General features: G+C 35.8%; 2 protein-coding genes across 9 annotated transcripts; one reads left to right on the forward strand and one right to left on the reverse strand.

Moving 5' to 3' along the window:
• Nucleotides 1-9820: 9820 nt before the first annotated feature.
• AP5M1 (adaptor related protein complex 5 subunit mu 1) lies at nt 9821-32967 on the reverse strand. Of its 8 annotated transcripts, none has more exons than XR_005031430.2 (10): nt 32624-32967; nt 27802-28447; nt 24397-24624; nt 22860-22999; nt 22031-22116; nt 21821-21939; nt 19468-19564; nt 16827-16941; nt 14904-14988; nt 12057-14788 (listed from the first exon to the last, which is right to left on the reverse strand). XR_005031430.2 is itself a non-coding variant. In XM_057488425.1 (9 exons), exons 1-8 carry the CDS (start codon nt 32695-32697, stop codon nt 16859-16861), a joined length of 1473 nt encoding a protein of 490 aa, XP_057344408.1. In that variant the 5' UTR covers nt 32698-32967; the 3' UTR covers nt 9821-10741; nt 16827-16858. The 8 variants fall into 8 exon arrangements, 4 of the variants coding, with proteins under 4 accessions (XP_057344408.1, XP_036774653.2, XP_036774631.2 ...); XR_008992483.1 differs by having other exon boundaries at nt 12057-13946; nt 14672-14788; nt 14904-16941; nt 32624-32966; XM_057488425.1 differs by lacking the exons at nt 12057-14788; nt 14904-14988 and adding an exon at nt 9821-10741.
• A 205-nt stretch (nt 32968-33172) lies between these two features.
• EXOC5 (exocyst complex component 5) lies at nt 33173-108498 on the forward strand. The gene is made up of 18 exons (XM_036918706.2): nt 33173-33374; nt 62565-62659; nt 63273-63420; nt 65290-65484; nt 68825-68889; nt 70905-70933; nt 72059-72168; nt 73436-73480; nt 73592-73732; nt 74790-74872; nt 75863-76072; nt 77294-77441; nt 85870-85978; nt 89538-89658; nt 97345-97431; nt 99969-100077; nt 100236-100451; nt 101096-108498. Exons 1-18 carry the CDS (start codon nt 33348-33350, stop codon nt 101282-101284), a joined length of 2127 nt encoding a protein of 708 aa, XP_036774601.1. The 5' UTR covers nt 33173-33347; the 3' UTR covers nt 101285-108498.
• Nucleotides 108499-144179: the final 35681 nt, after the last annotated feature.

The raw sequence follows: 144179 nt of genomic DNA on the forward strand, positions 1-144179 counted from the left end.
AGCCTCTCAAAAAGATTCATGAGGCTTAATTTATACATCTACAGAAAGGTGAAGATAAGGTCCCACTAATTTTAGTGAACAAAATAAACACCCATGATCCACAGAGGGGTCAGTCTTTGCAGTAATGAAGTCTGTATTAGGCATGGTGGGCCATCCGAGCAAGTATTCTTTCAGGTTAATCATAGTCTTTGCTTTGGAGTCATGCTCCCAGGAGGGAAGCTAATGGAATTCTCACGAGTCTGCTGCTGCCTGGGAATTACCAGAAGGCCATAAATAAACTACTGCCACGTAGGAAGGACAGTAAGATTATATATACTCCTACCACCTCCAATCACAGTAAGGGCAGGAATTATAAGGTTGTACTCCCACAGCCACCCTAGGGAGAAAATGAGAGGAAAGTGTTCCATTAGCTTAATGAAGAGAGCACAGCAGAGCTACAGTCAAATTTTCTCACTGTTAGGCCTACGGTGTGCCCCAGCGCACGAGGGAAGCTCGAGAGGCAGGGTAATAATTAAACTTGCTGGCAATTAGTCCCTACAGTGTACGTGCCCTGAGCCAGAAGGAGACATTTCAGAGCCTCATTTATGTTTTTCTCACCTCTTGCCTACAAAGTTTGAGTGAGTCATTTTGCTTATGGAAACGGAAGGAATCAGGACAAAACGTTTATTTTACAGATGACTACAAAGTATCAGGCAGGCTTTTTGGAAAGCCCACATCAACTGAATGGCACCATTTGTAAAAAGGAGAGTTAAGAAGATAAATGCAGAGGTGTTCACACCAACCTAATTAGGGAAAAGAGAGACCAGACTAGTGTGAGCAATTTAGCTTCAGTGTTACCTGTAATTGGGAGGAGACCACAAGAGGGGGGGGGCGGGGAAGATGTGAGGTCTCTCATTATGACTGTCAAATAATCAGTTTGTCTCCTGGAAGGTGTTGTATTGGAGAAGAGAGCTCCTGAGACTGGCTGCCTTGTGCTCAGATGCTGGTCCACCTTGCCAAGTCCCAATTTTTCTCCTCTTCAAAATGGAGGTATCAAACCTCCACAGGTTATTGGGTGGATTAAAAGAGAAAAATGCCTAGGGATTAAATCCGTAAATGCTTAACGAATGCTAGTTATTATTTAATCTGCATTCAGAATTAGCCTAGAACATTATGCATTTGTCTGACATCAGTAAATATATGTGTGATAATGAATACTCTCAAAGTTTCCTTCTGGAGACCAAGATTTAAACTTTACTTAGATGGTATAGAGTGAACAGTTCACTTGGTTTCATCTAATCTTAAGGAGATGTAGAGGCTATTTTTGTAGTTTAGAAATGTAGTTGAACATCTCTACAAATTATCCATAAATATATGGATAGGTAAGGGCAAATAATGGGTTCCCCCTTATTATCCAGAGCACAAGGGGCATTTGGGTGGTCAACTTCTCCACCCAAAGAAGCGGAACACCGACCTTGATCAGAACAGTCCAGTACTGCTACTGTGTCTTCTTGCCACATGGAATGGCTGTTGAAAAATGAGCACCCCACTGTCCAGCAGGCCCCCATTTGTGCTGCAGGAATGCCTCTTTGGGCAGGACAAAGCTGTTCCTGGATGAAAGGCAACTCTTCTTCCTTGGAGCAAATTGTGTGTGCCTCTCGTGATTGTGCAGCTACCAGGACTGCCTGAATCTGGGAGCTTTGTTTTAGCTTTAGAACAGAAAAATCTTGTGACTTCATAAAAAGATTTGAAAACCTGTCTTCATCAGGATAGAAGCTACCATGAGCTGATAAACTCAATCCCCCCTGCTTGCAATCCTGAGGTAATGATTTGGACTAAGCTACCTTATCAGGGTGAACACAGGAGTACAATGGGTAAGGAATGATGTGGTGTGATTTGAGAGGTATGGAGGCCCTATAACCCCAAATATGGAAGACTCCCAATGTCAGAAACTGCACCCCTGTTGTGCTAAGATTTGCTTAGTCTGCAATCCAACTTCAGAAGCAAATCCGGCGACAAGTGGAACACTCAAGGTTCCTAATACTCTAGTGGGAATACAGAAACTTTGAAGTGATCCCAGAAATCTAGGAGCACAAGAGTACTGAGATTCTAGGATTGGGGAAGGAATAGAATGGAGACTAAGAATGTGCTCAAAGACACAGCAAAAGTGCTGAGGGTCTACTGCCTACTTCAGACCTGCTCTGAGTTTTCTCTCTAGTTTAGTGGGGAGTTAAAAAAAAAAAGCCTTTATAGTATTAATGGTGGGATATGATGCAGAACTAATCATGCTGTATAATGGCCCTGGGAAGCAGTGACAGTTATTTAACAACTGTTAATTTTACTAACAGCACCCTTGGAGCTCCTCAGTAAGTGAATACTGATGAGCATGTAAAGTGAACTTTGAGACTGGTGTAGAATATTTCTGCATGTTTTCTGCAGTTGATGAGTTTGGCACAAAACAAAACATATTTTGTGGGTAGAGATGAAATGAGAGTATGCAGTGATTTGTTGAGGGCACTGTGCTCCCCTCCTGATGCAGGCAATAAGGGGATGCATTGTCTCTAGAGAAGCTAAACAATTAAACTGACCAAGAGCAGGCATGTTTTTTATTGCCATGTGCCAGCAATCGTCCTCCAAACTATCTCTTGTTAGTCTAAACAAGTACTGTGGTTATTGTTTGGTGACATAAAAGATACAAAAGTTTCAAATAAGCCCATTTTGGTAACTTTCAAAATTATCATATCAAAGTTATCATTAGCCCATTTTGATAACTTTCCTTTCATAAACATTACATCCTGCATGTTAATTTGGAGAATTCCCAGTTACACCATTGGCCCTCGTGCATGGATTCAGCTGCATTCATTCCTTTCCAGAGTGATAATATAGAATTATTAAAGCTTACTTTGAAGGCAGTTTCTATCTCCAAACTTTGTGGTATTTTATAATCCTGTGTTTAGTGTACTTCAAACTAATAATTTTGCACAGTGATTTTAAAGATGAAGGAACAGGACTTGAGTTACTTCAATTTGGTCATTCTGGGCAGTTCTTATTATGATAGTGAAACAGCATGCTAACTCTAAGGTGTAATGTTTTGTTTGAGAGGTATAAATTTTATTTCAAACATAAAATCTTTTACTAAATTTGAATATTTTATTGTTAATCATTTGTTTCAAACTAAAGAATAACTCAAGAAAATAGGTTAACATCAGTGGTATCATTTAGTCCAAATAGTGTATCTTTTGTAGATTTTTTGGTTTTATTAAGATATACTTTTAAGTTACTGTAATGTTAATTATGCATTACTGTGACAGAGCACTGTCAATATAAATTCACTTTTAAAAATAAATTAATGTAAAAGTATTAGTACATTTTATTTGTTCTGTAGTATTTCATTTTGTATTTTTTTTATTGTGAGTAAAAAAATACAAAATGTATATATATATATAGTAACAGATAATTTTCACTACCTGTACTCCCTTTCTGGCTGTCATTCTTATTCCTTCCATGATAATAACCAAAAATAATTTTGTCATATGGAGGTGATCGGTGTTAAAAACCAATCCACACCAGGTGTCAAATGCTCTAGGTATGCCAGCAATATCTACCCGGATCCTACATGAGATCTTCTACTTGGATCTCTCGTAGCTAGTTGCAGCTTTGAAAATGTGCTTTTCACTTTGGTTGATTTTTCTAGTTATAACTAACCCAACGAGCTATGTAAGAGCAATTTGAGTTCCATTTTTAACTCCATCAGAAGAATTCTTATTATTGTAATTACTTTGTCTTTACTGGTTAAATAAACATTTAGCCATTGAGGTTGCCATTTAGCATATGATATTATTTTACCTACTGTGTGTTCAAAGTAGTCTTGTCACAGTAACAGCATGCTAGCATGTAAAGCCTTATAACAAATAGGTAAATCCATGTATTTTATGAATTAAAAGGGGGTAATTATGTCAGCCTTACTGCATTTGTGGGTGAATAGCTAAAAAAAACAATTGAAGTAAAAATGTCAGGAAATATTTAACATTAAATACAAATAATCACAAGATTGTCATAAGAATGAGAATGGTCCATAAAACATAATTTTTAGTTTCTCTTGATAGAGTATCCAAATTAGAATATGAAAACACATGCACAAATACCCTTTTATTTTCCCTTCATTTTAAGCAGTCCCAGTCCTATACACTACAGGTACAATTGCTATAATTTTCCTGTCAAAATAGATCTATAAAAGGCCCTCAAATTAGTATTTTTATTTTTTAAATTTATCTTTATGCTTTATTCAAACAGAAACCAATCTTGATATTGAAAATATTTTGGTTTCCTGGAAGCATGTAGGATTGTGCTGTATGGGGTGTGCTTATTATTGAGATTCATTTAAAAACAAACACACCTGAACTTGCCACTGAGCTTCAAAGTAATCTCTTTGGTTAACTACGTACTTTTGCAATGATTCTGTCATTGCGCCAAATCTTTCTCGAATTTTTTTTTTTTGGAAGGTCTTCAAACTGTGTGGCATATTCTTTCAAATATCTGACTTCTTAAAATTGAGCTCTATGAAGAGAAGACAATTGATTAGGCAAGATAAAGTGGTTTTATTTAGAAAGAAGAGGCAATCATAAGATTTATTTTTCTTCTGTGGCTTCTAAATTAACTTTGAAGGCTTTTGTAAAGAGAAGTCCCCTAAATATTTTTAAAGCTATGACAGGTTTAGTAGAGTCATCTCTAGAGAGGAGACTAATATGAAAGACAATATATATTTGAATACATGAACTGGTAGAGTTAATGTGAGTCTCATTTTTTATAAAAAATTAGATTCTAATGACTTTTGATGGAAAGCAGTGATTGGTGGCACAACTTTGTGTTTAAGCAAGAATGAGATACTTAAAGTTAGGAGTCACCAGGGAACTATCTGACATAATCATTTCAGAATCATATTACGTTTCCTACCATCTTTTTCTCCTAAGGTTTGCCTAGAACATCACCAGTGATGCAGTAATGACAGTCTTTTTTTTGCATACATAATTATTTTTAACCTTATTTCAAAAATGATTTGAGGAAACTAACAATAAAGGATATAATAGTATGACATTAGTAAAGATCAATATAATAGGATAGTACAATAGGATACAAAAGGACAAAAATAAAACGAAGAAGGGAAAATGTAGAATAGTAAAATGAATGCAATATGAAGATAACCAAAATTGTATATGAAAAATCCCTAGAAAAGATCAGATAAAGATAGAAATCTCACCCCTTAGCTTTTGTTATTAAAGCAGAGAGGATTCTGTTACAAGAATGTGTGTGTAAGGAGAAGCAGTGGGGCTGGTTAGCTTAACTAGATAAAAACCTAACTTTGCCATTAACACAAGTTTTTAATTTCTCTGTGCTGCAGTAAATGATGGAATTTAATATTTTTCTTTTCCCTATTTGTAATGTTAACACATTACAAAAATAATTAGAATATAAATAATTGTGACTACCCATTCATAAGTCATTAATAGAAACAGTTCATCTTGTTGAGAGTCAAAGACAATGAGGAGCATTACCAATGCACCACTTGCTTTCTATGTGCTATCGTTAAATTCATACACCAGTCTTATGAAGTAAAATTCTACTTTACAAATGAGAACCCTGACCCAAGATTTCCTTAAATAGATGGCATTTGAACTGTGACTGCTTAACCCAAAGCCAGCGTATATTCTCCACTGACTACACTGCTTATCCTTAGGGCTGTACTGAAAAACTGTCTTAAGTAACATAATGTTATTCTTATTTTAGATTCCATAAATGTCGATTTTTAATTTTCAGAAAGGCCCAAAATAACTTCAGCGCATTTTCAACCTGTTAGCCATATGCCACTTGAACCGTTATTTACTCAATATTTTTCTTTGTATTTAACTTGAGGAAACTTGCATTATTAAAAATGTAAAACCAGCTGTTTGCTAGAAATTGAAAGAAACAAACAGAGAATTAACTACTAATATACATGAGTTCATGCAGCCCTTAGGAAGGCAACCTTGCCTTGCAGGACCCGGCAATTAGGAAGCTCCTCCCCTCCTGAAGGGGAGTCTTCAGCACGCATTCCCACAGTCACCACCAGGCCTCAGTGTTACCGTGTCCATCACTTCTACACTTTCAGACAGCAGAGAGGCTTGGCATCCACGTAGAGGCTCAGCCATAGGGAAGATGAAGGAATATGCCCACTGCTATTAGAAATCTGCAGCTGCAGCTTCCAGCACTTTACTCAATAGAGCCAGTTTGGGGCAAAAGGGCTGATAGAATAAAACATAACAAAATGTCCTCATTCTGTAAGATGAGAACAATTATTTTCAATTCTTTTTAGTATTACTAAGATTTGTGACCTTTACCTGAAATTTTAGATTCCAGGAAGCTAAACTTGACAATTCAAATTGTTTCATTTAATCAGTAAATCAAGCAATCTAACATTTAAAAAAATTGTGTTGTTAACTAAATCAGTATTTTTCTATTAACTTTAGAATAAAAATATCTCAAGAAAATCCAAATGATAACAGCTAGTATTTAAAGCATTTCTGTATCTTTCAGACTGTAAATTCTGGGAAAGCAAGCACTTAATCTTTACATTTTTCTCCGTAGAGCCTAGAATAGTATATTACATAAATATACTGTCAGAATACTCTGAATGTATTTATTTCCTCACCAGACATAAAACTCAAGCTTAATCAGTGGTTCATCTCAGGAAGAAATGACTTCCACAGCAATAGTTATGAATGGCATAGACTAAATCTTGGACAAAAGAAAAGACTTCCAGAAGTTAAACTCTATTAATAGTTTGGGTTATTACTGCATTTCTTCAGTGTTCCTGTGGATGACATTTATTTTCATTTAATCCCACTTTTGGTAGAATTAACTTTTTTCAAACCTAATATGAATCGTTAAATGTTAGCAAACTTTATAAAACACTTAACCCACTCAATTCTGCAACCATTAACTACAAGGATCCATTGAGGCAATAGAGTAGGCATTTCTGCAATATAATAATCAGCTGAACATTCAAAACCAAGACCAAGTGGACAATTCATATAATTTCAATAATCAATGCATAACATCTAATTATAGGCAGAGACAGTTGCATGGAAAGGCCATTCTTCATCTTTGACGCAGAAGGGAATGAACATTGCTTGAATACCTATGCACTTAGAATTTGGTATCGATCAATGCTCACAATAACCCTATGAAGCTAGGAGGAAGGTGAAGACCACAGAGGTTAAGTAATTTATCCAGGACCACCCAGCTTGTAATTGGTAGAGCTGGGGTTATACATCAGGCCTTTATGGTTTCAAAGACTGTATATTTCCTGTACACTACTCTGCCTTTAAGGTTAATGGAATGTTAAAAATAGTCACTTAGAATTCTTGAATGCAGGCCAACTTATTTCATCAATTTATGGGAATCACTGAAAGCTGTGGCTTTATGAAGCAAGGAGAGTCACAGCATTATCAGGCCATTATACTGACCAAAAACCACGACCAACCCTGGTGAATAGTGGGGAGCTCACAAGCCATTGTAGAGAGGCCTAGAAGGGAATTTCTAAGATGGGAATGCCCAGTGCTTTAAGGTTCACTGAAGCATAACTGCAAAAATGCATCCCATGATGAGCAGCAACTGCAGGCCTCAGCTGTTGCTGGTCTAAAAAGTTGAGCCAAATCTCTGCACAGCCTGTTTGAAGACATGGGCCATAATTGGTCACAAATTCTCTCAATACTGCTAGAGATGGCAATCATGGGGCAAACCACTGTTTGCACAACAAACTTTTTATACACATATGCAAAACCATAATCACTCAAAACATTATTGTTTTAGATGGGATGACAGTTTTATTTTTTATTTATATGTATGTATATATAAATTTATTAAGGTACCATTGATATCTTACGGTCTCACATGAAAAACATTGTGGTTATTACATTCCCCCACATTATCAAGTCCCCCCCCATGCCCCATTGAAGTCACTGTCCATCAGTGTCGTAGGATGCCACAGTCACTACTTGTCCTCTCTGTGCTACACTGTCTTCCCTGTGACCCTCCCCCCAACACCATGTGTACTAATCATAGTACCCCTCAATCTCCTTCTCCCTCCCCACAATCGGTTTTATTACATATTTAACATTTGCTACTTTGCTGAATCAAGACTAAGCTTTTTTATGTTTCTGGTGGCACTGGGAATACGATATGAAGATGAGTGTCATTTTCCTCAAGAAGTTCAAAATATTGGTATGGGAGATGGAAAAGATTTGCAAACCAATGAGACTAGTGCTCTACAGCTTACATTTTTCTTGTTTTATTTACACGCATGTTTGCATGGATATATATATTCAAACGAAGACTAACGATGTGTTCCAAGGTAGTTCTACTGTATGTGATCTATCCTAAAGCAACTTTAGCTTGTAATTGATTTAAGTGTAACATATATTAGCACCAAACATAATTTAAGAATTTTTCACTTATTTTCTTTATAATCCTGTTTATATATCTTATATTTTCATTGATAATTCAGAGGTAAATTCCAACTAGCATATGTGAACATGCATTCAAAATTATTGAGGAAGGCAGGCTGAAAGGGGACACAGAGTTGGGACTGTATGTTTAGTATGTAGAAGTGCTCTTCCATTTGTATGTATAGTAGGGTGGGAATTAAATACAAAAATAATTACTTTCCTTAGAAATTTATATATGTCTACATATCCAAATCTCAACCATTTGGAAGCAAAAAATATTTCCTTATATGTATATACTTACTACATCAGACGTTCAGGTTTCTGGGATTATGTTTGTTAGAGTGATAGACCTTCAGATACAATGTTGCCTCTAGGATGCCCTTCTTTCTTCTTCTTGGTGAACTACAACCATCACCTTTGGACAATTCTGTATTAACAGTATATAGAAATAATCTTCCATATTACAATGCTAGTAAGTTGGAGAAGTTATAATGTATCATTCAAAATCAGGTACCATTTGTCTTTGTGTCTAGATCTGGCAAGGCATATAAGAGGAGCACAATAAATGTTTAAAATTAATTACTAGTTTTTATTGCTTAAGTCTCCATTTCAACTAGATGTACTCAAGTTTTTAAGTCATACCTTGTATTCAATTAGGCCTTTCATAATGAATAAAATGACTGTGCTATTTTGAGAGAAATACATTTTATGGCCATGAAGGCACTGATGTCCACATTTTAAAAGTCCTCTTGCTGCTATTAACAAGCTGTAAACATTATTAAGTACTTCTCTTGGTTACTTTCTTAGCAAAAGTAGAGTTAAGAGACTTGGCATTTGCTTTATTTTAAATTAAAACATTTTCATTTTTTAGAATATGGACAAAGATTGCAGTTCCTTGGGAAAATGTTAAATATTCATTTTAAATATAAACTTCTATACAGTGACTGGTAACTTTCAAAAAGTTTTTATCAATTCTGAACTTTAAAGTAATACATATATGATGTATTAATATGTAGATGTATGTGTTATGGAAGTGATAGGTAAAAAAATACCTGGCTGAGAGGTTCTTAAGAGCCTATAGCATGGGCTAATAATCTTTGCTAACTGTAACAATAAGATTTTTAGGCTGAACTGTGGGAGACTGACAACTTGTCCTGTTGGTAAATTTAAGAAAACAGTTCTTCAAAAATTAGTCAATCCATAAGAAACCGCCAAATACTCAACTGTATTCAATAGCACCTGCTGAGATACCAAGTAAAATATGGGACTGTAATCTGTTAAATACTCCTACTTCCAAAATATAGAAGTGATTTAAATTGCTCATTTTAGACAGGTGAAAGCTAAAATTACTTCTGATTTTGTCATTACTGACTTTCCTATTATTATATTAGTACATATAGTACTTTTTTTTTTTCATATAGTACTTCTTAAATTTTGAAACATCAGACAGGCATGCCTGTTTTCAACTGCTGTCTTGTCTATATTCTCGATTTATTTTTTATGAAGTAGTTCAAGATAACTAGCTCAGAAAGCCCTCACAATTACCAAGCTATTTCTCCAATGAACATATTACACATTCAATTACACACTTACTTCAGTAATTTCACGATTTTTTCAATTTTTGATTATTTTCAGCATGTTATTCCTTCTGTACTCTAGTTTCTAGAAGGAAAGATACTTAAGCAGTTGTAAGTAATTGGAAGTAATTCAAGCACATGAATCCTTTTTTTTAATGGACATTTCCTAGAGACAAAAATCTTTAAAAGAGAAAGTATTAATCTGATAAATATTTTGAAGATAGTTCAGAAACACTTAAGTGTCATTTATTTTTCTAAAATGTACACAACTCATTTTTATTGTCACTCATGCACCATAATAGTTGGGAGAACAGCAGGTTGAAGAGGCAACAATATTCTTTGAACATTTCAATAAACACAATGTAAACATTCACTTTAATAATGTTTCCTTTGTTGCTGCAAAACTGGGTGCATTTTTTCTTTGCCCCTGGCTGAGCTATGACTAGCTGAGTAGCAACAGCGGAGTGCTGAAAGAATTTTTCAACAGCCATTTGCTTGTCCTAATTTACTTTTCAAGGTTGATGATCAGGATCATTAGGTTGCTTGCAAAAAGATCTACTTCTATTAATTTGATCCAGGCATTCTTGTTCTCACCATATTTAGCTTCCCTGGCAGTTTCAAGTGAATCAGAAGTGCCACTGGCGCTTCAGTTCTGTTGTTTTCAAAAGAACTCCTATATCCTTTAGAAACAAATCTGTATACCTGTTGAGAAAGTATGGGTACACTGAAATGAGTGACTCAGATATGAAACTGTTGCCTTTTGCTCATCAAACAGAAAGACTCTTTCTAGTTAGTAGATCTATGCAACAATACCAAAGTATTATGTTTAATCCTAATTTTGTTTACAGAAATTCTAAGAAGCCTTGTTTTTTAACTTGAACATAATTCATCAACAAGATCAAGAAATTGAACTCTTACATAACTTTTAAATTTTACATGATGCATTTTGAAAGAGGCTTATTTCAAGTATATCGTATTCTAAAATTGCAATAGGAAATAAGATATTCTCTACTAAATTTCAAAATAGCTGAATGTTTTCCCAATCTCCTTTCTGTGAGGGGCTGTATATTGGTTCCAGCATTTAAAGAGATCCAGGTTAATTGATCTGGAACTCAGTGGTATTACATGATTCCCAGTAAACACAACTACAAAACTGGCAAAGGAAAGAAACTCTTGCTTCAACCACTGGCAAATTAACAAAGTCAACAATATAAATACAATAGATCATACCCAGGCTATGCTTCTAAGAGGGAAAAATCACAGGGTTTAAAAATAAATAGTCATTATTTTTCTCTTTATAACCTGCAGAGGGCACTCCAGTCCCTTGAAAGAAAAGCAAAAATTTTAAGAGGGATAACAGTATTTTATTTTTCATTATTATTAGTAGTAGTGTGTCAATGAAACAATCATATTTTTTACAGAAACTACCACTTAAAAAGAAGACATTTAAAGAAAACAGTCTGACTTTAAATGTTTGATGGGTTATTTATATGAATCTTCATAAGAACAATTCAGCAGGTGGTTTCTATCCCAGGGCATCCATCAGTCTGTAAATGCAGTACATCATACATTAGTACCACACTGCCAACAATTACACAGATTAGCAAGGGCCGTAGAGAAATCAACCTGGGCCTCAGAGTAACCTGCTTACAATGCATTTAACTAATAATACAAATAAGGCATTGCACTGCTCCAGGCTATCTATGGACAATAATATTACTGTATCTACGAAACAACTGATGAAAAAAATTAGAGATTAGTTGTGTTAACTCATATAAGAGTTTTTAACCATTTTATCAAAGTAATCTCATGAGTCCTTTGGCAATTTTTATTTTAATGAACCTCATTACTAATAACTGTGTTTGGAAGTAAGATATTCGAATATTTGGCTTTAAATATTATTCTTCCTCTGACATGATACTCAAGCACTGCATAGGAAAACCCACCAAGTCAGACATGCTATATTACATAAATCCACACACATGCATGTTTTACATAGATTCTTTCTCCGATGGCATATTTCAAAATATAATACTTTATTAACTAAATATTTACTACATAGAGTTGTCAATTATCAAAAATAATAGTTTTTAGTAACATAGACAGGGGACCCTGCCTTCCATCTTACATACTTTTTTTGAACCTCAATTTTGCTGCAGTTAAGTAACTTACTATCAGAAGATGTTTAGAAACAGTTTGTTTTCTAAACTAGAGAGGTTGGTTTGGCACCAAAATGAGGGAAACATGCACTTCTTTGAGTTATTGTTTCAATTTAGAAACTGCATCACAAAAAGTTTGAGCCAAAAATGTTAGAGAAAACTATCAACATACACAATCTGAATTGCAAACTGCAGAATAAAGAACAGTTACAAAGCATTTTTAAGAGACTTCGTCACTAATAATAAAATTAATCACTAATAATGATCTAACATTTAAAAACAAATTTTGTTACAAATCATTGTTTCTTTTTTTAGGGTATTAAAATACACTTGAGGAATAAAATCCCCTAATTTCACATCTTGCTGGATAAAATGTTGACAAAGACATTGTTTTAAAAAGTGAATTATTTGAGAAAGCTAGCATGAGACACATCTTAAATTTTATTCTTAAAATACTGCATAAAAATCCATAGAATACTTCAAAGTTTAAAGTTATATAAGAGGGTACCCAAAGTTAGATGAGTAAAAGGCAGAAAAAGTAGGACTAATATTGTGGAAGATAGTTATCCTGAAATTTGAAACACTTTGAAGTTATTTTTGCATGGCATCCTTTACTTGATGAAAAAAAATTCTGAAAATGAATGCAATTATTCTTATGGTAACAGAACAAGCTGCTTTTCCTCAAGAAAGGACTAAGTTAACAAGTAAAGCTTTGGAATCAGAAGTCTTAAGGTGAATAATTGTGTATTACAACTTGCTTTCCCCAGTTGGATTTCTTAACTACATAGCATGACATTTTTTAATGGGGGCAGGAGGGCTGGTAGAAACCTTGCAGTTTAATAAAATGGAAGCATTTTCTCAACCTAAGTTGTAGCCACTGCAGGGCCAATAAGTATACACTCTACCACACGAAAATGGAAGACATGCTTAGAATGTAGTCTTTGTTTCCTCTTTCTTCAAAGCCTGTGTTTCCTAAAATCATTGTTAGGCAAAGCAAAAAGAAATGTTTGTTCTATTACGTAAGAAATAAACTTCATTTGGTATTCAATTGACTTTCTAACTTAGCAGACAGGACTTTACATCTTCAAATACTGAAAATAAATTGCATTCTTGGCCCTTGCTTTAAAAGGTTAGAGAGAATAACGCACACCCTGGTAGTGTTCTAGTGATCTCCCTAATCTCGGTTGCACTTTGTCAGAACGAGGTAACTGGTAGTTAAGTGAAATACCCTAGATCAAAGGGGGATTAATCACCAACTGAATCCTTGCTGAATAAACCTGTCATTCAAGAAAATTATTTCCACTGAACTTAGCAGAGGATTGAAAGTATTTGCATAACAGGGACCAACGTACTTCAGCCAGGTTAAAAGGTTCAGAATTCATCCCATGTTTAGCTTTTTGCCTCCTTTTCCTTTCAGCAGCCTGGTACAATGGTTTCTAATCTGATAATACAGCTAACTATCTAAATGATGTCAGAACAGGAAAGTATTGCAAAGTTTGGATGAGGGATGGATCAATTTCACTTTCAGTAACTCCTAAATCTGATTTGTTGGAATTTAAGATGTAATCCTAAAAAAGTCCCTTAAACCTGAGGACTGTTGATTAACAACCCTTTTCTGACCTTTGTCTTAGAAACAACCCTTCTGCTTTGGCAGCCATCCCCACAGAGGCTCTGAATGATAACTCGACCTACCTATCTCCCAGGGGCGATGCAGGAGTCTATGACTGTCTACAAAGTAGTTTGAAATACTAGAATAAAAAATAGGGGAACAATATTAGCAGTTGTTATTATGTATAAAAAATTGTGCTTTGAAATATAATGGGTGTCATACAATATATAAAACCACAATAATTTTAACTCACTAGAAATACTGAGTTGGTGTGAAAAAATTAAATTTTAAGACTAATGTTTATCAAAAAAATATTTTAAATGATCCCCTTAAGAATCCCTGATGAGGCTACTTACTTCAAATCTGACATTTGAATTGATTATTTAAAAAGTAAACAATGCATACCACTGTAAGGGGTGGGGTACTGCTTTACACTGTTAGTGTTGCTGGCTTTGAAAAGTTTCAAATATTTAAAAATATTACTTATAAAAGAAGAAAAGATGGGTTTTATCAAAATCATGAGCCATTTTTTTCTAGAGTATATTTTCAGAAATTTAACACTTTTTGTTCCTTCTGGGCCTACTGAAGGATAATTACCCATATGATAGACATCAGATTTCATAATCATATTTTGACACTAAAAGGGAATTTAGCAATTTTGCATCTAGAGTAGTCTGACACCATCCATATCTTTAACTGGAAGTAGGTGCTGATGCTCATATTCACTGCAAACGCAAAGCATCTTTCAAGTTAAGAAAGTGCAAAGAATTGTTATCAAAGAAAATGAATGAAATCCATAGTGAGATAATTTTTTAGAAAATGATTGAAGTTTTAACCCAAGAAAGGACTCTAAGAGTGTCTTACAGCTTAGAATAAGAACATGTCAATCACGATTAAGCTTCTGGAATCGGAATCCCTTTGAAATGCAGCTGTTTCTTCTTTAATTGTGGCAGCAGACTCAGAAGAAAAGAAAGGTCCAGCCTTAAAGATGAGTAAGGAATACAAAATAGCTCAGGATTAGTTGTGGAGTTCAAAGGTCGCTAATTACACTAAGGAGTTCCCAGACACAGGGAAAACATTAAAACAGGTCACCTACCAAACGGGAAACGGACTTTGTCTTCAGAAATTATCCTGAAGTGACAGGTTTGTAGACAAAATCAAAAGCATCATAGTGTGCCCAGCTGATCTCATGGGGATGAAAACAGAAGTTGGTTTTAGTTCTGTAACATTATGTTAGGACGAATGGCAACAGATGGCATCAGGTTCTCCTTCATCCCTGAACTTTTCCAGGACTCCCTAGATTTTCCTCAGGTTTCTAAGAAGTCCAAAGACTCACTGGTTTTTCTAACTGTTAATGAAGAAAGTTTCCCTAGGTGACTGTTACACTGAACCTCTGCCTACTCACTAGATAAATGCCTTTTGCCTATCTTAGTGTACCTTGCCAAACATTTAGACAATCAAGTGTCCCAATGGCTGGATTAAAATTAACATAAATTAAATGTTAAACTTTCCTTGACTTTTAAGAGAAACCAATAACTTTAAGGGAATGATTTTTTTCATTTTTTCAGAAGGGTAGTTTTTACTCCTGATTATCTATGATTAAGCTAGAATAACAAGTTAAAGTCCTGGTCAGGTAGTTTTATTCTGTTTTCTTTGTTCCTCGGGATAATTTTGGACATAGAACATTATGCCTTGCAGAAGGTGAAAACTATAATGACTACAATTGACCTTAATTAAAAAATCTATTTCAAATCCTGAATTTATATGCAATATCTCTTCAAACTATCATAGCTTTCTTGAAGAGTTAGCAGCTTTCTCTAAGGTTTTCTGAGAAACCGATAGAATTTAATTGTATATTAATCTGTAATATACATTTTTATAATGCTTCTAATTCTGTTTTATAAAAAGAAACAACATGGATTGAGCTTTGAAGAACTTGAGATTTCATCTTTGTTGAATACTCAAGTCCAATTTGACAATGAGAACTGTTTTGAACCAGAAAGAAATATAATTGTAAAGACAGGCAGAGAATAAAAAGTATGACTGGATGGTTCCTGAAGAAACCAAGAGAATGCTAATAAGGAAGTAAGAGTGACAAATTTAAAGAACATACGCTACATGAGACTGAAAAATAAGATTAAATGATACTCCCTACCCACAGAATAGCTTTTGAATTTTTACTTGAATTCATTAATAAATTTTAATATAACAAAACATGAGAAAAGCAATTATACCTAGCTTTATCTTTGAGAATTTGGCTGTAGACACTAAGTAATCACAAAACACTGCTCACCTTCTGAAGGTATCCTATCCCTCTCAGTGTGCTTACTGACATCCTAAGTAAAATATTTTTGTGGCAGATTAATAAGCTTACCTGAAAAGTAACTCTAGAACAGAGATAAACACCTTAAATAGAATTACGCAGATTCTTTATTAGTCAATATGGCAGTTCTGATTAAGAACAGGCTACTATTTAAACAAATTTCCTTCATATTAGCTATTCTTTTTAAGAGATTTTCAATTGTTTCCAATGTAGTTAGTTGGCTGGTATTCTGTAATAACATGTTGTACTAGGAGCTTAGCACTGATGTTTGGAAGAATGAAGTTTTTTTCTATTGCATGTCATCTCTAATCCATTGGGAGTAGCTGTTTGTATGTCTGCATTGAGAAGAAGCCTGAGCCCATATCCAGAAAGGCTCAGTGGTGAAAAAGGGCTATGACTGATTAGCCATGTCTGCCACAGAAGCAGGAAAGAACAAGTATGGCAGGATGAGCCAAGACTAGTCAAAAACAAGCCTACAGTCAATCAGTACTGTTTTATGCTTGGAATCATAGTCGTGTAAAATCAAAGGGTAACAAAATTGGAGACATCAGTCTTTAAAAAGTTCTTTCAAATTATGTCAGACTAAAAACATTAAAGAGCATTTTATAATTAAATTATTCAATGATTTTTTTCCCCATAGGTTATATGTATACATATTAAAAGTAAAAGACTATAATTTAATTTAAGCTATGTTACCATTGTATAAGTGCCATTTAAACATGAGGTGATTACAGTAATAAAGATCCGTATGTTACTGGAGCAGGAGCTTTGGAATTCCAGATGTAATAGTCAGAAGAAATTAGTTCCCGGCCTAAAACAAACAAAATAATAAGACTATATAAGCTTAACAAAAATTCAGTAAGAGCAAAGTCATGATATTTTTAAATTGTGATAAACAATTATTTCAAGGAAGGCAATACTTTCAAACGTTATTTTAATTTGATTTTACTAAGGCATTATTATAACTTTTACCAATTTAAAAATATGGGCTCATTAAATATTTAAATAGTCCATCTTTGAGCTTATTTATACCAATTTATGCCACTATCCTTCATTTATGACAAATCTGCCAATTTTGTCCTCACATTTTCCCTAAATTCTATTTTTATAGACCATTATTTCAACTATAAAAGTAGTTTTTAAAAATTTGTTTGCCTTTTGTTACCTCTTCACCACAGTTCTGTTTCTGATCTTGCTATTCTTTACTCAAAGTTTCAGAGACAGAAATAAACACCCCAGTTTCTAGTAATGTTTTTAAAAGTTTGTTTCAATGTTTTCTTACAGTTCTGATCAAATTTAAGCTTTCTGTTTAATAGATTTGTAGCTTTGGACAAATGACAACCTCTTTGAACTTAAGTTTTCTGGTACATAAAACTGAGATAATGCTCATTTGGAGCTAAACATATGTAAATTCTTATTATTACATGTATCTCTAAATATCCAATTGTCTTTTTACCTTTCTTCTTCATGAGGTGAAGGATACAGATAGGATATATTACCTTGTTACCTTTTCCCCTCCCCACCAGTTTGAGAATCTAGTAACATCGCAAGGCAACCTTGCATATTGGTTAAGTGGGCAGGCTCCAGAGCCAGACTGCTTGGGTTTGATTCCCAGTTCTGCCATTTACTAGCTAAGTGACCCTAATCTCTTTGTGCTGTCAGCATCCTCATCTGCAAATGGAGATAACAACACTTACACAGGGTGCTGTGAGGATTAATGAGTTAACCCACATAAAACACTTAAAACTGTGCCTGGCACAAAGTAAGCAATAAATGTTAGCTATTATTATTTAAATTAACATTATTATTAGCATTACTGAACTATTTTCAGAACTAAAAAGTTGTACATTGTGAATATAGATTTTTATTGTCAAGATGATAGCAAAATAGAAATCTTACATAGTTGCACAAAGTGGTAGTCATGTTCTGAAACCAACAGAGGAAGGAAGTAAAAGATTGCTCATAGTTATCCATTTGAAATGACCCCTTTCATTCAATAAATTTTACTGTGATGTCCCATCCTCTATTATGTTCTCTGAGAATTACTATAATGTGTTTAGTTACTATTAATAAGATACTTAAACATATTTTAGCCATTATTTAAAGAGATAACCTATTTCCCATAGGTTATCTGGTCTGTATGCATTTAGACAAAACCAGTGGTTTGTCCAAATTGACATAACTATATTATGCTTTTATTAAAAAAAAAATTATGAAGATTCTTCCATGTATATGCATTTCTCTAAAAACAACCAAAAAGTGATGTAGGAGAAAACACAGGGAAAGCACTGGGAGGACTGTGGCTTATTCTGGTTTCATTATGTAAGAATTTAGTATGGCCATTCACAAATAATTGCTTAGAATTTTGTAGTTATGAGTTCTAAATTCTTTTGAAACTTCTAAGTACAAAATTCTGTCCTATTCTACCTATTTTAGGGACCCTAATCCTTAGTTTAAGAAATACTTACTAAATATAATAGCTTTATTCTCTTTAATATATGAGGCAAAGGGTTTCTGTTTACTTTTAGTTAACTCTGCCTCATTCTAGCTACTTTTCTATTCTATGCCAGATATGTATTTGATCTGAATTAAGTAATTTTGAATTCATTTATAAGTTGCTTTTTGTGTCTCTGTATTTCCATATACTATATATGTTTATTTACAACCAACAAACTCACTGGAGGCAGGAAACCTTTCAACTGCCCTCCTATTTGTAAAATATAGAGGGTGCTAAATAATGTTCATTGACTCCAACATTTACAAAAAATATTAAAAATTTGAAATAATAATCATATCTAACATTTATTGAATCCACATTACATGGTACACGTCATGCTAAGTGCTTGGTCAATACATTTTATTTAAACTTAATAATAATCCTGAGGTAAACAATACTATTATTTCCATTTTACAGATGAGAAACTAAAACTTCAAGAAGTTCACTAACTTGCCCAAAGTTATTAGTCAATATGACAGGTTTCTAAGAAGTCCAAAGATAATAAATGGTCTGAGCCAGACTCAAACCCTGCCTGTCCAACACCAAAGCCCCTGTGAACAACCTCTGGTTATATTATAACCAGAGCAAAATGAATCCAACTTTACACTAAAGCCCAGCTCTATGCCAATCTTTGCTCACCCAGACTATTTTATAAACAGGAGAAAGCAGAGGGCACTGTAAAGTACACAAATCACTATACAGAAGAGGATCAGGCCAGAATTTTATAAATTGGGATTGCTCTCTGATTTCTTTCTGTTATATTTTAATCTTGTCTTAGGTAATAAATGCATTACACCATTTTAATTCCCACCATTTTTAGTTAGAATCTGTACAACTTACGTGAATTTATTTTTGGTTTTCCTGATGCAAAAACTTGAACTGAATGCTGATCTGCATAACACCCAGTGAGGGTGTAATCTAAGATCCTAAAATGAAGCTAGAAAAGCAGGATAAAAGAACCAAACTGAGGTGATTATTTGGTAAAAATGATAGTCACATTTTTATTCTTAACACAATTTTAGGAATTAACTTCACACAGTTCTCAAAATAAAACCCACAAGTATTAAACTTGAATATTGTGTGTGTGTGTGTTTGTGCAGATATACTCGCATATACACACTCAACTTCCCCTTTGCATTAGGCCATTTTTTTGATATGTTGCCATTATGAAGTACCTGACACACACCAGGCATGTTGCTAATATGAACTCTAATCCATACTGGAAGGTATCCCTATTTCACAAACAAGGGAACTGAGGTTCAGAGATGGGAGCAATTAGTACCCAGAATGTAAGTAGCAGAGCTGGCATCTGAATTCATACCTCACTGACTGCAAAAGCTGGTGCTCCTTCCCCTAAGTGTCTGCTGTTTTGTATACTGGTTGTGAAATATTTCAGATGCAACTTACAGCAAAACACAAGAGTACAATTACTAAAACAAATACCAGTTTATCTGGGGTTTGGAGGGAATGAGATGTTCTACTTAATTTTCCATAAAACTGAAATTAAACTTTTACAACACTGAACTTAGAAATTACCTCCTCTTTCACCTATAAAACCTTTCTAAAATGTAATCCATAGTTTCTGGATTTAATTGGTAATATGGCGTCATCAGTATAAATGCCAATTATATTGCTATAACAGAGGTACCTTCTCAGAAGGCATAGCACTGGGGTGTCCTGGGTCACAGAGGTAATCTTGTGAACTATGAAAGGTCGCTGTCTTATGGAGCTCCAGTCTCATTTGCTGTGGTTCTCATCTTTGCTGCTGAAAGCTCCTGATTTTGCAACATCCTGATACCTTTTCTATACTTTTTTCCATCAGCCTTCACTGCAAATTTCTCCCATTTCCTAACTTTCTCCTTCTGAGAAACTAATTGATCTCATGCATAGAATGTAATTTTCAGATTATCTTGGTCATTTCTTTCCTGTTGCAACTCAAATTATCTCCAATAGTAAAGTGCTATTCCTTTCTTGTTTGGTATAATTCTGGATGCTGGAAGTTATAAGGTTGATTTCTGCATAACTAGTTATTAAAAACTATATCTGTTCAGTGAACCCAAATATATATTACATGCTTCTGATGAGACTAACTGGTTAAGTGATGGAAATGAATAGAAGTCATAATTCCTACCTTTGAAAGACATATGGCACAGTTAACATACCAAATTTTTTCTGAAACGTATCTGGAAATAGGAATTTTTATAACTCTTGAAACAAAGTTTGTGAACATAGTTGAAACCAAGATAGAAGAAATGAAGATTACTAGTGTACTTTTGAATCCACTACCATTTCTCCTAATTGCTTCTATGTGGATTGCAATGCCTGTATTTAGTGATCAAGGCTTTAACTTTATTACCGCTCTTAGGAACTGTCTCTTCCTTTTTATCCCTACCTTTCTCTTTTTGTGACACTATACTTTCTCAGCATCACTAATGTTACCTTTCTTCTGGAATACAGATATAGCTAAAAAACAGGTCCTTTGTCTCTAATTTTTTTCACTCACCTTCCTCCCATTCATTCCAGATTGATCTTCATAAAACACTACTTTCTGAAAGACTACTCCCCCTACTCTAACAAAGGAAAAGAAGCTAGAAACTCTCCAGACTTACAGTCCAGGCTTAAATCACTTACCCAGCCTTCTGTATTACTGCTGTTTTCTAGCACTGGTTCTTAAGTATGCCTTATTATTTTTTGTTCCTTGCTTAGGTCATTTCTTTACCTAGCCAATCTTCAAGGCTTCATATTCATGCTTATCTAGGCCTCACTTTTGCTGAAACTCCATGTCTACTGCATAGCTTTCCTTGATCACTTTGGTCAGAAGTGCTCACTCTTTCCTTCAAACACCAAAAGCAGTCAGCACTGATCAATTATTACACGCATCAGTGAAAAATCCCTGGAGGGTAAGGACTATATCTTATATTTTTTTGCATAAAAATCTTGACTGTATAACTAAAAGCTGGGTAGAAATAGGTTAAGTTGAAGTGTTTAGGTTATACCTGTTTCACTTTAAATTTTTAAAAATTATTAGGTGGAATAAAAGTGATTAACGCTAAACAAAAAGAATCTCACAAAAACCTAAAATAGGACTTAGTACAAAAATAGATTAAAAAACACATTAAAAATAAATTAGATATATGCAATTTAGAAACAAAGGAAAGGTTTCTAATGTAATGAGCCATATAAATACATTTACCTTTAAATATGTTGTACCTCCAATGCAAATCTGATCAAATGGCTGCTTCTCATGGCTCTTGGCTCCAAAAGTTACAGTTCCAGAAAGACTAATTTCCATTGATTTTGGGAACTTCTGTCCTAAAACACAAATACACCAATCAGCTATTCTAAATTAAGTAGATTCTACAGGAAATGAGTGAGAAAAATCAATAAACAAAACCTAGCTCACCAATAATCCAGATTAGTAAGCTTTTCTCTCGAAATACTTCAAGTTGGCCAAAACTAACTTTGTATTCCACATGTGTAATTGGACCTCTTTAAAAGAGAGAAGGACAAAATAGAAAGTAAAAATGATCAGAGATAAAATGATTTTAAGAGTCAAATCTTAGTACTGTTACTTAAAAGAAAGATAGCATAAAAGCAGATCTGTATTTAAGTTTGCAGAACAGAGTAGAACATATATATATATATATATATATATATATATATATAAAACACCAGAACAAAATAAACATTTTTGTTGATGATATATTTTTCATAATTAATTCTAAAAACAGCTATAAAATCATATGGAATATATTAATACAATCACATGGATTGACATAACACTAAAACTATGATTTTACTATATATTTAGGTATCCTCTGAAAAGAACTATGCTGTAGTACAATTTAAAAGCAGAACTGATGAGAAGTAACCTTTAGATATAACTAACTAGCTTAATTTACCAAGTGGTTAACTGCTAAGCTTGACATGTATGTAGAGTACAGAGAAACTGCTAGAAATAAACCCAGGAGTGAAATAATCCCTGAGGAGCTATTGGCTTAAGTTTGTATTTACCAGCAAATTTAACTAGAACAATGAAGACACATTTAAAGGTAAAGAGATTATTTTTATGATTACATTTTGGTTCAGAATCAGCATTCATTTGAATTAAATGAAGTTTTCAGATCTTAAAAATAAGGTAAAAAACAAATGCAAATAATTTATTGTAGGGCAGTAGGAATAAATGTATTAAGGGAGACAGAAATTGTAGTATCAGGTTATTTTATTCCTACCTATTGTAAAAAGGTATGTGAACTTCACAGAATTCAAAATTATTTTTCACACTTTCATGAAGTTTTAAATTAACTGTTATTTTTAGTTGTATTTCTTCCTCTTTCATTTGATAAAAACCCAAAATTGGTGGGACAGGGACCTGGAAACAAACATAAACAAATTTTTATATAATTCTCAGGTTAATGAGTCTAAAATATCAATGATGATTGAGAAAAAAGTCTTGCAGTAGTATAGTCATTATATACAGATACACCTTTAATGACTAATGGGTCACTCTAAGTTGTTTTGAGAATAGTTGACGGAGCTACATTTGTTCTAAGGGCAAGGATTCCTATGTCTCTTTCTGTTTACAGAGATGAGAAAGATGCCTTACAAAGATATGCAATGCATTCTTTTCCTACTTTTGCTCATCCAGCTTCCCTTCCTCCAGATTCTCTGTGACCTACAACACAAGCCATGCACTAGACGTACCGACTACTGACACCTTACTCGCAATTTCCACTGGCCCTTTTGTTATCTTATGACTCCCCCACCTGCTAGCTCATCAGTAGCTTACTCAATTGATTACCAATAACTAATTGAAGGAGGAACAATCTGTAGGCTGTAGTGAGCCAATCACTTCTGGTACGTTTGGAATAAGAAACACAAAAACTCTACTTATACAGTGTAGGTCCCAAGCTGCAGGTCACATGCAAGCAGAGAAAAAACAGATGGAAAAGGAGGCTGAGTAGCAGAGATGAGACAGACAGTGTAGACCTTGAGTGCAGTGATCTTAATTTTTATTTTCTGGTTCAAGTCCCAGTATGGCCTGGCTCTACTTCTTATCCTTCACTGACAAAGAGATTGCCTCTTGCATTTTCAAAATAAATTTCCTTAACTGAAGCTAGCTTGAGTAGGTTTTTCTAAACCAGTTATTCATGATTAGGACAAGAGCAAATGGTATAGTAGAAAAAGGTTAAGTTTTAGAGTCTGGAAAATTTGGGTTCAAATCTAGCCTTTCCTACTTATCAGTTATATGATGCATATAAGTCATTTACCTTTTCTGAGACTCTCCTCATCTTTAAAATGGGGCTGATAAGACCTACATAAGGGTTTTAAAAGTACTAGAGAAAATACATGTGAAACACCCAGGACAAAGTCTGATACATAGCAGGTATTCAATAAGCAATAAATAGCTATTAAAATATTATGTATTTGTGACCACAGTTGCCTGGGATTAGAGTTATTTATGTTAATGGTTCAAACAATGAATAAATCGTACCAGGATCTATTCTATGAACATGGAGTCCTTATTAGGGAACATTAAAAAGTACATAAATCTCAGGACTTTGAAAATCATTCAGTCTTACAGATACTAGAGATAAGAAGAACTGAATCGTATTCAAAGAACTGAATCTTCACCTTCATTCATCAATTATTATGTGGTAAATAACTCATGAAAAGTTCTCATTTGGATCAAAAGTATGAATGGTTTGCTTACAACAGAATTCATAAATATGAAGATTAGCAAAGTCTCCATTTATCCAAGGTATTTACCTGGGAAGTGTAGTAGCATAAGCTGAATGAGTCTAATGGTGGAGTGAATGGAAATTTGTAAGGTCCACTAAATGCAGAATCATCCATTGCATCAATGCTACTAGAAGTCAGAATGGCAGAATCAAGAGAAGTCACGCAAGGATGAACTAGAATATCCTGAAGTGGAGATCCATTGGTTGGGAGACTCAAGCTGATGGTAACATTTGGCATGATTCCTTCTAAATCACACTGCAATACAAACGGAAACAGACATTACCAAGATTTAGAAGCACGTATCTTCTGGGTGAGGCTTTCTGAATTTATCTGTCATTTCCCATGATTTAACTCACTTTTTCCTCAAAGTATTGTTTTCCTTACTTTTGTTTTCTGGCTAATGGTTTTATTATGCTCCCAGACATTCAAGCCAGAGGTGAGGAGGGCCCTCCTAGAGCCTTCTGCTTACATCTAAAACCGTTAAAAAGCTATTTTAAATCTACTGACTTCTCTCTATTCCTGTTGCAAACACACTGATACAGGCCCTTACAATTTCTGTCACAGCTCTCTAAACATATCTAGATTTTCTTTCCTCTAATTTAACCATCCTCCAGAGTTCTCCTAATGCAACATAATTCTATTATCCATGCAAGACCTTTCAATAGTTCCCCTTCAGTTTTGTGTTACTTTTAAAGCCTTACATCGTTTGGCTCCCACCTACTTCTTTAATCATTTTCTACTCTGCAACTGTGAAGCTAATATTTTTGGAAGGTCATGAAGCCAGATATGACAGTTTCAGAGATCTTCCTCTAAGCTCCTGCTTTTAAGGCTGTGGTGGCTGGATGCAGCACTTTCATAGACCTTTCCATGAATTTCCTGCTTGGCGGTTGTAACAGAGAGGAATGGCAGTCTCTCAGACTTTTCTGTGAATTCTTGTTTCTACTACTTGTTTCTATCTACTTCCAGTATCCAAACTGAAGTCATTAGTGACTATTTCTCGAAGATTGCAACCAGAGGATCACAGACTTTGATTTTCTCAGCCAAGTAAGCTCTAATTCCCATATTAAATGCCTTTAGTCCCATAAATCTTGCAATGGCTGTTTTTTGAGTCCAACCAAATTGATACACCTTATGTATGTGTGTGTGTGGGTAGTCAGGTTCTTCCTATGTATTTCAACTCTAACTTGACATTTACCCTTATTAAAGAATCCAATTAAAACTAGCCAGTTGAGCCATAAAGGGCTTACTGATATGTTTGTTTGGCTAGACCTGAACATTTCAGTTAGTGGAATTCAGCAGGTTTAATGCTTTTAGCTCCAAATGAAAGCAGTTAGTTTCATTATCATATACACAGTCTGCATCATGCAATAACTGTCAGCCCTCTAGGTATTTGTGCCCATTTATGTCCTTCTTGAAGACTGAAGCTCTTTGAAAGCAAAAATCATTATATTTTATTTCATATTTCTAGTGCTTACATACTGCCCTGCACAAGAGATACTCAAAAAATGTTTACTGAATGAATATTATTTTCTAATTATAGACCCTACCTTTGTTTTCTATTCTAAAATGAAATGTTTCACTCTATTATGTTTTACCTACTGCCTGACATAGGTGTGAATTAAAAAACATATCTGCTATGTAAGGTAAGCACTTAGAAAAGCAGGCAGGCATTGTGAACGGTACCATGTATAATTAGTATCTTATAAGGTCTTTCTTTCAGTGACTGTTACAATGTCAATGACATCTGAAAATAAAAATGCCAAATAACCTTACTATCAAACTTCAAAATATTTTAATGTTTCGGCTTTTAAATCATCTATTACTTCACTCTCTCTATATGAACTAGCAAGAACAAAAAAGCTTTCTTTTTTGACAGATACCTATGGAGATAATAAAATGAGCAAATATTAATATTACTATAATTTTTAAATATATTCAGTTTATACTTATTAAATTAGCCTCTAGCAGTCTAACTTTCTTATGAGGATCAGAAAATTGTAACTATTATGAAGACCGCCAACAAATTATCTGCTACCTACATATTTAAAATATCAGATCACCAGCCATTTACTATAGAATGAAAATATCCATCTAAACAAAATCTGTATACTACCCTTTAAACCAATTTAGTATATGTAAATTTGGACTTTGAACTAGAAATATAAGAACAGAAGGGACTTAGGACCTTATCCAATTTTAAAAGTGAGAAAAGACCTAAAAAGTTGTTTGACTTTTCCAAAGACACACAGAGAATTGGTGGTGGACTAGGACTAGGACTTCAATCTGTTGGCTTTTGGTTCACCAGGTTTTTTTACTAAGACTAAGATAAAATGAAGATAATTATTTTCATTTACAGTAGTTATCACAGTGAAACTCCTTTAAATACTCTTCAGATATTTTTTTAAATGTTTGGCTAACAGTTATACTATTTACATTCAATAAAACAGGATGTCAGGAAAATAAAGACACCTGAGGATATTATTCATATCCACTTGTAGAAATTGTTCTTGTAGAGTTTTTATTTTTGATCATTATTCAACATGGCTCTGATCACTAGTAATGGTATTGTTATTTCTATTCTTTTCCTAACCTTAGACCAGAGAATGCTTTTAACCTACTGACTTGTTGAAATAAAACAAGAGCCTCTCAAAATAGTTTTAGCTATTAAGTCAGAGATTTGTCAATTTCACCCCTCTAGAGAAAATGGAAAACAGGTATGATGGTTTTAAAATATTTTTACATATTCTTCAACATTACTCTTTTCAAAAGGTGGAGCCTAATTCCAGAGTCCTTGAATGTGGACTGGACTTAGGGACCTGCTTCTAATGAAGAGAAAATGGTAAAAGTGATGCTATCTAACTTCTCAGCCTAGAAAATAAAAAGAACAGCTTCTACCTATGCCTTGTCTTTCTTTCTATCATTTGATCTACAAGAAGCTGGTCACCAAGTTGTTAGGACATTCCTAAGCAGCCTTTTGAGAAATCCACATGGAATGGAACTGAGGTCTCCCACCAATAACCAGCTATGTGAGTAAGCCACCTTGCAAGGAGACTTTCCAGCCCGAATCAAACTTCTGGGTTACTACAGCTTCAGCTGAAAGCTGGACCATGATCTCATGAGAGAGTCCATACTAGAAGTTTCCAGCTAAGGGGCTCCTGAAGTCCTGCCCCACAGACACCATGAGGATAATAAATGTTTTATCGTTGGAGTAAAATGGGGTAATTCATTACACAGCAATAAATAATATAATAAGTAAGAAATGCAAAGAGGTAACATCACAAAATTTCACATTAATTTAACATCTAATGACTGCTATTTATGACAGAATCAGGAACGTCATATAACAATGTAAAATGAAGTTAGAAAATTTTACTTTTCTCCTTAGATGTTATGTTAAATGCTATGAACAAACAAGTACCAGAGATATCTCACCTTGCAAGTGACAGCTCCAACGACTTGCCATGTATCTGCAATATCCTGTTTGCCATACTGCATGGATTTTACCTTTTCAGTGATAGAAATAGAAACTTGTGGTTTTCCTTTGTATATTCCAGCTCTCCAAGCTGGCTGTTTTTGTGTATGAGGCACAGAAGCAAAATTAATACCATCCAGCGAATTCTGTAAGTTGGCATCTAACAAAGTTCCAAATGGACAAGCCTGCAGAAGCAAGTCAGGCAACTGGCTCAATTTTGTATTTAGCTCAGTGTCATTTTTTTGACCTGAGTGAAGAAAATCCTGTAACCCAAAAAGAAGTTCAAAGGCTTGTGAAATTCCACTAATGCTAATTAATGGTGGTCGAGGGGATAAAGTTTGTTCAACTAGTGAAACACAGGTATATATCATGCCATTCTTCAGAAAAGCAACAACTGGCCAGAGTTCTTCACCTCCTACTGTGAGTCCATAGACGGACGTTTTATTGATGTGTGAACAGCTATCACGACTCTCCACAAAGCCCTTATCATCATCCAATAATCTAAGTTCGAAGAGTAGTGCTTTGATAAAGGGACCATCTTCAGGAATAGGCACATAACTTGCTCCATTGAAGACTCTGGCTCGTTTTTCAACGGTTGGATACCGTCTGCAACATGGAAACAAAAACATTATAAATGATTCTTCTAAGTAAAATAAAAACAGAAGAACTGGAAAACAAAAAACCCCAAACCTAAGGCAAACAGTAATAACAAAACACACAGTAATAAACATATATACACACCCACATTCACTACAACCAAAAAAGTATTATATTACATGTGAAATTCCTACTATAGTAACTGTTGCATATTTGATATACTATCTCAAATGATAAAGTATCATCTATTATTGAAAATAGTTCTATTTAGTTAATTTTTTAAATAGGTAGAACACATGGTTCTAATTCAAAATTCCAGTCTCTTGGCCACTCAGAGACTTTCATATAAAATATATAATTTTAGGTGTCTATAAGCCTTTTATTTTTCTGATTCCATCTTAGTAGAGTAAGATTAAAGGAAGTAGTTCAATTTAATCCTCCACAATTTCGGATTCACTAGTTGAGGTGATACAATTATAAAAAGGAATGCTCTGTTCTACTCAACTAATAGTGAATAATAGGTACCTTGAGTCTTGTCAACCCTACAATGACATGTAAGAGCATTTTAGTAATAATGGTTTATCTCTATGGCCCTTATTTTGAGGTAATAAGAATAAAATCTGAATAATCTTTTATAGTTTGCATGTTCTAGGTTTAATGGCATAATTCATCCTTATTTTTGATAAACAGAAGATGCTTTATTTTGCTCTTTTACAGAAATGTTAGATCACATTTTCTTAGTTCAAAGAAATGTATTTTCTCTACTCATTCTCTCTCTACCCCAAAGTCCAGAGCAAAGCCATTTATTGGCTACTAACTTCTGTGTAAATCACCTAACTTCCCTATGTCTATTTTTCTCATTTGTAAAATAAAGGGGTGGCTAAAGAACATACCAACAATTTTTATGGGATCAAGAATAAACCCAGCCAAAATACTTTTTTCATTAAAACTAGTACTAAAATATTGATGTTTATTAATAATTTTTAAAAAGAAAAATAGGAAGCATTCAAAGTTACCTGTGTATTAGTGAGCCTCACCCATTTACATTCTGATACACTTTCTTGATATACACTTTCTTGATAAAAAAGAATTAGCTAGCATTCTAATAAGGCTTAGCAGGTGAGTGCCACTTCTTTCTCTGAATCTCTGGATAACAGTTGAGAACTTTAGACTAAACTCTAGTCCATTATCTTATCCTCTAGAGGATAACTAAAAGTCTAAGTGTAAGAATCTCATGATTGAATGTAGAGATAAGAAACTAATCTGGGACTTACACAATGCCTCAATAAATAGTTTTGTTGAATGACTCTACCTGTCATTTCAGATTTACTCTAGGCCTTTTCTAAATTAGGACTCAAATCTTAAATGGCCCTACTACTATGGGGTACAATAAGTCAGACTTAAGTTGATACTATTACTATCTTTCTGGATGGTAAACCTGTAAACTAGAACCTAAAAACTAAGTTTTGCTGTGGGGAAAATGTAGCCAGAGCAGGAAAGATCACTTGTCTTTTTAAACCTTAAAGGACAGCCATTGTTCCTTTCACATGTATGTGGATAACAAATCAGTGCATATCTGTTTAGCCCTGACATCAATTCCAGCAGGTCAGAAAACTGAAAATAATAAAATTTAACTAATTCATTCAATGATACAGAATTAATGAGTGACAGATGAATTAATTTGAAACCAACTTGTTGCCTCCAAAGAGATGTTTAAAAGTCCACCCAAACATACCTGAATTTCTCTTCTGAAATATTCTAAGCACAGTAAGAAAAACATTCTGAAAACAAGCACAACTTCTTCAAGGGAACTTATTTTTGTAAACAGCAAAAAATATTCCCTCTATGAGATATTAAGATAAACAACAAAGCCACAGACACAAATAAAAAGTATGGTATTGGTACAAGAACAAAAGAATAAAGTAAAAGAACAGAGATAGAGCAATGTTTATGTGGAAAGACATAATAAACTATCAATAACCCCACAGATCGATGAAGAAAATATATACTGAAAAAGTACATTAAATATACACAGGAAAACTGGCCCACAGTATAGAGAATAACAAAAAGGATTCCTATATTTACACTACATGCAAAGACGGACTACAGATGGATTAAATACCTAAATATAATAGATAAAATGATAAGAGAAAGATATCTTTGGGAAATAAGAGCAGGGAAAAACTTCAACAAATCCCCCAAGGAACTAACTACTTTGATTGCAATAATGAAATTAGTGATTTCTGTTTAACGAAGGACAACATAAACTTGATTGACAATGATAAATTAAGAGAAAATACCTGTAATTGCTAAAAATGATGCAGCACTAATAAATAACAAGAATCCACAATGGGCCTCTGAAAATGAAGAGGAAAAAGCCAGCAACTCTCAAAGGAAAAGTGGACAAAGGATATGCACAGGCAATTCACATAAGAGAAAACCCAAAGGGCTAACAATCATTGCTATGCAGAGAAATCCAGAAGAAAATAAGAGATCCTTTACATCAATAGAGACAAAAACTGGAGTGAGTATTAGGAAAGAATTGAGATACAGGAACCCTGCTCACGGCTGGTGAGAGTGTGGACTGGTGAAAAGTATTCTGAGGAGCTAATTATTTGGCAATATTTAGTCAAAATCTGCACAGATATGCTCCATGGACCTTTTAAGGATAGTTACTGCAGCACTGTTCTGATGGCTGGGTTGTAGGCAACCTGGGATATCATCACTAGGGTAAGGGGATACATAAAATGTGGAGGATGTAAACCATGGAATACTATGCATCAAGCAGAAGCAATGGCCTAGGTTTGCATTGTTCAATATAGTAGCCACTAGCCATATGTGGCTATTTAAACTTAAATTAAAATTAAACAAAAATGAGTTTTTTGGTTACAATAGCCACATTTCAAAAGCTCAGTAGTTCCATGTGGCCAGTGACTACAATATTAAACAGCACAGATTTAGAACGTTTCCCATGTCCGTCTCTGCAGAAATTTTACTGCTCTAGTTGAACACACAGTAACATGGATGTTTCTTGAAACTAGTGTGGAGAAATCTGACAAATATGAGAAAAGGGAATGAAGTCTATAGCACACTTAATTGTGTAACCTGAACAATGCATACATAAACACACAAATAAAAGGACATATATAAACATGTAAAAGGTATCTGTGAAGGGGAGAGAATAGTAGAAATAAAGATAACCTGCAGAAGATGCAAGTAAAAGGTGGGATACCTTGGACGGACCAATAGGACTGATGAACCATAATAGAGAATATTTTTAACCTCCTTACTTGCCGTACTACAAGGAAACAACAGGTATCTTGGGGGAAAATTACAAACTCAAACCAGTGACCTCAAGTAACAAAAATTGTTTTAGACAGCAAAGGGAATTTTTCATACCCACAATGCTGACCATTTTTCATTTAAAATTACTCATCTTTATCTGCCTCAATTTCAATTCAGAGTTATGCTACTTCACTACAGAGTTTTCCTCGGGGAAGAATGAATCTGTTGGCAAAAAACAAAAACAAAAACTATCAACAGCTACTAAAAATAAAAGGTGAAACAGATTGTTCAATTGCTACCCACATTTTACAGTGAGTTATTGTACAGTTTTCTTTACAGAGTTGTTTTGATAAAATACTTCAAATTCTAAACTGGAATCAGATCATCTTACACCAACTAAGAAAAACTGACACATCCTAATTTTTTGTACTTTTTCAATTTTCAACAACTGGGAATTTTAAAGCAAACCGACAATTTCTAAGAATGAAACATAGTAAGATGAAAACAACATTTTGATACTGGTCAGCAAGGAGTTTCCAGAAGAATGAATTAAAATGTCCTCAAACGATCTTTACTAATTAAAGTAGAAATTTTTGAAACATGTTCAGTGCTCAGTAAGTTTCCTTCCTTCCTTTTCGTCATCTCCGTATCAATCTTAAACAGGTGAAAGTAATTTTAAGATACAGTAATACTAATATTAGAAAACACATAATAATACATGCCAGGCATCTACTCATTTAAATTCTCACAACACTGAGTAGTAGTATTAAAATCTCCCTATGACAGATTAAACAGGTTAAGTAACTCGCCCATGGTGGCGCAGCAGGAACACTACCTCACCAAGTACGCTACATCCATCCCTCCAATGCATCATTTCTGAGGATTCACACTTGGATTTACCTGGAGAATCTGAGGATGCCACGAAGTGGAGTTCCAGGTTCGTGGCTTAAGAGCCACACTGCCCGTTGGGCCATGATGTGCCACTAAAGCATCAGCTGCCTTCTAAGGTCCCAACGGAGAAAAGCGCAGACGGCCTTTCTCAAAGCCGAGGCTCACTCATCCTGAGCCACTTTCTGCCCTACGACACAGAGATCGGGCTCAGCAGAGAAGCTAGCTCCTTCAGGTGAAGTGACTAAAGCCTTTGAGGACCTCCTGATAAACACATGTCACAAAAAGTGCTGCGAATCCGCACCTAGAATCTCGAGAAACTTACTTATATCTACTGCTTTCTTCCTCTCAAACCCATTTCCGGGACGGTGGCCCGCAAGGATCATGGTTCCTCACTCGCCGATGGGCAAGCCTCGCTGCGGTTCGCGGGTGGCTCGCTTCTCTAGCCGGCCCCTCCCGACAGCCCAACCCTCGCGCGCAGCTCCACTTCCGGCGTACGAGGCGGTGACAATGGGAGCGGCGCGGGCGGCGCCGGGAGGCAGCTGACAGGCGTCTACGGCTTCGCTTCATGGCCGCTCTCCCGCCCCGCCTGGGCTCTGTGGGGAGTAGGGGAGCCCGCGGCAGCCCGGGGCCGGGGCTGGCGAACCGAGCGGGAACTTGTGCGCGGCGCCGCTGAGGCGCAGCATGTGAACAGGAGACGGCATCCAGTGCGAGGCGAGCCTCTCAGCCGGCCGGGATGGCTGCGACGGCCGAGCTCTTCGAGGTGGGTCCCGGCGACTCCTCAGGGAGTGGCAGGCCCGGGGTGCAGGCAGCAAGGTGGGCGGGCGGAAGAGCTGGCGTTCGGCCGCTGCCCGGGAGCAGCCCGGAGTAAAGGTGCAGAAGCTGAGGGGTTGGGTGGCGGCTCTGGCGGCCGCGCGGGCGGGGCGTGCAGTGGGGGAGGGGCGGCGGGGGACCGGGGCGGGGAGGTGCGCACGGAGCGGAGCGCGGAGGCCGTCGGGGGAGGGTTCGTTTTGTCCTAGGGCCGGAGGGGACCCTCGGAGGTTCGGGCGTTGCACGACGGGCTGGGATCCAGGGGGAAGGCTGACTAGGGCGCGGAAGGAGGAGCCCGGGAGCCCCAGGTTGGGCGAGCCCCGTCTTCCCCCTGGGCCCTCGCGTGGTATTCGGAGGGACCCACCTGACGTTGGGACAGTGGGGCTTCTCGTTGAGTAATTACCCGTCAGTAAAAGTTAGCAGTGGCGCTCGTGTGCCTGCCGCTTTACCTCCACATTCTAAAAGGCCGAAGTATTTTTTAGGACAGCGAAGGCCTACTAGAAAAGGGAGGCAAAATTAAAATTAACATTTGTGTTAGAGTCTTAAGGTATTTAAGTGTATTATAAAACCATCTAACTACTAGCTAGAGAATCGTTAATGGGTGAAAACATCGAGCTTCTAATGTGTTTCCATGACCGATTTCAGTCTTTACCATTTTAAATTTGATTGAAATCCAATGTAAGAAGCTGTGATGTCTGAGATAATGGAAGAGGAGCATTCCAATTGGACAACCACACAATGGATATAAGGGTCTCTTTTTATGAAGGAAATGAAAAAAGGTGTGAAGAAAAAAAGACCCTTTTTGTGTGTCCTTGTGCTTCATACTGAGTAACAAAAGTGTAAGTAGTGATTGAGAAGGCTGCAGTTAACAAGATATAGTTAATCGATAAGTGAAAATTGGATACCTTTTCTATTTAAGATTCAGCAGCGTTTTTTTTTCTTGGCTTAAAATTTGAAATACCACAGTTTTTATAACTAGGAATTGGGAACTTTTCATTTGTTACTGTTACTTTATTTTGGATTTCTGTCAGCTTTTGGATAAATAACGCTTTTGTTAAGAGGAATAACATGCCATTGTTATAATCAATTGCAATAAAATAGTAATCTATGAGTGAAGGATTATAACTGAAAGAATTTGGAAACATGAATTGCCTTTCCTGTGACTTATGTGTTGGAAGATATATAGCACATAACTTACGTAATTCTAATATTGTGTCTCTGTTTATTGATTGACTCGGGAGCACATGGAAGATAGTCTTAAGAGCTTTTACTGTCTGTCCCTGGGCAAGATATTAAGCAGTTCGGTGATTCCTTGTTTTATTTTTCACGTTTTATAAAGGTAGAAAACTATTTTTGAAGTTGAGATCTTTAATTTACTTAATGATATATGTGACCAGCCTGCTGTTTATAGAAAACTGTTATTTTGTCATACAGTTCATAAGCCACTAACCTGTGAGTTAACAAATCCTCCTTGACATTCTCGTTTGTGTTTTGGACCATATTACATCTATTTTGCGTTAAGTGTTTGACTGCATGACTGTCCATATGATTTATTTGAAAATGCATTTGATTTCTCTTGCTCCCACACCTTGGGGGGAAGGAGAGGCATGCGTGCGTGCACAGACACCCCTTTCTAGGGTCTTGCCACCTAGTGGATTAGTTAAACTAAATTAGGGTATAACTTTAACTTAGTGACTCCAGTTATGTGATAGCTGGTTAATACTCACAAATTATGATTGAGACAGACTAGTTCTGTGGCCAGAGGGTTCATAGAGCAACCTTAAATATGCTTATGAATCTTAACTTGTCTTTCTCTTTCCTGACCGTATGTAGCATGTTGCTTCATTAAAATGAAAAACATATTATATTAATAGTTACAGTTAAGTATTAATAGTTATAATCAAAAAATGTATTAATTTTTTCAGCCTTATAATGGATTCTATTCTTGCATATGTTTTTCTCACTAAGCAAAAAGATCTTTGCTTTAGAGGGAGGAGGAGGAAGACAAAAACCAAAACCTCTGTCATCACTGCCATTTCCTGTTGGCTCCTGCCATAGGATCCAGACTGTAGGACAAATCAGGGAGTGTCTTTCTCTTACTTCCATTTCTTAGTCACAGCTGGAGAACTGTGGGAAACAGAGGTCAGGATGTAGTCAAGGATATTTTGTTTTTATGCACTTTTAAGTTGAACTATGGTTTCATTCTTCCACATTGAGAAAGAGGTTAAATCAATACAAAATTATTCTTTTAATCCATGAAATTTGTGTTAACTCTATTTCTTTTAAAATCTTATTGATCTATGAGAACTTCCTTTTTTTTTAAACATAAACACCTTCAAAAAAATAATCAAAGTACAGGGTAATTTCTTTAGTTGACAAATGATTTAATAGATGATTCAGTTATTTTAATATTGTGTACCCTGAAGATTGACCATACTACCTTCTTAGTTTCAGCCCTTGTTGACATCTTTCTAAAAGGATCTATCTGCAGTGTTTCAAAATGTCACCTCAGGATGGACCTTCTAAACAGGAATTCCTATGTGGTTTGCGTTAATTATGTCCTCTACATGTTAAAAGTGGCTGGGGTAATAAATTATTTTTCTGTTGTCGAAAATATTCCTCTCTTCACTTACTGCATAGCTGAAGACATTGTACTTGCTTTTCACTTGCTGTTTTTCTCTCCTGTCATTTTCTCTTTTCTTTGGGCAAGGTACTTTTATGGGAGAGTTCTTTGTTAACTAAGGACAATTACCCATTCATTCAACAAATATTTGTGGAGTACCTATTAAGTTCAAGATCAGGTGCTTTCATTTATGAGGCTGCATGTCTCAAAGGCATGCTGTAGAAATATTAATCCTATGAGATACGCTGCAAAAAAACCAAATGGTACAGAGGCCAAATAAATTTTGGAAATGGTCATACTTTTCTCCACTAGAGATTTACAATATATCTTAATACATTAGAGATTCTGAAAAATTCATTTCTCAAAACTTTTGACCATGAGAACATTTTATTTTCTACTGCTTGTTAATTTTGTGAAGTAAATTCCTTGGAACATTGGAAATTGCTGAACTGTGTATAGGATCTGCCTTTATTGTTAAATAGGGGGAGAGAAATGGATAATTACCTACTCCTGAATAAAGTTATAAATGGTGTCAAAGAGGTCTAAATAAAGTGCTGTAGGAGTTGAGCAGATGGGAAGAGTATTTCTAGAAGTGGGAAAGGATTAGGAGGTGGCATTTTTTAAATATTGAAATATAGTTGATAAACAATATTACATTGTTTTAAGTACACAGGTAGTGATTCACCATTATCTGCATTATCAGATGTTCACCCCAACTAGTGTAGTTACTGTCAACATAATGAGCTATTACAGTATTATTGACTATATCCTCTATGCTGTGGGATGACCCTGTGACTAATTTATTATTATAGTTGAGATTTTTGTGTCTCTTTATCTCCTTCACATTTTTCACCTACCCACCCCAATCCCCTACTCCATGGTAACCACCAGTCGCTTCTCAGTGTCTGTGAGTCTATTTCTGTTCATTTTGTTTTTAGATTGCACATGTAAGAGAAATCATATGGTATTTATCTTTCTCCACCTGACTTCTTTCACTTAGCATAGTATCCTGTAGGTCCATTGATGTTGCAAATGGCAAGATTTCTTTTTTTTTTAAGGCTTAATAATACTCCATTGTAGATATGTACCATATCTTCTTTATCCATTTATCTGTTGATGGACACTTTGTTTGCTTCCATATAATGACTATTGTAAATAGTATGACCATAAACATGAGTGTAAATATATTTTTGAATCAGTGATGTTGTTTTCTTCTGGTAAATTCCCAGAAGTAGAATTGCTGGTTGGCATGGTATTTCTGTTTTTAGTTTTTTGAGCAACCTGCTTTCAATAGTGGCTATACCAATTTACTTTCCCGCCAGCAATGTAGGGGAGCTCCTTTTTTAGGAGGTGGCATTTAAATGATGTATGAAGGATATAAGATTGAGTTTGTGGAACTCAAAGTGGAGGGACTTTCCAATAAAGCAGAAAATAAAAGTCAATACATAGATTCAGCAAAGATCAGGATGCAAAATTAATACACAGAAATCTGTTGCATTCCTATACACTAAGGATGAACTAGCAGAAAGAGAAATCAGGAAAACAATTCCATTCACAATTGTATCAAAAAGAATAAAATACCTAGGAATAAACCTAACCAGGAAAGTGAAAGACCTATACTCTGAAAACTATAAGACACTCATGAGAGAACTTAAAGAAGATACCAATAAATGGAAACAGATCTTGTGCTCATGAAAGGAAGAATTAATATTGTCAAAATGGCCATCCTGCCTAAAGCAATCTACAGATTCAATGCAATCCCTATCAAAATACCAACAGCATTCTTCAACAAACTAGAGCAACTAGTTCTAAAATTCATATGGAACCATAAAAGACCCTGAATAGCCAAAGCAATCCTGAGAAGGAAGAACAAAGTGGGGGGGATTTTGCTCCCCTACTTCAAGCTATACTACAAAGCCACAGTCATCAAGACAATTTCGTACTGGCACAAGAACAGACCCATAGACCAATGGAACAGACTAGAGAGCCCAGATATAAACCCAAGCATATATGGTCAATTGATATATGATAAAGGAGCCATGGATATACAGTGGGGAAATGACGGCCTCTTCAACAGCTGGTGTTGGCAAAACAGGACAGCTACATGCAAGGGAATGAAACTGGATTATTGTTTAACCCCATACACAAAAGTAAACTCAAAATGGATCAAAGACCTGAATGTAAGTCATGAAATGATAAAACTCTTAGAAGAAAACATAGGCAAAAATCTCTTGAATATAAACATGAGCAACTTTTTCCTGAATGCATCTTCTTGGGCAAGGGAAACAAAATAAAAAATGAACAAATGGGACTACATCATGCTAAAAAGCTTCTGTACAGTAAAGGACACAATCAGCAGAACAAAAAGGCACCCTACAGTATGGGAGAATATATTTGTTAAATAGGGGGAGAGAAATGGATAACTACATACTCCTGAATAAAGTTATAAATGGTGTCATTTACATATTTGTCAAAATGGCCATTCTGCCTAAAGCAATCTACAGATTCAGTGCAATCCCTATCAAAATACCAACAGCATTCTTCAATGAACTAGAGCAAATAGTTCTAAAATTCATATGGAACCACCAAAGACCCCGAGTAGCCAAAGCAATCCTGAGAATGAAGAATAAAGGGGGGGGGGTATTTCGCTCCCCTACTTCAAGCTCTACTACAAAGCTACAGTAATCAAGACAATTTGTAAATGACATATCCGACAAAGGGTTAGCATCCAAAATATATAAAGAACTCACACTCCTCAACACCCAAAAAGTAAATAACCCTATTAAAAAATGGGTGGAGGAGGATATGAACAGACACTTCTCCAAAGAAGAAATTCAGATGGCCAACAAGCACATGAAAAGATGCTCCATATTGCTAATTATCAGGGAAATGCAAATTAAAACCACAATGAGCTATCACCTCACACCAGTTAGGGTGGCCAACACAGAAAAGAATAGGAACAACAAATGCTGGCTAGGATGCGGAGAAAGAGCAAACCTACACTGCTGGTGGGAATGTAAACTAGTTCAACCATTGTGGAAAACAGTATGGAGGTTACTCAAAAGCTCAAAATAGAAATATCATTTGACCCAGGAATTCCACTCCTAGGAATTTACCCTAAGAATGCAGGATCTCTATTTCAGAAAGACATATGCACCCCTATGTTTATCGCAGCACTATTTACAATAGCCAGGAAATGGAAGCAACCTAAGTGTCCATCAGTGAATGAATGGATAAAGAAGATGTGGTACATATACCCAATGGAATATTATTTAACCATAAGAAGAAAACAAATCCTACCATTTGCAATAACATGGATGGAGCTAAAGGGTATTATGCTCCATGAAGTAAGCCAGGCGGAGAAAGACAAGTACCAAATGATTTCACTCATCTGTGGAGCATAAGAACAAAGCAAAAACCGAAGAAGCAAAACAACAGCAGACTCACAGAACCCAAGAATGGACTAACAGTTGCCAAAGGGAAATGGACTGGCGGGGGTTCAGGGGGCGGGAGGGACAGAGAAGGGGAACAAGGGGCATTACTATTAGCACACATAATAGGGGGGGCACTGGGAAGGCAGTATTGCACAGAGAAGACAAATAGTGACTCTGTAGCATCTTACTACGCTGATGGACAGTGGCTGTAATGGGGTATGTGGTGGGGACTTGATAATGTGGGGGAATCTAGTAACCACAGTGTTGCTCATGTAATTGTATATTAATGATACCAAAATTAAAAAAAAAAAGCCAGGCAGAGAAAGACAAATACCACATGATTTCACTTACTTGCAGAGTATAAAAACAAAGCAAAAGAGAAGGAACAAAACAGCAGTAGATTCAGGCACTGAGAAGTAGCTAGTGGTGACCAAGGGGGAGAGATTGGGGAGGTAGGAGGGGTGGTAATGGGGCACAACAATTCACAATCACAATATACTCAGTTGCTCATGGGGACTGTTGAACCACTGCAATGAACATTTGAAACCAACATAAGATTGTATTTTAATGATACTTTAATAAAAGTAAAAATTAAAAAAAAATGTCAATACATAAAGGGAGGTAAGTGTAGACCTTGGAGGCAAGGCTAGAGTACACTTTGGCTGGAGAATAGCATGCATGAAGGAGGAATGGCATGTAAGGCAAATTGGGGTTTAAATTGTGTAGGTCCTAAATGCTAATTTTTTTCTTTCCTGTGAATGCAGGTGCCTTGATAATAGTGTTTTGAGGTCAGGTAATTTGACTGTGGTGGTAATGGCTGTTTGACTTCCAGTTTAGAATCTGAGTGGCCAAGAGTACATTTTCACACACAACGTATTTATGTCTTTTAGATTTTCAAACTAAGTTAAAAACAGTACTTAACGAGACTTACTGAAAAAGTTATCTCTTGTTCAGTTAACTAGGTAAATATATATTAATGAACATGAAATACACAAGTAAGGACCACTCCTGTTACCTTCAAGGTGCTGAAATGCTACTTACTTTTCCTGTTTTATTTTTTTGTGGTTTTTTTTTTTCAAATTTATGTTTATTGAGGTGTAAATTAAATCTTCACCCTTTTTAGATATACAGGTTTTTAAAAAAAGTTATTGAAATATAATTGATATACAATATTAGTTGCAGGTATACAGCATAGTGATTTGACAGTCATATACATTACGAAATACCGTGATGGTCACCACACAAAGTTATTACAGTATTATTGACCATATTGTTTGTTTAAAAAGTGGAACCTGACTACCAATTAATTTCAGTATCATGTATGTAGGAAAATTATTCATCCTGCAAAAATTTATTTAGTACCTTCCCTTCCCTACGCCAGAATTCATTCCAGGTTACTGGAGTTAAAAGATGGATTGAGTTTAAAATCTAGTTGGAGGGAAAGGAAAAGAACTTTCTTTTCTCTCACCAATACTTCACTTTTGATTGCAGATGTGTGGGGATTTTTCCCACAACAATTCAGTTCAGTTTTCCAGCAGATACTGACTAGGTATCCTACAGTTCAGTTCAATTCTGACACTGTCTACTTGTTGTTAGCATCGCATCCTACCAGTTAAGGGCTCAGTCCTACAAAAATGCCCTTACTTTAGATACCAGTTGCAGTCCAGGTTGTCACATGTCCTTCTAACTGGCTGCGACTCAGGGGTTCTCATGATGCCTCCTCAAGTTCAATAATTTGCTAGAACAGCTCACTGAACTCAGGAAAACACTTTACTAACTAGATTACTGGTTCATTATGAAAGGATGCAACTCAGGAACAACCGGATGGAAGAGGTGCATAAGGCAAGGTTTGGGAGAAGGAACGTAGCACTTTCATGCTCACCCCGGGTGTGCCACCCTTCCAGTACCTTGAGGTGTTTAGCAACCTGGAAGCTCTTTGTGCCCTGCACTTGAGGGATTTTCATGGCGGCTTCATCATTTAACCAATTATTAACTCAATTTCTAGCCCTTCTCCCCTCCCCAGAGTATAGGGGGTGAAGCAGAAAGTTCCAAGCTTCTAATCATGCTTGATCTTTCTGGTAACCATTTCCCATCCAGGAGCCTACCAAGAGTTGCTTCAGTAGAACAGAACATGCTCCTATCACCCAGGAAATCCTAAGAGATTTGGGAACTCTGTAAGATGCTCTTATCACCCCACCACTCAGGAAATTTACAAGGGTTTTAGGAGCTCTGTGTCAGGAACTAGGGTCAAAGACCAAATATTCGAACAAAAGATGCTCCTAGAAAGTTTATCACTTAGGAAATTACAAAGACTTAGGCTAGGACCTGAGTATAAATACCAAAGTATTATTTCTTACTATATCACAGTATCACAGGGAGACATGTTAACAGATAATACAGAGCAGTAGGAGTACAGAATCTCTTTCTGGGACAATAGGGAAAGGTTTCATATAGTAATGACATATAAATTGGATGTTGACAGATGAATGGAAACTTTTCAAACAGGAGAAAGGAATTCCAAGACAGAGATAGAAGGTGACTCCAACTTGTAAGGTGAGGTGTGTTCAGGAAATATTGAGAAGAGATAGGACCTGTTTATGCATATTAGGCATGGGGAGTGGTGGCTCGGTAGCCATTGAGACCTCAGGGACAGTTTGGGGGAAGCTTTGAGATGACCTTATAGACTCTGCTTCAAGGGATTGACACGCCTTTTTTGGGGGTTGGGGGAGCGAGGAGTAGAAAGAGATAATTTAAATATGAGTGTGAAGAATGGCCTTCAATGGGGGAGAGATTGTTAGCTGGGAAATAGGGGCCTTGGACAACTTGCATAATTCTTGTCATTTAATAGTTCTGGATTGTCTATTGACTGATTAATCTAGACAGGCAATTGTCTACTGATTGATTAACCTGACATAATTCAGTGGCAACAGAGAAGACAGGAAATTTGGGGGAAGAATCAAAAGAATTTGGTTACTGAGGAGTTAATTCCAAGTTTGTGAACCTGGAAAAGTAGCTGGGTGGTGATTCATTAACTGTGACAGAAAATAAGAAGGACCCTCTCAGGTGGAAGGAATAATGTATTCATTTTTTTAAATATATTTTTTGACTTTAAGTTTTTAGTAAGATATCCTGGTGATGTCCAGAAGGTAGTTGGCAATATGAATTAGTATCTCAGAAAGAGGCCATAGCTAGAGATAGCCGTTGAGGAATTATCATGGGAATCATCATCTTACATGGGTGTCATCTTGTCTAATTTAGATCTGGGAATGGATGACATCTCTCAGCCCTGCCCTTACTAATTATATGATATTGGACAAGTTTACCTAACATTTTTTGTGTGCCTGTTTTCTCATCTGTAAAATGGGGTTAATAATAGTACCAACTTCAGAGGGTTATTTTGAAGATTAAATGCATTGATACATTTAAACTGCTTACAGTGACTGCAGTGGGTATGTATGTGAAGACTTGATAATATGGGTAAATGTTGAAACCACAATATTGTTCATGTGAAACCATCATAAGATTTATATTATTGATACTTAAATTTTAAAAAAAGGAAAGAGCTCTAGGTTAGGTCAAAATGTCTGTTTTTCTGCTTGCCCTAAATCCCTAACTCCAAGAGTAAACTTTTAAAAACATCAACATGTACAAACTAAAAAAAAATTAAACTGCTTAGAAGAATGCCAATAGAACAATAGTGGCCTTTTTAATAGTATTGGTAACAAGTGGATTGAGAGGAGGACTAGATTGAGGATAGGTTAGGGAGAAAAAGCCTTCAAAGGAGACTAAGAAGAAACAGTCCTAGAGATAGGAGATAACAGTGGGAGATAATTTCAAAAAGAGGCTTTGGAAGGTTGTACATCCCAGGATGACCACAAAATTTGCCATTCTACAATGCAATGTAGACACTTCTCCTGCAGAGGGGTAGGGTCTGTGCTCCTGCCTTCTGGAATCTGAGCAGGCCTACAAGTATAGTAGAAGTGATGCTACGTAATTTCCAAGGTTATGTCATAAAAGGTTATACGCTTGACTCTCTTTACCCCTTCTTGGAACCCAGCAGTTAAGCAGCCCATTGAGAGAACCCAGGCTCTCAGCACTGGCTGAACTTTGCTCTGAACTCCCACCCTACAGTCAACATCAACTTGCTATCTTGGAAGTACATCTTCCAGTCCCAAGTTGAGCTGCCCCAACTGATTATTTCCCTGTTGAGCCTGCCCAAATTCCAGATTAGTGGGCCAAATAATGATTATTGCTATTTTAAGCCACTAATTTATTGGAGTGGCCATTATGCAATAACTGGAACAGGAGCCAATTAACTTCTATCTATACCCAGATCTAGTAAACTTCTATCACTCTTAACTGGGTGGTGGAGATAAAGGCAAATGTTAAGAGGAACGGGTTTATGTTTAAGTATTTTGTATTCTGAGTTCTCCAGTCAAACCAACTTGTAAGTCAGCTTTTGGAATGAGCAAGTCCTTAAACTGAGGATAATTATTGGCTGCCTGTGTGTGTAATTGTGTAAAACATCAAGTCCCTGACATGCTCAGAAAATTGGATAGTGGGGTGTGTGTTTGTGTGTGTGTTAGCTATTTGAAAGATTCATTTGCCATTTTCTTAATAGTCGGTTGAAATTTTATATAATACTCCAAAGAAACAAAAAAGTCCTCAAGTTAAATGAAAGCTCTAATTTGTTGGGGTAGCATATAGTTTAAAAGTTTTGATTATTAAAAGTTTACAGCAGCAGACTGATAGACTCCAAGAAGGAACTAGTGGTACCAAAGAGAAAGGGGGTGGAGAGGGTGGGTGGGAAGAGAGGGAGAAGGGGATTAAGGGGTATTATGATTAGCACACATAATGTAGGGGGGGCACGGGGAAGGCAGTATAGCACAGAGAAGACAAGTAGTGACTCTATAACATCTTACTATGCTGGTGGACAGTAATAGGGTATGTAGGGGGCACTTGGTAATATGGGTGATTGTAGTAATCACAACATTGCTTATGTGAAACCTTCATAAGATTGTATATCAATGATAACTTAATAAAAAATGTTTATGTACATAAGATGTTTTTATAATGAGCTACCATTTCTGATGCTATTTTCTTTCCTTGGAATTGAAATAGGAAAGTAGTAAAAAGAATGTATTTGACTATATAATGTATGCATGTTTGCTTACTGAAGATATAATAAATCAAAAAAGTGAGTGATTCCTTGGATTCAGTTGCTTAATTTAATCCCAGAGGTGCTTATTGAGTGTCTATACATATATTTAATGTGTAAATGTGTAGGTACTTAGTTTGATTTGAAATGCTAGTGGAAGATGTACTAGACATTTTAGGTGATCATTTTCTTCTGCGTTAGAATACTGGTTTAGTACCTTGACAAGACTTTAATTAAATTTCAGTGCCTTGGTGTACTTATATATAAAAAGGAGCTGAAAGAGCTGGGCTGATGATATGTAAAGCTATTTATATTTATATGTCTTTATAAGTTTTAAATCTAATTCTATGATTCTACTGAGACTGAAAAAAATACTGTTCAATTATTCTTTTTTGGGCATAGAAATCAGGTAGGACTTTACTGTCAAAAGTGAATTATATTTTATTCTGGAGAGAGATTCTGCTTAAGAGAATTTAAAATGTTTTATAAACTTCTAAAATAACACCATTTAATAGTCTTCAAAACAATTCTGCTAATATGATTAATTGGCTAATTTTATCATAGTTTCTGGCATCCACTTCAAGATTGAATGTTAAAATTGACTTTAGATTTAAAAAGTAAAATTATTCATCTCACAGCGTTGCAGTTAGTTGTTTTTTTTTTCTTTTTTTTTTTGTAGATAATTATTTTTTATTGAAGGGTAGTTGACACACAGTATTACATTACATTAGTTTCAGGTGTACAACACAGTGATTCAACATTTATATACATGATAATTCTAGGTACCAGCTATCACCATACCAAGCTGTTACAATATTTTGACTATATTCCTTATGCTATACATTACATCCCGGTTACTTATTTATTTTACAATTGGAAGTGTGTACTTTTGTGTGTGTGTGTGTTGTGAGGGCATCTCTCATATTTATAGATCAAATGGTTGTTAATAACAATAAAATTCTGTATAGGAGAGTCAATGCTCAATGCACAATCATTAATCCACCCCAAGCCTAATTTTCATCAGTCTCCAATCTTCTGAAGCATAACAAACAAGTTCTTACATGGAGAACAAATTCTTATATAGTGAATAAGTTACATGGTGAACAGTACAAGGGCAGTCATCACAGAAACTTTTGGTTTTGCTCATGCATTATGAACTATAAACAGTCAGTTCAAATATGAATACTCATTTGATTTTTATACTTGATTTATATGTGGATACCACATTTCTCTGTTTATTATAATTATTTTTAATAAAATGCTGAAGTGGTAGGTAGATACAAGATGAAGGTAGAAAACATAGTTTAGTGTTGTAAGAGAGCAAATGTAGATGATCAGGTGTGTGCCTGTAGACTATGTGTTAATCCAAGCTAGACAAGGGCAATAAAACATCCACGTATGCAGAAGATCTCAGAACAGGGGGGGTGAGGTTCTAAGCCTCACCTCTGTTGATCCCCAATTTCTCACATGATGGCTCCCCTGCGACTGTGCCTGTCTTAGGTTGTTCCTCCCTTGAGGAATCTTACCCATCTCTGGCTAACCAGTCATCTTCCAGGGCCATACAGGGAAATGTAAAGTTGGTAAGTGAGAGAGAAGCCTTATTGTTTGAAAAGGTTAGCTTTTTACTTCTTTGCATATTTATGCCCTGTGGCTTCTATGCCCAGCATTTGTCTTGAGGTGTCTTTACCACTTGGAAGAATTATGATACTCGGTAAATTTGATATGAGGCACGTATTCTATTTAAGGGTTGTAATTAGGAAGGAAGAAGAAAAGCTATAGAAGTAGCAGGCAGAAGAAAACATGGGAAGATTGATTATTTCTTTGACATATCTTCTTGTAGAGTAACTTCAGCATGTATAGGTTTTAAACTACTAATTAAATTGCGCACACACATTAACATAATAGGAGTATAGTTACATAACCAAAGCATACCTGTAATTACCAGCCATCTTCAGTGAAACCAAGAAAACCAGTTAGGCACCTTAGGCATTTGTGCAAACTTCTCTATGATATGGTGGATATTGTCCAACTGAGCTTGAACAGTCTGAGAGAAATCAGACAAATTAAAACAATCCATTCCTGGGAACTGTTCACATCCCATATGTTCTTTTAACAGTAAATAGTCTGTAGTTGTAAGATTTTGGAGTGCTACAATTTGCACTTCTCCTAATTCTTGTTTGAGTTCCAACAGTATAGATCCAGTCAAATTTGTTGTTTCACTGTATGCACAGGCCAGTTTAGATATCACCTTCCTCATTCCCATGACAAGTCCAGGAACTGGTGGGATGAGTGCATCTACAGCTGTAGCAGTGCGTGGATCTTTGTTGGGGTTTTTTGATGATCATCTTCTGGCATGAGTCTTCCAGAGAGTGCTGATGTTGGAAGTTCTTTTTCATATCGTATCTTAGTTCATTTTCAGGGTAGCCCAATTAGGCTTTGATCCTCTGTATAAACACAAACAGACCCTTTGCTACACTTTTATATGCCCTTTATACCCTTGTGTAGGACTCATTGGAGGTCTCCACACCGCAACTGCCTTTTCTTTTTCTTTTTTTGTTTTTGTTTTTTGGTATCATTAATCTACACTTACATGATGAATATTATGTTTACTAGGCTCTCCCCTATACCAGGTCCCCCCTATAAACCCCTTTACAGTCACTGTCCATCAGCCTAGCAAATGTTGTAGAATCACTACTTGCCTTCTCTGTGTTGTATAGCCCTCCCCTTTCTCCCACCCCACCATGCATGCTAATCTTAATACCCCCCTTCTTCCCCCCCCTTATCCCTCCCTGCCCACCCATCCTCCCCAGTCCCTGGTACCTGTTAGTCCATTCTTGAGTTCTGTGATTCTGCTGCTGTTTTGTTCCTTCAGTTTTTCCTTTGTTCTCATATTCCACAGATGAGTGAAATCATTTGGTATTTCTCTTTCTCCGCTTGGCTTGTTTCACTGAGCATAATACCCTCCAGCTCCATCCATGTTGCTGCAAATGGTAGGATTTGCCCTTTTCTTATGGCTGAGTAGTATTCCATTGTGTATATGTACCACATCTTCTTTATCCATTCATCTACCGATGGACATTTAGGTTGCTTCCAATTCTTGGCTATTGTAAATAGTGCTACGGTAAACATAGGGGTGCATTGGTCTTTCTCATACTTGATTGCTGCATTCTTAGGGTAAATTCCTAGGAGTGGAATTCCTAGGTCAAATGGTAAGTCTGTTTTGAGCATTTTGGTGTACCTCCATACTGCTTTCCACAATGGTTGAACTAATTTACATTCCCACCAGCAGTGTAGGAGGGTTCCCCTTTCTCCACAGCCTCGCCAACATTTGTTGTTGTTTGTCTTTTGGATGGCAGCCATCCTTACTGGTGTGAGGTGATACCTCATTGTAGTTTTAATTTGCATTTCTCTGATAATTGGCGACGTGGAGCATCTTTTCATGTGTCTGTTGGCCATCTGTATTTCTCTTTTTGGAGAACTGTCTGTTCAGTTCCTCTGCCCATTTTTTAATTGGGTTATTTGTTTTTTGTTTGTTGAGGCGTGTGAGCTCTTTATATATTCTGGACGTCAAGCCTTTATCGGATGTGTCATTTTCAAATATATTCTCCGATACTGTAGGGTTCCTTTTTGTTCTATTGATGGTGTCTTTTGCTGTACAGAAGCTTTTCAGCTTAATATAGTCCCACTTGTTCATTTTTGCTGTTGTTTTCCTTGCCCGGGGAGATATGTTCAAGAAGAGGTCACTCATGTTTATGTCTAAGAGGTTTTTGCCTATGTTTTCTTCCAAGAGTTTAATGGTTTCATGACTTACATTCAGGTCTTTGATCCATTCTGAGTTTACTTTTGTATATGGGTTTTGACAGTGGTCCAGTTTCATTCTCCTACATGTAGCTGTCCAGTTTTGCCCGCACCATCTGCTGAAGAGACTGTCATTTCGCCATTGTATGTTCATGGCTCCTTTATCAAATATTAATTGACCACATATGTCTGGGTTAATGTCTGGATTCTCTAGTCTGTTCCATTGGTCTGTGGCTCTGTTCTTGTTCCAGTACCAAATTGTCTTGATTACTATGGCTTTATAGTAGAGCTTGAAGTTGGGGAGTGAGATCCCCCCTACTTTATTCTTCTTTCTCAGGAGTGCTTTGGCTATTTGGGGTCTTTGGTGTTTCCATATGAATTTTTGAATTATTTGTTCCAGTTCATTGAAGAATGTTGCTGGTAGTTTCATAGGGATTGCATCAAATCTGTATATTGCTTTTGGCAGGATGGCCATTTTGACAATATTCATTCTTCCTAGCCACGAGCATGGGATGAGTTTCCATCTGTTAGTGTCCCCTTTAATTTCTCTTAAGAGTGACTTGTAGTTTTCAGAGTATAAGTCTTTCACTTCTTTGGTTAGGTTTATTCCTATGTATTTTATTTTTTTGATGCAATTGTGAATGGAGTTGTTTTCCTGATTTCTCTTTCTGTTGGTTCATTGTTAGTGTATAGGAAAGCCACAGATTTCTGTGTGTTGGTTTTGTATCCTGCAACTTTGCTGTATTCCGATATCAGTTCTAGTAGTTTTGGGGTGGAGTCTTTAGGGTTTTTTATGTACAGTATCATGTCATCTGCAAATAGTGACAGTTTAACTTCTTCTTTACCAATCTGGATTCCTTGTATGTTTTTGTTTTGTCTGATTACTGTGGCTAGGACCTCCAGTACTATGTTAAATAACAGTGGGGAGAGTGGGCATCCCTGTCTAGTTCCCGATCTCAGAGGAAATGCTTTCAGCTTCTCGCTGTTCAGTATAATGTTGGCTGTGGGTTTATCCTAGATGGCCTTTATTATGTTGAGGTACTTGCCCTCTGTTTTCATTTTGCTGAGAGTTTTTATCATGAATGGATGTTGAACTTTGTCAAATGCTTTTTCAGCATCTATGGAGATGATCATATGGTTTTTGTCTTTCTTTTTGTTGATGTGGTGGATGATGTTGATGGCCTTTCGAATGTTGTATCATCCTTGCATCCCTTGGATGAATCCCACTTGGTCATGGTGTATGATCCTTTTGATGTATTTTTGAATTCGGTTTGCTAATATTTTGTTGAGTATTTTTGCATCTACGTTCATCAGGGATGTTGGTCTGTAGTTTTCTTTTTTGGTGGGGTCTTTGCCTGGTTTTGCTATTAGGGTGATGTTAGCTTCATAGAATGAGTTTGGAAGTATCCCCTCCTCCTCTATTTTTTGGAAAACTTTAAGGAGAATGGGTATTACGTCTTTCCTGTATGTCTGATAAAATTCTGAGATAAATCCATCTGGTCCGGGGGTTTTGTTCTTTGGTAGTTTTTTGATTACCACTTCAATTTCGTTGCTGGTAATTGGTCTGTTTAGATTTTCTGTTTCTTTCTGGGTCAGTCTTGGAAGGTTGTATTTTTCTAGGAAGTTGTCCATTTCTCCTAGGTTTCCCAGCTTGTTAGCATTTAGGTTTTCATAGTATTCTCTAATAATTCTTTGCATTTCCGTGGGGTCCGTCGTGATTTTTCCTTTCTCGTTTCTGATACTGTTGATTTGTGTTGACTCTCTTTTCTTCTTAATAAGTCTGGCTAGAGGCTTATCTATTTTGTTTATTTTCTCGAAGAACCAGCTCTTGGTTTCATTGATTTTTGCTACTGTTTTATTCTTCTCAATTTTATTTATTTCTTCTCTGATCTTTATTATGTCCCTCCTTCTGCTGACCTTAGGCCTCATCTGTTCTTCTTTTTCCAATTTCAATAATTGTGCCATTAGACCATTCATTTGGGATTGCTCTTCCTTTTTTAAATATGCTTGGATTGCTATATACTTACCTCTTTAGACTGCTTTTGCTGTGTCCCACAGAAGTTGGGGCTTAGTGTGTTGTTGTCATTTGTTTCCATATATTGCTGGATCTCCATTTTGATTTGGTCATTGATCCATTGATTATTTAGGAGCGTGTTGTTAAGCCTCCATGTGTTTGTGAGCCTCTTTGCTTTCTTTGTACAGTTTATTTCTAGTTTTATGCCTTTGTGATCTGAAAAGTTGGTTGGTAGGATTTCAGTCTTTTGGAATATACTGAGGCTCTTTTTGTGGCCTAGTATGTGGTCTATTCTGGAGAATGTTCCATGTACACTTGAGAAGAATGTATATTCTGTTGCTTTTGGATGTAGAGTTCTATAGATGTCTATTAGGTCCATCTGCTCTACTGTGTTGTTCAAGGCTTCCGTGTCCTTACTTATTTTCTGCCCGGTGGATCTATCCTTTGGTGTGAGTGGTGTGTTGAAGTCTCCTAGAATGAATGCATTGCAGTCTATTTCCCCCTTTAGTTCTGTTAGTATTTGTTTCACATATGCTGGTGCTCCTGTGTTGGGTGCATATATATTTAGAATGGTTATATCCTCTTGTTGGATCGAGCCCTTTATCATTATGTAGTGTCCTTCTTTATCTCTTGTTACTTTCTTTGTTTTGAAGTCTATTTTGTCTGATATTAGTACTGCAACCCCTGCTTTCTTCTCGCTGTTGTTTGCCTGAAATATGTTTTTCCATCCCTTGACTTTTAGTCTGTACATGTCTTTGGGTTTGAGGTGAGTTTCTTGTAAGCAGCATATAGATGGGTCTTGCTTTTTTATCCATTCTATTACTCTGTGTCTTTTGATTGGTGCGTTCAGTCCATTAACATTTAGGGTGACTATTGAAAGATACGTACTTATTGCCATTGCAGGCTTTAAATTCGTGGTTACCAAAGGTTCAAGGTTAATCTCTTTAGTATCTTACTGCCTAACTTAGCTCGCTTATTGAGCTGTTATATACACTGTCTGGAGATTCTTTTCTTCTCTCCCTTCTTATTCCTCCTCCTCCATTCTTCATATGTTGGGTGTTTTGTGCTGTGCTCTTTCTAGGAGTGCTCCCATCTAGAGCAGTCCCTGTAAGATGTCCTGTAGAGGTGGTTTGTGGGAAGCAAATTCCCTCAGCTTTTGTTTATCTGGGAATTGTTTAATCCCACCATCATATTTGAATGATAGTTGTGCTGGATACAGTATCCTTGGTTCAAGGCCCTTCTGTTTCATTGCATTTAATATATCATGCCATTCTCTTCTGGCCTGTAGGGAAGTCTGATGTTAGCCTGATGGGTTTTCCTTTATAGGTGACCTTTTTCTCTCTAGCTGCCTTTAAAACTCTTTCCTTGTCCTTGATCTTTGCCATTTTAATTATTATGTGTCTTGGTGTTGTCCTCCTTGGATCCTTTCTGTTGGGGGTTCTGTGTATTTCCATGGTCTGTTTGATTATTTCCTCCCCCAGTTTGGGGAAGTTTTCAGCAATTATTTCTTCCAAGATACTTTCCATCCCTTTTCCTCTCTCTTCTTCTTCTGGTACCCCTATAATACGGATATTGTTCCTTTTTGATTGGTCACACAGTTCTCTTAACATTGTTTCATTCCTGTAGATCCTTTTATCTCTATGTCAGCTTCTATGCGTTCCTGTTCTCTGGTTTCAATTCCATCAATGGCCTCTTGCATCCTATCCATTCTGCTTATAAACCCTTCTAGAGTTTGTTTCATTTCTGCGATCTCCTTTCTGGCATCTGTGATCTCCCTTCGGACTTCATCCCATTTCTCTTGCGTATTTCTCTGCATGTCTGTCAGCATGTTTATGATTCTTATTTTGAATTCTTTGTCAGGAAGACTGGTTAGGTCTGTCTCCTTCTCTGGTGTTGCCTCTGTGATCTTTGTCTGCCTGTAGTTTTGCCTTTTCATGGTATTAGGAATAGTTTGCAGAGCTGGGACGACGAGTGACGGCTGGAAGAACTTCCCTTCTTGTTGTTTTGTGGCCCTCCTCTCCTGGGAGAACAGCGGCCTCTAGTGGCTTGTGCTGGGTTGCTGCGCACAGACAGGGCTTCTGCTTCCTGCCCAGCTGCTATGCTTTTCTTATGTCCTCCGGCGCCAGGCCTCAGGCACCCGCTCACTGTTCTTGCTGCCCTGTTTCCCTAGTATCCAGGGCCCTCCGCGCACGCACTGTGTCTGCGCTCTGGCCGGATGGCTGGGGCTGGGTGTTCAGCTGTCCTGGGCTCCTTCTCCCTCCTGCTCTGCCTACTCTTCTCCCTCAGGGAGCTGGGGGGAGGGGCGCTCGTCTCCCGCGGTGCCGGGGCTTGTGTCTTACCCCTTTTACGAGGCACTTGGTTCTCGCAGGTGTGGATGTGGTCTGGATGTTGTCATGTGTCCTCTGGTCTTTATTCTAGGAAGAGTTGTCTTTGTTATATTTTCATAGATATATGTGGTTTTGGGAGGAGATTTCCACTGCTCTACTCACACCGCCATCTTGGCTCCAGTCCTGCAGTTAGTTTTCAAACATACTTTTTCAAAGTTTGCTTTAGTTGTATTTATGTGACTTTCTGTGCTCTATTTTTCTACCTTTCCTTTGGTACAGTGAATCCCATTTTGCTAGTTTGAGACAGAATCAAACATTTTGCAGTGCTTTTCAAAAAAATTAATACTCAATAAATGTAATCCACCATGAAACACATGAAGAGTCTAATGAAAAAATCAAATGGGGTTAAAAAGGAGAGGCCAAATGTGTAAAATTCATTTAGTTCTGGTGCCAGAACTGCATATGGCTCATACTTTCTATTAGAATCTTGGTTTTATGGCACCATAGAATGCATGTTCTTTATTTCTGCAGTGTGTGGTGGTAGTCCTGCCTTTTTGGTTTTGGGTATATGAATCAAAATTTGATTTTCAAGATCTTCTGCAGGGGATGTGGACATGTCCCCAACTAGCAAGTGTTTCGATGTATTATGCATCTGTGATGTGCTCAACATTGTTCTGTTGACCACAGCTGGAAAGCAAAAGAAGTGTGTGTCTGATCTTGCCCTTGCTTCAGTTTAAGTCTGCAGAAAAGCAAAACTTGCAGAAGTTATTATAAAACAATGAATGACAAAATGACAGTAATATACTGTTCTTTGTTGGGATTTCAAATTTTAAGCCTCATAGGGGTTTACGAGTGAAGAACTCAGTGTGAGATCATGTAGCAAAGGAACTCTTCAAAGAGGAAATGGGAATTGAACTGGAGTTGGAGTAATCATATAATGGTTCTTTGAATTGTTGGAGGAAAAAGAGTGTACTTGTGAAATGAGTTACCGGGCCACAGGTAAAGAAGCAGAAATAGCATGGATTTGAAGAGAATACTGGAGTAGGACAATGATAGTATGTATGGCTGTTCATTATGGGATGCATAGAAATTTGTGTAGGTATTATAAGATAAGAACCTTAAAGGGCGGGCATAAGAGTTTGAATTTGATAGTTTTACGATTGCATAGGAAAAGTTTCTGACTAAAAGGAAGCAGTGTTTTAAAGATTAGTTTGGCTGTGTTATGCACAATAAGTTCAAGAAAAACACTTCGTAGATAGCAGTACTTGAACCCAAGGGTTAGTTGTTTTAACAGGACACAGAAATACTTCTCTCCGTAAATCCTCTGAGCCTTATTTTTCTTTTTAACCTAGGCTAGGGAAAGTATTATAATTTCTTCGAGTTTGTGGGTGGTTGTAAAGCATTGTATTAGGTCTATTTTTGGGAAAGTTGCTATAAGAAAATAGAAAAGTTTAGTTGGAATTTTACAAAGAAGCAGAGTTAAATTTGGGATTTATATTTCTGTCCAGGGGCTTGTCCAAACCCCATGCTTTTCTTATACAGTTGGCATCATTTTTAAAAAATAGGAAATCAGTTTAACAGAGCAACATAGTAATCAGTTATGTAAAGGTTAATTTATGTGATAGTATCTTAGTTTGTAGTGCATAGGTCTTAGATTTTTGTTTTTGTTTTGGCAATTTTTGCTTTTAATTACTACAGTAAAACAGAAGGTGGAGACATAACTGTCAGGTTCATGAAATTCTAAAAGGTTTTTTTGAGAATCCTTTTGTGAGTACTTGGTCATTTGGAGAGCTTAGAATTTTTTAAATGGCTGTCTTTTTCTCATTGTATCTCTGCAACAAGGTTAAATATTAGAAAGCAAGTAATTGGAATTTCTTTGGTTTTATAAGCAAGAAAGTTTTGTTTTTTACTTTTTTGGAACTTTCATTGGGATCAGTAGCTGATTCATCTTAGACTTGTGATAATTTGATTGCCTCAGGATAAAATTTATACTTTGTTTCGAGAATACCGTTCCCCTAATTTTTCCTCCTCCTCCACTGGTCCCTCCTGCTTTGTCTCTTTCATAGGATCATTTTCCTTCTTTTCTCCAAATGTTGGCATGCCTTTCTACTTCTTAGATGATCTCATCCAGTTCTGAGGTTTTAAATAACTAAAATTATATCTAGCTCCAGTTTCTTCCCCTGTAATATAACTTGTTTTTTTGACTATGTGCTGTACATTTTTGTTTGTATATCTAATTGGCATCCACAGTGTATCATAAGCAAAATAGAATTCTTGTTTCCTCACTCCCTCTTTATCTCTTTCTCCTATATCAGTAAATGGGACCAGCCACCATTCACATTGTTTGTCTGCTTGTTGGCTTTATATATATATTTTGGTATCATTAATCTACAATTACATGAGGAACATTATGTTTACTAGACTCCCCCCATCACCAAGTCCCCCCTACATACCCTATTACAGTCACTGTCCATCAGCCTAGTAAGATGCTGTAGAATCACTACTTGTCTTCTCTGTTGTACAACCCTCCCCGTGCCCCCCCTACGTTATGTCTGCTAATAGTAATGTCTCTTTTTTTTTTCCCCCTTATCCCTCCCTTCCCACCCATCTTCCCCAGTCCCTTTCCCTTTAGTAACTGTTAGTCCATTGTTGAGTTCTGTGAGTCTGCTGCTGTTTTGTTCCTTTGGTTTTTTTCTTTGTTCTTATACTCCACAGATGAGTGAAATCATTTGATACTTGTCTTTTTCCGCCTGGCTTATTTCACTGAGCATAATACTGTCTAGCTCCATCCATGTTGCTGCAAATGGTAGAATTTGTTTTTTTCTTATGACTGAATAATATTCCATTGTGTATATGTACCACATCTTCTTTATCCATTCATCTACTGGTGGACACTTAGGTTGTTTCCATTTCTTGGCTATTGTAAATAGTGCTGCGCGTTCACATAGTTTTTCAGGCTGCATTCCTCCATGAGTAATCATGAGTCCCTTTTTAATTTCTCCCCACATCCAATCCATCAGCAATTTGTGTGAGTACATCTTTTAAAATGTCATGAACCTGACCATTTTCAGCATCCTGTCCACTGCCACTTTTGTCTGCGCCATTATTGTGTCTTGGCTGGCCTACTGCAGTGTTGCGGGTTGAGTTCTTTGAGAAGCAGACTTTCAGATCAAGTTTAGTAGGCAGAACATTTATTAGGAGGCATGCTTGGATAAATATCTGTGAAAAGGCTGGGTAAGGGAAGGGAAGCAAGATTGGACCTATGGAGAAGTAGAGCTGCAGTGCTGGCCCAATGATAGTGTTGATGGCCCCTATAGGGAGTTCTGAAACTAAAATGACCTGTTAGAGTTCTCTCTCTGCAGTTGAGGGGATCCTTGAAAATACTACCAGGTAAAGGCTCTCTGCTGACAGCACTGCTAGCAGCTAGGGCAAGTCCCTTGAAGGGAGATCTGGATGACACATTACTGTGTACTCTACAGCCTACTCCTGTGCCACTAGACTCCACTTCTTCTATGATTGTGGGGAGCAGCTCCTCCAGCATTCCACTTGGGGTTCTTATACTGGAAGAAGACTAGAAGAAGGAGGAACTATGACCTCTACTGTTGCAGCTGGTCTGGGGTTGCAACTGAATACTCACTGTTTGCCTCCTCTACTCTCCATTCTAACTCCCCCTCACCTTCAGCTAGTACCTCTGCTACTCTTGGTGGCTTAATTAGTTACCATACCCTTCTTAGGCCAGGATTGCTACACTTGTCCCTGTACTTTGAACAGGAAAAGGGAGTATAAAGGAAGTCCCATTACATTCAGAAAAAAGATGAAGGCGTGAGAGGTAAGGCAGAGACCTCCTCCCAAAATCACATAAAACACAAAAATACAGCAAATACAACTAGTCCTGAAAAAGTGACCCGAAGATTGAAGAACAGACTGCCTACATCTGGGAAATAAGAAGATCTCCCAAGAAAGGGTTAAGTAGCAAAGCCCTGATCTGGTGAGACCCAAGCACTCCCCCCACCCCAGCCCACAGGTGGGAAGAAGAGAAATGGAGCAGGGAGGGAGTAGAAGCCCAGGACTGCTGAGCACCCAGCCCTGGAGATCTGCTCCGGGAGCACGAACCCACATTACATGGTGCTCTGGAGGTTAGTGGGTTGGAAAGCAAAGATGGGTGGAATACTCGGGGAGACGGAGATTCCAGCTGCTTGTGGAGAACAGGTTTGCACAACCAGCCCCCAACACAAAAGAAAGGCAGGCAGTTTGAAAGACTTGGATGTCTAAAGGATGCCTGGATTCCTTATTATCTCAGGACTCTAAGTACTCTTAACAGCTGTCCAGTGTTGGTCAGCTGGATGGAGCTAGAATGTATTATGCTCAGTAAAATAAGCCAGACGTAGAAAGACAAGTACGAAATGATTTCACTCATTTGTGGAGTATAACAACAAAGCAAAACTGAAGGAACAGAACAGCAGCAGACTCACAGACTCCAAGAAAGGATTGGCAGTTACCAAAGGGGAGGGGTGGAGGAGGGCGGGAGAGGGGGAATAAATGTCATTATAATTAGCAATCACAATATAAGTAGGTCATGGGGAAGGCAGTACAGCATGGAGAAGACAAGTAATGACTCTATAGCATCTTACTACACTTAAAGATAGTGACTGCAATGGGGGTGGTGATGAGGACTTGATAATATGGGTGAATGTTGAAATAATTCACCCATATGTTGTTCATGTGAAACCTTCATAAAATTGTTTATCATAATATTGTTCATGTGAAACCTTCATAAAATTGTTTATCAATGATACTTTAATAAAAAAAGTCCCGCGAGGAGATCTGTGTGTTAAGCATGTTGTTCCCTGCACCCTTTGTGTAACAGCAGCTCTGCCTCCTTGATGATTAGTCAGTTGCCCCTGCCAGAGATGGCCACTCTTTTGCCTATCTTTCCCTTGATATAAGCAGCTTAAGTGACCGTACAACACCCACAGTTACAGTTGAATGGGACACTTAGGTTCCCAGGCAGAAGTGTTTCCCCTTTGGGCATCGGCTGCAGATGGCACGATCTTGCTTCACACAGTCTAGGAATCTATGTTGTGATTATCCCACTTGGGCTTGCTGTAATTCCAAAATGGCACTATTTCCCAACACTAATACCTTTAATACTTTAGTAAGCACTAATTTCTTTAATATTATACAGTCTGCTAGGTTGTATGACCCCTGCTTCTGCAGGGCCCTTTCCTGCCTTAATATCACTTCACCTGATACATGTACCAGAGCAGGTGTGGAATTTGCTGCCTCCAAAACCTAAACAGACCTACCAGGTGTCATGTGTCCTTCCTACTGGTGGGAAGTGCAAGGTGCAATAATTTATTCTTTACTTTGGATGAGATGTCCTGGAATGCCTTTGACCTTAAAAATTTTACTGATTCAATGTGCCCTTGAATCTTTATATTGTATATGTCCCAAACTCTGGAGTACGTGTGTCTTAACAAGGCCCCTCCAGTGTGCTAGTCACTTCTTGCTCATCAGTCAGCATGATGTCAGATAGCAAGGTGTTGCAGAATATCCATATGATACAGATCTTATTAGTACAGAGGGTAGGAGAGTCCATACAGCCTTGAAACAAAACTACAGATGTATATAATTAGTTCTGTGTGACTATGAGCTGTCTAATCTTCTTTGCCAATAGGGTTAGAAAAGAATGTATTCACCAAATTACTGGTCCTATACCATGAAGCTGAAAGATACACATCTTGCATAGCAGATGGAATTGGGGCTACTTTTTGATTGATTTTGAGGTTAGTCATCCTCTAGGATTTGTCTGGTTTCTGCAAAATCCAGATTGATGAATTAAATAAGAAAATGGTGAGTAACATTTTCTCTTGAATCCTTTAGTTCAGGGATTGGCAAATTTATAATCCATGGGCTAGATGCCATTTTTTAAAAGTTCATTCATACACAGCCATGTCCACTTGTTTGTGTATTTTTGGCTACATTTGTACTACAAAGGCAGTTAAATGGTTGTGCAAAGACTGCAAGGCCTCCCGAGCCTAAAATACTACCTGGCACCTTAAAAAAATTTTTCTGATCCTTGCTTTAGCTCTTTAAGAGTGGCACTAATTTTTGCCATTTGACTTGATTTACTATGTTGAGTAGAGGGCAGTTTTAGAGACTTCTACTTGGACTTCCCCACTATAACAGCTCATACTCTATAGACCAAGGATCCAATGTAGAATGATGCCATCAGTCATCAAGTCTATGTATCCTTGTTATGTGTTTGCACAGTGGGGAAATGGTCACTGTTAGGACTAGTGGGCCTATTGAACTGAAGGTATATTTGACCTTGGTTGGACATCTGTTACTACTTGGCTCCCATTTGTCTTCACTCTCGCGAATTCATGGTGCTTTGAGTCAATCAAGTATCAGTGTCAGCTAGGACCCTGTATATGCAGTAGACCTCAAAATGTTCAAGTATTCCCCTTTCCTTAGTGTGTAGTTTTTTATTCAAATAAATTGTTGCTCTTTTTGGAGGAAGGATTAGTAGAATCATTACTGCATATATATGCCAGCATACTGCAAAATCCTTCCTTCTGAGAACCCAGCTTTTTCTTCAGATGGTATCAGGTAGATGTAGAATATATCATCGTACATCCTACAAGACCTTGCTACAAGCTTTGGACTCTGACTGCCTCTCTTGACCTCATCCACAACTGTTCTCCACTTCATTCACTGTGCTCTAGTCACACGGGTTTCTTGTGATTGCTTACGTATTAAGTTTGTTTCCTGTATTTAGAGCATTCCTTCTCCAGATGGCTTATTCCGTAGCTGCATCCAGGTCTTTGCTCAAAATTTATTTTCTTAGAGAGGCCTTGCCTTATTACTTCTACCAAACATAATCTTTTTTTTTTTTTGCTATCATTAATATACAATCACATGAGCAACATTGTGGTTACTAGATTCCCCCCATTATCAAGTCCCCACCACATACCCCATTACAGTCACTGTCCGTCAGCGCAGTAAGATGGTGTAGAGTTACTACTTGTCTTCTCTGTGCTATACTGCCTTCCCTGTGCCCCCCCGATGTTATGTCCAAAAGTAATCTTATCCTTAACCCTATATCCTCTTTAGTTTTCTTCATAATTCTTAATTGCTTCATTACGTATCTGCTCATTTGTCATTTTCCTCTGTGAGATCCATAGAACTGAAATGTTTCTCCTACATGGTTTACTACTCTATTTCCTGAGTATTTAGAAAAGTCAGTAGTCTATAGTAGGCTCACAATATTTGTTGAATGAAAGAATACAGTATTTTGAGAAAATTGGAAATATTTCATATGAAAAATGCTTATCTGTTGATTTTTAAACTTTTGGACATATCCTCTAATAAGACTGTTATATTGAAATTAATGAGGCATATACATGTTTAATTGAGAACTGCACCTACTCAGTTACTAATAAATGAAACTAGTAACAGAAAAGAACCAAGATTATTAGGTATTTACACAAGTATGTATATGCAAAAATGACATGGAAAAGGAACATAATGACTATATAAAGTTTTTTAGTGGAAGTATTGTGAACTTTTGGAAAGCTGACTACAGTTAACTCCTGAATGATATGAGTTTGAATCTTGTTTACTTATTATGCCTTAATCATATCAGATAGCTTTCTTGTAGTGGAAATCTTATGAGAAAAGTAGTATGACTAGTTAAAAATGTGATAAATGTGAGGGAAAGAAAAGTTTAAAACTGAAATTTAAAACACTGTTCTACTATTGCTATGTAAAAGTGAATGGCAACTTTGGGAAAACTACAAGTAGCTCCTTGTGCCAAAGATGGTGAGGATAAAAGGTGAAGCTCAATGAGATAAGAAGTAAATGAGATAATGCATGTGAAGTGTTTATGTGAGCTGTTACTCTTTCTTGTTGATTTTCCTATTCTTATTCTGATGGTTATTTTTTTTCTGACTGAAATTAATCCCTTCATTCCCCCCTCACATCAGATTGGTGAACCATTCTCTCAAGTTCCAATGTGATTATGACAACAGTGGTGGTGATAATGATGAAAAGAACAAAGTTATCAGTCTATTGTCATCTTAATTGTCCCCTTTCTGGGTCCTGCCATATGTGGTGCCTGTGATCTAGTCCATGCTTCTCATGGGTTAAGCTCTATCTTCTTTTTCCCTAATGGTGTGGAAAACTCTTCCATTTATGTCTGACTGACTTTTCTTCTTTCTTTTGGTCTCAGCTTAAGTGTTACATCTTCAGAAAGCTTGCCTTTTGCATCACCCACTTCTTGTCAATCTTCTTCCATCCCTCACCATCTTCCCATCATCTCTCTTCTGTTATATATCCTTTGAGCATCCAGGACTTTTCTTTCCCTCACATTTATCACATTTTTAACTAGTTATTTCTATAATTATTTGTTTAATGCTGGTATCCTTACCTAGAAGATCATTTCTATGAGGCCTTGCAGGGATTCTGTCTACTGATTCACATCTGTATTCTTAGTACCTACCACAGTACGCAGCACATGCTAGTTGCTCAGTAAAATTTGCTGAATTAATGAATGTCCCATTTCCATTGTCCATCGGCCTACCGAGTTAACAACTCAGTCAGCAGTATTAATGCTGAAGTTTGTGCACACATTTTAAATTTCACTTGTCACATACTTTATATTTTTTTCCATTAGGCTTTGAGCTTCTTGAGGGTAGTTTGTATTTTATATGTCTTTTTATTCCAAAGCCTGAGTGCTTAGCACTGGAAATTTTATTGTTCAATGAATTTTTATTAATAAAAATGTTTTAAAAATATGATTAACAAATAGACAATTTTATAGATAGAAGAATTGAAACTGGAATAACCAGCAAATATTACATGCTAAGTGGGAGGCAATGTATAATACCATTTGCATAAAAGAAGGTAACATGGAAAATATGTAAATTCTGTGTATTAGTCTTAAAAAGTATCAGTATTATTAAATGATAGTAAAAGTTTATTTTCTACTCAAATATTCTTTTTTTAATGCTCTTTTCTGAGAAAACTTAGAAAATTATGTATCCTACTTTTTTCATCAGATATTATATGTGAACGTTTTTCGCATTTAAATTTTTTTACAACATGATTTTAATAGCATAGTTATTCATCCTATAAGTTTGCATAATTTTTCAATAATGATTTTGTTGAATATATCTGTAAGCAATTTTTCAGTTTTACACATAGCACTTAGGAAATATTCTGCAAAATGTTTGTGTTCATATTTGCTTTTCCCTTAGAATTTTAAAAGCAGAATTACTTGGGGAAAGAGTATAAGCATTTATAATACTGTTAATGTTACCAAATTATTACCTTTTGTCCTCCAAAAATGTTGTACCTGTTAACATTTCTCATACAAGTGTGAATTTTGGACTTATCCACTCCTGTATTGCATATTATAATTACAAAACAAAAAAGCTATGTAAGATAATTGGTCCTTATTTGATTACTAGTGATGCAACATATATTTCATGTTTTTTGGCCACTTGTATTTATTCTATAAATTGCATAATTTTTCCATTGGAAATATTCTAAGTGGTCATAATACTGTTCTAGTACTTTACTATCCTAATTTTCATTAAGCAGTTTGTTTATTGAGGATTTTTTAAATGGAAAAAATCTTCCACATTTTAATAATATAGATATATTTAAATAATTAATAATTTAATTCCATTTTAAGTTGTCACATAGTAGCACCTGTTTCATTTTTTTTAAATATTAAGTTATTTTCCAAGAAACCTTTTAAAGAATGTTTATTGTGTAAACTAGGAGCCTTTTGTGGCAGATGAATATATTGAACGTCTTGTATGGAGAACCCCAGGAGGAGGTTCTAGAGGGGGACCTGAAGCTTTTGATCCTAAAAGGTGAAGTAAAAATTTTTTTCATAGACCCGATCTAGTATAAATTTCTGTTTAGAAGTGACTGTTGGAATTCCTTTTAACATTCATGTAAAGGGGTTTTAATTAAGAATTGGCCAATTAATAAAAGCATTAGAGGTTTGGAATTAATATTTTTTCTTTTTTCTTTTTTATTCCTTTTGTTTTAGAGAAGGACTTTAACTGCTATCAGGGAAGGGATTTTATTGTGTTATAAGAGCTTAATATTTTCTCCAGTTAGTAATAAATTAGAAAGGGTTGGTTATACCGCCAAACTAAAAACATATTTTATGTATAGTTGTAAATCAGAGTAACAGAAAGCCACTGTACCCTGGAATGCACAATAGCTTTTTTAAATACATTTACCTTTTTGAGTATTTTTATAAAGTTGGTTTCTATTCTGGGGGTTAATAGCGCTTTGGGGGTAAGGCTTTCGTTCACATCAGAGATAATCCCTAAGAAGACACTGTAGAGAAAATTAACACAAGCATCCCTACCTCAAGGAAGGCACATTCATACTTTATTTACATTGTAAGTGAACTGCTCAGTTCCTGATGATTGATCATAGATGGATATATATATTGTAATTTTCCTTTATCAGGTTATTAGAAGAATTTGTAAATCATATTCAAGAACTCCAGATAATGGATGAAAAGATTCAAAGAAAAGTAGAAAAACTAGAGCAACAGTGTCAGAAAGAAGCCAAGGAATTTGCCAAGAAGGTACAAGAGCTCCAGAAAAGCAATCAGGTAAACATTTAGCTAAGCAATGAATAATTTATATAGGCTAAAATATCTTTACATTGCAATTTTAGGTTCTTAAAAAGGTCTAGTCAAATAATAGTAACTGTTGAGGTTTCTCTTTACTACTTCCATCCCTGTGGGATAAAATGTTAATGAATTGTTATCAGGCATTCTTGGCACTGGCTCGCAATTGAATGTTGGTTTGGGCTCACAGTATTCCCTTTTCAGGATGGAGTAGTATCCAGTACAGTGTAGTCCTTGCTTTTCCTCTAACAATGCAAACTTACAAGAACAGCACTTCAGCACCCATGTAATTTTAGGAGGTTATTATTAACTTGAATGTTTACATAGTCATTTGCATCCTCATTTAATCATAAAATAAAATAATACCAGCTCAACTCTTCCTTCCCTAGAGGAAACCTGGTGTGGGAAATTATTACAAAAATCATGAGGTGTGTGCCTCAATGAGAATTCTAGTGTAACTGTGGGAAAGAAAAACCAATGAAGAACTCTTTCTCAGTTCATTTTGGAGTAAAACCAAGTCACCAGACTGGCCCTGCTGTAGGTAGACCAAGCTTCTTAGCCTTTCTTAGGCCCTAGACTTAATGTAGAACCTCTGAACCCCTTTGTCAGTCTAGGCCTGATCTGAAATGTGATTGTCCTTTATAAGAGTAATTAAGCAGCATTGTTTAGCATTGCTGCTTCCCAGGGGCTGTTCTTTAATGTTAGGGATTGTAAGATGATCTCTGCTCAAATATCATTTATTTAGATACCGTTCCTTGAGCATAAATGGCTATGAAAAAATAGTTAATACAAACAATGATTTACATAGGATGTGTTTTAAAGTAGTTAAGGTGATAGATTCCAACTACACATAATGCAGTTTTCCTTAATTATTGGTAATTATGATAATAATTATAATAATAGTATTAGTATTTAATCTAACAAGTTCTGGAGCCAAACTGCTCTTTCACTTAGTAACTGTAATCTCAAATAACCTAACCTCTCTGTGCCTCAGTTTTTTCATCTATAACATAGGCTGTTGTAAGGCTTACATAGGTAGATACATGTAATATGCTTAGAACAGTGTCTTGCACAGAAGAAATACATAGTGAATGTTTGCAGTTTTTTTCCCTCAATTTAAGATTGGGACAAAAATACCATATTGAATTGCCAGTAATTTTCTTATTGGCAATTCTAAGGCATTTTTTGTACATACTTTTCATCTACTACAGGCCAATCAGTGTACCCTGGGAAAAGGGGAAGGATTTTCTAGGAAGTTACGTACCTTTGCTTCTCTAGGATAATTGTTACAGTTTTTTATGTTTCTGAAACTGGGCATGAGCCATTTTACCTCATTTATAATACTATCATTGCTCCTCAAATAATGAGTATAAATGTTAAATGCTATTTATTTACTAATTAAACACTTTTTAATTAGTGTCTTTTACTTCTGACATACCTTTGGCTCATTTTAGTGCAGTAGCAAGTGAGTTTTGTTCAGAGGACTGGTCACTTTGATATTTAGTTCATTGTTTTCAGAATTAGTATTTAGGTTTAAATGTTGCTGGCAACCTTCTTAAACAGAATGACTAGTAAGTAGCCTTGCTGTTTTGCTGATTAACACATGTATTCATGATAAAATATGATTATTTTAATAGTTAAAGGTATAAAAAGTCTGCAACTTGGTTAAAAAGTTTTTAGATCTTGTGGTGCTAATGTATATGAATTGTCTTTGTAGATTATCTCATAAATAACATGATTTTTGTTACCTAAGTTAAAAAGTAGTGATGAGATTGGTGATTTAGTTTTGATTTGAATTAACTTATAAACGGGTTCTCTGATTGTATATAATACTTATGCACATTTTTCTAGGTTGCCTTCCAACATTTTCAAGAACTAGATGAGCACATCAGCTATGTAGCAACCAAGGTCTGTCACCTTGGAGACCAGCTGGAGGGGGTAAACACACCCAGACAACGGGCAGTGGAGGCTCAGAAACTGATGAAATACTTTAATGAATTTCTAGATGGAGAATTGAAGTCTGATGTTTTTATAAATTCTGAAAAGGTGAGCACTGTCAGAAGGTTAAAAGCAAATTACAGCATTAATAACAGTGCCCTAATTATGAACTGCAATTACTGTAGTCCAGAGTCAGGCTTCAATTCAAATAACCAAGTAGCTGATTTATTAAAAGATTTTTTTTGTTCTGAAATGCAAATTAGTACACTTGCATGCAGATTGCTGATGAAGTACTTATATTCAAAATTTCAATTGGATTTTCTAGCATTTTTGTGTATGAAATTATGTATGGTTTAGAAATGCTGAGGTAACTATGTTACTAAGTATTTCTTGTCCATAATTGACTTTTAATATTAACAGAATTTAATGGTTATATTCTACTGAGTGAGGGGGTGGTCTGACCTAAATTACTGATAAACTAAAGTATCTTTCTATATAAGGAATTCAGAGCATCTAGTTTTTATTATTTGAATACAAGATCTCATAAAGAAAGCATAGTTTGGAGCAAAGAATTGAAAATCTGAATTAATTGTTAATATTAATCCTTTTCATAGCACTAGTTGCTTACATGGCATTGGCTGCTCTCTTATCTTTATAAAGATTATTTGTCTCACTTTTTTCCCCTCAAAGGGAAAAAAAATAAAAAATGCCTGAAAAAATAGACATTCATATGGATAGTATATGCATGTGGTAATATTATCCACTAATATGTTGAGTACAGTCTTCCTGGATTATTCCAATTTACTCCATGGAATATCTCAGTAGAATGTTAAAAGCTAAGTATTGTTGAAGTTCATTTTGAATTAAGCAACACATTTTTTGTCAGTAAAAACCATATAGGTTTATAGAATTTATGATTTTTAGAGATCTTGGAAAAAATGGTTACATATATATATATAGATAGATAATTCTGCTAAAGAAAAGACAATATTTTAAATTAAATAATGAGTTTCAGAAATTATATTAGTAATACAAAGTAGAACAGATAAAATTAACATCCAGTATGTTACTAATGTACTTAAACACTTGTAAAACACTGGTAATATCTAGCTTTTGTAATTTATGTTTTTTTTGTATGTAAAAAACACACAAAAGGCTTGAACACTGCATTTGTTTTTCAGGATAGTTTATGGAATGCTTTTATTTTATGTTTCCTAAAAATAAACATATATATTTGTAATATAAAACTACATACCTAGATATATTATAAAATATGTTTTGAATATTAAAAATTATATATAACTCAAATCTTATACCTGGATTACCTTGGATTATACTTGTTGTATTGTATAGTATATTTATGCTCTGTTACAAACAAAATGCAGATATTTTACCCAATGTGAGTTGGGCTGTTCATTTGAATATAGCTCAAGACAGCCATTTAGAGAAAAATATTTTTAAATTGACTGATTACACATATTTTTAACCTAAACATTTTAACTATCCTCAAGTAATTATGTAGTTCTTGGTGTCATTGTTGTCTCTTAATTTTTGAGGTTTGAATTGAAAGAAAATTATTAATATTCTTGAGTTCATTGATTTGGCACTCAGCTAACTAAGTTTTGAGGAGCAAGTATAGACTAACAGTGTTAGTCTCTTTCCTTTGCTTCACTCTCTTTTGTATCCCGTTTTCTTTCCTCCTGTGTATTTCTTTTTTCATATACTTTATTCCTTTTTTCTAATTGTCTTTTCTCTCATGTCTCCTATAAGTTTTGGGTTACTGTTTGCTATTTGTGAAATCATTATTTTTGGTGTGGTACTATTAACAGTTAACTACACTTAAGAGGTCATATATGGTATTAGATCACTGATTATCAGATGAACTTCTGGCTATCTCAGTTTCTGCACTCTGTGCTAGGCACCTTAGAAAGAAGAGGAAAATCACACACATAGCTAGAGAGGTGTATGATTGTGGAAGGAATTAGAAAGATGTCAACACATCTGTCTTCTTTTTCTTCCTGCTCTATAGTCATTTTTGTTTTTTAAATATTTGATTTTCAGAATCTTCTAATTTTCTTCTGTTGGAAAAAGCCCATTTAATGTCCATATTATATATTCTTTCTCACCTGTCATTACTATGTTAGTTTTTTTTCCTGGAATTTCAGCTTACTGTTCTTCATGGAAGTAATACCTAGTGACTGATTATTTTTAACACTGTTTATTGGCATGGGTGATCTCTCAACTTTACCCTAATATTGGTAACAGATGTAAGCAAATTGTTAGATTTGTAGTTTTGACAACTTCTATATTTATTGCTGTAGTATATTTTAACTGATGGATGACCTTTTGCTTTAAACAATTTTTACAAAATAATTACCTATGGGAATTAAATAAAATCAACCATTACTTACTCTTATACCTCAAAGTAAAGTTTGCAAACAGCACATAGCAGGGACTTCCCTCATGTAAAAGGACAAGAACAAACTCCTGATGGAAATAAAGAGCCAGCTATGTACCAGGCAGGCCCTTTCTGAAGGTGTGTATTGGTGAGGAGAAAAGGATGGACTGAAGCAGAAATGCTACATTCACTACCCAGATTATATCATTTGGCCCTGCTGTTGTTATCCACAGCTGCTTGCCAGACTTCACATGAGTACTTAGAAAGATCTGTATTCATGTTCTCAGCTCTTCTTGCATGTTTGTAAGAGTCTTTAAAAATATTTAGAATAAAAGAAAGTGAATGATCATAAAACCAGTTACTAAAGGTATGCCAAAATGAAACTCAGGCTTATTTGAAATTAAAGAAAAAGTGAACATTTTATAATTCCCTTACTAGTCAAATATCTCCATTTTAAGAACCTTAGACCCCTTGCCTAAGTCCCTTAGTTCCACAACATGACAAGTACATACATTTCTGTACCATATTTCATTCAGGAGACTTTATATTAAACTTTATCTTTGCTTTTAGAACAAGTTTTACAAATTTATGTGTTCACTACATGGCATTTTTGCTGTTTTATTCACTGAGCTTAAGGTGGGATATATGCAGCAGTATGATCTGAATTGTCTTCATAACTTTTGTTTATCCTTTTTGGGTTCATAAATTCAAAACAGACTTACACTTCTGCTTTCAGCAAGCAATGATTTCAGTTTTTTTCAAAGTAAACATGAACTATAGGTTTCATTGGCAAAGGAGTGTGGCATTATAAAATCCCAGGATTTCAGTACCAGAAAGATAAAATGTTTTTGTCTTATTTATCATTATTGGTGATATCCCACATGTATTCCTCATGCTCACAAGGTTTTGTTTGTATTGGACTTCAAGGAAGAATTGTTTGGGTGAAGTTCTGTGGGCATACATAGAAGAATATTACTATTTTCAAATATAAAATTTTTTCTTATGCATAAGGTTTTTAAAAAATTATTGCTTTTGTTTACTTTTTAATAGATAAAGGAGGCAGCAGACATCATTCAGAAGTTGCACCTAATCGCCCAGGAGTTACCTTTTGATAGGCAAGTTTATTTCTCAATAGTTAATTTGAATATATGGTTTAATTTATAGAATAAATTAATATCTTCCCTTATGTGATTTTCTCATTAATTCAATGAGTATTTATACCTCCTTTTTATTAGGTACAGTATATCATAGCTGATTGAAAAATACAGTCTCTTAATATCTAAATTTAATGTTATACCTTGAAATAATTTCAATTCTTTGATTTTCTTTTTAATAAAAAATGTACTGAAAGAATTTTGAACTTGACTAAAGTGAGATTTTGAATTTTGAATTTTTTGGATTTTGATAAACAGGATGGGAGGGGAAAGGGAATATTTAAGCATGGGCCATTCAGCTTCTCATTACTAGCTCTAGATGATAGTTCTTAAGCTTTTTGGGGTGTTGGACACCTTTGAAAAGCTGTACAGTTTCTTCAAAAATCTCAGATACTCAGATTGTTGTGTATAATTTCATGGAGTTTTAGACTCTTTAGCCAATGGACAGACTCCTCTCTAGTAGGGATTTCAGGTTAAGAATCCCTGCTTTAGATTCAAGGCCCTAACACCATTGCTAAGTCAGGTATAAGTGGTTTCATTCTAAAAGAAATTTCAATGAGAAGGAAATTTTTTCATAATTTACTTTAGTCCATGGAGGGTCAGACTCTTGAATAAAATCTTGGTAGTAGTAGTTCCCCCATGTGAATATCCAAAAGAAATAAATCTTCCCATATAGCAGGCAATGTATCTGTTATTCTTTTGGTAATACTTAAAGATCCTCAGACACAGGTAGAATAGAAATGTGTTGCTGTACTTAAAGCTTTTACCGTTATGTCCCAGACATAGAGTGAGAGTGAATTCCCTACCCCACAAATTTATCTTATTTTACTCTCAACTCTATATTATTGTAAAGACTTAGTAGTAACGATCATTTATCATTTAGCTATACTAATAATCTCATACTTGCCCAGCATTATGAGTAATGATTTTTAAAGTCACTCACAAAAAGTTCTCTAACTTTATCTCATTTCAGAGTTAGACCATTTACTTTAATGGGTAAAATGTGTGACTTACAACATAATAATTATTGGCTGCATCTTCCAACCCTCTTTCCATCCTGTCCTTCTTTAACAAAACACACATGCATATGCTCATCTTCTCCCACTTCTCAATTACATACTTCTCTTACAGTTTTGTTTTTTGCCTCTCTACCAAACTTTGCAGTTTGATAGATATCCTACATATCAGATTTAATATTTTCACAAAGGTTAGTATGATCTTACATGCACCATGACTTCGATATATCAATTTTGTATAACTCTTCTAAATTTTTATTATTTTCCTCATCTGTCTTAGGCACCTCTTTTGTTAGTCACTTTCCTCTCTATTCAAACTAATTGCATAGGATCTTCAACATTAATTTTCCATGATGTGCATTCCCCTTTGATATTTAAGGCATGTGACATTTCAGTTTATGAATTTGCAAAGATTAAATCGTTACTCTGCTAGGTACATTTCTGGGTCCTTTTTGTTGCTCCTGTTTTACTTTTTTCTAGTTTTAAAATACTTGTATAAAATCATTAGTATATAATTCAAACTTACACTTATTTTATCATTGCTTTTCTTTTAAATAACAATAATAGAACTATATATGATAAAGTCCCAAAAGAAGGGAGAAGTAGACAATTATCAAGTGAATTTAAAATGCCAGTGAGTATGAGTAGAGATAGTAACTCAGTGTTGCAGCTAGCTGGGTTGTTAATGCCTAATACAGAAATCTTCCCTCTTTAACAAGGGAATTGGTTACTCAATGTGAATTTCCTAAATGAGAACCAGCTACTCCATCTGAATTGTCCATATTCAGTTTTGTCACCTGACATGCTTCCTGCCAGTACTCTCTCTCGTCTGACTTTTTCTTTCCTTTTTCATGACCACCTTTACTACAAAAGGTTCCCTTATATGCCCCAAACTCAGTTTTTTTACTTTGTTACTTGAGTCATAGGTAATAAAGCTCATCATTAGTTTTTATCTTTCAGATTTTCAGAAGTAAAGTCCAAAATTGCAAGTAAGTGGAGTTCTATTTATTTATTTTTTTGTATAGGTAATCAAACTACTTCTACAAAAGGAAAAAAAAGTAGTAAAAGGAGAGATAGTGGGAACAATTAATCCTCCTGCCTCATCATCCCTGAGTCTTATTCCTCTTCTTGAAATGCCCATTGTCAGTTTCTTGTGTATTTTTCCGGAGTATTCTATAGTTATACAAATGTAGGACATAAATCATGTATATCTGTGTAGAATTTAGTTCTATCCCCATTTATTTTAAAGTAATTGGTAGCATACTATGTTAATAGCTTTATACCTTGTGTTTTTAATTTAACAATGTACCTTGGAGATTGTTTTGTATCCATACATATGTCTCTTAATAGGTTCTTTTTCTGAGAAGCTAAGCTCATAAGGGCATTTCAATATCTATTTAACTCCTTATATGAGTAGTTTGGTTCTTGCTAATCTTTGTAATATATTTCAGGCAGATTATTCTAGGTTTCTGGAATAGCCACTGTATTTGCAGGTTCCTGTGACAGTCTGAGTCACTTTGGGAGGCATTACACAGAAGGCTCAAAGAACCACCTATTTTCCCTAAAGTGTTAGGATAAGGATGATGTAGATATTAGATATAGATAGTAGGCAATGTTTTGGATCATATAGATCAGTTCAAAGTTCAGTTGTTCATTCTGAACTATAAAAGCATCAAGAATATAGTGAATCAAATACCATATATTATGGTGAAATTTGGTGTTGAATCCACCATTGTTCATGGTAAAGGCTTGTTCTAGATCCTCTTCACTCTTTTCATAGTTTCAGTATAAAAATTTTCTTTTGCTATCAGAAATGACATTTGGAAAGTTTTTCCTAGTCAGCTGCTTTTTTAAGTAACAGTGGTAAATGGCAGTCAGACTATTAGAACTCAGCTGTTTTACCAGTTGAGATTTTTTGTCTTGAAAATATAGTTTTATATACTACACTATATTATGGGGCTAGATCAACTGCCTGTAATCTCATATTGTTTTTATAATTCTTTCAAAAAAGGCTAGCTCCATAGTTATTATATTTGTAAATAATTCATATACTAGTAAAAAAACTTGAATACCTTTTCTGTCTTGTAGCTGAATGACTTTCTCTTTCTCTTTAGGTAAATACCATGATTTAGAATGCCAACTGATTCAGGAGTTTACCAGTGCTCAAAAAAGAGGTGAAATTTCCAGAATGAGAGAAGTAGCAGCAGTTTTACTTCATTTTAAGGTAAATAATAAAAATTAAGAATGAGATTAGTCTTCAATACTGTGAAACTTATATAAATTCTATGTATTAGAATCTCTGATTTTCCTCTATATTTGTATGACCATGTCACAGGGATAATTTTCATTATTTTGAATAATTTGAATATAGTTTTCCTATCTGACTCCGTAAAGGGCGTTTAACATTAGGTATTTAATATTATTTACATAAGGATCTTGTGCTCAATAATGTTAATATCTTTTCAATGAACATTTATATAGTTTGACATAGGAAATCATATTGTCTGCCTTCTTAGTTTTTAATGTCCTTTTTTACGTTCAAACATGTTATGAAGTAGGTTAAAGGCATGAAAACTTGACCTTAAGTATCTGGTGGAATGTAGGGACCAGAAAGTAGATGGGATATAACTACTAAAAAAACTTAAATCCAGAGGATCTCAGGAGGTAGGTAATAAAAAGGATATTGTATTATGAAACTGTCTTCTTGGAATTTGAATTAGGGAGAGAATCCCTGTATGGCAGTGTAAGTGCTTTCTTCAGTCTTTTTCTTTTTATTTGTATCAGATTAGGGAAATAGAAGCCATTTGTTATACTTTTCATTTAACTAAAATATTCGAATAAGTATTGAGAATGGCTCTTGAGACAATAGTGTACTTGGTATTGCTCACTCTATTTGTTCTTATGTATGATTTATTAGTAGGCAAAAATCTCATTATAGTGAGATTAATATGACAAATTATTTTGTTTAAACACTATTAAAATGCATTCAGTTTTAAAAGTAAATTTCCAGAATTTTTGTTAAATACAGCACTGTCCATATGCTTTCAAGGGAAGGCAAATGCTTTGAATCCAAGAGAGTAATGAAGGAAATACGTATACATTAAACCTTTCCTCAAGGCCTTGAATCTGTGTGTGTGTGTGTGTGTTTATGCATGTGTGCATGTTTTGGAGATAAAGGTGACTAGGTGAACATAGGGAAAAATGTCCAAAGAACTCAGTTATACCTCAGTTTTCTTCTTTAAAGTCTAAAGTCCTACAAGGATATGAACCAGCTAATCGGTTTCATAGAAAGAAACTGGGAGAAGATACCTATATTAGATTATTGGTTTTCTACAATTAATTTTGTTTAGGTCCAACAACCATTATGTATTGGCCATTCATTAGGAAATAGATATAGCTTTATTACACATAATACCTCTTTTATTGAAATTATTATTATCATTATTATAACTGAACCAAAACAGTGATAATGTATTTCTTTCTCTTCATAGGGTTATTCCCATTGTGTTGATGTTTATATAAAGCAGTGCCAGGAGGTAACATAACAGTACACTTTATCCACAACAGTATATTTTAATTCACCTTATTCTAATTTGTGTTTTAAAAGCCATTTAAAATTATATATTCACTATGCCTCTGTTATTTAGGGTACTTACTTGAGAAATGATATATTTGAAGATGCAGCAATACTCTGTCAACGGGTGAACAAGCAAGTTGGAGATATCTTTAGTAATCCAGAAACAGTACTGGCTAAACTTATTCAAAATGTATTTGAAATCAAACTACAGGTAATTTTAAATAATGGCTAAGTAGTTCTTAAGGCAATATATGAAATTTTTCTTCTGTGTTTCAGGTTTTTTAACATTTAGCTTACTTAGGGAATGCACTTAGGAATAGAAATCCACTTTTTCAGTAAAGGGGAAAGAAATGATAATGTCATGTTTTAAAAAAATGTTATATTGTCCACCAAGAATAAAGGTGCTAATCACAAAGGCTGTCAGAGCTTGTGTTTGAAATTTGTGTAGCAATAGTAGTAACAGGTTGTAGAAGGGTATAGCCTCAATTTTTATTTTTACTGGGTCTTCAACTTGACCAATGTAAGGCATTTGTGAAAATGAACAAGAATTACAAGTGCAGTCTGTAGAATTTCTTATAATATGACACTAATATGAAAAGAAAAACGTAAGAATTTAATTTCCAACCTTGATTCCCATAGCATTATACTCAAGGCAGTGTTTCCTAAACCATGTCTACCACTGGATTAAGCAGCATTAAATAAATTTTTGTTTTTAAAATACAATTCAGGACTTTTAAGAGCCTTTAAAGGTACTAATATATACTGTGATTCTCTAGAACTGTAAGTGTAAAGTACAGCATTTCCCAATTTTAGAGTAATACCTGTTAATGTCTCAAGGAACACTAGTGTTACCCAGACCACAGTTTGGGAAATTTTGCTGTAAGGAATTGATTATATTGTAAAGCCTCAGGTTTTGTATTTTGGGGGGTTTTTGTTTTGATTTTTAAATGTACTTCATGAGGCAGGATAGGCCACTTTAAAAAGAAAAGGCATCTTGGAATTCTTAATACTTATTCTCAAGCTTGATATAGATGTACAAGTAAATATGAAAAGCTAAATATGAATATTTCATACTAAATATGAAAAGCAGCCAAAATCAAGAGCCTATTTTCTTTTTTTTTGGTCTATTTTCTGTGCATTGCCTTTAACATTGGATTTTAAGTCACAACAGTTTAAGAATATGGAATAATTTTAGAGGAGAAAAAAGTATCTTGACTATATAATTTAATATTTACTTAATTGACAGACTATTGACTTTTTTTTTTTAGACTTTTGTGAAAGACCAGTTAGAAGAATGTAGGAAGTCTGATGCAGAGCAGTATCTCAAAAATCTCTATGATTTATATACAAGGTATATTTTTAATTATTAGAGAATAATAACAGATCTCAGATTTTCTGTTTTTAAAATAGAAATTGGGGAAGTATTCAGCTATTTTTGAATAACAGTTTGTCAGGTAATAGTAACGTTTTAGCTTTAAATGATTAGCTGTATGGACTAGTACAAAAGCAACATTCTTAGTATGTTAACTTAAGAAAGTGGATGTTATGCTTTATGTTAGTATACTCTAATGATAAAGAAAATCCTTGTGTACTTGGTTTAAACTAAGACTTGAGAATTTTGTTTCTGATTTCAATTGTAAGCTAGTTCACTATTTAATTTTTTTCTCTTAAGAACTATTGTATTTGCAGTTAAAACTTTAGAAATTGAGAGAGGAAGTGAAAAATTCTTAAATGACAACTTTAGCCTCAAGTCTGATGTTTGTCTTGTGTTTTTGTAAATAGCAGTGTTACATTTAGAAGTATTATATCAGCAGCTTCATATGAAGTCTTTTTCCATCCTTATTTCTAATGTGCAGTGTCACATTTTGGGAGGAGAGTTTTCAAAAGTAAACATAATCAGGAAGTCCAACCCAACAACAACATTGTTGTGTACCTATCTTCAACAATAGGAAACAGAAAATTAGAGGAAAGTTCGCATGAATAAAGACAAAGATAATGAACAGAGACTAGACCTCTGTTTTCTGACTTGGGTACAGTGTCATGAATGCCATTAGAGCATATCTGAAACCATTCCGCTACTTGTTGTCATTTCTAGACTGGTTGGTTGCCTCAGCTTCCTCTCCTAAGTCATCCCTAGGAGTTTATGGCAATTTTTAAACCATACAGTTGTTTATAATAACCATTACTTTATATGTTAACTCTATACAGCTGCTGTCTACCTTCCCAAGGTTTAAGAAATGTTGGTTTACCAAAGTTATTAAAGTCATATTGTAAAGTCATGTAGTATTACTACTAGACCTAAAATATACTTAATCTTTTTTCCCCCCCTTTCCATGAAAAGAACCTCAAATCTTTCCAGCAAGTTGATGGAGTTTAACTTAGGTACTGATAAACAGACTTTCTTGTCTAAGCTTATCAAATCCATTTTCATTTCCTATTTGGAGAACTATATTGAGGTGGAAACTGGATATTTGAAAAGCAGAAGTGCTATGATCTTACAGCGCTATTATGATTCAAAAAACCATCAAAAGAGATCCATTGGCACTGGAGGGTGAGTGTTTTTAAATCTTAGAATTAAAGCTCTTAAGAACTTCATTATATTTGGACAAACTTATCAAATATTGACAGTCATTAGAATTTTCTATAAAGAACTCTTAACCCAGATTGTTTACAATTAGTCAAATCCTCTCTCTTGAACCACATTCTGAAATGACCTAACATAATGTGATTAAAATGTAAAGCAGAATACCAGTACTATAAAGAGTTCTGTAGTTTGTTTTGTTTTATTTTGTTTTTTACACTGAGCAAATTTTTTCAGGTTATTACCGAGGAAGCATATCATTTTTTTATTGTTGCAGGTGTGAAAATAACCCAGCAAATACACAGTTTACAGTTGAGGTACCCTGGCCTTTTTAATGACTTGGGTGTAGATTTATTTAATTAATACCTTAAAACCTGCAGTTATTCATGTGCTGGAAGAAAATGATTTGCTATAAGAATTGGTGGCACCTTAGTTACCCATATCTCAACTGTCTGGAACCCAGTTGATTCTAGGATGAAGCAGAATGACTTCTGTGGAGCCATATAATTATTGTCCACCCAAGTCAGTTTCTTGCTTCCTAGTTTGTCATATATGAAATAATGATTAAAAGGAGAATAGGAAGTGACATCTGAAAGACAATAGCAAGGAAAAGAAGTGAAAAACTAGAGAGCAATCATAAAAAAAATTAGTTCATAGTATTCTGGAGCTATATATTCTAGGAGCAAAAAAAAAAAAATCTAACCTTCTAAAAGATACCACCATATAAATGTTCAGAGTGACCGTCAGTCATTAAGAAATGCTAAATTATGTTTAATATGTCTTGTTTAATGATAATAATATTTAAAATGGTTAAATGTTTTTTAGGCATTACATTTTTAAATTTTATTTCAAGCAGGACCATAGTTAACTGAAATATTAACTTATTTGGAATTCCCCACTTCCTAAGGAAAACAAACAAGGAGTTTTGACCATTGACTCAGAATTACAGAGCTGAAAGAGCCTTTTTAAAGATCACATCTTTAATAAATGTACTCTTTTGCAGATGAAAATCTTTTGTTTAGCTTGCTTCAGTTTACACAGAACTAATTATTAGAATTAGAATTAGAATTTAGGTCTGTTGGCTATTGCTCCATTTTTCTTTATTGATGTATACCAAATTTGAGAATATTTAAAATTGAAATCTACGTGTAATAAAGTGTCCTTTTTTCATTTGTCAATATGATACATTAGTATTCAAGATTTGAAAGAGAGAATTAGACAACGTACCAACTTACCTCTTGGGCCAAGTATTGATACTCATGGGGAAACTTTCCTGTCCCAAGAAGTGGTGGTTAATCTTCTACAAGAAACCAAACAAGCCTTTGAAAGATGTCATAGGGTAAGAATAATTATAAATTTACTTATATATAGTTGTGTATTTTAAATTTTGCCTTGTTTATACCAACATAAACATCTGGTTAGGGACAGCCATTTTTTGTAATAAAGTGAAAAAAGAGACAGGGTTTTTATTTTGGAGAACAGAATTATTTTTAAATTATATTGAAATATATTTCAATATAATTTTAATGTTGAGCATCTCAAATTTTTTCTTCTGTTAAGAGATTAAATCGAAATATGAAAGGAAGAGTTAGATCTGGCTCATAAAAAGAGCAATAGGGAGAGAAAGATATTTTAAGAACACACAGATCAAGGGAAAGGAAGGAAAAGCTGACTCCATTAAAATTTGGAATTTCTGTCCCACGAGTAAGCACACTTTAATAAAGTAAACAGGTAAGTCATGGCTTGTAAGAAGGTCTTTGTAACGTATTACTAGGAGATTATATAAAACAAAAAAATAGTCACTAATAATTGTATAGCACATACTATATTCCAGGCACTATTCTAAGCTCTTTACGTATATATTTACTTATTTAATCATCATAACAATCCTGTGAGGTTATCCCTATTCTACAGATGAAGAAACTAAAATACATATTTACTAAGTAGTAAGATTGAAAGTTGAGGTGGTCTTAATTTTTTTTGTATTGATATATATGGTATGTATATTTAAATTGATGGATAGTAAGTCAATATAAACTATTCATACAAATATAAATCAGTAGAAAACAAAGGCTACAAATAAACAATTACAGGAAATGTAAATTACCAAAAGATAATCTCACTAATAAAGAAATGAAACTTAAGCAGGGAAGATACTGTCTGATTAGGTTGGCAAAAATTAAGTCTGACTGTAGAAGTGTTGATAAGGATGTGGAGCAATAGAAATTCTCATACACTGCTAGTTAAAGTAAAAATTGGTATACTTACTATGGGGAGTAATTTGGGAATTTCTTAGAGAAACTGTGTAGGTGCTTGTGACCTAACATAGCAGCATTGTTTGTCGTAGTGAAAATTTAGAATGAAACTAATATGCCTCAGAAAGAGAGTTGATAAACAAACTAACATTGTTCATGCATTAGAAAACTATATAACAATATAAATGTCTAAGCTAAAGTTACATGAATCTCAAAAATACAATGTTGAGTCAAAGAGCAAGATAGGGAAAACATATATTGAGTGTAGTACCAATGAAGTTTTCAAAAGTAAAATAATACTTGATATTATTAGGGATATGCACAAGCAGGAGCATGATAAATTCAGAGTAGTGTCTGCCTTGAGGAAGGAGTATCCAACAGACTTTACCCACATTTATGATGTTGGATTCCACTCTCTAAAAAGAAAAAAAATCTGAAGTACATTTGGAAAAATGTTAAGATCTGAAACATATGGGTGGGAGATGGGTATATTTGGTACATTAATAACTCTTCTCCAAATGCTGGAAATATGTTAAAATATTTCTAAAGCCTCATCATTAACAGGAAGCTGTCAACGTTATGTTTATTGTTCAAATGATAGCAACTATCTCTAAATCATGACCTCCTTCTGGAAAGTCATAAGATTGAAATTCAGTTCAGTGCAGTCTGACCCCCAAAACATTGTGTGTTTACTTTGTACCAGCTGCCGTATTAGGCATGGAGGATATAAATATAAGACCTATACATTACTTTTTAATAGTGTAGAGAAAGGAGGTAGACACAAAGAATTAGTACAAGACAGGTATACACTGCTTGAACCAAAGAAGAAGCAACCAGCTCTGCTGGGTTAAGGAATTGAGGAGTAGTATTTATCTTAATAGGAAGACCTGTTATCTTAACAGAGGCCTGGGTCTTGAAAGCTAAATAGGATATCTTAAAGATCATTTGGGCAGGCTGTTTCAGGCAGAGATAGTACATGTTACAAAGACATATACCAAGATCAAACATGGGCGTAAGGTGCTTGAAATAAAAATCTACATGGTCAAAATAGTAAGAGAGGAGGTTGAAATGGTAGACAAAAACTCTTTGTATATAACATGTTCAGAAATTTGGACTTGACTTTGTAGGTCATGATGGAAGCTTTAAAGGATATCAAAAAGGGCAGTGCAATGAGCAAACTGGTGATTTTTTCTTTCTCTTTTAAAAAATAGCCTTGAGTTATCATTGATATTCAGTAAACTCCCTCAACTTCTATCCTCAGGCAACCACTAACCTGCTTTATGTCACTGTAGATTAGTTTTTGAAAAGAAGGGGTCATATAAAGACTGAGTCTTGAAACTTAAATGGGATGTTTTCAAGAAGTGATTTATTTTCTAGAATTTTTTATTAATGGGATTGTAGTATATTATTTTATGTACATGTGTTTCTGGCTTCTTTCAGCATAATTATTTGCATTGCATCCATGTCATTGTGTATAATTTATTAGTATGTTTTTATTGCTGACTAGCATTTCATTGCATGAATGTACAATTTGTTTATCCACTTAACTGTTGATGGAGGTTTAGATTGGTTCCAATGTTTGACTATCAGGAATGAATTTGCTATGAACACTCATGTATATGTCTTTAGGCAGACATATAGTTTCATTTCTATTGAGTATATACTTAGTAGCAGTATGACCAAGTCATATGGTACTTCTTTTTAAGAAAGTGCGAAACTATTTTCTTGAGTTGTTGTTTCATTCCCACCAGCAGTGTGTGTGAGTCCCATTTGCTCCACATGATTTCCAACATTTGGTATGATCAGTCTTTAATTTTAGACAACCTAATAGGGTGTGTAGTGATACTTCTACTACACACCCTATTATTATCGTTTTAGTTTGCATTTTCCTAATGTCTAATGATGTTAAGCATCTTTTCATGTGTTTATTTCCCATTTATATATACTCTTTGTGTATTTTTTGTGCATTTTTAAAAATTGGGTTGTCTTTTTTGATAGTTCTGTATTCCAGTGGTAGTTCATTTATCAGATACATGATTTGCAAATGTTTTCTTTTAATCTGTGGCTTGTCTTTTTAAACTTTTAATGGTATTCCAAAGACTAGGAATTAGTAATTTTGATGAAATCCAACTTAACACTTCTCTGATAGGGATATTTTTGATATCATATATAAGAAATCTTTGTCTAACTCAAGGTCAAAGATTTCCTCTTACGTGTTCTTCTAGCAGTCTTATAGTCTAAGGTTTTACCCTGAGGTCCGTAATAAGTTTTGAGTTAATTTATGGATAGCATGTGATGCATGGATCAAAGTTCATTTTTTTGCTTTTAGGTTTCCAGTTGTTTCAGCATTATTTATTGAAAAGTCTATCATTTTCTCCACTAAATTTCTTGAGAACCTTTGTTTAAAATCACTTAACTGTTTATTAGATCTGTTTCTGTACCCTGTTCTCTTCCATTGACCTATTTGTCTTTTTTTATGCTAATACTACATTAATCACTGTAACTGTAAGTTTTGAAAGAGGTGGTGTAGGGCCTCTGACAGTTCCATATAAATCATTTTATGTCTTTGTATAAGTCTTAAAATCATTTTGTCAGTCTCGGGAAAGAAGTTGGGGTTTTTGATTGGGATTGCATTGTATCTGTGCTTCTGTTTGTAGAGAATTGACATCTTAATATTGAGTTTTCAGTCTCTGAATACACTATATCTCTACTTATTTAGATCTTCTTTAATTTTTCTCAGCATGTCTTATAATTTTTATTACACCGGTTTATCTGAGTATTTAATATTTTTGTGCTATTTTAATGTAAATGTTATTTTTTAATACATATTTTTGATATTTTGTTATTAGTATATGAAATATAGTTAATTTTTACGTTGATTTTGTATCTATAACCTAACAACTCTGTTCTAGTTCTAGCAGCTATTTTGTAATTTCATGGGATTTTCTGTATAGACTATTGTGTTGTCTTCCAATAAAGTACGTTTTACTTATTTCTTTCTGATATAGATGCCTGTTACTTTGTTCTCATGCCATAGGGCACTACTCAGAGGCTCTAATACAATGTTGATAGTACTGGTGAGAGCAAATGCCTTGTATTAGTCTTCTTTTAATATATTTTCATTGAAGTATACTTGATATACAGTATTATATTTGTTTCAAGTATACAGTATAATGATTCAACAGTTATCTACATTATTAAATCCTTACCCCAACTAGTGTAGTTACTATTTGTCAACATAGAAAGATATTACAGAATTATTGACTTTGTTCTCTATGCTGCACTTTCATCCACATGACTAATTTATATTATGACTGAGATTTTGTGTCTCTTTATCCCCTTCTCCTATTTCATCCCTTATCTCAGCCCCTTCCCCATGGTAACCACTAGTTACTTCTCACCATCTGTGAGTCTATTGCTGTTCGTTTTGTTTTGTTTTTAGATTCCACAAATAAGTGAAATCATATGATTGTCTTTCTCTGCCTGGATTATTTCACTTAGCATACTACCTACTAGGTCAATCCATGTTGTCCCAAATGGTAGGAGTTCTTTTTTATGGCTGAATAATATTCCAGTATCTGTATGTACCACGTCATCTTTATTCATTTATATATTGATGGACATTTTGGTTGCTTCCTTGGCTATTGTAAATAATGTGGCAATAAACAGGAATTCATGTATTTTTTTTGAATCAGAGATTTTGTTTCCCTAGAAGTGGAGTTACTGGGTTGTATGGTATTTCTATTTTTAGTTTTTTGAGGAACCTCTGTACTGCTTTCCATAGTGGCTACACCAATTTACATTCCAACCAACAGTGTAGGAGTGTTCCCTTTTCTCCACATCCTCACCAACACTTGTTATTTCTTGTCTTTTGGATAGTGGCCATTCTGCCTGGTGTGAGTTGATGTTGCATTGTGGTTTTGATTTTGCATTTTCCTGATAATTAATGATGTGGAGCAACTTTTCACGTGCCTGTTGGCTATCTACATATCCACTTTGGAAAAACGTCTTTTCAAGTCCTCTGCATTTTTTTAATTGGGTTGTTGTTTTTTTGGTGTTGGGTCATATGAGTTCTTTATATGTTTTAGATGTTAACCTCTTATTGGATATATCATTTATGAATATATTCTCCTATACTGTGGGTTGCATTTTTGTTTTGTTGATGGTTTCCTTTGCTGCACAGAAGGTTTTTAGTTTGATGTAGTTCCACTTGTCTATTTTTACTTTTGTTTACTTTCCCTGGGGAGACATGTCCAGAAAAGAAAAAAATCATTACCTGCTTATGTTCAAGAGATTTTTGCCTGTGTTTTCTTCTAAGATTTTTATGGTTGCATGTCTTATATTTTGGTCTTTAATCTGTTTTGTGTTTACTTTTGCATATGGTGTTAGAGAGTAAATAAGTTTCATTCTCTTGCATGTAACTGTCCAGTTTTCCCAACACCATTTACAGAAGAGACTGTCTTTTTCCCATTGTGTATTCTTGCTTCCTTTGTCATATATTAACCAACTGTGTATGTGTGAGTTTATTTCTGGGCTCTATTCTGTTCCATTCATCTATATATCTATTCTTATGTTACTACCATACTGTTTTTCATTACTGTTGCTTTGTAGTATAGCTTGAAGTTGGGGAGTGTGGTACCCCTAGCTTTGTTCTTCTTTCTCAAGATTGCTTTGGCTCTTCAGGGCCTTTTGTGGTTCTATAAATTTTAGACTAATTTGCTCTAGTTCATTGGAAAGTTCCATTGGTGTTTTGATAGGATTGCACTGAATCTGTAAATTGCTTTGGGGGAGGATGGCCATTTTGACAACATTAATTCTTCCTATCCATAAGCATGGAATAGATTTCCATTTATTTGTGTCTTCTTCAATTTCTTTCATCAGTGTCTTAGAGTTTTGAAAATACAGGTCTTTTTTCCCCTCAGTTACATTTATTGCTAGGTATTTTATTCTTTTTGGTCACCTTGCATAGAATTCTTAATCTTAAGAATAATGCATTAAGTCTTTCACTTTTAAGTATGGTGCTAATTGTAGGTTTTTCATAGGTACTCTATCAGATTGAGGAAATTATTTTAGTTCTAGTTTTCTGAATGTTTCTGAATGTGATTGAATCTTGGATTTTGTCAAATCCTTTCTTGCTATTCTGTTATTGTGGTGTATTACATTGAATTTCCCTGTGTTAACCTTGTATTCCTTTGATAAACCCCACTTTATCAATGTGTATTATCCTATTTATATATTGTTGGATTAGATTTACCAAACTTTTGTTAAGAACTTTTGCGTTGGTGTTCTTGAGGGATATTAACTTGTACATATTTTTTCTCTTGTGTTTGTCTATTTTAGGAATCAGGGTAATGTTGGCCTCATAGATTAGTTGGAAAGTATCCCTTTCTCTTCAATTTTCTGGAAGAATTTGTGTAAAATTTGTTTTGTTTCTTTCTTAAATGTAGGTAGAATTCACTAGTGAAGTCATTTGGACCTGCAGTTTTCTTTGAGAGGATTTATAACTACAAATTCAACTTCCTTAATAGATATAGGACTGTTGAGATTATCAAGTGTACTACTTAAGTGGGCTTTGGTAGTTTGGTAGGATATTTTTGTATCTTTTAAGGATTTGTATATTTCATATGAATTGTTGAATTTATTGGGATTAAGCTGTTGATGATATTGCCTTATTACCCTTTTAATATCTCTGGAATATGTAAAATCACTCATTATATCAATAGTTTATGTCCTTTTTTCCTGATCAGTCTGGCCAGAGGTTTATCAGTTTTATTGATTTTCCCAAAGAATCAGCTTTTGGTATCATTGATTTTTCTCTGTCTTTCTGTTCTGCATTTCATTGATTCCACTCTTCATTACTTTTCTTCTGCTTATTTGGGTTTTGTTTGTTCCTCTTTAGTTTTTTAAGGTATAGGCTGAAGTAAGGCTTTCCTTCTTTTGTAATACAAGCATTTGTTATATAAATTTTCCTCAAAGGTACTGGCTTAGCTGCATACCACAAATTTTGATATGTATTTATTTTTGTTCAGTTCAAAATAACTTAAATTTCCTGGTTTCTTTTGGCCCAAGAGTAACTTATAAGTATGTTACTTAGTTTCTAAACATGGGGGGACATTTTAGATATCTTTCCACTACTGATTCAAATCTGATTCTGTTTTAGTTAGAGGGCAAACTTTGTAGGGTGTGAGTCCATTTTATATTTACTGAGACTTGTGTTTTAGTCCAGAAAATGATCCATCTTGGTAAATGGTTTGTGAATACTTAAAAAGACTATATCTTGATGTGTTGGCTGGAGCATTCTGTAAATGTCAGTTAGATCCTGTTAATTGACAGCATTGTTTATGCCTTTTGTATCCTTACCTTTTTTTGGCTACCACTTCTATTGATTATGCGTGGATATATGGATGTAAATAAGAGGAGGGTAAAAAGTTAAATTCATTCTTTATGGCTTCTTAAGGGCGTATGTTGAACATCAGTGAGCAAAGAAGGGTGGTAGAGAAACTGATGAAGGATAAGGGTTTAGGATCATATTAAGACCAGGAAGGGAACTGAGTAATATTAAATCAGTATTTATAATCAGTGGAGATTAGGGGACTTAAAGTGTGTTATACACTTCAACTCCCAGTAGTATGTATCAGATATTAAGCATTACTCTGAGAGAGTACATGAATGAAGACTACCAATAAGCAACAATCAATTGGTAAATAATGTAGGAAGCAGTTATGAGAAGTTCTGAGGTAATGTTCTAACTTTTTAAGAGGGGTTTCATTTTCTCAGCATAACTACTAATACTACTTTAATGAGTAGTTAACTATCACCAGTGGCATCAACATGAAAATAAACAATTATTGTGAGCTTACTTTTTGCCATACATAGTGCTAAAAATACTTTACATGAATTTTCATATTTTATTCTCACCTGAAGATTAGGTGAGATACAATTCATACTATTCCCACCTTTCAGGTGAATAAATTGAGTCTTGATAGGGTTAAATAACATCTCAGGGGTTCGCTCAACCAGGAAATAATGAACTGGCATTTGAGCCTGTCATACTTTATGGTGCACCTGTTGTTGGTGTCCCCATCCCCATGCCCCGGTAAAATAAAGAATCGTTTTTGTTCTGAGTTTTGCCAGAATAGCCTTTGTTTTCAGTGGTTCTCAGACTTCTTTGACTATGACTCACAATTAGAAATTCATTTTACGTGGCAGCTCAGTGTACATTTGTTGTGTGTGTGTGTGTGTGTGTGTGTGTGTGTGTGTGTGTGTGTGTTCATGTATTTCATGAAACATTAATTTAATCTAACCCTAGGAAGGTTGTAGACAAATATGCACCATTGGAACTCTGTGTGTATTGGTGAGAGAGGACTTGGGGCTGGACAGGAAGAGGCGTAAGCTATTATTTAGATATCCGAATACTGACTACATCTTATAAAATTGATTGCTAAAAATAAATGTTGCTGTTTTTTTAAACATAGATTTGAGTAGTGATATATTTGGTTTTTGTTTTTACAGCTCTCTGATCCTTCTGATTTACCAAGGAATGCCTTTAGAATTTTTACCATTCTGGTGGAATTTTTATGTATTGAGCATATCGATTATGCTTTGGAAACAGGACTTGCTGGTAAGTGTACTTATTTGTGTTATACTTTATGTTCAATTCCTTTGTTCTTGGTTAGTTAAACTATATGCATAGTGTTGTTTTATATGTTCTTAACTCTGTAGAGTTCAGTGCAAGAAATAATGCTTTTTGAGCTTCTTTAATGCAAAGATTTGTCAGGTGCAGAAAGCTATACAGAGACACAGTTCTCCCATGTTGCTTACATCAAGCAGAGCAGGGTAAGCTACTTAAATCACTGTAGTGTATGGTAGAATGTAGTACAATGCTATAAGTTATAAAATGTCAAGGGAACAGAAATGAGGTGACAACAATTCTGGTTGAGGCAATTGAGTAATATATGGTTTAGAAAGGAAAAACCTGTAAAGAAATAGATACATACTAAATTATTTCTTTCCTTTTGGTCTTTTGGGTTTGCTGGTATTAATAGGATGATAATGATTTCTTCCCTAAATTCTAATCCCATTAATCCAGTTGCCTCCTTGACTTCTCTACCTGTTCACTATGCATCTCAAATTTCACATATCCCAAACGAAACTACACCTGTTCTTCTCCCATTCTTCCCATGTCTTAAGGCATTGCTTTTTTTTTTTTAAGTTTTTTATTAAGGTATGATTGATATACACTCTTATGCAGGTTTCACATGAAAAAACAATGTAGTTACTACATTTACCCATATTATCAAGTCCCCACCCATACCCCAATGCAGTCACTGTCCATCAGTGCAGAAGTTGCCAGAGATCCACTATGTCCCTTCTCTGTGACACACTGTTCTCTAAAAAGCATTACTTTTTATGGGTTGCTCAAACCTCAAACCTAGGAGTTGCCATAATTCTTCTTTTCATCAACCTTTATAGCCCATCTATCAGGAAACATATTTCAGTTATGTTTCAGTATATGTCCAGACATAACTCAAATCCATCAACTTTTCTCAGTCTGCTACTGCCACCCAAATGAATTTAAATACCATCATCTTTTCCACTCCTAATTGGTCTCCCTGTGTACATTCTTGCTACTCCAAATTACTCCACATCACAATTGATTTATCATTTCCTCATTTAAGACCATTTAGTGGCTTCATACTATCTTAGAGGGGGAAAACAGCAAAGCCTTTACAAATGCACTGCATTCGATCTGGCCTTCCCTTCTGTATTCATCCTTGTCTTATTTATCCATTTCCTCTCACTACCCTAGCCACTCTGGCCTTCAGTCCTTTTATTTCACTTCAACTCTTTGCATTTGGCGTTTCTTCTACCAAAAATTCGTTTCCTTCACCTCTTCTCATGTCTGGCTCTTCAATCTCTGATCTCAACTAAGATGTCACCTTCTCAGTTGAGGCCCTTGCTGATCACCCTAGGTAATGTAGCCTTCCTCTCCCTGCCTAGCTACTCATTAATTCATCATTGAATTAACTTTTTTCATAGCACTTACCACAATCTAATTTTCATCTCTTTATGTCCACCTCCACTCAACAGAATTCATTCATTCAATACATATTTATTAAGTGCCTACTCCTAACAGTCAGGAAGCCTACATTTTTGTGGAAAAGACAGGCAGATGACTAGGAAGTGCAATGAAGAAAAAACTGAGGAAGGGATAGAGAGTAGTAATGGCGGGGTGGATGGGGAACTCAAGGGCAGAGGGCTTTTTTAGAAAGGATGGTCAAACAAAGCAATCCCTGAGGAGACATTATCAACCAGAGAGCTGAATGAAGTGGAGTACACAGTATTTGGAGAAAAGTATTTAAAATAGAGGGAACAGCATGTAAACTCTTACAGGTAGGTATCTGTCTTACCATGATAGTGTAGAATCTGGAAAGCACATAGCAGATGCTCAAAAAAATGTTTATTGATTGTACATGACATGCTGTAAAGTTATCAACACTGAAACAAAATTATCTGTAATTCAGTAACCTTGTGGTTTATTCTTACCCATTTTTTTTACATAGTTGCTTTCATGATGTAAAATAAGCATTTGACTCTTGACATCAAATATTTAACATTTGCCATTTGCAAATGACTTAATGTAATTTGTATTGGCATAATAATACCTAAAAATGTGGAGATTAAGAAGATAATGAAAAACAGTAAAATGAATTTGAATCCAAATGGTATGAAGGATTTGTTATTTAGATAGTATGGAAACCTAGCATCTTCATTTTAATTACAGTATTAACAATTTGGAAGGGCTTAGGAAGTTTTCTGGTAGGATGAGAAAGTCCCATACGTATCTATTTTCAATGTAGCTATTTAGTTATTACTTACCACTATTGTTTCTAGTGATTGTATTTCTGTCATGCATACATATTACACAGTTAACCATCTCCTATTATTAAACATCTTGGATATTTCAAGCAATTTAGTAATATAAATAATGCTACAATGAATATTGTAGACTTTAAGTGTTTTCCTTATTTGGAATTATTTTCATGGGATAAAGTCCCAGAAGTGAGACAACCAGATCAAAGTGTGTTACAAATTTTTTAAGTTTCTATACTTATAAACTGTTTTCCTAAAGAATTATTTCCTACTAATTTATGCTACTACTGGCATGTATGACTGTATCAGTTTTTCTGTACATCATTGAATATTCTTTAAAAACTTCAATAATTTAGTGATTAAAAACATACATAAATATTGCCTTATTTTTCATTAATGGCAAGGATTAGTTTTGTATTGCCATATATGCCAAGGATTATCCATTTGTATTGACTTTGTTTTTCTTTCTTATAAGTTTATATGGGGACTTTTTTTCTTACCAGTTGGTGATTCTGTCTTTTGTGAGAAAATAAAACACCTTTGTTTTCCATTTTTAGAACTTTGAAAAAATCATCATCTTGTAAAGAGTTCATTTTCTCATTTGCTATGAATATTTTCCCTAACCCATTATGCCTTTTAATTTTAGCTAGAAACAAACATTGAGGGTTAGAAAGGAATTTAGTGTTTATTTCAACTCCAGAGAGGTCAGCTATCTTTTTTTGGGGTCAGCATGTGGTATCTTGAATACCATGCTGAAAATCAAGAATTTATTCTGTAGACAGTGAATACACATTTAAAAATATTTTTGATGAAATAGCAGAGAGCATGGTGAGTGAAATGTGTAAGTTTTAAGTATATTACTATGGCAACAATACATAGCATTAAAGATAAAGAGGTTTGAACCACGAAATTAATAAAATTGCTGTGTTATCACAGATAATGAGGTCTGGTTATAAGAAAAATGATGGAAGTGTATTCATGGCTCATGTGAATCATTAGATACTTGAGAGTGGAAAAAAGAGAAGATACAGTCCAGGATGATTCATTTATTGATTTTCTTTTTGATTTATTTCAGTAAATAATGAAGACTGAGTAGGTGGTGAAAATCTGGGCATAAAAACTTTGGATGAATTTTATTAAGTTATTAATGAGATAATTTTACTCATGTCCACAAAAATCATTGCTGAGTTATTAAAACAGTAGTTACTTTTATTCATATTGTATATATAAAATGACATTCTTTTTTCTGTTAGCAAGATGAATTTCTTCAAGTATGATTCTAATGCATAAATGTCTTGCAATTTTAGGAATTCCTTCTTCAGATTCTAGGAATGCAAATCTCTATTTTTTGGATGTTGTGCAACAAGCCAACACCATTTTTCATCTTTTTGACAAGCAATTTAATGATCACCTTATGCCACTAATAAGGTTAGTCAAATTGTCTGATTTTCTTTGGCATTTCAATGAATATTATAATATTTTACATATCTTCTTGTTACATTTTTCAAGAAATACATATTTGTAAAAACATCAAACAGTATTGGAGGGTGTGAAATTAAGAGTATAAGTCTTTTTCTTTCTTCCTGGCCCTGTTTTCTCTTCCTATTGTATTAATTTTGGTTTATTTTGAAAACACTGAATCTGACATAAACCTAAACCTGATGTGAAAGAAAACCTCTAGCTTGTACCCACTTCATATAATATAAAGACATACAACAAAAATTTTATGAAATTAGTAAGGTAGATTTTTATAAGGCATTAAGTTAGGTTTATATCTTCCTGTCACTTATGTGAGCTTTTAAAGCATGTAAAGATATAATATGGTAGTATATATATGAACATGGTTTATGAAATTACTATTTCATAATAATTATAAATACATATTATATATCATTATAAATACATATTTTATAATTGTAAATATAAAAGTACTACTGTTATTAAAGAGGAAAATAATCATAGAAAAGATAAAGCTCTAGACATTTTGTTTTGAACACTGATATGCCAAGAAATTAGTCCAGAAATAATCTCAAGGTACAAAGGTCACTTGTGATTCCTGAATGACACTTGGAAAGAAATCTACTTTTTAAAAAACAGTAATGCCACATAGCAGAGAATTTGCATAACTGTTAGAATTGCATATTCCTTAATATTTTGGATGTTTTGACATTCAGGTAGCATTTAAAAAGCAAATATGATTGTTAAATTTTTTTTTTAATGTAGGAAAGCTAAACTGGATGGCTGTTAGTCTCCAAATTTTAACTAGTATAATTTACTATATTCTTAAGACTCTGGTGATATCTTATGACTTTTCTTATGTTATACAAGATATTTAATTAAGAAGGAAACTGAGTAATTCCAAAATTACAAAATCTATGTTTATATTCTTAAGAGCTGTCTCCTCAAAGATAAAAGTAATCTTCCAATCTAAATCTACTTCTCTCTCTCTTTTTTTTAATTAAGGTATTGATATACAATCTTGTGCTCAGGTTTCACATGAGCAACATAGTGGTTACTACATTCACCCATATTATCAAGTCCCCGCAACAACCCATTGCAGTCACTGTCCGTCAGCATAGTAAGATGCTGTAGAGTCACTACTTATTTTCTCTGTGCTATACTGCCTTCCCCATGCCCCCCCCATATTATGTGTGCTAATCATAATACCCTGTAATCCCCTTATCCCTCCCCAGCCCATTTTCCTTTGGTAACCGCTAGTCCATTCTTGGGTTCTGTGAGCCTGCTGCTGTTTCGTTCTTTCAGTTCTGCTTCGTTGTTATACTCCACAGATGAGTTAAATCATTTGGTACTTGTCTTTCTCTGCCTGGCTTATTTCACTGACTATAATACTCTCTAGATGTTGCAAATGGTAGGATTTGTTTCTTATGGATGAAGAGTATTCCATTGTGTATATGTACCACATTTTCTTTATCCATTCATCCACTGGTGGACACTTAGGTTGCTCCCACATCTTGGCTATTGTAAATAGTGCTGCGATAAACATAGGGGTGCATATGTCTTTTTGAATCTGTGACCCTGTTTTCTTTGGTAAATTCCTAGGAGTGTAATTCCTGGGTCAAATAGTATTTCTGTTTTTAGTTTTTTGAGGAGCCTCAATATTACTTCCCACAATGGTTGAACTAATCCACCAACAGTGTAGGAAGGTTCCTCTTTCCCTACATCCTTGCCAGCATTTGTTGCTTGTCTTTTGGATGTTGGCCATCGTAACTGATATGAGGTGATATCTCTTTGTGGTTTTAATTTGCATTTCTCTGATGATTAGGGGTGTGGAGCATCTTTTCATGTGCCTGTTGGTCATCTGAATTTCTTCTTTGGAGAAGTGTCTGTTCAGATCCTCCGCCCATTTTTTAAATCAGGTTATTTGCTTTTTGGGTATTGAGGCACATGAACTCTTTATATATTTTGGATGTTAACCCCTTATCAGATATGTCATTTATGAATATATTTTCCCATACTGTAGGATGCCTTTTTGGTCTACTGATGGTGTCATTTGCTGTACAGAAGCTTTTTAGTTTGATGTAGTCCCAGTTGTTCATTTTTGCTTTTGTTTCCCTTGCCCAAGGAGATATGTTCATGAATAAGTTGCTCATGTTTATATTCAAGAGAGTTTTTCCCATGTTTTCTGCTATGAGTTTTATGGTTCATGACTTACTTTCAGGTCTTTGATCCATTTCAAGTTTACTTTTGTGTATGAATTTAGACAGTGACCAATCCTGTTTCATTCTCTTACATAAAGCTGTCAAGTTTTGCCAACGCCAGATGTTGAAGAGGCTGTCATTTCCCCATTGTATGTCCATGGCTCCTTTATCATGTATTAATTGGCCATATATGTGTGTGTTTATATCTGGGCTCTCTATTCCATTGATCTATGGCTCTGTTCTTGTGCCAGTACCAAATTGTCTTGATTACTGTGGCTTTGTAGTAGAGCTTGAAGTTGGGGACCATAATCCCCCCCTACTGTATTCTTCCTTCTGAGGATTGTTTAAGCTATTGGGGGTCTTTTGTGGTTCCATATGAATTTTAGAACTATTTGTTCTAGTTCATTGAAAATGCCATTGGTATTTTGATAGGGATGGCATTGAATCTGTAGTTTGCTTTGGGCAAGGATGGCCATTTTGACAGTATTAATTCTTCCTGCCCATGAGGATGGGATATATTTCCATTTATTGGTGTCTTCTTTGATTTCTTTTGAGTGTTTTGTAGTTTTCAGGGCATAGTAGGTCTTTCACTTCCTTGGTTAGGTTTATTCCTAGGTATTTTATTCTTTTTGATGCAATTGTGAATGGAATTGTTTTCCTGATTTCTCTTTGTGCTAGTTCATCATTAGTATATAGGAATGCGACAGATTTCTGTGTATTAATTTTGTATCCCGCAACTTTGCTGAATTCAAATATTAGTTCTAGTAGTTTTGGAGTGGATTCTTTAGTGTTTTTTATGTACAATATCATGTCATTTGCAAACAGTGACAGTTTAACTTGTTCCTTGCCCATCTGGATGCCTTTTATTTCTTTGTGTTGTCTGATTGCTGTAGCTAGGACTTCCAGTATTATGTTGAATAAAAGTGGTGAGAGTGGGAATCCTTGTCTTGGTCCCAATCTTAGAGGAAAAACTTTCAGCTTTTCACTATTTGGTATGGTATTGGCTGTGGGTTTATTGTATATGAACTTTATTACGTTGAGGTACTTGCTCTGTGTACCCATTTGTTTTGTTGAGAGATGTTATCATAAATGGTTGTTGAATTTTGTCAAATGCTTTTGTCAAGTGGAGATGATCATGTGATTTTTGTCCTTTTTGTTGATGTAGTGGATGATGTTGATGGATTTTCGAATTCTGTACTGTCTTTGCATCCCTGGAATGAATCCCACTTGATCATGATGTATGATCCTTTGGATGTATTTTTGAATTCAATTTGCTAATATTTTGTTGAGTATTTTTGCATCTGTGTTCACCAGAGATATTGGTCTGTAATTTTCTTTTTTTTTTTTTGTGGTGTCTTTGCCTGGTTTTTGTATTAGAGTGATGCTGGCTTCATAGAATGAGTTTGAAAGTATTCCCTCCTCTTCTACTTTTTGGAAAACTTTAAAGAAGATGGGTATTAGGTCTTCTCTAAATGTCTGATAAAATTTAGCAGTGAAGCTGTGTGTTCTGGGCATTGTGTTCTGGGGTAGCTTTTTGATTACTGATTCAGTTTCGTTGCTGGTAATTGGTCGGCTCAGATTTTCTGTTTCTTCCTGGGTCAGTCTTGAAAGGTTGTATTTTTCTAGAAAGTTTTCCATTTCTTCTAGATTATCTAATTTGCTAGCATATAATTTTTCATAGTATTCTCTAATGATTCTTTATATTTCAGTGGTGTGCATGGTGATTTTTTTCTTACTCATTTCTGATTCTGTTTATATGTGTAGACTCCCTTTTTCTCTTAATAAGTCTGGCTACGGATTTATCTATTTTGTTTATTTTCTCAAAGAACCAGCTCTGGGTTGCATTGATTTTTTCTGTTGTTTTATTCTTCTCAATTTTATTTATTCTCTGATCTTTATTATGTCCCTCCTTCTGCTGACTTTGGGCCTCATTTGTTCTTCTTTTTCCAGTTTCAATAATTGTAACTTTAGACTGTTCATTTGGGATTGTTCTTCCTTCTTTAAATAGGCCTGGATTGCTATATACTTTCCTCTTAGAACTGCCTTCGCTGCATCCCACAGAAGTTGGGGCATTGTGCTGTTTGTTGTCATTTGTTTCCATATATTGCTTGATCTCTGTTTTAATTTGGTTATTGATCCATTGATTATTTAGGAGCACGTTGTTAAGCCTCCATGTGTTTGTGGGCCTTTTTATTTTCTTTGTACAATTTATTTCTAGTTTTATACCTTTGTGATCTGAGAAGTTGGTTGATAAAATTTCAATCTTTTTGAATTAATAGGGTCTTTTTGTGGCCGAGTATGTGATCTGTTCTGGAAAATATTCCATGTGCACTTGAGAAAAATGTGTATCCTGCTGCTTTTGGGTGGAGTGTTCTGTAAATGTCTGTTAGGTCCATCTGTTCTAATGTTTTGTTCAGTGCCTCTGTGTCCTTACTTATTTTCTGTCTGGTTGATCTGTCCTTTAGAGTGAGTGGTGTGTTGAAGTCTCCTAAAATGAATGCATTGCATTCTTTTTCCCTCTTTAATTCTGTTAGTATTTGTTCCACATTTTTAGGTGTTTCTATATTAGGTACATAGATATTTATAATGGTTATATCCTCTTGTTGGACTGACCCTTTTATCATTATGTAATGTCCTTCGTTGTCTATTGTTACTTTCTTTGTTTTGAAATCTATTTTGACTGATAGAAGTATTGCTACTTCTGCTTTTTTTCCCTATTAGTTGCGTGAAATATCTTTTTCCATCCCTTCGCTTTTAGTCTATGTATGTCTTTGGGTTGATGTGAGTCTCTTGTAGGCAGCATATAGATGGGTCTTGCTTTTTTATCCATTCTGTAACTCTATGTCTTTTTATTGGTATATTCAGACCATCTACATTTCAGGTGATTATCGATAGCTTTTGGATTTGTGGTTACCAAAGTTTCAAGTGCAGCTTCTTTCCTATCTAACAGTCTAATTTAACTGGCTTATTATGCTATTATAAACACAATCTGAAGATTTTTTTTCCTTCCTTCTTTTTTCTTCCTCCTCCACTCTTTATATGTTAGGTGTCATATTCTGTACCCTTTGTGTATCCCTTGACACACTTTGTGGTTAGCTGATTTAAAATTGCATTTGTTTAGTAATTAATTGGTCTACTTCCTTTACTGTAGTTTTATTTTCTCTGGTGACAGCTATTTAGCCTTAGGCACACTTCCATCTAGAGCAGTCCCTGTAAAATACACTGTAGAGATGGGTTGTGGGAGGTAAATTCCCTCAACTTTTGCTCATCTGGGAATTGTTTAATCCCTCCTTCAAATTAAAATAATATTCTTGCTGGTAAAATATTCTTGGATCGAGACCCTTCTGTTTCATTGTGTTGAATATATCATGCCACTCCCTTCTGGCCTGTAAAGGTTTCTGCTGAGAAGTCTGATGATAGCCTGATGGGTTTTCCTTTGTAGATGATCTTTTTGCTCTCTCTGGCTTCTTTTAATAATCTGTGTTTGTCATTGATATTTGCCATTTTAATTATTATATGTCTTGGTGTTGTCTTCTTTGGGTCCCTAGTAGTGGGAGATCTGTGCACTTTCATGGTCTGAGAAACTATTTCCTTCCCCAGATTGGGGAAGTTTTCATCAATTATTTCTTCAAAGACACTTTCTATCTCTTTTTCTCTCTCTTTTTCTCCTGGTGCCCCTGTAATGTGAATATTGTTCCGTTTTAATTGGTTACACAGTTCTCTTAATATTCTTTCATTCCTAGAGATCCTTTTTTCTCTCTGTGCCTCAGCTTCTTTGTATTCCTGTTGTCTAATTTCTATTCCATTTGCCTTCTCGTCTACCTTTTCTAATCTACTTTTAAATCCCTCCATTGTATGTTTCATTTCAGCTACTGTATTTTTCAAGGTGTCTGTCTCCCTCCTGAATTTGTCCCTTAGCTCTTGAATATTTTTCTGTAGCTCTATTAGGATGTTTATGACTTTTATTTTGAATTATTTTTCAGGAAGATCGGTAAGTTCAGTTTCACTGAGTTTTCTTTCTGGTGTTCGAGGGATTTTGGATTGACAGGTTTCTTCTGCCTCCTCATAATCCTATTGGCTAATAACAAATACTAGGTTTGTGTAGTTGGTGCCCTCTAATACCCAAAACCTCTGCTCTTCAGAGCTGCCTAGCACCTGGAGCGATGGTAGTAGTTGCAGTTGAGTGGTTCTGGTTCCAACCCTAAAAAATGAGCTCTTTTCTGCTTCCCAGCTGCAGAGCCATCCTCTGCTGCTGGGACCAGTGGGCTGCACACAGGAAGCAGCCTCTGTATTAATCCCCTAAGCTGCCATAGGCGGGGCTGCCCTCCGGCTAGCCTGGAGCAATGGCAGGGGTCACAGGCGAGCAGCGCCTCTGTTTGCTGGGAGGAGAGAGCTCTTTCCTGCTTCCCAGCTGCAGTGCTTGCCTCTGCTGTCAGGACCAGTGAGCCGTGTGTGCAAGGAGCAGCCTCTGTGTTAAGCTGCTCTAGTTGCTGTAGGCGGGACTGCCCTCCGGCTGGCTTGGCATAATGGCAGGGACTGCAGGTTTGCATGCAGCTGTCTGAGGGGAGGAAGGAGCAGCAGGCTGCTTATTGCAGTGGGAGGCCTTGGGGCTGCATTGTCAGCCAGGGGGATGGAGCTCCTGAAGCTCCTGAACTTGACAACCTGCTGGGCTGAGTGTGCCGGGTCGATTTTGTCCACCTGTTCCTTCTCCTGAGCAGCAAGCTCTGTGTTATTCCTTTCCCCTTTAGCATCCCTCTTACTGTTGGGAAGTCTTTCAAAGTGCCCGCCTTTCTTTTGCCCCAGATCAACCAGTTGTGGGAACCTTTTCTCCACAAACAGCTGGAATCTGTCTCTGACTTTGCTTTTCAATCCCTGTGATCTCCAAAGCACCATGCAATGTGGGCTTGTGCTCCTGGAGTAGATTTCTAGGGCTGGGTATTTAGCAGTCCTGGGGTTTTACTCCCTCCCTGCTCTGTTTCTCTTCCTCCTGCTGGTGAGCTAGGGTGGGGGGAGTGCTTGGGTCCTACCGGGTCACAGCTTTGTTACTTTACCCTTTTCCGTGATGTAGATTTTCTGTTCTCTTTTCCCAGATGTAGAGTGGCTGGTGCAATCTTACTTCTGTTCACTATTTTAGGAATAGTTGTATTTGCTGTATTTTCATATTATATATGGTTTGAGAGGAGATTTCTGCTTCACTTCTGATGCCACCATCTTTTTTCTGTCAGCCTACTTCTTTCTCTTTTAACTGGTTAATTTTCCCTACTATGGATATTGTAATAAATTAGGTATAGTGAATAGTAAATAATCTACTAATGTAGTAATCCAATTCCTGGATTTGTGAGCTAAATAAAACTACGTGTGTGTTTATAAATGTATATAGCAATATACATATACATATGAAAACTTAGAATTGCAGGGTACTAATGTGATTTTTTTCTCTTTAAATACTCAATAGCTCTTCTCCTAAGTTATCTGAATGCCTTCAGAAGAAAAAAGAAATAATTGAACAAATGGAGATGAAATTGGATACTGGCATTGATAGGCAAGTTGTTAGCTTTACTGTTTCTCTCAATTTTTTAAATTGTAAAAATACCATTAGAGCAGCATGAAAATGGTTTTCAGAGAAAAAAGAGGTCTGTCTTAATTCCAGCATCCCACTATAACATTTGACTATATTTTTCCATCTTGCTTTCATCCTTACTAAAATGTCATTTTATTGGATTCCCAAGTTTATTATTTCTAGAAATCAGTATATTTGGATTTACTTTTAAACCAGATTCTATTGAAAATCTTTTTTGTTAAACTACCCCCCCAACTCCTTAAAAATGGTATATGAGTGACATAGAGGATTTTATTTTCATTTAGGATATCTGAAATGCTTTAAATAAATATATTAATTTTCTAAAGGTAACTTTCATTAAACATGAATGCAAAGTCTACATTAAAAAAATTTTTGTAGTACTTATAGTTAATTACCTTTTCACATGGTAGAGTGTACTGGGTTGCTATCTTCTTTAGAGATGATGATAGGCATATATTTATTTATAATAGTTACCATTTGTCAAGCATTTTCTGTGTGCCACACACAGTGCAAGGACCTTTACCTATGTTATTTCATTTATTAGGTAGGACATATTATTTCCATTTTACAGATGAGGAAATGGAGGCTTAAATTAAGAAATTTGCTCAAGGTCACACAGTTAATGGTAGTAGAACTGGGATTCAAATTCTAAAGCTCGTACTTCTAGATTTGGGCATATCTTTTTTTATTTACTGTAATTCTGTTCCATTCTCTTCAAGAAAGCATGTTTTAATGAAAGTTACAGTGCTGTTATAAAGATTACCAGGAATCCACTCTAATTTACAAAAACGTGAATTTTACTTTATTAGTAGTAACAAACTTGTAACTCACCTCCCAGTGATCTTCTAAGATTAAGCTCTACCATAGAATATGTGATAATAAGGGAAAGAAAAATAAAATTAAAGAATAAAACTGGAAAAAATAAGGATGTTATAGACTTTAATTACTGAGACCAGTTTACTGAAGAATTACATGCTCAGAAAAACCCTAAAACCTGGTCTTTCCTTTTGTTCTTAGAACCACATACACAGAACTTCATTTGATATAATATGTGCATGTACATTGTATTTTACTATCGTCATTTCAAGAAATGTGTATTTTCCTAACCTAAATCTCTGATATTAACTTACATTGTTCTTCTTGCTTTGCCTCAGAATACCTGAAAATCTTATTAGGGAAGTGGGGAGGTTGGATATGTAAAGCCTTCAAAGGTATAGGAAATAGATATTTCCTAATTGCCTTCTTAATATATATTTGATAATTTCTTTTCATCTGTCCGTGTAACCCTTAGTCTCAAAGTCTTTCTATTAGATGACTAGTTGAAAGCATAATGATCTGTTGTGGTTTCTTGAATGTGAACTTCTAATTGTCTTTTACCTGTGTACCATGGGGCCAAGAAGTGAGCTTAGCATTCACATGCATCCCTGCTGATATCTTCAGGCCAGTATTCATCTACTATCAGGCCTGAACCCTTTTGCCTTTGAAGCTTAGCTCGTCTTCCCTTTCTTATTTCTGTTGTCTCTCAGTCATTTATGTTAGTCCCCTACATTTATTGAGGATTTGGGCATCTGTCTCACAATTTGTTCTTTTAACCTTAAGTCTTAGGTTATTTTCACTTCTGTATGTGACCCTTTCATTCCTTTCTTGATCATCTTCACTTTAGCTACCCACTCCCATATCTTACTAGACCTTGTTAACATTGGTAATAAAAACTTCAACCTGAATATCCTACTCATTGCCCATAACCTTCTTTTCGTCTAAATCTGTATACTTATTTCCAGACCTCAGCAGGAATTCTATTCCTTCAAGTCTTATCTTTTGCCAATCTAATAACCTTTTCCTAGCTTTACTTTATTCATTATTGTACTTAGATTGTTTGGTCCATCTCTTGAATTACTCTTTTGTAATTACCCTAAAATTCACTTCCTTTAACCATAACTGTTTTAAAGGTCCTAAACTCTACCTAGGTAGTCTCTTTTTTCCTCCTATAACTGTGTGGCTGATTGCTGTTGGAGAATATCACGTAACTTAAACATTATTGGTGCTGTTAAAAACCCATGCTCTCATTTTTCAACTTACCATTTGTCTTAGCCTTCTACTTTTATTTAGGCTGTGAAACTCATGTTCTTCTCACCTGTTCTTCCAAACTTTGGCTATTCTTCTTAAACCCTCTATCTTCCCCCCTTCCTAATCATACTCTGTACACAGCTGTTAAAGAAAGAAATTAGTGACAGGCATCTAAGATCTTTAAGATTTCCCTAAAGTGTTGGGCAAATAAATCTTTGCCCAGTGGTTTGAGCAGGAAGCTGATAAAACTAAGAGCTCTTTGATATCAAGATCAAGAATTTACTTTTTCTAAAATCTAAGGTCTACCAATAATAAAATAGTTTAGGGTGATCATTAAATTAAATAATTTTAACTTGATTTAGTATGAATACTATAATTAAAAGTAAATGTAAAGTAAGTGGATTGAACATACGGTGTTCTCAATTTCCTAGGACATTGAATTGTATGATTGGACAGATGAAGCATATCTTGGCTGCAGAACAAAAGAAAACAGATTTTAAGCCAGAAGATGAGAACAATGTTTTGATTCAGTATACTAATGTGAGTAAAATGTTAACACTTTCATTGGTGTATCTTTCTATATTCTTATGTGTTTTTTTTTATACTTAGAGATTAATGAGGAACTGTATGTATTTTCTCCTTAGCTAAGCTGGTTAAATAAACATTTCTATGTAATAAGTATAGAAAAAATTTTACAGGCCTGTGTTAAAGTCTGTGCTTATGTAAGAAAGCAAGTGGAGAAGATTAAAAACTCCATGGATGGGAAGAATGTGGATACAGTTTTAATGGAACTTGGAGTACGTTTTCATCGACTTATTTATGAGCATCTTCAACAATATTCCTACAGTTGTATGGGAGGCATGTTAGCAATTTGTGATGTAGCTGAATATAGGAAGTGTGCCAAAGACTTCAAGGTATGTATTCATAAATATCAAACTTGTAAATAGGCTCAAGAGTGTAAGTCAGGCTATTAAAAATCTGTACTGACATAAAATCATTAGTGAAAAGTTTATAACTTTTGTACATAATTGTAGATAGATAGATCTAACGTTTTCTAACTGAAAATTACTGTTCCAGTTAATGTTTTCAATATTAACACACTTTTTTGCTTCATGCTTTATTTTAGACAAGGCAATATTTCAGCCCCACAGTCCAGTGACCTCATTGACTTACATAACTAAATGCTGTGTATGTCACACATCAGGAAAATACATTCTTTCTTCATGTACATCCCTCTGAAATCAGTTTTCCTTAGGGTTTAAATTATTTTAAGAGAAGTACTAAATTAATGATACCTAGGTCTAGTCCATTGAAGTATAAATGATTGTACTATTTTAGAAATTTGACATAATATGAATTTTTTCAAAAATATAGCAAACTTAGGTAATCTGAAATATTTGGGTTTTAACATTTCAGGTACTTTTAATTGAATTGAATTCTCTGACACTAGTATGTCCTGACTAACAGTATATACAAGTGAGAAGAATTTACAGACTAATTGTAAAACTAGAAAGTATTTTGTTTCAATGATTTTTTTCCCTCTCTTATCTCAATTCAGATTCCACTGGTATTACAGCTTTTTGATACTCTGCATGCACTTTGCAATCTTCTGGTAGTTGCCCCAGATAATTTAAAACAAGTCTGTTCAGGAGAACAACTTGCTAATCTGGACAAGAATATTCTTCACTCCTTCGTACAACTTCGTGCTGACTATAGATCTGCCAGACTTGCTCGACATTTCAGCTGAGGTTGAATATAAGGGAAATGTGTTGTACTTCAGCAGGCTTTGGTTGTTAGAAAGCACAGGAGATTTCTTATGACACAGCCAACATTTTGCGGAAAAATGACTGGAGAAACAGTGGCTGTACTTACCCTTGAGATTTTTTTTTTTTTAATTTGGACACTCCTAGCCAGCCGTATTTTGCTTTTTCCCCTTAGGTGAATTTTAATTCCATTCTTGAACTTAAAAATTTCAAATTCCATGAAACTACGTCACTGTTTTCATCCTGGAAAATGTTGGTGTCAGAAGGCAAATGAGATGTTAACCAGTGTTGTGGTACATGTTCTTAACATACTCCATTGGGAAAGTTCCCCATCCTGTTTTGTATTAATGGCAAAATACAGCAAAACTGCATTTATTATTTATTCATTTTTAACAACTTTTTCAGCACTGGTATTTATAATCAAGTTATTTTAGGTTTTCCTAGAGAAAGTTAACAATTGAGCATAATTTCTGTAGTTGGTTGGTTGGATTTTTCTCTGAGATACAACAGTAATACTATTCCAAGGAAAATGTTATAATCTAAAATGATGAAATGTATCATGTAGCTATTAGGAGTGGATCAGAATACTCTGCTTTCTGGGTAAAAAAAACCTTAAAGTTTACTATTTCTTATTTGGTAAACATTTTAAGCCAATGCTAGTGAGAGATTAATGGGATCTACCTTATTTTATATTTCACTTAAGGTAGAGGACCTTAACTAAAACACCGTATTTATTCATTATTTTAATATTGTAAGGGAAATAAAAAAGTACGGTAAAGTCTAAATGGTGCATATGAGGATATGTTTCACAACAATGCAATCCGTTAAGATTTCTAACTTAAACTGGAATAAGATGGGATACCTAAATATGCAGGTAGTCTTCTATGTTAAGTGTAATTGGGAATTGATAGATAACATTATATATTCTAAGTCTGGAGATGAACTTTGCAAAGACTAGTTGCTTTTCAAATCTATAGTTTCTGTCATTGTCTTTTTCAAGGCACTTCTGAAGAAATTCCTACTTAATGTAGTTAATTGAATTGGCTTAATATGGTGGCATAATAAATCACTTACAAAATTTTAAACATCAAGTGGAAATTTAGAAAGGCCGTTTACTCTATAAACTTTATACACTTGCTCTACGAGAATGCATTCTTAACTATATGTAGTGTTTCAGCTTCCATTGTGCTGTTTATAGTCTTTCAGGAACAGATAAACTAATGTTCAACTCATTCTTGGCAATTTTTCCCTCTAATATAGCCTTTTTGACCTAATTTTGGAAAGTAACTTCTCCTTTGAGAATATGTTTCCAAATGGTTATCAACTTTACCAAAAGTTCCAGGTCCAGAGCTAGCTACTATTTCAGTTACTGTTGACTGAATTTTCCTTATTTTCTGTTTAGCCCAGTGTTATCAAGGTAAGCAAGAGAAATGAAGTATGCCAACTTTTGTCAAAGCATTCTAGGAAACTGCGGCAGCCTTAGAAGGCGGTCTAGTTTCTGTTCTTTAGCCAAGGGAGAGGCAGAACAGGTTTTGGATTCTAGAGAAAGGCATATGCTTGTACTATTGCCACTTTACAAAGCTCTGATGTGAATTCGAATTATACCTCTGTTACTTAAAGCCAACAATTCTAAAGCAGTAGTTTTACTGGCCAGTTGAACTCTTTGTACACAGTGTCAATTTGTTTAAAAAAAAAAAGAAAAAAAAAATCTCAAATAAAACATGAGAGAACATTTTAAGACTTTCAAATCAGAGAAGTGCTTCAAATCATTTTGTTTGGATTAGTTTTTTAAATGTAAAGCATATACCTGTTGCTTAGATATTTTGTTAATTATTATTTCTGTGCTTGAGTTCTGTGCAGTATTTTTCATTTTGTCCATTGACAGTGCAGTGACAAAATTCACAAGTGAATACTTAATTTAGAAGTATTAACATTAATGCTCAATAAACAAATTCCCTACAGTTGTTTTATTTTTTAATTTCCATTTTTACATTTAAGGACATCCATCCTGAATTTTATAAATGACTTTTGTTTAAATTTTTAAGATGTTCCTTATTTTTCATAGCACAGGTCTTCTCACTTCCTTTTTTAACAGAAAAATACTTGACTGTATGACCAAGATTAGAAATTCAGCCTAAACAGATTGTCTTTCTCTAGAAAAAAATTTTTTGTTGTATAAAGCAATATGCATTCTTTGTATTCCGATTTTTTAAGTATTTTCCATATTTATGGCTACTATAAAATTTTGTGCAAATTTGTGGCTCAAAAAAGATGAGCAATAAGTAAAATGTTTTCCATAAACACGTGGTAAAGTTTTAAGGTAGCGATAATGGAACTTTGTATATTAATAACTTCAGCCAACATTTGAATAGGGAGAATCTACAGTTTTCCACAGTTACATATAAGCTAACATGCAATATTTAGGTAGTGTTTTGAAGTTGAAAATAAGCAAGCTCTAAAATACTACAAATTATTTTTCTAAAATTTGAGTATGTATATTTAATTTATATAAAGTGGTACAGAAAGTGAAATATAGAACACAAGTTTAAGAACAAAGTCTACCTTCTGTAAGTTAAAATACTGAAAATGACAGCCAGAGCAGATTAACAATCTTTCTGAAGAATTACTAAATAATGGCTGAATGGATCTTTAGACAGTTGACAGACTATTCTAAGATAATTATTAACCTCATTTTGAGATCACCATGATTGCAAGTCCCTACCATTTCCTTTCTTTTAAAAAGTGCTGCTAAGTAGATTAATTTATGAGATAATTTATACCTTTTTCTTTCCTCTTTCACTTTAAATATTTCACTATCTGAAGGCTCACAGTGAAATAATTTAATTATCAGCCAGTAGATTGATCCACAGTGGAGAATGTACTGCTTCCTTAAAATGTCTTTTTCACTTCTATTATGGGGAGTATTTACAGGTATCCAATTAAAAAGATTTTGGTTCATAAAATCCCACAAAATCCCTTAAGGTGGTCATGTTTATATGGCAATGTCTAAGGTATGCTTGAACTGTTAGGTGAGCGTAAGCAAGATTCAGAGTGCATAATTTGTTACTGACTTAAATGTTCACATCTGGGAGGGAGTTTAACTTTTTTTAAATTCAGAAATATTCAGCATATTACCTATATATTGCTCATTGACTCAGAAGTGTGAGATGTTTTCTAGAAGCATACTGAATTCTCCTGATTTCTAATGGAGAATTTGACAATAAAAAGCTTTCTGTGCTTTCATCCAATTAGGTTAACCATATTCAGTACCTGTAGTACTTCTCTCTGCTTGAAAAACTCTGTCCTAAAATACATTGTGTACTTTGAAGGAAAAGACCAGTCCATATTGTTAAAATGAATAATTCTACATAAAGGAAAAACAGTGATTTTTAAATTTAGATGCATAATAAAGATAATTATACCTACATTTATTGACTTAAGTCCCATGCATTCTGTTAAGCCCTTTGCATACAATCTCATTAGATTCCAAAGCAGCCCTGGAAGCTGAGTACTATTATCTCCACTTGACATGTGAAAACCTAAGGCATAAAATGGCTAACTAGATCTGTTCAAGGTCTGCAGGTAGTAAAAAGACTGATTGAAACCTAAGTCTTTCTCACCCATTCTTTGTGTTTAATACACTCTTCTTATGTAGCATTAATTAAATAGGTCCTTTCATTTGATAGGCTCATTAGTTTTCTTAGTCTAATTTTCTTTTCATCCAATATGTGGTTCTTATTGTCATATTTAGATTATGAAGTTGATATACAGGGTCAGTATCTAATTTACTATTGGATTTTTTTTAATGTGTCCAATATATGGTCATACTTTTAAAATTCTGTTTTTAAAATTTTATAAGTGGTCATGAAATTAAAATGAATGCTAAGTTTGTACCTAATAGAAATCTTTCCATCAAAATGTTCTCTTTAATGAGTATTATTTTACATAATGCTAATACTATTTCTGTTCAATAATTTTTACAATGGGAAGAGTTCAGGTATTTTGTACGGTATTTTGTAACATGGGAGTAAATGACAACTCTGCCTTGGAAGATGTGAGGAAGTCAATATTTCTGCCTTCAAAATCAGACTGTTTTAATGTCATAAGTTTCCCAATTCTATTAATTACTTGGTACACTGGTAGTTCTTAAATGGCTAATGTTGAAGTGAACATGTAGGGAAAAAATGTGCTCAGTGTATTGCAGTAGGCAGTCATTTTCACGTAATCAAAAATTGCATGTTTAATCTTTTAAAAATTGCCTTAAATCTTTTAACTTGTTTTCCTGCCACTGATCAGTTCTTTCCCTTTCCAGATTTAGGTGAGAAGCTACCCCTCAAGTGTATATAAGAGAAAAACCTGACATTAGAATTCTAATTGGTGATTTGAAGCAGCTAGGTTGATAACCCTGGGCTTAACAAGATTTATATTTTCACACTAGGCCCTATGTACTTTAACACTATTATTTGGAGGTAACAGTAAACATCAGTTTTTGTGATTAATATCACTTTTTGAGAGAGAGACAGACAAGTAATTAACCATACTCATTCATTTTCTAAGTGGTTTAGAAGGTTGCAGTGTGCCTCACCATACAAAGCCAATTTAAATGTGAATATATCACTTCATACTCCAAATAGCAAACCTCAGAGGAAAGTCATTTATTCAGAAGGCATAGATTTGTGCTAGACAGTAGTGATGCATTACAAATATATAATTATTTGCACTAATATTTGAGCAAGTGGAATGGATTAGAACATGGTCAACATTATGCTGCTGATAACATGTGTTTTTCGATATTATTATGTACTATGCAACGTGTATTAAAATTGTCAATAATCCATTTTAGCCAATATACTAATATTTATATTACTGTGTTGAAGAGACAGTATCCACCTGAGCCACTTTTGATTTAAAAGTCTGAAACTGGAATTAAGTTGACTTTCAAAAATCATTTACATTAGTTTTTCATCACCAGCAGGTCAGTCAGTAAAACATAGAATTAACAGTCACTGGAGACTTAACAGGAAGAAGTATGGAGGGGCAGGGAACTGAAATGAGTTAAGTTTCATTTATGCTCAGATGAATGGCATCCTTTTGATTTAGCCATTGGCAATCTTGAAAGAAAATGTCTTATCCGTTCCAGAGTATCTTCTTATTAATAAACTAAGTGTGAAGATTGGATAGAATGAACTCCAAGGAATCAATCTCCAATGGTAGACTTCCAAATTTTCTAGATTAAACTTTAAGAGGTAGGATGCCCTGTAATCCTTAATAGTCAGGTGCCTTTGAATGCGGCCTTCCCTTTTTACTGGTTTATCATTTTAATCTTTATTCTATGGACAAATTTGGTTCCTTTGAATTCTAGCATTTTGTTGTGGCATTTCTATCAAACTAGCTTTTTACTATAGAGAATAGTATCCAAATAGAATCTGGACAGTGCTGATCTAAAGAAAACTGAAACTACCTCTAAGTATATTGTTTGCAAATGGTGTTTGCTATTCAGAGTATTCACATGAAATTATGTGAAAATACTTTATAATATTAAGTGCCTCTATATTAGGATTCTCTAGTAGAATGTATTTTCAGTTTTTGCCACAGAGGGGAGAAGTTATTTTTATCGTAACACCTACATTTTTGTTTGATTTTAAAAAACAGAATTCAAATAACTTACCTCTTTTGAATACCTATGAACATATCACTATCCTAACTAATGGGGAGAAAAAGAGAAAGTGTGTGTGTGTGCATGTGTGTGTTTATATAAGATTCTGAAAGTCGTGTGAAAAAAATTTCTGGGTCAATTAATGACAAAATCGTTTTGAAGAACATGTATGTGCACAATGGACAAAGGAATTGGACAAAGTTATTGGAATTAAAATTATGTCTTTAGAGTTATAGATAATTGAACTCCTTTATCAACTCTTTACAAATAATAAGAATCTATTGGTTAGTTTTCTGCATTCTGCTTTTTAAAGAAAAAATTTTAAACAATCTCAAACTTTACAGAAAGGTTGTAAATACCTTACAAATAAAACTTTCCCACTTTGAGACTTAAGTTGCTGTCATGATGCCCCATTGCCCTCTAATACTTTTTTATCTTCAGAAAGAATGAATTCTATATAACCATAATACAACCATCAAACTGAGGAAGCTAACTAATACCAATACATCATTCCCATCTAATCCTCAGACCCCATTCAAGTTTCACTAACTGTTTTTCTGTGGTCCAGTAAAAAACCATGTGTTGTCTTGGAACATTTCCTTAGTCTTTCCTTGACCTGTGCTATCCTCAGCACTCTTGTAAATTACAGGCCAGTTATTTTTTAAAACATCCTTACGTTTGGTTTTATCTGTTTAATCATAATTAGATGCCAGCTGTGCTTGTTTGGCAGGGATATTACAGAAGTGATTCTGTGTTCTCACTGCACCCCGTCAGGTAGTACACAGTTTCAATTTGCCCCATTTCTGATGATGTTCATTTTGATCATTTGTTTAAGGTACTCTCCACTGTAAAGTTACTGTTTTTCCCTTTGTATTTTGTGGGGAGGCAGTTTGAAGCCATGTATATATCCTGCTCCTAATTGAAATTTCAATTTATCAGTATGGATTCAGGATTTTCTAGTCCGTGGATTATAATCTGTTATTTATTTTGCATCTCAGATTGTCCCACATTTAGCCCCCAGTGGGAGCACCTTCAAGTTGGCTGCTTTGCCATATTGCCATCATTTTTTAAGCACTTTCTTTGGAAAAACAGGTTTTTCCAACCTTATCTTGTATTTGCCTTGCTCCAGCTCTGGAATCGGCCATTTCTCCACCTTTTAGTGGAAATTAGTATTTAGGAGGCATGATTTGTGTGTGAGATGTGCTTATTATGATTGGGATGTCACTGCCCCCATTATTTCTCAGTGGATGGTGCTAGGGGGCTTTATGTGTACTTACGCACATGTGTATATTTTAAATTTACACATATGTACACATACACTCCCTTCCCTCTGTGTCACTCTTCTCATCCCACTTGAGCTCCAACACCCAATACTGGGTTTTTCTCCTACCCCACTGAGAAGGGAAGCTTCCTTAACCCCTCAGTCACTGAAGCTTTGGCTTTAGGACAAAATCGGGGGAATGAAATGGTCATTATAGAAAACATGTAAAGATTTAAAAATTTGAAATAAAAATTACTCATAATTTCATAAATAAAAAACAAGTATATTTTGGTGTGTTTTCTTTTACTGAAATGAGCAAATTAATTTGTAAAGCTGAATTGAGATGGGTAAAGTGTTAGTGCCAAAAACACAGAATATACATTTTGAAGCCATTAAATTTGAAGTGAATACCATGTTTTTCTATAATGTATGTCCTTGCTACTATGAGTAGTTTTTAGTTAATAATAGAGTACATCAGATAATCTGATTGTGTGAATGGAAACTGACCATTAAGAACTGAATACCAACAGGATATTTTTGCTTACAGTCAAAAGAAAAATAATACAATTGTTTTGTAGGCCAAAAAATAAAAATACTTTTAAGTAAGATAGACTTTATATGAGAAAGGAGCCTGTATCTGGGCTGGATTTAGTACAAGTTAAATATTGTGTGAAATAGGAGTCTATACAAATTACTCAACTCTCAGGTTTCCTTGTTAGGTCTCTATGATAACTGCTAGGGCTAAAATTCTACAATTCTAAATGCAAGAAAATGCATTCTTTTAAGAGCTTATAGTGATATCAGAAATAAATTAGCTCAAGAAGTCATATCTGAGCCCAACTGAGAAGTCTCAGAGCCAAATCCTTTTTAAGGCTACCAGCATGCAATGACCATATACCATTGTGGTTAACAACTAAGGCTCTTGAGTCAAATGGCAGCTATGTATCTTACTTATCTTTGTCATTTACTAATTATGTTACTTGTGCAAGTATTGTCAAGTGGGGAGAAAAGACATTTGTGATCATTTTTCATCCTCACCACTAATGTCAGCTTTTTTAAGGGTGTTTACAGTCCTGTGTTGGGACCACCTCATTCATTCATTCTTCATCTGACAAATATTGAAATTCTATTCTTTGTAGGCACAGCTTTGGAAATTAGGGATATTAAAATAAGCTTCTGCCCTTCTGAGTGTAGACTAGTGAGAGAGTTAATGTATGCAACCAATTATAGTAGTTTGTGCTACATGCTGTAATAGCATGGAACCAAGTGTTATGAGTGGGGCGGGAGGTGGGGGGGTGCTGGTATTGTGGGCTGGGACTGGGTGGAGTAAGTAAATAAGTAAAGCTATTAAAGTTGTCTTTTATTAAACACCTACTAAGTGTCAGGTACCTTGCTAAGTACATTTGTTATTGTACTTAATCCTAACACTGGGAGGTGGGTATTGTTATCCCCACTTTTACAAATGAGGGAACTGATGCAGAAGTTAGATAACTTGGCCAAGGTTTTATATATATATATATATATATATATATATATATATATATATAAAGTAAGCGAATTTGAACTATATGTCAGGTTTCCACAGCCAATGCTTTAACTACTTCGTTCTGTTACAACTAAGATTTCACAAAAAGAGGCTACATTGTAGCTGGGCTTTAAGAAGGCAAGGAGCATTTCAGGAAATGGGACGGGGGAATGGGGATCCCGATAGAAGTCACTGACACTTGTAAAGGTGTGGCACATGAGTCACTGGTACATTCGCTGAATGGGAAGACGCCTTTGAGTAGAACTCAGGATGTGTGGTCTTTCAAAAATAAAGCAATTAAATCTGGAATACTTGGGTTGGGGTTAGCATTTTGAGAATATTAAATGTTATGCTAACTATTCAGACTTTATCGTAAAGATATCAGAGAACCAACCATTGATGTTCAAGTGGGTGAATGACATGAAACAGTTTAAAAAGATGACTGATAGGAATGTATGCAGTGGATGAGAGGGGAGAAGAGCAGAAACTGGGCAATTGCGTCCATCTGGATGGTGAAGGCCTGTACTAGGGAAACAGCACAGGAATGAAGAAAAGGTGATCAGGATTCAGGAAACACTTGGAAGGTTGTACCAATAACATTTAATCTATTGTTGCTTATTGGATGTATAGGGCAAGAAGAGGAAGCAAAAGATAACTCCAGGATTCTTTGTTTACATATCTTTGTTTAAATATGTATATAATAAGTCAATAATGCTAATATTAACATATGCTAACATTATTAACGTATATGCATTAGCAAAAGAAATTTAGGGGGAATGTCAGTAAGTTCTGGAAGAACATCTATCCTTTTACCAAGAGAACTTGGTTAAGGTCATGTAAAAAAAAAATTTTTTTTTTATCTGCATTTTTGTTTTCAGAAATACTAGAAATTGTGGCAGAAGAAAACCCACTCTTCCTCTATGGCTTTGAAACAGGAATGATTTTGAAATTTGAAAATTAACGTTTTTTGACAAATTATAACTGTTTTTTGTTTTTTACTGAAAAAAAGCTTTCTAGTATTATAATGTGTTAAGTGTATAGATATAATGGGTGGACTCAAGTGAAATGACACCAGTTTCCCCATGAAGTCATCCTTTGGAAAGTTTTAGTTGGAAACTATATAGATGACTTCCTACAGTTGGAGTGTGTACAAGTTAGGAATGTTTTACAGCTTGACTTCCAACTTTGAGCCAGAATTTTCCTCTTTAACTCTCAGAGTGCCAAATAACTGCTTCTGAAAAGATACTGCAGATCTGTAACAGTTCTCAGCCATTATATTTAAGTATAACCCCAAAGAATGTATGTTTATCTCAGTAAGTTTAACTAAATGACACCTTGGAAACAGTGTGCAGGAAGTACAATTAATTATAAATGGATATTCCACAAAGTAACTTTATTTAATGAATTTCAGACAGGTTTTCTGGAAGTGTTTTTTTTTATATTCTGGAAATTTGACATAACTGGGTTGTCTGAAGTAGACTACTAGTTAACCAAAGGTTTAACAAAATGCTCTAGAGATAATTTGTATCTGAATTTGATAGAAAAAAATCGCACACATTACAGTCCTTATGTTTCAAATACTTTCTATTCTGCTTTGGTAATTTAGTTAACATTATAAAACTTGAATTGTATTCATTATGATTACTAATTCTGTGATAAAAAGTATTTGTATCAAATATTTTTAGAAAGCCCAAAAACTATGGGTACACATTTTAGTAAAATTCTGAAATTCTGTTTAGTAAATATTTTAAATTTAAAATGTATTTTCATCAGTAAAGAAATGTGTCTAAAATAGATTTTAATATTTTGATTTTCTACAAAGGAGATTATAGAAGTAATTGATAGTCACACATAACCAAAGAATATACATTTATTTCAAGTGCACATGGAAATTTACAAAATTGACTGTGACCTAGGTATAACGTCTCAACAATTTTCAAAAATTTGAAATTATTTAGAGTATATTCTGTGACTACAGCAAAATTAAACCAGAAATAGACTTTATAATAACTCAGGAATCAAAAAATTTACAATAGAAATTAGAAATAATTGAACTGAATTGTAAAAATACAACTTATCAAAATTTGTGGGATGTAACTAAAGCAATGCATAGAGACAAATTTTAAATCTTAAATGAGGTTGGAGGAGAAAAGATGGTGGTGTGAGAAGTGTGGTGGAAATATATATATTTGTGGAAACATATATATATGTGGAAACCACATATATTTTGAAAATACAGCAAATACAATTATTTCTGAAAGAGTGACCAGAAGTAAGAGCACACCAGTCAGTCAACATCTGGGAGAAGTCAACATCTCATGGAAAAGGGTAAAGTAAAAAGCTGTAACCGGGTGGGTCCTGAGGACTCCCTCCACCCAGCTCATTGATGGGAGGAAGAAAGTCAGAGCAGGGAGGGAGTGGAAGCACAGGACTGCTAAATACTGAGCTCTAGAAATGTACCCCAGGAGCACAGACACACATTGCATGGTGCTCTGGAGATTAGAGGGGCACAAAACCAAAGTCAGAGACTGAGACTGCGAACAGGTTCCCACAACCAGGTGCCCTGGAACAAAAAAAGCAGGTGCTTTAAAAGACTTCTCAACAGTCAGAAGGCTGCTGAAGGGGCAAGGGTTAGAAGAAGGAACAGGTGGAGAAAAATCATCCTGGCACACTCAGCCCAGCAGTTTGGGAACTTTCAGGAGCTTCACGCATCCTATACCCTTGGTTGACAATGCAGCCCTGAGGCCTCTAACCACAAGAAGCAGCCTGCTGCTCCTTTCTCCCTGCTGGCACCTGTGCGCAAACCCACTGGCCCCGCCTTTGCTGCAGAACAGCCAGAGGGCAGCCCCACCTACAGCAACTACACGGCTTAATGAAGAGGCTTCTCCCAGCACATGGCTAACCAGCCCAGATAGCAGAGACAGGCACGGCAACAGGGAAGCATGAAAAGGCTTTGCCCTCCCAGCAAACACCCGTGTTGCTTGCCAGCAACCCCTGCCATTGTCCTAGGCCATCCCAAGGGCCATCCTGCCCATGGCAGTTGAGGGGAGTAACCCTCACTCACTGCACCTTGGTTAACTGGCCCAGAGAGTGGAGACAGGCACTGTGACCAGGAAGTGTGAAAGGGCTTTGTCCTCATGGCAGAATCCATGCCACTTGCAACCATTGCCATTGCCTTAGGCCATCCTGAGGGCCACCCCACTCATGGCAGTTTAGGAGATTAACTCAGAGGCTGCTCCCTTCATATGGTTAACCAGCACAGACAGTGGAGACAGACACTGCAACTGGCAAGCAGGAAGGGACTTTGTTCTCCCAGCTAACACACAGGCCACTTGCATGTGACCACTCCCATTGCAACAGGACTATGAAAAGGGAGAAGAAACATTCAACCCAAAATCCCTCAAACACCAGAAAGAGGGCTCAGTGAAACAACTCACCAATCTTCCCAAAAAATAATTCAAAATAAAAGCATAAGCATGCTAGTGGACCTACAGAAAAATATTCAAGAGCTAAGGTACAAATTCAGGAGGGAGATAACTGAAATGAAACAATGGAGGGATTAAAAAGCAGATTAGATGAGGTAGATAGTAAATAGAATAGAAATTTGAGAACAGGAATATAGAAAGCTGAGGCACAGAGAGAAAAAAGGATCTCTAGGAATGAAAGAATATTAAGAGAACTTTGTGATGAATCCAAATGGAACAATATTCACATTATAGGGGTACCAAAAGAAGAAGAGAGAGAAAAGGGGCTAGAAACTGCCTTTGAAGAACTAATTGCTGAAAACTTCCCCAATATGGGGAAGGAAATAATCTCTCAGACCATGGAACTCCACAGATCTCCCAACACAACAGACCCAAGGAGGACAACACCAAGACATAAAATAATTAAAATGGTAAATATCAAGGACAAGGACAGATTTTTAAAAGCAGCCAAAGAAAGCAAAAAGATAATCTACAAATGAAAACCCATCAGGCTATCATCAGACTTCTCATCAGAAACCTTACAGGCCAGAAGGGAGTGGCATGATATATTCAATGCAATGAAACAGAAGGGCCTCAAACCCAGAATACTCTACCCAGCAAGATTATCATTTAAATTTGAAGGAGGGATTAAACAATTCCAAGATAAGGAAAAGTTGAGGGAATTTACCTCTCATAAATAATTTCTACAGTGTATTTTACACTTCTCTAGACGGAAGTGTGCCTAAGGCTAAACAGCTGTCACCAGAGAAAATAAAACCACAGCAAAGGAAGTAGACCAAATAAATACTAACCAAATGCAAAACTAAATCAGCGAACCACAGAGTCAGTCAAGGGATACACAGAGAGTACAGAATATGACACCTAACATACAAAGAGGGGAGGAAGAGAAAAAAGAATATTCAGATTGTGTTAATAATAGCATAACAAGTAAGTTAAAGTAGACTGCTAGGTAGAAAAGAAGCTGCCCTTGAACTTTTGATAACCACAAATCCAAAGCCTGCAATGGCAATAAGTACATACCTATCAATAATCACCCTAAATGTAAATGGACTAAATGCAACAATCAAAAGACACAGAGTTACAGAATGGATAAAAAAAGCAAGACTCATTCATACGCTGTTTACAGGAGACTCACTTAAACCCAAAGACTAAAAGTGAAGGGATGGAAATAGATATTTCATGCAAACGATAGAAAAAAGCAGGTGTTGCAGTACTTGTATCAGACAAAATAGACTTCAAAACAAAGAAGAGATAAAGAAGGACATTACATAATGATAAAGGGCTCAGTCCAACAAGAGGATATAACCATTCTAAATATATATGCACCCAACACAGGAGCACCAGCATATGTGAAACAAATACTAACAGAATTAAAGGGGGAAATAGAATGCAATACATTCATTTTAGAAGACTTCAACACACCATTCACTCCAAAGGACACATCAGCCAGACAGAAAATAAGGAGACAGAGGCACTGAACAACACAGTAGAACAGATGGACCTAACAGACATCTGTAGAACATCCAAAAGCAGCAGGATGCACATCCTTCTCAAATGCACATGGAACATTCTCCAGAATAGAGCACATACTAGGCCACAAAAAGATTGACATTGTATCAACCAACTTCTCAGATCACAAAGGTATGAAACTAGAAATAAATTGTACAAAAAAAATGAAAAGGCCCACAAACACATGGAGGCTTAACAACATGCTCCTAAATAATCAACAGATCAATGACCAAATTAAAACAGAGATCAAGCAATATATGGAGACAAATGAAAAAAACAGTTCAATGCCCCAACTTCTGTGGGATGCAGCAAAGGCAGTTCTAAGAGGAAAGTATATAGCAATCCAGGCCAATTTAAAGAAGAAAGAACAATCCCAAATGAACAGTCGAAATTCACAATTACTGAAATTGGAAAAAGAAGAACAAATGAGGCCCAAAGTCAGTAGAAGGAGGGACATAATAGAGATCAGAGAAGAAATAAATAAAATTGAGAAGAATAAAACTAGAAAAAATTAGTGAAACCAAGTGCTGGTTCTTTGAGAAAATAAAATAGATAAACATCTAGCTAGACTTATTAAGAAAAAGGAGGATCTACACAGACAAACAGAATCAGAAATAAGAAAGGAAAAATCACTACAGACTCCACCGAAATTCAAAGAATTATTAGAGTACTATGAAAAATTATATGCTAATAAACTGGATAACCTAGAAGAAATAGACAACTTTCTAGAAAAATACAACCTTCCAAGACTGACTAAGGAAGAAACAGAAAATCTAAATGGACCAATTACCAGCAATGAAATTGAATTGTTAATCAAAAAACTCCCCAAGAACAAAACCCCTGGACCAGATGGCTTCACTACTGAATTTTATCAGACATTTAGAGAAGACCTAGTACGCATTCATAAAGTTTTCCAAAAAATAGAAGAGGTGGGAATACTTCCAAGCTCATTCTATGAAGCCAGCATCACTCTAATACCAAAACCAAACAATGGTACCACAAAAAAAGAAAATTACAGACCAATATCCCTGATGAACATAGATGCAAAAATAACAAAATATTAGCAAACTGAATTCAAAAATACATTAAGAGGATCATATATCATGATCAAGTGAGATTTATCCCAGGGATGCAGTATAGTACAACATGCGAAAATCCATCAACATCATCGACTATATCAATAAAAAGAAGGACAGAAATCACATGATCATTTACATAGATGCTGAAAAAGCTTTTGACAAAATTCAACATCCATTTATGATAAAATCTCTAAACAAATGGGTACACAGGGCAAGTACCTCAACATAATAGAGGCCATATACAACAAACCCACAGCCAACATCATACTTTACAGTGAAAAGCTGAATGTTTTTCCTCTGAGATCGGGATCAATACAAGTTTGCCCACTCTCACCACTTTTATTCAACATAATACTGGAAGTCCTAGCTACAGCAATCAGACAACACAAAGAAATAAAAGGCATCCAGATGGGCAAGGAACAAGTTAAACTGTCACTGATTGCAGATGACATGATATTGTACATAAAAAAAACCTAAAGACTCCACTCCAAAACTACTAGAACTAATATCTGAATTCAGCAAAGTTGCAGGATACAAAATTAACACACAGAAATCTGTTGCATTCCTATACACTAATGATGAACTAGCAGAAAGAGAAATCAGGAAAACAATTCCATTCACAGTTGCATCAAAAAGAATAAAATATCTAGGAATAAACCTAACCAAGGAAGTGAAAGACCTACTATGCCCTGAAAACTACAAAACACTCAAAAGAAATCAAAGAAGACACCAATAAATGGAAATATATCCCATCCTCATGGGCAGGAAGAATTAATATTGTCAAAATGGTCATCCTTGCCCAAAGCAAACTACAGATTCAATGCAATCCCTGTCAAAATACTGACAGTATTCTTCAACAAAGTGGAACAAGTAGTTGTAAAATTCATATGGAACCACAAAAGACCCCAAATAGCCAAAGCAATCCTGAGAAGGAAGAATAAAGCTGGGAGATTATGCTCCCCAACTTCAAACTGTACTACAAAGCCATAATAATCAAGACAACTTGGTATTGATACAAGAACAGACCCATAGATCAATGGAACAGAATAGAGAGCCCAGATATAAACCCACACATATATGGCCAATTAATATGTAATAAAGGAGCCATGGACATACAATGGGGAAATGACAGCCTCTTCAACATCTGGTGTTGGCAAAAGTGGAAGGCTGTATGTAAGAGAATGAAACTGAAGTACTGTCTAACTCCATACACAAAACTAACTTGAAATGGATCAAAAACCTGAATGTAAGTCATGAAACCATAAAACTCACAGCAGAAAATACAGGCAAAAGTTTCTTGAATATAAACATAAGCAACTTTTTTATGAACATATCTCCTTGGGCAAGGGAAACAAAAGCAAAAATAAACAAGTAGGACTACATCAAACCAAAAAGCTTCTGTACAGCAAATGACACCATCAATAGAACAAAAAGGCATCCTACAGTATGGGAGAATGTATTTGTAAATGACATATCCAAGAAGTGGTTGACATCAAAAATATATGAAGAGCTCACGTGCCTCAATACCCAAAAAGCAAGTAACCTGATTAAAAAATGGGCAGAGGATCTGAACAGACACTTCTCAAAAGAAGAAATTCAGATGGCCAACAGGCACATGAAAAGATTCTCCACATCACTAATCATCAGAGAAATGCAAATTAAAATGACAATGAGATATCACCTCATACCAGTTAGGATGACCAATATCCAAAAGACAAACAACAAATGCTGGCAAGGATGTGGAGAAAGGGGAAACCACCTATACTGCTGGTGGGAATGTAAATTAGTTCAACCATTGTGAAAAGCAGTATGGAGGCTCCACAAAATCTAAAAATAGAAATACCATTTGACCCAGGAATTCCACTCCTAAGAATTTACTGTTAGAAAACATGTCCACAGATTCAAAAAGATATATGCACTCCTATGTTTATGGCAGCACTATTTACAATAGCCAAGATATGGAAGCATCTAGGTGACCATCAGTAGATGAATGGACAATAGGTGGCAATATATACAATTAAATACTATTCAGCCATAAGAAAACAAATCCTACCATATGCAACAACGTGCATGGAGCTAGAGGGTATTATGCTCAGTGAAATAAGCCAGGCAGAGAAAGAGAAGTATCAAATGATTTCACTCATCTGTGGAGTATAACAACAAAGCGTAAACTGAAGGAACAAAACAGCAGCAGACTCTCAGATCCTAAGAATGGAGTAGCAGTTACCAAAGGGAAAGGTGTTGGGGAGGGTAGGTGGAAAGGGACAGATGAGGGGATTAAGGGGCATTATAATTAGCACACATAATAGAGGCAGGGCAAAGTGAAGGAAGTATAGCACAGAGAAGACAAGTAGTGACTCTATAGCATCTTACTGTGCTGATGGACAGTGACTGTAATGGCGTATGTACTGGGGACTTGATAATTGGGGGAATGTAGCAACCACAGTGTTGCTCATGTGAAACTTGAGCATAAGATTGTATATCAATGATACCTTAATATAAATAAATTAAATAAATAAATATGATTTTACTTAAAAAAATAAAGAAAAAATATAAAATCTTAAATGAATATATTAGAAAAGAAGGAAGGCTGAAAACAATAATTTAAATGTCCATTTCAAAAAGTAGGAATGAAGCATCAAAACAGAAAAGGAAGGAGAATAACAAAATTATACAATATAAAACAAACAGAAGAGAAAATTCAAAACAAAATTTGTGTTTTTTGTAAAGATTAAGGAAACTGAAAAACGTGTGCAAGACATCAAGAAAAAAGAGAAAGCACAATCAATATCAGGGAAGAAGAGGGAAACTTCTACTCATGCTGAAAAGAAAACAAGTTTTTGGGAATGTGAATTGGTGCAGCCACTGTGGAAAACAGTATTGAGGTTCCTCAAAAAATTTAGAAATGAAATACCGTATGGTCCAGTAATTCCGCTTCCAGGTATTTACCTGAAGGAAATCAAAACACTAATTTGAAAGATATATACACTCTATGTTTATTGCAACATTATTTACAATGGCCAAGTTATGGAAGTATATATATATATATACACACACACACACACACATACACAATCAAAAATTACTCAGACATAAAAAAAGAAAAATCTTTGCCATTCACAACAACATGGTGGACCTAAGTGAAATAAGTCAGAGAAAGATGAATACCATATGATTCCACTCATTTATGGAATATGTATATATTTTTAAAAATGTAAATACAGAGAACAAACAGTTGCCAGTGGGGAGAGGGGCAGGGGATAGGGGAGATAGGTGAAGTGGATTAAGAAGTACAAATTTCCAGTTATAAAATGAGTCACAGATGAACAGCACAGCATAGGGAATGTAGTCAATAATGTAATAACTGTATGGTGACAGATGGTAACCACACTTTATCATGGTGAGCATTTGTAATGTATATAACTGACGAATCACTATGTTGTACACTTGAAACTAATATGTCATTTATACATCAATTTAAAAAAAGAAAAATCAAAAGTTTAATATGACCAACTCTTTGCTAGTAAACTTAATTTAAAAACTAGATTAAGTGATTATATTTCAAAAAATTTTTTAAATACTGATATAGGATAAAATAGAAAATACAAACAATTCTATATCTATTAGAAATAGTGAATCCTACTACAAAAACATCAAATACCCAAGAAAGCTATTGAAAGACATGCAAAACAGTCATGCATGATACTATAAAACAATATTTGAGAAAAGGAATGAAAAACCATATTCATCGATCAGAAGATTCAATATTATAAATCATTTTGCCACAAAGTGATCTACAGTTTAATAAAATCCTAATCAAAATCTCAACTAGTTTGTTGTGGAAATTGACATGCTGATTCTAAAATTCATATAGAAATGCAAAGGATCAATAATAACCAAGATATTCTTAAGAAAAAGTTGGAGGACTTTCACCACTAGATACCAACACTTACTACAAAATTACATTAAGACAGTGTGATCCTGACAAAAGGATAAAAAATAGAACAATAGAACATAATAGAGCATCCAGAAATACACTGACACATACGTGGATACTTGATTTATGATAAAATTTGTGCCAAGGAGTAGTGTATACATATATGAATGGATCCCCTCAACTAATACCATACACAAAAGTTAAATTCTAGGTGGATTATGTACCCAAATAAAAAAGATAATAAAGCTTCCAGAAGAAAACAGGCAAAATCTTCATGATGATAAAGGCAAAAATATTTTGTTACAAACAATTAAGTTGGGTTAAAGTAAAATTAGGAATTCTTAATCATGCTAAGGCAGAAAATGAATGGACTTCAGCAGTGAGGGGGTCAGGACAAAAAGAGCTTCTGAATCTCTGGAGTCTAGAAGTTGTGTAACTGGATTTAAAGGCACTAAGATTCTAGAAGAAATTTGTTGGAGGGGTTAAATTAAGAACTTGAAATGGGAAAAGACTAGACAATATGCATAACTGACTTCATATATCCAAAATATATGAAGAAGTCCTACCAATCATTAAGAAAAAGACATTCCAATAGGAAAATGATAAGCAATATACAGATTCAATGCAATCCCTATCAAATTACCAACAGCTTTCTTCAATGAACTGGAACAAATAGTTCAAAAATTCATATGGAAACACCAAAAACCCTGAATAGCTAAAGCAATCCTGAGAAGGAAGAATAAAGTGGGGGGAATCTCACTCCCCAACTTCAAGCTCTACTACAAAGCCACAGTAATCAAGACAATTTGGTACTGGCACAAGAACCAATAGGAAAATGGGCAAAAGATTTGAAACATAGCCCACAAAAGAGGATATCCAATGCCCAATAGACAAAATGTGCTCAATCTTTCTGGTTATCAGTGAACTGCAAATTAAAACCACAATGATTAGATTGTTTGGTTTTTGGGTATTGAGTTGTATGAGTTCTTTATATTTTTGTATGTTAACCCCTTGTTGAATATATCATTTGCAAATATATTCTCCCATTCAGGAGCTTCTCTTTTTTGTTGATGGAAAAGTACAGCATCAGGAATATAGTCAATAATGTTGTAATGTTTGTATGGTGACAGTTGGTAACTACACTTATAGGTGAGCCTTTCACAATGTATATAATTGTTGAATCATTATGTTGTACACCTGACCCATTATAATGTATATCAACTATACTTCAAGAAATAAATAAATCAAATCACCATGAGATACCATCACATGTTCTCCAGAATGGCAAAAATTTAGCAGCCCTGATAATCCCACACATTGGCAAATGTGAAGCAAATGGAATTCGTATTCATTTTTGGTGGGAACAGATAAATTACTATTTAGATAACTATTTGCTATTTCTACTGAATGTGCTTACCCAGCAATTCTAGTCCTTCTTTGGAGGAGAAGGAAAGGTAATGTCTGAGGAGGGTTAGTATCTCAAGAGCATAGCTTCTGGGTGTTGTATTTCTTGATCTGGACACAGTTACCTGAGTATGTTCAGTTTGTGACTCATAGAGAAGTACATTTACAATTTGTGCATGTTTCTGACTTTATATTCCAATAAAAAGGTTATTTAAGAGGAAGTAATTGAATGAAACAGAATTACTTACTTTGGTATTAATAGTCATTACTGGTGCTGTTAAAAATACTGTGGAGTCCAGAGGCACATCTTTAAAACTTTCCGAATAATACAACTCCTATCTTACGCACTTTGTTGAATGATCAACATCAACTGATCTCAAAAGATAAGACCTACCATAGTAATTCCTCTGTAGATGGATTAAAATGCTAAAGTATATGTATTTTTTCTTTTCTTTCATTTCTAAAGTAATGTATACATGCTATAAATGCTGCAAACATTATAGACATATACAATCTGTAACTAGAAATGTAGTATAGTGTACTGCTTTACAGGCTTTGTCTATAAAAGGTTTATTTTTTAAAAAATACTGAAATTCAAACAACTCCATTCCAACACCTTGAATTCCCTGCAAACCTAAGATCACAGTGGTTAATAAAACTTTGCCTGCTTGGGGGAATATCCAAAGAACAGCTTCAAAGTGATTTACTCTGCCACTGGCAGGGCTTTTTCTCAGGTTTATGTGCCCTGGATTCAATATCAGCGACCCTGTGGAGTTTCTATCAAGCTCCCAGATGTTGAGGCCAATTTAATGCCCATCAACAAAACTCTCCAAGAACTTTCATGCTCCAAATCCAGACTCAAGGAGGCTCTTTTTGCCTCACCCCCACACACCTGATTCCAAGGCCCATTCATTTTTCTGCCTTAAAATGATTGAGAAAAGGACTAGAAGGTCAGTCACAGTAGAGTGGATTTCTCAAAGCCCAAGTTACTTCATTTTAATAGCACTACATAGGAACACAGAAAGTGCTATCTAAGTCTACGTATAGGAAAGCATTTCTCAAGTGCTCTAAGAACCCAGCACAGCCAACACCAAATGTAGTTACTAAACAGAACTACTGATGATAATAGCTAATACTCATGGAACATCTACTTTGTGCCAGATGTTATTTTAATGATTTTACATAAATTATGCAAAAACTCCAAGAAGTAGATACTAATATTGTCAGTATAATTTTATGGAGGAGAGAGTAGAGGCAAAGAGAAATCCATTATAAATGTAGCCAGGTAGTGGAGGGTAAAGCCAGGATTGAACACAGGCAGGCAGACGTTAGTACCTGTACCCTTCAACCATCATGTTACATTTATTGGAAAATAAGCTGAGCTGCTCAGATTATATCTGATGACTTCACATGTTTCCCTAAAATCAACTGATGAACTCTTAATTTCATGTAACAAAAGGCCTATCTTGGATATTTTTCCCGAAAGGATATGTCTCAGAATATTGATTTATCTACCACCAGAAACCCAAATATCCAGCAGCCCCCAAGAAGTCAATCATTTCACAGAAAAAACAAATCAAACATTTAAAAGGTGAAAATTTCCAATAATTCTGCTCAGAGCCCAATTTTGTTAATAATCATGCCATGGATTTTGATTGGTGTAGCTTCTCAAACTTGTTCTTACTCAAGAAATCCATACTTTCCATGCTTACATATGCAGCAGGTTATACACTGATGTGGTCCTTCATAGCATAAGCAGAGGCTGGAAATTCCCAAACCAACATGAAGAGCTTAGGGAATGAGCCTTTCCTTTGTTATTTAGAGCCAGTGGGTAAGAATTCACAGGCCATTTGGTAATAATGTTACCTACCTGTTGGGCCAGACTAGACCCAAAGCATGGTCCAGATTCAAAGAAGGGCAGTAAGGACAACTTGGACCTATTTAAAGGTTACTTTTATCCAATTAACAAATGGGCAAATGAGCAGCAATACAAGTGTCGGAGTGGAGAGGCCCCAGTGTCTCTGCTCTTCCTGGAGGAGTGCTCAGAGTTCAGAAACTGATGCAGCACATTTCCAGTGAGGAAGCACCACAAAACTCTACTCATAGGCTTTTATTAGCCTGGGATAGAGGCCCTATCAGCACTAGAGAGTTTAGTTTATCATTCACTCAATCCAATAAATATTTACTGAACAGCTACTATATGCCAGGCATTGTTTTAGGCACATGGGATACATCAGTGAACAAAGTCCCAGATGTTGAGTTTGCATTTTAGCAGTAGAAGCCTGTCAATATAATACACTTAACAAGTAAATTCTACATTAGAAGGTGAAAAATGCTTTTGGGGAAGAAAATGATCAGGAAATAGAGACAAAAAGTCTTGGCAGGGAAAAGCTTTCACTTTTCACACATTCAGTCAACAGAAATATTTTCACCAGCAGTGAAAAACATGCAAAAGCAGAAATGAAGCAGGTAAATGAAAAATAAGAGCAAAACTTGAAAAATAGCAACAGCATCATGGCAAAAGAAGTGGATATTCTAGGCTAAAATTAAGTGGACACAGAGGTGTTTGGGTCAGCTGCTGCAGCCCAACAGCTTACTGCCATCGTGGTCAGGATGGCAGAATCAACCATATGTGTGTAATCTGTACAGCTGCACAAGGCCCATGCTCAGAAGAGACTGCACTTGGTTTAATGCTTGACTGACATGACCTTGAAATTCTTAATAATTTTTCTTTGAACTTTTATGTTTTTTAAGTGAAGTCTGTTGGAACAGTGGAGTATGTATATAAGCAGAGGAGAAATGCATAATTTGCATGTCTGCTGTCTGCACAGATTCTAACTGAAACTGCACGGCATTTATATATTAATTTGGGGAGAATTGGCATTTTTGGAATATTAAGTTCTTTCCATCCAAAAAGACCGTATGCTTTTCTCCCTGGTTTTATGTCGTTCAGTAATATTACATAGATATTTTCTACTTAGGGTTAACACATTTATTTTTTAATTTACTTGAACTAAAATTCGATTTCAGTTTACTCCTAGGACTTTTCTTGGGGGACAGCAGTTTCAATGCAAAGCACATCTTTTACATATTAAAAATCAGCATTTTTGTCTTTTGACTTCGAAGAAGGGAGAAAGTTTTGTAGAAACATACAACTAGAAACAAAATAGTCTATTGTTTCCTGGCACGTTATATTCCTAGCTGTCCTTTGTTTACAAATTAATTCTTACTCAAACTCACTGGGATTGGATAAATAATCCCTTTCAGGGAAAAACAGGGGGATCAGTGAGTCTCAAAGTTAGAGTAGTAGGGGACAAGACAAGGTGTGTACTGGCCATGAGAAAAGATTTCTCTGTGTGGTACTTGTGGGGATAATGGTTGTCAACAAGACCAAACAGAAGTAGCCGGAGAGGTCAGTGACCCTCTGACCTCTGGGGTGGAGTCTACATATGTACCTTGGACACCGATGGCCAAAGGGATATGAATGCAAGGTGCAACACAAGCAGGGACCACAGCGGCTGATGTGATGAGTGGTCCAGGCCTGATTTGGGCAAACCAGGGGAAATGGAGTTCATCTCAGGTCAATAAGGTTGTAAATCATATTGTAAACACAACAGACACATTCAGTCAACAGAAATATTTTCACCAGCAGTGAAAAACATGCAAAAGCAGAAATGAAGCAGGTAAATGAAAAATAAGAGCTAAACTTGAAAAATAGCAACATCATGGCAAAAGATGTGGACATTCTAGGCTAAAATTAAGTGGACACAGAGGTGTTTGGGTCAGTGGCTGCAGCCCAACAGCTTACTGCCAGAGACTGAGACTCCCCAAAGGCAGTTAGCTCCACAAGGACAAGCCTGGATCCACGAGGATGCAAGGCAGAGATCTGAGAGGGCACAAGAGTAGGTCTGACCCTGAGTTGATCCACTTTGGACTAGAGGAAAATACCTAGTCTTAGAGAAAATGTGTAGAATATAGTGATTCATTGTGGCCAAATGAACCACTTTAGTGGACCCACATGCCATTTACTCATATCAATGGATTTTACCAATTCATTCCTTTGTTTACAGTGGCCAGGTGTTAAAACAGAAAGGAAACAAAAAAATCTTCTGCATGGAGCTAAACTTCAAGCCATGGTATGGTTTCTACTAGAACACTTAATTGTCAGGCCCCAATTTCTGAGACCACTGCAGTTCTGAGGCTGTGGGAAGGTAGAATTGTTTGGATCTAGAATGGCAGCACTTTTCTCAGCATTTATTTTTCAGCTGAGTGTGTGTGAACCCCAGGCAGGAAAAGAGTTAAGTATGTCAAACTGCATCCACAAAATAAAGAGGGAGAATGAAAATGTTAAACCAGCATATTTTTAAACAAAAGATGTGAAATGGCAGTTCTTCTGAGTATGGAAAAAATTTTCCTTTTCATACATATTGACAGCCAGAGGGGGTTATTATTGAGAATATGGGTAAAGTTACTGCCAGTTTCTGCTGGTACTTATGTTAAAAAGAAACTATGGAAACCAGGAGAAGCAATATTAATTAAGTTCAAATTTGGAATGTCTTTGCCAGGAGTGGATGAATGAATTCAATGAAGCAACCTGTTGGGTTATAATTCAGTGTTTTGTTAGCATTTTAATAGAACACTGAACTTTATTTCATAAACACTTTGTCTTAATAATCTTATTAAAAGGTTATTTCTCGATGAGATTACTCCTAGAATGTGGTTTGTTCTAAATTTAATGAACCAATATATGTTTTCTTTTTCACAATTTTAATAACTGCATTATTAATTATTACTAAAAAACATTTAATATATTTGCATGTTCAAGATTAAAAGCACAGAAGAATATATACAAGTACATGTCTTTCCCAGTTGATTTGCAGTCTGCCCTCTCCCCTACATGATGAAACCTATTATTAGTTTCTTGTGAATACTTTATAGATATTATTTGCTCATCTCTTTCATACAACTTAACAAAATCTATTCTTCATTAGACTTATTGTAACCTTTTAAAAAAGTTCCATTTATATATATATATATAAAATATATTGATGATTACATCTTTGGGGTATTATTCATTAAGAAGTCATGCTTTTAAAAGAATTTTTCTAATGTGGATGTCTAGAGAAGGCAATGCTAATGAGAAAATCTAAAATGGGAAATTATTGACCTGAATAAACCAGGAGAGTTTACAAGTAAAGCTTCACTGGTCACTGCAGAGTTTAAAGGAAGTTTCCACTTTACAATGTGAATATGTTGTGGTTGTCTTAATTATTAGACTAATTTGCTTCTTTTTTGGTGGGGAGGTGAGCAATGTTGAGAAATACTGACTAAACCGAAGATCAGCTCCATTTAAATATGAAGCTTCATTCTAAACACAATCTTAGTCGGCCGAGGGACTCTGAACATTAAGCTGCATGCCTTGCTGAGTTTTATTCCAAATAGACAACAGCAGATGGTAACAATGCACTTCTCGTAGATGGTAGGAGGGAGGCAGTCTTGTTTCAAGTAATACTATTTCTGGGCGATAATCCAAAATGTGCAGTAGGCAGAAGTTAAAAGGAAGCGCTTGCTTTTGGGTTTCTAAAATATATCCCTTAATCCTGGGTTATGATGTTGACAATCATGATTTAGAGTACGAGGGGCCTCTCTTTAATCTGGCAAGTTTGATGTTATTTGTGTATCTAGTAGGGCTTTTATTCAACTAAAACTAAGTGGAAGTCTGTGCAACTGATGCCACATTTCAGAATTGATTCCTGGCCTGGTACTCTATTTACAGATTAGTAAGTACCCAGGATCCGACCTCCTCCTCGTCTTTTTGAAATTTAAAGGCTCTAAAAGGCACATTTACAATGAAAATGTTTCTTGCTGTGTAAGACTATGACAAGGAGATGACGTTTTTTCCCCTATAATTTAATTTCTTCAGAAAAGAAGCAGTTTGTAAGATTATATTAATCTTCATTTGATTCTTAAAATATAATATTAGCCATTGTTATTTACAAGTGATTAAAATGTTGTCATTACTGGCTTCGTGTAGTTTGTTATTAATTTTTGGGAGAAATTTTAGCCAATTACCTCCAAGCCTCCTGCTCCTAGTACAAGACTTCTAGCAAAGCTTTTGTAAGTAATAGATGAATGTGTAGCTATTGAATCCTAATTGTCTTATCAGTTGTGACAATAAATTGATTTAGAAGCACACACTATTAAAATATAACTAAAACATTTTGAAACAAAATGTAAGAGAAGAAAATGGGCAGGAATGGAACAGATGAATTTTACAATGTTCTCATTATGATGTTTTTAATTATGTAATTTTGGGAAAAATTTTAAGAAGTGAAATGAACTAATTACCCCAAAATTTGGAAAATACAGAAAAGTATGAAAAGAAAACAAATATTACCTTCAATCCCAATTTTCAGAGACAATCACTGCTGTGTATAGTCATCAGTTTCCCCCCCTTATCTCATTCTATTGCAAAGGAACAGATTTAAGGGCTGAAATATGTTTCCCAGCATACATCCTGGCTGCAGGGAACATGGCAGAGTGTTCAGAAAGGGTTCCCCTGCAGCCTCTGGAGCCGGACCGAGTGACTCAACGTGCTGAAGGTTTCGTCTGTTTTGTAGCTGTATCAGCAGTTTTTTCCCCACAGAAACCTCAGTGAGGGAATCCTTTGTGTTTAAAATATATTCCAACCTAATAAGTGAATGTTGATAATACCTCTTTCTGTTAACATTTCAAAAGCCCATTTTTGCTGCAGAATCATATGTTTGATATTTAAAGACTAATAAAATAAATCCAAGTGATAGGAAAATAGTGAGAAAATCATATTGGAATATCCATTGCAAACAGTTATTAAACCCAAATTTCCTTTTTGCTTTTGGACTTGCAGTTTCTTGTCAGTAAATGATTGAGTGATTGCAAAAATGAAAACACTACCTGCCTACAACTTTTCTCAATTTATTCACAAGAATTGCATAGGTAACTCATCAAATCTTAAGAGGATTTTCTGAGTAGTAGGTAAACCTGAGTCTACAGGCTCAGAAATTAAATCCCAGCCCCTCAAAATGCCAAATCCAGGGAAAAGTCAAGGACTTCCTCTCCAGTCAGCGATGGCCATCATCCCAGAAACCTATCCTGTCACATGGTTTTCCCTCTGCCTGGCATACTCTTCCCCTCCCTACCTCCCACACTTATGTCACTGGCTGCACTCTTCCCTCAAGATGCTGTTTGAATGTCCTCTGTGCCATGAAATCTTTGCCTACTGCCCTCACAGCAAGGTCCCTGGCCCTTCCCTCCATGCCGCCAGAGTGCTTCACACACACACTCCACTGCAGCTCTCATCACTATTTACTCTCTGTCTCCCCCTTACCTGTCAGATCACAGCCTAGCACAGCATTAAAAAATGATTTTTTTACTGACTGAATTACTAAATAGATGAATAAATAAATGGATGGGTGAATTTGCACATGAGATAACTATCCAGCACCCAGTTTAGTAGTACAGGTAGTACACATTGTAGCAATAATAGTCTCTATGTTTATTACTCTTACCGAATAGGTCTCAGACATAGTGCTCAGTGCTTTAACAAGTTATCATTTATAAGGATATTATCCTTATTTTACAAAGGAGGAAACTCTGAGGCTTAGAAGGAGTAAACATGTCCAGAGGCAAACAACCGGTAGCTCAAGGTCAGGGACCCAAGTTCATTCTGTGCCCTTCCGAAGTCTGCGTACTTACCATGTTCAAATACTGCCTTTTTCTGCAGCAGGCAGTCAGTACTTGTTGAGTGAATGAGTGAATGAATGAATGAATGAATGGATATGCTCCGTATACAGGAGGAGTTTTAGTAAGAAGTGAGAAGTTATAGTAGGACTTAGTACCAGATATATAGAAAGTGCTCAGTAAATGGCAGTGCTGTTAGCTTTGTTATTTTTATCAAATCAACCAAGCCAAATAGATTTAGTAAAAATATGACATGAAGTTAGGACCATATTGATATATGTGAGCACTGTGGATATTGAAAATACCTGTTCAACAATGGTTAGTGAGAAGGGGTCAACATTGGCAAGAATACTGGCTCTATCTTCTTTTTTCTTTTCTTTTCTCTTCATTTATTTTCTCCCTTTTAATTTCTTCCACTTTAGTAGAAATGGAACTGTGTTATGCTTTGTCCTTTATGTTAGGAGTTATATAGAGAGACCTGAGTTCACTGGCGACACATTCTGTGTTATTTTTAGCACTTCTAATATATTGGTACCACAGGTATTTTTCTGGTTGGTCCACTCCATGATCTGGGTCTGTCTAAAGATTGGTATGATTATGACAAGTGCCAAAAGATGTCACAAGTTCCAGATATGATCTACATATCTCAGTGATTCTCAACCTTAGTTTGGAGTTAGCTCATTTGGGGAGTTTAAAAAATCTTCAAACTTCCAGCACCCAATTTCAGAGTTTCTTATTAAGGACCTGGGGAGGTCTGTGGTTGATGCACATGTTTTCAGGAAGCTCAAGGCCTGTGGATTGGGATGTGCAGATCATGTTCAGAACTAATGAGACAACAGATGTAAAGGCCTCTTCAGTGTCTGGCATATAAATATAAATAATATAAATATAAATGTAAATATAGACTTTCCTTACCCTGAGCCCTCATAAACAGGATGGCAGACAGACAAGGGGAGTAGGGATCTGTTTCCAGTCTTGTCTGAGGCAGAAGGGAGTCTAACTGTAGATATGCTTATTGGTTTGGCAGATAGAGTTCAGTGGTGCACAAATGTGGCTTTTCTAGGGAATCACCCTGTAGAAGTTTAAAAAAATAACCTGAGTTCACTTGCAACACATTTTTCTTTAGAACCCTTAATATAGTGATACCCTGGGCTCCACCCCTGAGGACACTGATCTAATTGGTCTGAGGTGTGGCCTAGGTATCAGGATTTTTTAAAGCTCCCAGGCAATACCAGTGTGCAGAAGAATGTGAGAACCACTGGGCTGGTTGAAGAGACTACATCAGACCTCAGGTAACTGACTTTCTTTGGCAATATCATGTCAACAAATGTATCCTCTTGGCCTGATCCTTCTGCATTCCTAAACTCTAACACTCAGAAAGCAGCCCTTTGTTTCAAAGGCAAAGAGAAGAGTAGGAATTGCTGGTTTTCTAGAATTTCCAATGGGACCTCAGGAAGTATTTTGTGGGAGCACTTCTTTATTATGTACTTTTGTTCTATCTGTATTCTCACTAAGAAAACCCTTGATCTTAATTATTTCCTAAGCTAAGGTGTAGGCTGGCCAATAGTAATAGTCCATTTAGCAATCAAATATCTCAATAATATTTGAGCACATTGGGGTCATGACTCGTGTTGTAGATTAGTATAAACCACCTCAACGAGGCCTGATCACTCAGGTGCAACAAGAAAACTAGTTCAGAGTCCATAAAGCTGAGAACCAGACCCTGGTTTCTCAGTGATCCTACCAAATTGCCACCCCATGAGATAGTCCAGAAGGAGACAGCCAGCCATAATCCATCTCTGTGGGAAGACCTGGGGACCATTGCCACAGCATTTACCACATTAAATAAATCAGGGGCCCCTCGTCCCTTGGCTGGATGCTGGAAATCATGGGCAGGTGTTTATATCTGGCCTACAAAGGAAAATAATCTGACATTGTGGAGAAAAATAGAGATAAATGAAGTCAAGTACAGGTGACATCAACACTGGTCAGGGGGTGGTGTGTCTGAGAGGCAAACCATGAGATAGAACAATCCTGAGCCAAATGCACATGTCTGATGACCGATCCCACAAAGCTCACTAGGGAGATGACAGACATAGAACATAGGCAGTGCTTTCAAAACAGGGGGCTTCTCTCCCTCTACTCCGCATCAATTTAATGAGCTGCCTGAAAATACCACTACTAAGGCTTGTTATGATATAAAATACAAAACATCTCCAGGAAAGGTAATATAATAAACCTTCCCATTAATGCTTATATAGTGATTCTCAACACTGACTACACAGAATCACTTGGGGGTGATTTCTAAAAAAATACCAAAGCCAGAGCTCCACTGCTAGAGATTCTGATTCAATTGATCTAGGGTGGAGCCTAGGCATATTTTGTATACTTAGTATATATATATTTTAAAAGTGATGTTAATATGCAGCCAAAGTTGGGATTGGTCTGAAGTGTGAAAAATTTGATCATATCCTTTCTGGAGGGCAGATTTTGTTTGGGAAGGAAAGAAAACTGAGTCCTTGGGTGAAGGGAGGTAGGCAGAAGTACCTGAGGTTTACATAGGAAGATGCGGAGAGGGGAGATTAGGAATGAGGAGGTGGTGCTGAAAATAAACTTCTATTTGTCAGTTTTGCCTAGGGCTGGCTCAGACTCAGGACACAACAGAGATAAGAAGGGAGGAGCAGAATAAGCTGATGAGAAAACTACATCTTCATGAATACATATTTAAAAACCGTCTCAACAAGCATTCTCAGCATCACTGAGTTACAGAAATTGACCATGTCTAACAAAGAAGTTTTTAGTTCCTGTGATACTGATCCTTCCTAGAAAAATCCTAAAATAAAAGCTGTCACAAAATTAAGTATTAAAATATGTCTATGGAAGTAGTGGCAAGTGAGGCATCTGCTTAAACATCCCTCAGGATAATTTATGTAAGAACCTTGAAGTGTGACCTGGAGAAAGTTACTTCGTTATTGTGAAATCACTTTGTTAATGTCTTTTGTAAAAAGCAATCCAATTTTATATATTGTTTTTATTTGCTTCTCCATCATTTGCAGGCCAAAGGACGACTTGTCATTTGCCTCATTCACTTGCCACTTTACTTGGCATAAAGAATTTTAATTAGTTTTCTTGGTTGTCCTCCTGACTTTTGTTTCTAGCACTGCTGCTGTACATTTGTTCCACGGCCTCTGAGAGGCAGTGTGGCATCATGCATGAGCTTGTACAGACTGGGTTTGAATCTCCAGTCTTTGACCTTGGGCAAACCCTACTGATTTCCATTTCCTCATCTGTAAAATGGGAAAGATGCTAATACCCTGGCAGTATTATGAGAGTCAAATGACAATACATGGGAAAATTGACTTGTAGGCTATAACATGCTGTGTGGGGGATTTCCCCCCACATCTTTGGCCCATCCCAGAGGAAGGCCTGTTAAAGCTTTTCCGCATAGCATGAAGGAGTGCTTGATTACTTGGGGATATTTAAAGGCATCTGCTCTTGGTCCATGAATCACTTCAGAACAACTGTGCTAAGATCATCTTGACATGCCTAAGTCCATGGCTCAGAAGTCATTGTTAGCAGTCTGAGGATGTCACTCATTGGGTGCTCTGCCCCAGAATCTGGCTTCGGAGAGATTTGTATGGACTTCTGGGTTTGTGGGTCTGAACTTGGGTAGGGCTCCAAGTCAGGCCACTTCAGTTTGTGGTAATCAGATTGAGTTTTGAGGACGCAGGACCAGAGTTTCCTTTCAAGGTCACCCTCTTAGCTTTGGGTCCACCAATCTCTCAGCCCTTACGGGGCACTTTTCTTGTTTTATGATTCCCTGGTGATGTGAGAGTCTCTAAAAACGTCAAGGCAAACTCTGAGCTTTATTGGTACGACTTGTGGTTGTTCATCAGTCGTGTATAATGGTTATCTGCTACTTAAATACAATTTGATAGGAAATAGAGAATTTTGTTTATCCTTTCCTTACCTTGATCTAGAACAGTGATTCTCAAAGTGTGACCCAGCCCACCAGCACCACCACCAAGAGAACTCATTACAAATGCAAATAAATCACCAGCTCTACCCCAGACCTCCTGAATCAGAAACTCTGGGGACGTAGCACAGCAATCTGTGCTTTAACAAGCCCTCCAGGTGACGCTGATGCCCACTAAGGCTGGGAAACTTCTCATCTAGAAGTCAGCCACCTAGGAAGCGACCACCTGTGCTCTGTCCTGGGCTCATCATCAGAAGAAACGATGATCTCCAGAGGCATCTCTCAGGTACCCTCATTTGTCACCCAGGGAAGGACATTACCAATGGCCTGTGCTCTGAAGGCAGCCTGAATGGCCGCCGTTGGTTCTCCCCCCCCAGCTGGCTGCACTCTCAGAGGTTCACTTCAACTTACGGATTCAGCTGCTTATACTTTCAGGCCTAACAATTTTGGGAAGAGAAGTCTGAGATTTCTCTTCCTGGATAAACGAGCATTTTGTTATCTGACCTCAAGAAATACCATGAAATTAACTTATTTCCCCTACTCTTGGTTAAAAGAAATGTAATTTGTTCTGTGGCTCTTCACATGTTTGGTAATATCTGACCATAAATAGTTTTAGGACTAGAGAGGGTCAAGCAAATAAAACAGCCTTACCCATAGGCTGAGGGGAAAAAATTCTGCCCGACAAATTTAAATTGCCTTTCCTTTGATCATAACGCATATTGGTGGCCTGAAGGAGGATAGTACCAGTGTGCTGAAGGCTAAAATTTCCATTTCTATCACTTTTTCTTCATCCACTAGAGTGGCTATCTGAAGGACTGCTGGCCATACTCACTAAGTAAAGTTCTGTGTAAGTTTCTGCTTTCAGAATGTGCTGGATGTCTGTGTAAAATGGCAGTTGTTACACACAGCCAGTGATGTTTATTTTCTTGTTTTGCAAATGATCACCACTGCTATATTAATATTGTAGTAGTCATATTAGGGGAGACTTGGAAAAAATATTCTTCTGACTTTGTTACTGTTCTTGAGCCCTAAAAGGTTGTTTCTCAGTTCTAATTGATAAGGACCAGAGACATTCAGGAACAGCCAGCAAGTTCAAAGGTTTCCAACAGTTACTCGGCTCCAAGATTCAAGTAGATAGGTCCCATACTAGACAAGAACTCAGGATTCTACTGGTAGTAATGGGTCCTTCAGCTAGGCTTTATCAGTAAAGCCCATATGCCAGATTTTTTTGTTTCCTCACTGCCATATACTTCAGGGGAGCACCAGTGATCTTTGACTTTTACCCTATTTTAAATCAATTTTTGTCATTATTACTCATCATAATATGACAAGTGGGGAGTGAAGAAATATGCTGGCGGAAATATAAGTGACAGTATTACAAGGAAATAGCCAGGGAAATACTGTTTAACTAGCTGCTGGGTATTGGGTAAAAATAAACCATCCAGACCTATCTCTTTCTGCCTCTGGGTGGCATCACCTGTAGTGGTTTTTCACCCTGCCTTATATATCAGGAGAGCCTTAAATATCAATTCTAGGCCTGTGGTTCCCTGGGACTGACAAGAAAATGAAGCAATCCCAGGATGCCCCAGATAGTTACCTCTGCTGCACTGGCCCAGCGGTGGGAGACTGAGCTGGGAGGTCCTGCTGTCTGCTTTCCAGGTTCTTCCCACTGTTTTCCCCGAATCCTCACACCCTCCCTGCAGAAGGTTGGAACTTTAACCAGCCTCACTTGTAAATGAGCTCTGGGGAATGACAGGAGTCAGTTGCTTATCTGGGTACATCCAAACCAGTGGGGGTTTTCTGATTTAAAGATTGTCAGCACACTCAAGGTAAGAAAACTTTCAATCTATGTTTGGTAAATTGAATTGAAAATACAGGAAATATGCTCCTGGGAGAAAATGCTAATTCATATTAAACCTTTCCCTTTTAAAGAATTATTCTTTCTCTTCCACCTTACTGTATTCCTACAGCTTTGCATTCTAGTAGCTGGGGCCTCTTTTGTGATCCACATTTTTCTGATGAGGAACCTGAGGCACTGTAGGCAAATGGCCTAAGATGGCCCAGCTAGACAGAGGTGGAGGTGAGAGTCAGATCACTTCTTGCGATTTCCAGCCCAAATCTCTTTCTGCCCACACCTTGAAACAATGAGTGTTAGACGGTATGTCGGTTATATAAATACGTTGCTGCAAATTTTATTTTTCTTTCCTCTCAGCCTCGAGAATTATCTTAAACAATGGTCTTGAATCAGTAAAACAGAAACACCTTTGGAAAAGAAAGGAAAATGAAAAAAAATATATTTGGACTCAAAAGAGGACAGGTTTTTAAGCATGTGCCCAAGATTTTAGAGTTGGTTTTATTCATAGTCATGAGCCCAGCACATGCTTTATTAGCCTCCCAAGCTCTCCTTGTTCAACACCTTATAATGAGGCTCAGGCAGTCTCCTTTCATCCTCCTTAAGTTCGCAGGTAAATTGTGTTTCACTTTGTTCATTGTGCATGTTTAGCAGTTATTTTGTGTCTAGAAGAAATTTTAGAGCAGCGGAAACCACTAACTTATAGGTCTATCTCATTATTACATAGTCAAATGCTATTTAATGAGTATTTATTTAAATTAGTTGGAAGCAGTATTTTTTTTCTTGTAAGGAAAAATAAAAATGTCATCACTCTTTCTTTCCTCAACTCTTTTCTATTTCCCTCCCTGTCTTGCCAATGAGTTTCAGCCCCGGGCAAGTTCACTATGGATTCAGTGTGACCAAAGAAATGACAGTAGAAAATTCTTGGGGTAAAAGGGTTATACCCAACTTTATTTCCATGGTGGCAGGTCAGTCACTAAAATCCCGTTCACTCAGAGCGAGTCTGCATGCAGCAGGCCGGTCTCTGCCTCTGGGCCTCTCTGCCTCCGCAGCTATCTCAGTCTCTGTCCTTGGCGCTGCCACCACTCCAGCCTCATCTCTGCTCTCTTGCAGCCTTGCAGCCATGCCACCGTGTCACCCAGAGCACTGGGCAGAGCTCTTTATATAGAGTCAATAACAGTGTATTGCCCACACATGTGTACTGAGCTAGCCAACCTGGGCTGAGAATCCTAGCCACAGGAACCCTCATTTTATCCACACTCCCCAAAAATGGAGATTTTATATCAACTCTGTGAGTTGCTTTTTTTCAGTTATTCTTCATTATTTAAATCAACTGGGCAATGTGTACTCTTGCTCGTCTGAGACTATGTGAATAAAGAATGATGATTTTATTTTATAACTTGAGTACCCCCTGGAGAAAGTAACTGGCAAAAATGTCTTCATATTTAAGTTCAAGGCTGAGTTTTCAATGAATTGGCTATGAAGTGTATGAATTTAAAAACCAGCTGTTTGGAACAGTCTGTCCCAATTTCTGGACAGCAGATGTTGTGTTTTGATTGTCTTACAGTAGATCTACCATCAAACTTCTTTTTGGTGGTAAAATCTATATTATAAGCTATTCATATAAATTGTCCCATATTCTTTTAGGACAGAGGGTCAGCAAACCTTTTCTGTAAAGGACCAGATAGTAAATATTTTAGGTCTTGTGGCTGTGTCATAATAAGATATATATTTGGTCTTTGTCCCAGTTCCTGGCACAGAGCTTCTAGAACTTCTGTAATTTCTTGAGTGAAAGGGGTGCTAGGAGCATCCTTGGTTCTATTGTTTGGTCTTTGACTCAGGTTCCTGACACAGGAGCTTCTAAGGCCTTTGGAACCTCTGGAGTGGTAAGAGTGAGTGTCTTTTGTATACTAATGGGAAGACTGGTGGCTGGGCAACTTCAGGGTGGGGGCTGGTCACCAAGCCATGATTAGAAGTTTGGGACTTTCATCCCCACCCCCATCCTCGGGAGCTGGAGAGCGAGTTAATAATCAGTCATATCCACATGATGAAACCTCCATGAAAGTCTCTAAACTACTGGGTTTGGAGAGCTTCTGTGTTGGTGAACACATCCATATGCTGGGTGGATGGTGCACCCCAACTCCATCAGACAGAAGCTCCTTTGCTTGGGAGCCCCACAGACCTCATCCTATATACCTCTTCATCTGGCTGTCATCCCTATTCTTCATTATATCCTTAATAATGAACTAGTAAACCTAAGTGTTTCCCTGAGTTCTTTGAGCCATTATAGCAAATTACTGAACTTGAGGTGGGGTTTGTGGGAATCTCCAGTTTATAACCTGTTGGTCAGAAGCACAGGTAACAGCCTGGGACTTGTGACTGGCATCTAGTAGGGGAAGTCTTGTGGGACTGAACCCTTACCCAGGAGTCCACACTAACTCTGGGTGGTTAGCCTCGGAACTGAATTGTGGGGCACCCAGGTGCTGTCTAGAGAGTTGGAGAATTGGTTGGTGTGGGAAAAAATACCCATATATTTGGTGTCAGAAGTGTTATGAGTAGAAAAAGTAAACATGCTATCTCTGTCACAAGTACTAAATTCAGTCACTGTAGTGTGAAAGTATGTGTTGTCGATATGTAAACAAATGAGTGTGGCAATGTTGCAATAAAAATTTCTTTAAAAAAACACAAAGTGGGCTATTTTTGGCCCATGTGCTGTGGCTTGCTGACCTCTTTTTTAGGAGATTTTTGGAATTAATTTGTTATTCTGAGCTGTAGAAAATTACATCAGGTTAAAAAACAAAAAGGTTAGTCAATTGTAGACAAGAAACTTTATGATTCTAATCCTTTGATTTAGGCTCCAGAATCTTACCTTCAAAAGAGAGACTTCCTGTTCTCACATCAGGAATTAGGAAGAGCAATTAAGAAAACTTAATTTAAATGCTTCACTTTAAAAGACAGCTTTTAAATGAGGTATATTCCTCATGAAAATGTATATCATATATGTGCATGTTTGCATATGTGTTTATGTATTGTACCTATATATCAAATATATATTTATATCTCCTATGCCATGAAACTCTATGACTTTTTCAAACTTTATTTTTAGTACTATTTTCACAAAGAATAACATTTGATCCCTTCTGGACCTTCTCTGGTTTCCGAGTGCAGCAAGTATTGCCAATCTACTGTATATCAGTTAGTGATTCCAGGGGAAAGCCGTCCATCAGGGCAGGATTTGATATCTGTTGCTCTGAGGCTGCCCCCTGCCAAAGTGACTGTTTGCCAGTTGTTTGTTTAAGTTCAAGGAACAGTGATCAGAGCTCAGGTCATGAAGACAGGCTGGAGTTGGCAGGTCAGGTAGATGGACAGCAGAGGTTCTGTGTACTAACAGAGAGAACAGAATAGGCAAGAGGGCAGTTTGAAAGCAGATTCTGTGAAGCCTGGGCATCTTCTCAAACTCTGCTGACTGGAGGACTATTTCTTACAGTGAATGAACTCTGTGGGTTGCTTAGTGACCCATTCTTCAGATTTGTAGGGTCCTGGAGGATCAATTCACCTTGGATCCCTCAGCATAAAGCTTCCTGGCCAAAATGAAGGCCAGTAAAGCTGTCATCAAATTAGTATTAAGCACAGAAGCTCCTTTAATTGTTGGCTAGTGGCATTTTCAACATGATTTAGGGCTTTAAACATCCTTGGAGGCAGTCAAGGTTTAAAATAAGGGCTGTCAAGTTCAACTATCAGAATTCAAACATCAGCTCCACCGCTTATTAGCTGTGTAACAGTACAATGTAATAACCTCATCTGCCTAAAATTGTTGACTCTGAGATAATCTTTTCTTATTTCTTAAATGGTGTGTGTTCCTGCTTGCCTTCTCTGCTGCCCCACCCGCACCCCACATATTTTTCTCTAGCTGCCACAAATTGCTGGAAGGAATCATATGAATTCTAAATTACTTTTAAAAATTGACATTACTTTGCTGCAGGTCAACTACTTCATAAACTGTGTCTGCTAAAGGTCTCCCCACCAGTTAGTCTGAAGAAGTTTTTGCTGTCATATCTGTCCTGTTAATTTAAGCAGAAACTGTAATTAGATGTAAGTGGTCCTGTTCCCACAGAAATGAATGGCAGCATCTGTAGAGAGACAACCGTTCCAAACCCTTTTGGCTAACAGCACTCTACAAGCAAGCAGGATGGAGCAAGGCCCAGATCCAGACTTCTGTCGGCCTAATTTTATATCTGTGGAGGCACAACACTAAATCCAATATTTCTACTGCCTTGCTGTGATGGGCACAAAGCCAAGCACATTCCAGACTTTTGTGCTGGTGATTCCTCCTGAGAAGGACACAGTGTGTGTGTGTGTGTGTGTGTGTGTGTGTGTTTTCTATTTTCCTCAGTCACTTAGCATAGATAGGAAAAACAGAGATTTGGTAGGTAGCTGTCTGCAAAATGAGAAAATCAGAAAAAGTAGAAAATTGTGTTTATAACTAAGCAATGGCATCACAAAGATATTTTGAACAAAGATGTTCTGCTCTTTTGTTTACTTTTCTAATAAAGAAATGAACTGCATGTAACCTGAAAGTCTGGTCAATAACAAAGTCAAGTGCCAGAGCCCCCTGTGGGTGTGGCAATATATTTGGGGTAGGAGTACGTATGGTAGACAGGTTTATATCTAGGCAGGTAAAGAGATCTATAGTGTGACAATTCATACTGTCCTAAATCTTCAACAATGCAATAAAGCTGGCAGTTGAAGATCTCTCATCCATACCACACTAGACACTGCAGGGTATACAGAAACTACAGAAAACACGAGTCCTCTTCTCAGTGAGCTTGCAGTTTGGTTGGGGGGTCGAAATATACAAACTCACATGAACACTGTATAAAAATGAGTACAATAATTTTGAGTAGGTAGAGTAAAACTCTCCAGGATGTTCACTTGCTTAAAATCTGGCATCCAATCACAAGATTAATGAAATGACCAGAATGGGGTTGCTCAACTAGCCATTTGGGAGTTCCAGGGTCTTTGCCATTTAAATCTGTCCTGGTCCTGGCCAAAGTTTGGTGCCACCTGGTGGCAGTTGTCCACTCCAGCTTAAATACACATGGAAGGAACCTGGGCCCTGTGGTTAACTGGAATTTCAGGGAAGAGAAGTGATGCCAGGAAACTCCCAGATAGTTGGCACCCATTGCGTCAGCTTGATCCAGAGAAAGTGGGAACATGGAGACCGCTCTTGGCTTCCTTGTGTCCTGGTGGGGTCACCTGCCCAGGGTCTTCCCCTTCCAGGCAGCCTGCCTTCCCACCAGTCAGCGTCACGGAGAACAACAGTATTGGGCAGACAATGCAGCCAATCATTACTTCTCATATTCAAATTTGCCTTGTACTATTTTTTAAAGTTTTTGTTATTTTTTTACTTCACAAACTTAGAGAGAAGTTATTCTGATGTAGATTGTAGCAGCAAAGGTTTCTTGAAAGAGGTTAGGTTTGTGCCTAATGGAAATAGGAAATAGAGTTGTCCCAAGGGGTGATGAAGGCATTCCAGGAAAGACAAGTATTATAATATCAAGTAAGGGATATTCTCCTAGTTGATTCTGCAGTTTTATAGAACACATGTTTAGCATGTATTTGAACAAATAATATACATTTGGGGAACTGTGGAATCTTTTTTTAGGTGGTAGTAAGGGATAAGAGTCTGTATTGGTACCTGATGGTGTTTTCTATTTTCAAAATATGAGCTCCTAAGGCACTTTTGGCAGAAGAGAAAAAGCTTCTTTCATAGGTAGATATTTAGTAGTACTAATGTTCAACTTAAAACACCATCAGTTGTGACATGTTTGGATGTGAAGATCAACTCATAAGGAGAGAAACTGGGAGACAGAGAGGGGAAGAAAGAAAAACACAGATTAAAAAGTGCCCCAATGCTCACCTAAGAATTAATTTACTTTGGATTTTTCTAATTTAAAACAATGGGCTTGCCCTTTATATAAACACAGCAGCTTTGCCTGGAAATTTGATTTTAGTTAAGTCTCAATCAGACCAACTACAGATACTCCAGGGATCAAGATAGGAAATCTAAGTTTATATCAATCATGTAGCTCTTTTTAGCAAAGGCTGGTGGATTCACTTGTTATTACCTCTTCCCTTGGTGATTTTTCTATTCATCCTTATGGTTAATACTCTGCTTTTTTAATGTAGTGCATTTTAATCTTTAAAGTGCCATGCAGGCAAGAATTAATCTCTGGCAGAATTTTTCCATTTTGTTGATGGAGGAGATAGCAGAGGAGATGTAGATAGATTGTCTGGGACTCCAAAGTGGAATGTTTTCAGAGCTGGGATCTGGTGAGCAGCCCAAGCCCTAGAAATCCTGAGGCAGCACTGACATATCTGTTTGCTCCTGGATTGTAAATCCTCTTGAGCCACATTTATGAGTATATGTGTTTGTAGGTTGATAAGAGAAGAGGATGAAGAGGGACCATTGGATAGAGTTATATTATATGTTTTCAATTGGTCCAATTGAAAATTTACACCCAAACAAGAAAACTGCTGATGGCCTCAGGTATAATAGAAAGTGCTCTGGGCAATTCCTTTATCCCTTTAGGTAGCAGTATGCTCATCCTTGAAAACTGAAACAAATACGAAAATATTTATTGACAGATTATGCACTACCATATGCCTGAAACTCAGTTGGCTATATTTATAATGGTCATTGAAGCTTCCAAAGTCCAGTATCTTAGAAAAAGGGGACTCATAGAGATACCATGACTTTTTCATGATTTGTCATAGTTCATTTAACTCTGAGCAGGAGAGTCTAGTCCTTGGACCTAGATCCAGTGTCCTTTTTGTCACATCATATCTGGCTCAAAAGAGAGGCTGAGACTAGCTGATCTTGCAGGTCCTGTGTGGCTCTAATACAACATGGTCCCGTGATGACTGAGAGTGTACAATTCTGTGAGTCTGAGTGGAAGATAAAAAATGATTCAAAAGCAGATCAGGGCTCACTGACTCTAGAGCAATGGTTTAAAACTTGACTTCACATCAGTGTCATCTCATCCTAATATTTAGTCTAGCCTAAGACACATTATTAAATCATGGAGGGGCCCAGACCTCCATTTTCTCAAATCTCCCTCAGGGATCCCAATGTGAAGTCCAGGTGGAGTACAACTGCCTGGGACTTAGGAATTCATACCAATGAATTTCCTTTCCTAAGGTTGTTGGATACCAGCCTTTCTCCCTCTCCTGCACGTCCATCTCTCTTTACTCTTGCAACCCAATGGCAACCTTCAGCTGCCTTGTTTATTCTCCTTACCATTTACAACAGAGAATGATTGCTATAGGGGAGGGGAGGAAAGAGAATTAATAACAACAGGCATGAACAACAAACACTGGCAACAGGTCTATTCCTGACAAAGACTTAGCAGTGCATAATCATGACATGCCAAAACATTAGCAAGGAAACTACTCACGCGTGACTTGCTCGGGTGGCTTTGCCAGCAGATATCAACGGGCTCTTGGGAGTAACTCCCAGGGCAGCTCCCTAGATAGAAGGTGGTATGGCTTTCCATCAGGGGGAGAAGCGAAAGTGATGTGCCATGTCAAAGTATTCCTGTGTTTAAAATGACCCAACGCCATATGGGACTCTATGAACTAGAAAATAGTTGATTAAAATTTCAACCCTCTTCACAGACCAAAGGGATTTTATCCTCAAATCTGGCATACTTATATTGTGGCTGCTTCTAGACTTGGATTGTATCCTCATGAAAATGGGTCTTAACAATTTCCATGAGTTCTTGTTCAGAATTAGGACCCCTGTTTTGGAATATGATTTCAAACTCTCTGACAGATGGGACTCCACACTGTTTGAAATAATGAACATGACAGAGTTACAAGCAAACATCTAGATCACCTTTCGAGTTTAAAATATATATGCATTTCATCAGTAAAGTGACAACGATGGGGCTGGGCAGTATAGGGCAAAGTATTTCTGGGATTTTCCTAAATTTTAAATGTGTAAAGGGTAGTTTTAAAATGAGTCAATCTTTCCCTGACATTCTCAACTGGGAGGGAACAGTGAATGTGAAAACCTAGGTGTTTCCCAATTTAGGAGATTTGGAACTCAGGTTATCAAGGAGCATAAAGGTGCTCTTTCATTTTTCCCAGCATTTTAAGTTGAGCTTCAATTATTAGTGACCAATGCAGCAGAAAGAATGTTTTTAATAATCTTCAGCCTTTTTTTTGTGAAATATACACACACATATAAGAAAACTGGAAAAATTATGTTCAGCCCAACGATCTATCACAAATAACATTTGTGGATCCACCACCAGGCCAAGGAATAAACTGTGGCAAGCCCTCCGATAGTACATTTTTCAAGTAGAAAATGGCTGTCATTTTGAAATCCTATCTTCCTGGAAAAGTAAGAAAATAAACATTTGAAGCTGGTTTTGAAAGATTCCTAACAAGGAAGAAGAAAGAAAGCATGCCAGGGGGAAATGTTGAGTTCACCTGGGGTGCGGGGGACTCATCTCTGCGTTGCTGGAACTTTCTGTTTTGCCTGAACATATTTCTGTGCCTTTGCTCCTGTTCTTCCTTTTCTTTGGAGAGCCTTTTCCCTGTGGAATATAAAAAGGAGCTGATAGTTAATACCTTTCCAACCAGAGGTTTATATGATTAGGTAACTTAAATATTAACTAAGGCCCAAGTAGCCCAGTGTCTGAGGAGTTGTAATCTGAGAAACCAGCAACCACAAGAAATTAAAGGAATCCTAATTCTTCCCTGAATCATTTAAGAATGTTGTAGGAGGTGTGTTTCATACCCAACAGTGACGAAATCTGCCTTCTTCCTTTTCTGGACTCTGCTGCAGTTCCAGACACTCTCCTTACCGACTACCCCAGTGACAGTTTCTAGACACCTCATACTGTGGTATTTTATCTCCTTGCCCCCACCTCCTCTTTCACTTTCTTAATTTATTGTGTAGACCAATTAAACTGTTGGTGCTTGTTTTAAAAAAATATTTCTGCTTAGCTTTTCCCACCCCATAGACTTTTTACAACAGAGGAGAGGCATGCAAGTGGCTCTGCTAGCAAGATTCTCTCCTGCTTTCCTCCTTTTGGGTCCTTTTTGTGTCTTCTCGTTCCTCGAATTCTGTCTCAGAAAGAGCCCAGACTGGTTTGGCAAAGGGCAGACTATGGTTAGGGAATGAGAGTGGGAAGGAGGGGATGATATTCTTTGGGCTGGCTGGGTTGATGAGCGGGTGGGCGAGAGGAATGGAGACCGGGAACACGCACTTCATTAGCCTTGTCCCAGCAATGACTGACTGACCTGAACTGGTTTAAAAAACAACATAAATAGGATGTTAGTATGGGTTATGGATACTACATCTTAAGATCAGGTAATGAATAGGATAGCCTATTAAAAGGTTAGAAAGTATTGAAAGATGACCCTGTGTCCATCAGAGTTACAGAAAACATTTCGTTGACCTTGGG

This window comes from Manis pentadactyla, chromosome 11 (genome assembly GCF_030020395.1).
Source record: "Manis pentadactyla isolate mManPen7 chromosome 11, mManPen7.hap1, whole genome shotgun sequence".
NCBI lineage: Eukaryota > Metazoa > Chordata > Mammalia > Pholidota > Manidae > Manis > Manis pentadactyla.

Excerpts from the sequence above, each read along its gene's own strand:
- AP5M1 (XM_057488425.1), bottom strand. The coding sequence starts at position 32,697 with ATGGCCCAACGGGCAGTGTGGCTCTTAAGCCACGAACCTGGAACTCCA. Across the intron at positions 24,625-27,801 it reads TTGGAGCTGTCACTTGCAAG|TGTGATTTAGAAGGAATCAT; the intron begins GTGAGATATCTC and ends TTTGTATTGCAG. Across the intron at positions 23,000-24,396 it reads TATGCTACTACACTTCCCAG|GTCCCTGTCCCACCAATTTT; the intron begins GTAAATACCTTG and ends GTTTGTTTCCAG.
- EXOC5 (XM_036918706.2), top strand. The coding sequence starts at position 33,348 with ATGGCTGCGACGGCCGAGCTCTTCGAG. Across the intron at positions 33,375-62,564 it reads CGACGGCCGAGCTCTTCGAG|GAGCCTTTTGTGGCAGATGA; the intron begins GTGGGTCCCGGC and ends TGTGTAAACTAG. Across the intron at positions 100,452-101,095 it reads AGTGTGCCAAAGACTTCAAG|ATTCCACTGGTATTACAGCT; the intron begins GTATGTATTCAT and ends ATCTCAATTCAG.